At 52.0% G+C, this 133,972-nt stretch overlaps 1 protein-coding gene across 1 annotated transcript; it reads left to right on the forward strand.

The window, feature by feature from the left end:
* The first annotated feature begins 9,695 nt into the window (after positions 1–9,695).
* On the forward strand, positions 9,696–119,866 carry RPH3A (rabphilin 3A). Its single transcript, XM_058280996.2, has 21 exons — positions 9,696–9,918; positions 10,065–10,185; positions 48,420–48,508; positions 66,103–66,249; positions 81,644–81,773; positions 83,045–83,131; positions 84,601–84,784; positions 87,605–87,643; positions 87,742–87,894; positions 94,012–94,098; positions 95,436–95,510; positions 96,554–96,793; positions 98,927–99,006; positions 102,139–102,213; positions 103,513–103,622; positions 107,683–107,809; positions 110,359–110,415; positions 111,884–112,038; positions 114,181–114,262; positions 117,227–117,323; positions 117,953–119,866. Exons 3-21 carry the CDS (start codon positions 48,438–48,440, stop codon positions 118,081–118,083), a joined length of 2,127 nt encoding a protein of 708 aa, XP_058136979.1. The 5' UTR covers positions 9,696–9,918; positions 10,065–10,185; positions 48,420–48,437; the 3' UTR covers positions 118,084–119,866.
* Positions 119,867–133,972: the final 14,106 nt, after the last annotated feature.

Consider the following 133,972-nt stretch of genomic DNA (forward strand, 5'->3'; position numbering starts at 1 on the left):
TCTTCTGGGTTGATCTCGCCCAGCCCTCCTCCCCTCCCATCGCCAAACCTGTTCAAAGAGAGCAGCATCTGGAAGGCAGGATCCCATGAACACTGACGTATTCCAGGTATATGGCTAAACAGAGCGGGTACAGGTGGTCAGAGGCACCTGCCTCCCAGACATGGGGTTTGCCTCCAGAGTGAGCAGGAGTGTTTCATATGGGCCGAGGCAATGGAAGGCGAGGCTGTGTGCAGTGGGGACCGAAGAGGAGGGTCCCACTGGGCCAGGAGAAGCTGGGAGGGCTCTTGCGGGGGAGCTGAGAGGTGCTCTGCTCCTGGCACCAGCAGCAACTTCAGTGTTTGTTCAACACGTACACAAAAGCTCTTTAAAAAAATAAAAAGATTTCTTTCTTTCTTCCCCACTCCTGTTGTCTGTGCTCTGTGTCCACTTGCTGTGTGTTCTTCTGGGTCTGCTTGTCCTCTCTGTAGGCGGCACCAGGAACCAATCCTGGGGCCTTCTGGAGTGGGAGAGAGGCACTCAATCTCGTGCGCCACCTCGGCTCCCTGGTCTGCCACGTCTCTTACTGTCTCTCCTCTGTGCCTCTTTTTGTTGCGTCATCTTGCTGCGCCAGCTCTCCCCTCGGGCCAGCACTCCTGTGTGGGCCGGCACTGTGCTTGGGCCATCTCGCCAGGTGGGCCAGCTTGCCTTCACCGGCTGGCCCTGGGAGTTGAACCCTGGACCTCCCGTGTGGTAAATGGGAACCCAATCGCTTGAGCCACATTCGCTTCCCCACTCAGCTCTAAGAGCACAGACTCTAGCAGATGGATGTGGGCTGAGTCCCGCTCAGGCACTAACCTGTGTGTTTGAACAAATATCTTACCCTCTCTGAGCCTCAGTCTTGTCACCCTGAGAAATGGGGCTTTATCTTAGTATCCACCTTGCGGGGCTGTTGTATGTATTGAACACTACCCCACAGGTAAAGACTTTACCTGAGGTCTGGGGAAATGTAAGCATCATCCCTTCTTAAAGTCTAGGGGTACTACCAGACACCCGACAAGGGGGACTCCCATCTGCACTAGTGTGACCAGGAAGGTCTCTTTGGGAGAAGCGGCCTTGGAGCTTCTAAGCTTGGCAAGAGCAGGGATGTATCAGCTTTACTTCCCTCTGTGCTCTTAGCAGCTGGCACTTAAGTCGGCCCTCAGCACATGTTTGTTGAGTGACTAAATGAACGACTAGTTCAGAACCCAGAAGGATGGATAGAACGTGCACGTGGAAGGCCTTTCTGGAGTTTCTTTCCCGGGAGTGTATTTATTAATGGGGTCAAGGAACACATACGTTTTGTAGCCCGGTTGATGTAATATGGGGTTACATCAATACAGTACAATGCTGGGGCACTATCATAGCGTGGGGCCGCTTCTCCTCCCCTGGTGTGGGATACACAATTTATTTAAGTGACTTCCTCCTGTTGGACACGCGGGTTGTTTCCAATTTGTCTTTTTGATAAGCGGTGCTGCGATGATCATCAAATGACGTCCTTCGGTTGAATTCCTGGAGCTGGTGTCGTGGTCACAGTGCATGTACATATAAGGTTTAAGGGATTCGACGCAGCGCTGGCTCACCCTACAGAAAGGCTGGACTGATGTACATGGCCACGGGCCACGGGAGAGAAGGCCGGTCTCCCACGCGTGTGCTCAGTCATCTCAGTATGTGCTACATCAGGCAACGGGTAGATAACAAAAATAATAAAACTACGATAATGATAACAAAAAAATTATAAGACTATGATGATAATGACAGTCGCTAGTGTGTTGAGAACTTACCATGTTCCAAGCACTTGGCATATTTGATCTCATCAAAATATCCCAATAAACTAATGAAGAAACTAGTAGCATTATCCTCATTTACAGATGAGGGATGCTACGGCTCAGAGAAGTGAAGTGACTTGCCCAAGGTCACACAGCCATCACTGAAGAGGCGGGACTTGAAGGCAGGTCCCTCTGAATCATTCTGCTATGCGCTTGGTGAGCTCTAAGTCCCTACATGAGGAGCTGGCTTCCCCTCTGCCCCTCTCTCCCCCCTCTCTAATTCCGGGAGACTTTGACAGCTGTCCGCCGCCAGCGGAGGTGAGGAACTGGGTTCATCCGTGCCCCGGGTTCGAGAGGTTCTTGGAGCACTGCTTCGAAGGGGCTGGCCTGACCCCCCTCCCCACGCCCGACCTCCCGCCTCCTGTCCCAGCGCCCGCAGTTCCTCCCTGCGGATTCACTCCCTTCCCTCACAGTGTCAAGATCGCTTTGAAAATGTCGATGCCCCCGGCGAATGCCAGCCCCTCCGCCCCTCACGCCTCGGTGGGTGTGAGGACACCGGAGCTTTTTTTTTCCTCTCCAGCTGCTGGTCATCATTCCACTCTTTCCTTTCTGCTGGTCCCCACTCAGCCTAGCTCACCTCACCCTCCCAGGCAGGCGGTCTGGCCTCACGCCTGCTCCTGCAGCTCCCTCCCTCCAGCCGGGGGCTCTGGCATTACTCCTCTGGGTGATGATAGCTCTGACCCCACCCGCCACCTCCGCCTTGCTGAAAGAGACGAGCGTCCGGGAGGCACGGCGCTCATTGCAGGAACCCTGACGTATTCCGTGGGTGATAGCTAAATATGCAGTTTAAAGTGGTCCGATGTCCCCTTCATGAGATTCCAGGAAGACCAAAGGTATACGCACCTGAAGTTGGTTTTTAAAAAAATTTTTTAAAGATTTAAAAAATTTCTCCTCCTCCCCCCGTTTGTGCTCGCTGTCTGCTCCTTGTGTGCTCGTCGTCTTTTTCTGTTTTAGGAGGCACTGGGAACTGAACCCGGGACCTCCCATGTGGGAGGGAGGAGCCCAATTGCTTGAGCCACCTCTGCTGCCTACTTGTTGTGTGTCTCATTGTGTTTTCTCATTGCGCCTCTTCGTTGCATCATCTCGCATCATCTGGTTGTGTCAGCTTGCCGTCTTGCTCATCTTCTTTAGGAGGAACTGGGAAACAAACCTGGGACCTCCCGTGTGGTAGGCGGGGCCCCCACTGCTTCAGCCACATCTGCTTCCCAGCCCCTGAAGTTTTAAGAACAACTCACTGATTCAACATGGGCGATATTCATTTCCTAGAATGCTGTAGCAGATTACCATGAACTTGGATGGCTGAAAACAACACACTTTTATTGTCCCACAGTTCAGGAGGCCAGACGCCCCAAATCGGGACAGCAGTTTGGTTCCTTCTGGAGGCTGTGACGCAGAATCCGCTCCCTGCGCCCTCCTGGCTCCTGGCGGTCACTGGCCGCCCTTGGCGTTCCTGAGCTTGTCGACGTGTCTCCAGGCCCTGTCCCGCCCTCACAGGCGCCCGTCCTAGGTGTGTCTCTGCCTTTTCACTGGCTTACATGGACACCGTCTTTGGATTTTGGACCCATCCTGATCCAGTAAGACCTCATCTCGATCAGACTGAGTCCATCTGCTAAGACCTCGTTTCCAAACGAGGTCCGGGGTCACCCTCTGAGGGCCTGGGGGGACGTGAATCCTTGGGGAACGCTGCTCAGCCCAGTGCATTGACCAAATGCTGCGTTTTCCCTGGGCTCTGAGAACACAAAGATGCACACACTCAGCTGTCCTCTCGGGGTCCCCAATCCGATGGGGGGGCCAGTTATAATGCAGGATGGACGTGGGGATCTAGAGACGCGGGGGCAGCGGTGGCGCGGGTGCTCAGCTGAGGGACGTGCCTACGGTCCGCCTTCAGTAGGGCCAGAGCAGGTTCTGGAGGGGCCCAGGGAGAGGCGAGCGCGGCACCCGTCCCTTGTTCTCTTGGCGTAAGACCTTGCTTCTGGCGTTACGGCGCAACGCGGGGGTTCAGTGAAGGGCTGGTGAGTCCAGGAGACTGGAGGGCTGGCTTCAGGGGAGATAATGCTCTCGAGGTGCTGGAAAGAAAAGAAAAAATCCAATTTATTTCTGCCCTACATCCAATTCAATATATTTGCAAAGAAGAAAACATACTGTCACTGCTGAAAGTAGAAAAACGGTATTTTTCTAATACACCTTAAAATAAAAGTGCAACATTTAAGCATTTTAAAAGCATGTGTCCAGAGACCACCTAGCATCATTTTTTGTATCTCAGCACAACAGGTTTCACCCTTTGGGAAACACCTCTATTCAATAATAAAGAAAGATGACACAGAGATTTCCATATGCCAAGAGCTGTTCTAATTGCTTCTACATATCTAGCTAATGTGACTTAATGACAACCAAATGAGGAGCGGCGGTTATTATCCCCCATTTTGCACACAGAGAAACCGAGGCACAGAGGGGTTTAGTAACTTTGCCAAGGTCACACAGTTTGTATGTGACAGAGTTAGATTGGAACTGAGGTAGCCTTTTTCTAAAACTTGGCCTATAGTGCCTTTGGCATTGCTGCCCACCTCCAGCACCCATCTCCAGTCACGGTTTGGGGCTGGGTGCTTAACTAGACTCCTTGAAGATGAAAAGGAATCTAGTTAAGCACCCAGGACATAGGAGACTTTAATAAATGAGAGCTATGGTTAGTTATTTAAAGTATGCAACATTTCATGTCCATAGCTCAAAGAGATGTCTTGGTCCCATTGGTAGGTAGGCAGGGAAAGGATTGTCGCCCCATCTTACAGTCAAGGAAACTGAGGCTCAGCGTATGCAAGCGAAATGCCCGAGGTCACATGGTGGGTAAGTGGTGGAGGCAAGTCTGAGTTTCTTTCCCTTGCAACACCTTGCCTGATCATGCCAAATAAACCGATTAATAAATAATGCTTGCTCACTTGCCTTAAAAGCTTGTCTTGCCGTGGCCTGCTGCATCTTCTCTGTAATTCCCCTATTTTCTTCTAATGGGGCTAATGGGCTTCCCGAAGCCGTGCCTCTTTCTCCAGGGGGGAGGGTTCTGCCAGGGCACACGGGTCCATCTCGGTGCCCAGCAGTTCTCTCTCTCTCTCTCTCTCTCTCTCCTTGCTTGCTCTCCCTTCTGTCCCTGGGTTCCCTTTGCTTGTTTTGTCTTTGACTTATCCCCTGTTCCGAGCTGTGCTCTCGGAAAGCTGCCCTGTGACATTCCTTCCCTTCTGTGCTCCCTGGAGGTTGTCAAGGAGAAGCAGGAGGAGGGAGCGAGCCAAACAAACAGGGCCCTGGCAGCCCATCCTGGGAGAGCCCCGGGGTCGGGCCGAGGCCTTGGGCGTGAGCCCTCTCTCTTGCAGGGCCTCCCTCTGCATGCACGCGTGTGCAGGTGTACTCACCCGTGAGCACACACACACACACACACACGCACGCTCTGTTGTGAAGACTGGCCCTAATATGGTTGACGCAGTGGATTCTTGTCCAAGAGGGAGCTCAGTCGTGACCCCAAGATGGATTTGCTCTTGGTTTCTCGTTATGGGGTCTTCTGGCAGACTTGCCATATTGGTTTCCCAGTGCTGCTCTAACAAAGCACCACAAATGTGGTGGCTTAAACCGCACATTTATTGTCCTACAGTTCTGAGGTCAGAAGTCCTCAAAGCAAGGTGTCGGCAGGGCTGTCTTCCTTTGGGCGTCTCCAGGGAAGGATCTGCCCTTGCCTTTTCCAGCTCCTCGAGGCTCCCTGCATTCCATCGTCTGGGGCCCTTCCTCCATCGTCCAGTCTCTCTCATTCTCTGACCTCTGCTTCCATTGTCCCATCTCCTTCTCTGACGCTGACCCTCCCCATCTCAAGATCCCTTACTTAACCACGTCTGCAGCGTCCCGTTTGCCACGTATCGTAACATATTCACAGCTTCTGGGGATTTGGACGTGGGGCCATTATTCTGACGACCTCACCTGCCAAGTGAGAGAAGATTCTTTCTTTCTGTTCGGGCTATCTCAGTACCCGTCTGTGCAGAGACAATAGAGGACAATAGTCCCTGAGACAAATGGAATCACACCCTGTCCTACCCCCTTTCCAGGGCTGCTACCTTGGGCAAGTCACGTGACCTTCCCACATCTAATTTCCTCATCTTGGGTAAATAAAGTTACACAACCTCATGGAACTGTCCTAAGCCATGAATGAGTCTGGGGTGATAAATCATGGCTCCTGGGGAATAAGAAGCACCAAAAAGAAATGGGAGGGAAGCAATTGTGGCTCAAGCAATTGAGCTCCTGCCTACCACATGGAAGGTCCCGGGTTCGGTTCCTGGTGCTTCCTAAAAAAGAAGACAAGCACACAAAACAGACATAGCAAATGCAAGCAATGAGGAGGTGGGGAGAAGGAAATAAAATCTTTAAAAAAAAAAAAAGAAATGGGAGCAGCTACTATAATTGGGACTGCCATGTAGCACAATGGTTACAAGCTTGGAGGGTCTGGGTTCAAACCCCAGTCCCACCACTTATGGACTAACTGGCCTCAGGCTAGTTGCTTTAGGCACCTCAGCCTCTGTTTACTTATTTGTAAAAGGGAAATAAAATGTTCAGCATCCTAACATACAGGATGGTCCTGAGCATGAAACTATAATGTGGCACCCGTAAATCTTATCACCGTCATCGTCATCACAGCCTCTCCTCCCCGTGGCTCCCTCTGGCCTCCACGGAACGAGGGCAGGACTGGGCAGCTTGCTGAAGCCGGGCCCTGAGAAATCTCTTCGCACTGTTCCACCTTCTAACGAGGCCTCAGAGGGAATCAGAGCCCTCCCGGGCTCGGCACCGAGGAGTCTGGTTTCGAGGCGCCTCCCTGCTGCAGTGCCACGAGACTGTCAGAGCTTACGGCAGCTGGTTCCTTGAACAAAGTCCTTTCCGGGGGCTGTCAGGACGGAAGGAGCCATTTGGAGATGGAGGCCAGGGAGGTGGGAGGCTGAGGCACTGTCCCCAAGAAGGCAGGGCTAGTTCCTAGATGACCTGGTCGCTGGGGAGGTTGTAGGGCTCTGGTTTCAGCTGTATTATTATTTTTTTATTTTGCTGCAAAGCCATTTCTTCAATGGAGGCTTGGGAAGATGCCCAGTATGCAAAACAGCTAAAAACACAAATGCTCTGAAACCAGGGTGGGGGTCAATTCAGCCCTCACTTTCACTCCCCTAGGGGCCTCTGGGGGTCCTGGGTTTGAGAAAAAAATAGCAGAGTGATAAAAACATAGTCTCTGCAGTCAGACCCTGGGTTTGTGCCTTTGCCGCTCCCTGGCTGTGTGAGCTTGGGGACTTCATGTCACCTGTCCAAGCCTCAGTGTTCTCAACTGAAAATGAGGCAATAGCACTCACCTCATGTAGTTGTGAAGACTGGCAATAATAACTGTAAAGTGCCTGCTGTTTTACAGCCCAGTGCATGGTAGGGGTTAGGCATTTAGTTGGGGGTAGCTATTTTCATTTCCTAAGGGAGGGCTAAATTCTTAACAGCCCCCTCCAGAATGCATGCCTAATGGTTAGGGAAGCTGCAAGGAGCTGTGAAAATTTCTTGGGACTGGAAGCCATAAGAACTTGGGTTCTTATTCTGCCACCAGCATCCAATGTGACTTTAGCGCCTCTCTGGATTCTTGAATCATTCTTCAAATACATATTGAGGGAAGTGGATGTGGCTCAAGCAATTGTGCTCCTGCCTACCACATGGAAGGTCCTGACTTTTGTTCCCCATGCCTCCTGGAGAAGAGAAAGAGAGCAAGCTGGTGTGACAAGCAGGCACAGTGAGCTAATACAACAAGATGACACAAAAGAGAGACACAAAGAGGAAAGACAATGAGACACAACAAACCAAGGAGTGGAGGTGCCTCAAGCACTGAGTGCCTCTTTACCAAATGGGAGGTCCCAGGTTTGGTTCCCAGGGCCTCCTAAAGAGAAAACAAGCAGACACAGAGGACAGACAGAGAGTACAAACAATGGAGGGGGGAGTAAATAAACAAAAATAAATCTTAAAAAATCCCAAACATTTATTGAGGGCCTACTTTGTGCCTGGCACTGTCCTAGGCACTAGAACACAGACCCTGGCATCTGAAATGCCTATGTTCCAGGCTCAATTCTACCCTCTCCTAGCTCTTTGACTATGGGTAAGTTACTGACTCTGGCTCCCACTTTCTCCATCTGTAAATCAGTAGAACTGAACTTGTGTCATGGGACATTTCCAGAAAAGCAGCAATGAGTTCTTGCTGAAAAGAATTCCAAAATGCATCTGAACTTGACTCTGAGAGAGAGACATGCTGAAGCATGGACTTTGGAATCATTCTTACAGTCCTGGGTTTGAATTGTGTCTCTACTACTTGTCATCTCGACCAAGTTAGTAGGTACTCAACAAAGGATAGCTGTCTTCACCACCATCATCAGTCACCATCAACATCAACACCATCACCTTCAAGATCATCATCATCATCAAAAAAGTAAAAACCTAAATGGTCTCTAAGTTACTGACATTTTAGTCATAGCTTTCAAGGGAAAAAGTAAGTGCCGAATGTGGTAGCTCACTCTGGACCATCTGCGTGAAGACACTGAGGGTAAGAGTCTGCAATAGCTAGCGATCTTCTTACTTTCCAGAGAATTCTAAACAGATCTTTTCTGTTTAAGATTTCCTGTCCTTTCCTTAACACATGCCCTTTTCCAAAGTTAGCAGGAAGAGGGCTCTTGAGCTCTAGAACACTGGGAGCTGTAGGAGACAATTCCTCCTTGTATGGTTCACATTTTAAGGATTTTTATTTCCTGGTCCAAATAGTGATTTCATTTCAGAAGGCCAGTCTGGATTTTTCAGGGGTGTGTCTTTGGCCAAGTCTCAATTAACCTCCTAACGTTTCCCTGCTTCATCCCACTCAAACCACATGGCTGAAGGGTGAGGTTGGCACACGCTGTCCTGAGTCAGCTGTCAATTCCTTTATCCATCTGTCCAAGTATTTGAATCGTGGGACAGGTATGGATCATGGAATCTCAACTGCCGCAATTTGGGTATTATTCTCACTTTTTAAGCTCTTCCTTCCTTTAGGAAGATAAAGTAGTCTCAATCCTCATTTTACAGATGGGACTAGGAGACCCTGACTTTTCCAAGGTTGCCTGGGGGCTAGATCTAGCTCCCAGCAACCTGCCCAGTGCTCACTCGACTAGCCATTCTGCCCCATTACAAACTGCAGTTTCCTGAGCCCCAGCTCTCCTGCTCTGAATTCTAAGGCATCTGAGGCTCAGGTCAGAAATATGCAATAAAATGGGTGAGGACAAGTCAGTTGGGATGAACTCTGCATTGTGGGGGGAGAGGGGTGGCGCTTGGAGGCGCCCACACTGGAGTCAAACTCTAGGCAGAGGGAGCAGCGAATCCCTGCGGGCATGCGTGCGGGAGAAGGGGCTGCAGCCCTGGGGCATGCATGTGGGAGAGGGCTGTGCAAGTTACACCTCCTTTGCTCTGGGAGTGAACAGTGTTAGAACAAGTGTGTGTTGGGTAGGCTGTTCGTTGACTTCACCGTGTGATGTCGAGAAGTCCGGTCCCCCGCGTCTCTGGACTCCCCTTTCTCCGCTCTAACCATCCAATAACTTAACTTCCCTGCCTGAGGGCGCGCGTCACTCCCATCCCCTCCACCTCCGCATTTTAGCGCTGTCCGCGGTGCTGACCGCCCATCCCTGGGCAGCAGCTGGGATCTCTGGGGCGCCCAACCTCTCCGCTCTGCCTCCCACCTCGCCTTCTCCAGGCACCTCGCACATAAATCACGGGGTGGGGGAGGCAGGCTTCATTCCCCCCCTGCGCCGGGAAGCTGCTGCCCCCTCCACCCCCCTGGCTCACACGGGGCTTTGCAGCAGTGGTGGCAGCCGCTGCCGATTCGGGCGCTGGGGAAGCAATTGATTTGTCTACTGCCAGCAGCCCGGAGTTGCCTACGCGGACGACAGAGAGAGAAAGCAAGAGAGAGAGGCTCAGAGAGGGGAAACCTTCATCCATGTGGAGGGCAGCCTGCGGGAGCCACTGTCTTTGCCTTGTCCACTCGCTGGTCTAAGTTCCTCCTCTTCTGGCACTGGTAATTCTTTTTTGTCTTGGTCCTGCCTGATGTAGGGGTAGTTGGGGGGTGTGTGCATGTGTGAGGAGTGTGTGTGTGTGTGTGTGTGTGTGCCTTGATTTTATTTTGGGAAGAGTAGGAGAGTCAAATGAACAATTTTCTTTCAGGCACCTCCGCGGAGCTTTCAAACCAAGTCATCAGGACTTAGCATCTTCCCACCGGCAGGGAAGGGAGGAGTTGGCAAGAATTTGGCTCATCCATACACCCCTGCAATCCTCTGCTGTTGTGGTAAGTGATTTTCTTCTCGGCTGGACAAAGGGGCAAGGGGTATTGAAATCCCAGTAGTAATGAGGTGTGTGCACGAGCTGGTGGGGTAGAGCGTGGCCGGGAGGGGAGCGATATTGAAGAATGACCGCGTTTATTTGCCCACATTCTGCAAGGTTTTACCACCCAGGCAGCACCCCAAAACCAAATGAGATTTGGGCTCAGCACCCAAGGAGGGGATAAAATGGGCTCATGTTTTAGGCAATGTGATCGAAATTGTGGCTTCTGCCCAATCTGCCCTCTCCCCTGCAGCAGAAGCCGTTGAGAGTAGCCAGCAGTTCTCTGAGTGAATTAACCCTCTGTGGGGCTGGGTGAACTGGCATGGGTGAGCGGGTGAGCACCTTAGTCTTAAATGGAAGAGGGTTACCTGAGGCTGGATGGAAGGTTAGGATACCAGGCGAGGCTTGCGCAGGACAGGGTTCAGAATGTACCATCTTCCAGGAACAACTGAGTAATTTCATTGTGGTTTCTGCAAGCTTGGTTGTTCTAGTTTTCCTGAGATGGGGGGCCTGGGAGCCACGGAAGGGTCACATTTTGCTTGGAATGAGTGGTCAGGTAGGCCAGCGGGGAGGAGCCTGCTGAACAAACATTTTCTTTTCACAGGTGGTGTAACCTGTAAGTGTGTATGTGGAGGGGGGGGGCGAGGGGGTGCCCCGGCACCAGTTTGGGAGAGTCCATTCTTGAGCCCGTCTTGGGTAGGGAGGTGGGGAAGGGCTCCCGACTCCAGCTTCAGACCTGTTTCTGGGCAGACCCGACCCCTGTGCTGGTTTCTTTTTCTAACTGAGATCCTGCTGGAATAAGCCTGCACCAACCTGTAGTGAGTGGGAAGCGGAGGTTCCTCGTAACTGAGTCCAAAAGCTTACATTTAATTTAAAAATGTCTTTGCCACTAATCTGTGACCTATCAAAAAGGGATTTCTCTTTGCTTTCTGCTTTGATTACATCCACCCTTTGGGAAATGAATATTCTTATTTTTAGCGTCTTTGCTCTTACCTCAGGGGCCACTTCAGGCATCTGCACCCCAAGGATTTCCTTTTTAGGTTCTTATTCGTGAAGGTGGGAGGAATAAAACATCGGCCCCAGAGCCAGGCAAGTCTGAAATGCAAGCAGGGCCCCCTCAGTCATCTCCTAGCCCCAGAGCCGAGTGGGAATGCTGAAATCTTGGGCATGTGCCCGCCCAGCAGCACTGGGAGGCAGAGGGGGAGGGTTGCCCGGTGGTTAGTGCCAAGGATTTGGGCCTCAAAAGCCCTGACTTTTCTTCCTGGCTTTCCTTGCTGGGTGACCTTGAGGAGAATGCTGCCTTGGTTTCCTCCCTCGGAAGCCTTAAGGGTGAATGATGAAAGAAAGGAAACGTGGGTTCAAACGAGGAGCCACAGATCTGGCCAGGATCAATATTCAAAATATTGAAAACTAGCACTGACTGCTCAGACTGGACCGTGACTGGGGCCCTGGAGTGGGGGATCACGAGGGGGTGTCCCCTGCCATGCCATGTATTAACCCTTGATTTACTGGACTTTGGGGAGACTTGGGGGGATCTGGGGGAGGGATCCAGGGAGCCTGATATGTTACCCGTCTGGCCATGTGGTACATGCCAGCTGAGCACTCTGACATAGCAGGACCAGGTGATCCTGATGTGGGTGCTCCGCGAACATCTCCCAGCTGCCCCCCAGCCTCACTTCCCTGGACGTGGCCAAAACCCAAGAGGCTGCCCTCCCTCCTCTCCTGTCACATTTGAAGTGGTGCATTGTGGTGCACCAGGAGGAGGAAACAGAAGCCTCTGAAAGAACCTGGCACTTGGATCTAAAGACCTAGGATCTAGCCCCAGCTCTGCACCCCTGTCTAGGCCTCAGTTTCCCCGACTTTGCAACGAGGCAGTCTATCTAGATGACCCCCAGGCCCCTTCCAGCTCTGAGTTTCCGTGATTGTGTATGTGTACGTGACTGCATGTGTGCTTCTAAGAAGGCTTAGCACAGCGTTTGGGAATTTATCATGTGTGTGTCAGGGAGGCCCTGTTTGGGGTGAATTGAGCTGGGGGTCCCTTGTGAGAATTTTGCTTTATTTATGGCCTCAGATACATAGAGAGACAGATTTTGCAGCACTTGAAAGGCCCCACAGAGACTTTTCTCAGGGGTGTTGGCAAGGAAGCCTTTGAAAGCCTCCCGTCTGGAGAGACGCACACACACACATGCAACATCAGGGGGTTCAGGGGCCCTCAACAAAGCCCTTTGGAGCACCCCGGGTTCAGAACCTCTGATCTGGTCTAACCCCTTCAGGGGACCACACGGTAAGTCATGACACAGCAAGATATGGATCATCGGGACCCCCAGGCCCATGCTTGGACCACTACCCCAAGCTCAGGGAGAAGGCCAAGGTGTCATCCCCTCACGCCTGGCTCTGGCAGCACCCACCCCTCCCACCCAGCCGGGTGCACCCAGGATCCCTAGCCTCGCCTCTCAGGAACTGTGACGGGGAAGTGTAGCTGTGGAGACAAAGGGGCACGTTCTCCTGCTGGCTGGTGCATGGAGGCGGTGGCTGGAGAGTCTGGCATTCCAAGAGGGCGGCCAGGAGAGCCAGTCCCCCGGGCTGCTCTGCCGTTCCATGTTCCTTACTGCTCGGGACGCACGCTGGCCGCCTTTTCTGTGCTGGCGCGCCCGGGCAGGGTGGCTGCGCTGGGGCTCGTTTGTAGGCTGTGGTGTTACTCTTCATTTAACCCTCTCCCTCTCTGTGGGTGGGTGATAGAGAGGACTGTGACTTTCTAATAAAAACCACCGTGACATATGGGCCTGTTTTCTGCTCTTTGTCCCTGGTCATACATGCAGACAAGTCAGGAGTTGACATGAAGGCAAGGAGAAGCAAGCAGCATGGTTTATTTCTGTGAGGAGCTGTAACCTGGGATAAAAATAAATCTGGCACTCAGTGGTGGTGCTGGAGCCGATGAGTTTAAATTACTCAGCCGCCACCAGGGATGGAGAGCCTTGATGTACCAGGAGACTGAAGGAGGTACCATAGAAATAACCCCCTCTCCTTCCTCTTCCCTGCCCTGGCTACCTCCTTAACCAGTTGGGGCTACAGTGGAGAGCCAGGCCTGAGTTCAAATTCCGACTCCACTTGTTTCTTGCTGTGTGACTTCAGGCAAGACCCCTAACTTCTCTGAACCTGAATTAACTTGGTCAGATATATTAAGGTAATATGGTACGAGCACAGGCTCCAGAAATAGACCTGCTGGGTGTAGATCCCATCTCTAGCTCTTCCTGGTTGTGTGACTTCACCTCTCTTGGGCCCAATTTCCCTATCTGTAAAGTGGGAGAACAATGGAAATGCTACGTATTAATGTTTGCAAAGTGCTTAGCTGAGCCTGGCAAGGGTCCAATGACTGTGAGCAACGGAGATGACGTTGGTGACGGTGGCAGTGATAGTGCCCCTGACCAAAACAAGACTGGGCTGAGGGGCCAGAGGACAAGGCTTCGAGACAGGGGACTCCCAAGCCCACTTACTCCCTCCAGGGGTCCTTGTACAGTTACCGGAGGTCTCTGGACTTTGGCTTCCTCATCCATGAAATGGGTACAATGGCCTTCTTTCCCTGAGGATGGTGAGGCTCAGGGCAGGTGGCCGGGGGAGCTGCGAGCCTGATGGCCTAGCCCCGGGAAAGGCGTCTGGGAGAAGCTCTGCCGACTGCTGTTTGTTGTTCCTCCAAATCCCAGGCAGGCTTTTGCTGAATCATTCCAGCCCACGAGTTGGAGCCTGTGGGTTTTCTCTAGGAAACCCAAGCCTCCCCTCTCCCTGGGAAAGGATTCCGAGGGCTACCAGGCGAGACCCTTAAGGGCCGAGGCTGTGCCGCCTTCATCTTCGGAGCTGGGGCCAGCAAGCGGGAGGCGCTCGGCAAGGGCAAGCTGCGTGAGTAAACGAAGGGGCCCTCGATGAATTGATCAGTGGACGGGCTCGCATGGGGAGGTGCCTTTGGCCCGTGGTCCAGCCAGAGGCCTGCATGCAGTAGGTGCTTAGTCAGTGTTTGTTCATTATGATGAGTCACTCGCGAAGGGACAGGAAGGGCTTGGCTTCCTTCACGGATCTGCTACGGGCAAAGGGCAGGCCTCTCTCCTTCTGCCAGAGCATTCATTGCCATTTATTCATGCATCAAACATGTATTGAGCACCTACAGTATACTTGGCACCGAGGTGGGCTTCGGGAATAAAATGGTGATAAAGACATAATCTCTTTTGGGGCTTAGATAAAGTGGCCACCCAGAAGATGTGATTGTTTTAAGGGGGTGGTGGGACAAAGAATGCTCCCCGAGGCCCCTAAAACATTCTCCTTCCACAGAGAGTGGAAATGCCATTACGGAAGTTTTGTTCTTGGTCTAGAGGCTTTACTCTGGGTTGAAGGGCAGATGCTCTCGCTGGGGAGAAGGCAGCCAGCCTTCCTGGTCTCATTAAGGTGTGATAAGAATGTGTTTAAAACCCTTTCCTGAAAGTGAGGTGGACTTCCGGGGGAGGGGAGGAAAGTAGAATTTGCACCTGCTAGGTTCACAGGTGAAAGAGGGCGCAAAGGGTGGGGAAAGCTAAATGGTGCTGGAGCAGGAGGCGTGGGGGGTGGGAAAAAGGCAATTCGTGTCCAAAGGAATCTGATTTTCCAGAAACAGTGGTTCATCTGACTCAGTGCTTCGCAAAGTGTGCCTCCCTTTCCTCTCTCCCTCGCAGTCCTGGTGTCACCTGGGTCCCCCCCCCAACCCCCCCGTCTGCACCCGCTGCCCGTTGAGCTCTGCGCTCGGGCCTCGGGGCTCTGTGCTTTCTCAAGCCCTCCACTGCTGTAGAGAAAGGAAGATTTTTTTTTTTTTCCTTTTTGCAATGCAAAGCACCTTCACAAGTGTTAGTATCACAGCTCTGGGTGTGTGCTGAGCCGCAGACTTTTTGCCACATTTCCTCCTGAGGAAAGGAGCCGAGCAGGACGGGAATCAGACCCCGCTGGCTCCCAGGGACGCCCCTGTCACTTTCTGGGGCTGAGTCCCTGGTTTCCGTTTCCCACAGGAAGTCGAGCTGGACCTAGAAGGGTTGACCCCATTTCCTGCTATCCTCAGAGAATGCCAGGGGGGCGCTTCCTTCTCAGGCAGGACCCCCGGGCACCCGCCCGTGGGGGCTCGAGGGAGCAGGGTTGCCCCACGCTGCTCCTTATCTGGGCCTGGGAAAAGCGGGTGCGGCGGCGCCAAGGGACGGGGAGGCACCAGGCCACAGACATGTCACCCGGCTTCCTCCCAGGAATTGTCTCGCTGTCATTAGTTTTAATGATATAAGGCTGGCCTCACTCTCACTGTGCTGGAGCCGTGTCAGACTCTGGCTTTGCCATCCAGCTAGTGAGCCTCAGAAAGCGGGGTTGTTTGCTTGCCCACCTCCCCCCTGCAATTAATCAACAAGAGGAAAATCATCTGACAGCAACATAATGATGTTTGATTTGTGAAGGATTTATTTGGAGAGCAGGAAAAAAAAACCTCTGCGCATCTCTCAGTCTAATCTGAGTTCATTCAGCTGCCGTTTTCTTTTTCTTTTCTTTCCTTTTTAATTTTTTTTCCTCTTTAATGCACCTACACAATGACAAGCAGCGACTTGTGAATGGAAGCCGTTTTCGGTAGGAACTTATTATGTAAGCAGGCTTGGGTCCCAGCCATTGACGACAGAAAGCCATTATGGGGGTGCCGAGAAGAGACGACTTCTCGAAGTTTGTCGGAGGCTCTCCGTGCCAGCTGCTGCCAGCAGCCTCTGCGCGGCCCTTCTGTCCACCCACCTTCCTCTCTGCCCTGCCCCCTCTCCCCCTGCCTGTTTTTCCCTCTGTCTCTAAGCCTCTGAGCCTCCGTGTCTTTATCTCTGCCCCCTTTCCTCTCCCCATGTCCCCTTACCCATCTCGCCACCTTTTCTGCCCTTTGAAAGTCCCCTTCTTCTTGCCTTCCTCTTCCCTGCCTTTCTTTCCCTCTCTCCACCTCCCTTCTGTTTTCCTGCCCCTCCCTTTTCCTCTCCCCTCTCTGGCTTTCTACTTTCCTCTCCTCCTCACTTCCTCTCCCAGCTCCTCTGACCTTCTTCAGCCCATCTTTAGTCTCACTGGGGGCAGACATGCAGAAATGACCTGGAAGGGACTGCCTTTGGGAGTCCCCAGGACCCCAAGTCAGGCCCCCAAATCGGGTGACCAAGCATCCCGTTTGCCTGGGACTGGGGGGGGCGGTGCCCGGGCTGCAGAACTTTCAGTGCTAAGACCAGGAAAGGCAGGGCGAACGGACAAGGCGGTCTCTGCCCACCAAGCCAAAAGCTTGGAATTGTGTTCCAAAGGCTGGAACCCCGGCTTTCGGAACAAGCGGCCCTTCTTCCTGCCCAGCAGGGGGTGCAGAGGGGACACGGCGACACAGCAGTTCCAAAGCCCTCCCCAGCCCTGGTGTCCTCTGCACAGCTGACTGGTGTGAAGACCCCTGGGCACCTGGAGGCCTGCCCCTAGAGCCAGCGGTCAGGCAGGGGCAAGGGGCTGACCCCCTCCCTGGCCAGGCGAGAGAGGGGTCCACGCTACAAGGCCCCCAGTTACAGCCTGCCCCTGAATCCCCCAGGGGGCTTGCTAAAATACAGCTCCCCATTCAGCAGGACGCGGGCAGGGCCTGGGAAGGTGCATTTCCAGCAAGTTCCGGGCGTCCTAGTTCACCAGGGCTGCCGTGCCAGATCCCGCGCTCTGGCTGGCGGCAGCAGCCAGCGTCCTGGCTCTCACTCCAGGGGCGAGCGGGCCGACAGCGAGGCGCCGTGTCTGCTGGGAGGTCCGGAGCGTTCCGGGGGCACCGCCGCCTCTGCCTCCGTCGCATGGCCACCTGCTCCTTCCGCCGCCGCCTCGGGTTTCCCCTTCCATGTCCAATTTTCCTGTGCTCACGAGGACCCCACCGCATTGGCTTACGGCCCACCCTCGCTCCGTCTAACCTAACGGGTCGCATCATCAAAGATCCCATTAAAAGCCGCTTCAGAGACCTGCCACCCGGAGCCAGGGCGGACCTGCGTGTCCTCGTTCAGTCTCCAACAGCAGGTGATGGTGACGCTGCTGGCCCCGGGACCGCGCTTGGAGAACACCGCTCTCTGCAAACCCCTTCCCCCACTCATTCATTCATTCATTCATTCATTCATTCCCTCACTCCCAGATACTTATTGTAGCCTCTACCATGTGCCAGGCTCTCTCCTGGGTGCCGGGGACACAGCAGTGATTGGGGCCAGGTTTCCTGCCCTCCTAGAGTGTACATTTTAGCAGGAGACAAAGCCAGTAAACGAGCAGACACATAAGATAATTTCAGCCCGTGGTAAGTGCTAAGAAGGAGACAGACAGTACGAAATGGCAGAGAATGACAAGGGGTGGGTGGGGGAAGAGAGGGATATGTAGTTATGCAAAGGGTGGCTGGGCAAGGCTTTTGGAGATGGGAACATTTGACTTGAGAGCTGTTTCCAGAAGAAGCCAGCCATGCAAGGAGTGAGGGCAGCACGGTTCAGGCAGGGAAACACCGAGGACCAAGGCAGACACAGCGAGGGACAGAGGAAAGGGGGTGCGGGGAGGGCGGAGGGGCTGAGAGCCTGGGTGCGGTTTTATTAGAGGGGAGGCTTTGAGCAGGAGGGTGCCACGGCCTCATGGTCAGTTTTTGTAAGGATCATCTCAGTGTCTGTGGAGCGTGCACTGCAGGAGGTGGAAGTGGGAGCTGGAGACCAGGGATGGGGGCACGGGTGATCAGATTCGGGGTGCATTCTGGAGCAGTGCTGGGGGTCTCCCAGGAGATGTGGGGTACGCGAGGAAGGGCCGGGATCCTCTCTTGGGGTTGGGGTGTGTAGAGGGCTCTGTGAACGCCTGGCCCACGCCAGTGGAACTGCTCCGCCGCCCTCTCCCAAGAAGACAGGCAACAGCTCAGGGATTGGTTTTCTCCACGAGTAGTGGCGGGCTTCGTCTGTCAGGATTAGGCAGGATTTTGTAACCCGGCGAAGGTGGCGCAGCTTCTGCTGGCGGCGGCTGCCGAGTCAGGCTGGGGCTTCTGGCTAATCTTTCACCCAAACGTTAGGAGATCAGGGGCTTGCAGGAAAGTCTGTTGGACGTGGTGGAAGGTGCGAGCTTCAGGCACCTGCAGCTTCCCCTCGGACCGTTGGGACATACCTGTCGTGTCCCTGGAGTCAGCTAAACCTTCCTAGGTGGGGGTCACCGGCATCATATTATGACTAGCAGTGGAAGAAACTAGCACTGAGGTGGAGACGGGGGCCACGGGAGTTGCTGAGGGCAGGGAGGGGGAAGAAGAGGTGTGATGTGCGGGCATTTGGGGGACTTGGAGTTGTCTTAAATGACATTGCAGGGACAGATGCTGGACATTATATATCCTGCCATAACCCACTGAATGGACTGGGGGAGAGTGTAAACTGCAATGTAAACTATAATCCACATGGTGCAGCAGTGCTCCAAAATGGATTCACCAACTGCAGTGAATGTGCCACGATGATGAAAGAGGCTGTTGATGTGGAAGGAGTGGGGTGGGGGATGTGTGGAGTATATGGGAACCTCATATCTTGTAATGTAACATTTTTTGTGATCTATGTATCTTTAAAAAAAATACAGTTACATAAATGATGGGGGAAGCAGACATGGCTCAAGTGATAAACCATCTGCCTACCATATAGGAGGTCCAGGGTTCAATCCCCAGGGCCTCCTGACCCATGTGGTGGGCTGGCCCATGCAGAGTGCTGCTGCCACGTGCAAGGAGTCCCGTGCCACACAGGGGTGTCTCCCACGTGCAAGGAGTGTGCCCTGCAAGAAGAGCTGCCCCGCATGAAAAAAGTGCAGCCCGCCCAGGAGTGGCGCTGCACACATGGAGAGCTGACACAGAAAGATGACACAACAAAAAAGAGACTCAATTTCCCAGGGCCGCCGGATAATGCAAATAGACACAGAAGAACACACAGTGAATGGACACAGCAGACAACAGGGGGGGAAGAGGAGAGGAATGAATAAAATAAATCTTTGGAAAAAAAAAAGATGGGTGGGGGGGTGGGGAGTAGGGTATATGGGAACCTCTTATGTTTTTTCATGTAACGTTCTGTGTGATCTATTAACTTTAAAAAATGATAATTAAAAAATTAAATTAAAAAAAAAAAGACAGGAGGCCACGGCCCCGGGCAGGGCCAGAGCTTAGGCCTGGAGGGAAGCGGGGGCCTGCGCTGGGGCCAAGCACCTCTGGTGCCTTTCAGAATGGGATCTGCTGCTGGTCTTTAGATTTTTTCTCTCTTGTCTCTGGAAGGAGTTGTCTGGCCTGGGCAGGCCTGTGGAGTCAGCCTCTGGCGTATTGTCTGGAGGGGTGGGCCTGGGAGTGTGTCCCCTTCTGGACAATGGGGACGTGCTTAGGGGGGAAAAGAAATGATGCACACCTGGTGGTGGTCAGGAGAGGGTTTTGCTTCCAATTATCATATGAGGGGAGCAGCCTCATTTGTAGCCAAGCTGGGGTGATACTCGCCTCTCGGTTATCCACGGAGGACTCGTCTGCTTTGGCGAGTTTTAATCCTGGGTGCTGAGGGTTTTTTATTTCCTAATACACGACGGTCATTGGTCCTTGCGGGTCCTGATTTCACTTCTTCCTTATTTAGACTCTTTTAACCCCTTATCTGTTCCTTTCCCCTCATAGGCAGCTCTTTAATGAGCAACCTTTTGTTTGTATATGTACCTTCAACACCTGTACTTTTAATTGACGTAAATTTCGTTGGGCTACAGCTCTCACTGCCTCTCCCTTTTTTCCACCTGGCACTACGTTTTCTTGATCCATCCACGTTGCCGTGTGCATCTACCTTTATTCTAATTATTGCCATACTCCCAGGTCTTACGCCCCCATATTGCACCCATTTTCTTAAATAGTATGTTTCCCTCCAGCGACCCAGAATATTTCTGGGATTTTCCCTGCACTGGCCAACTGGGCTTCTTTCAGGACACAGAGACTCATTTTAAGAGCGATTTAGTAGTCACTTGGGAAGTGCAGGTAGATGATCCATCTGATCACTTTTGATTTTGATTATTTGCTCCAACTTTTGATCACTTTTGATTATTTGCTCCAACAAACATTGAGCACCTACTGGATGCTGGGCCCAGGCGGGTGGAGAGGGGAGCTGAGTAGTGCAGGGTCCAGTGGCCGGGCGTGAATCCTGACTTTTACACTCACAGGCTGTATGACTTTCAGCGAAGTGACTGGCCTCTCTGAGCCTCAGGTGCCTCTTGTAAAATGGGGATAACAATGGTATTCATTTTATAAATTTGCTTGGGCATGAAATGAGATGATACATGACACGATTTGTGTAAGAGAATATTTTTTTGAATGGCACCCTGGGGTTCGAATAAGCAGACGTTTCTGTCCCCTCCACGTCCTGTGGGATCTGCTGTGTGTGCGAGTGGTGTTGGGGAGTGGCTCCTGGCTGAGGCCGAGTCCCCACCCCCTTGCTGGGGGTCGTTTTCCGCTCTGGTCCTGCTCTGGAACCAGCCATGGGAGCTCCTCTGTCTCATGCTCACGGACTTGGGTTTCCCCCTCCAGCAGAATCCGCTGCCTGTGGGAATAGACTGGGGCAGCATGCGGGCTCATTCTGGCCCTGAAATGCTCAGAGGGGAAAACGCTGCAGAGGCTGGTGGGGGGAGTCCTCAAGGGGCCAGACAAACCCCCAGGGGCTCCCCAAGGACTCCAGATCTGGAAGAGGCTGCCTTTGGTTGTCAAGGCAACGGGTCTGGGATGGGAACCCTTTATCCTAATGGGGCACCCTGGGGCTGTCACTTCTGGTTAAAAGAGCCCATCCAGGGCCCCAGGGCCCCGGAGCAGGGCGGTCCCCTCCTGCTCCCAGCCTTCCGTGGGCCTCCGGAGGGCACCCTACATCAAAAGTCTATCCGGAAAACCACTAACCATGCGGAGGCAGCAGGGCTCCCAAATGGATTCACCAAATGCAATGAATGCGCCACGACGAGAAAGAGGGTGTTGCTGTGGGAGGAGTGGGGAGAGGGGGGTGGGGGGGAAATGGGGACCTCTTATATTTTTCAGTGTAACAGATTTTTAAAAATAGAGAGAAAAAAAAACGTCTATCTGATTGGCTTCAAGCTCCAGCTGGGCCCCCTGGGTGGTGGTCGCCCAGAGCTGTGGTTTTAGCACAGGCAGCGGGTGCGTCGGCAGCCAGGCTCGTCCCGAGTCACGGAGCACCCGCGGGGCGGCCAGGAGCCCCTGCAGCGCCGCCGCCGCCGGGAGGAAGCGTCCTCGTTCCCACCCTGACGCTGCAGGGGACAGCCAGCCCCGGGCTCCCGGCTTCACCGCCAGCGCCTGGCGGAGCCAAGGTCTCCAACCCAGACCTCCTCACGCCAGAGTCAGACACCAAGTTCTCACAGCCAGCACACGCCCTTCCCACCGCCTCGTTTTCCCTACTCTGTAAAATGAAACAGGCACAACTTCGCTCACTGTTTGGCGTTAGGAAGATCAAGTGACTTGGGAAATTTTTTTAAAAACTACACAGAGAGAGACAGCAGAAATCAAATTCTCTCCTTGCTCAGTGCCCCCTGGTTTGGACCCAGAGCACGAAGGTCATTTGGGGAAGGCCTGGGCTGCACTGACCTGCGGGCGGCAGCGCGGCTGGTGTCGGAAGCACGGCCGCTGCCTCTCCAGACTGCCGCAGCGGCTCTGCTTGCTAGCCTGTGACTGTGGGCAAGTTACTCGACCTCTCTGGCCTCAGTTTACCCACCCGCAAGATGGGAATTTTAATAATACCTTCCTCATAGAGTTGTTGTGAGGGTGACGTGTTAACATAGATGAAGCACTTGGAACAGTGCACAGCCCATGATGAACTTAGAAATGTGACCTCTTTATTTTTACATAAAGCTTACATTAAAAAAAGAATACCTCTAGATTCAATGTAGTTTCACAATAATCTTTGTTTTGTTTTGGCTTTTTTTGGGAGGAACCGGGGGTTGAACCCATGACCTCATACATGGGAAGCAGGCGCTCAATCACTGAGTTACAACCACTTCTCAATGAGCACTGGTTTTTTCACTTGTTTGTTTGTTTTGGGAGGTTCTGGGGCTTGAGCCCGGGACCTCATACATGGGAAGCAGGTGCTCAGCCACCTGAGCTACATCTACTGTCCAGAGATTTTGTTGTTGTGGTTGTTTGTCTTTTGGGGAGGTACTAGGATGGAACCCAGGACTTCATACGTGAGAAGCAGGTGCTCAACCACTGAGCTACATCCACTCCCCCACAATAATCTTTTGAAGAGGAGAATTGGAATCATTACTTCCATTTTATAGATGAAGGAACTAAGTCTCCTGTAGGTGAACCAACTTCCCAAGGCGACAAGGTGAGTCAAGGACAAGGGCCAGGATCGGTCTTTAGGGACAACAACATCCAAGATGCAAAGCTCCAGGCTCCACGGCCCCAGGCCAGCAACAGTCACAGACAGATCCAGGGTCCCCTCCCAGTGAGACAGGCTGGAGCAAGGTAGATGGTTAGTGTGGGGGCTCGGGATCCTGCATGATGGGCCCCAGCAGGTGTGGCAAGTGGAGGCTGCACCTGCTCTAAGCTATGGGCTACCTGACCACTGACCACGAGGCGGTGTTTTCTCCCCAGGGGGTGGTGTTTTAGTTTCTCGGCTGCTAACACAAATAGCACACAATGGATTGGTTTAACAACAGGGATGGATTGGCTCACAGTTTCAGAGGCTAGAAGGTTGCTTCCTCCTGGGTTGGGTATCTTTGGGTTGGCTGGCAATCTCTGAGGTTCCCTGGTTTTTCCGTCACCTGTCGATGCATGTGGCAACATCCTCTCCTTTCACTCCTGGCCTCCGTTGATGGCCAGCGTCTCCCCGTGGCTTCCTCTCTGTGTCCAATTTCCTTGGCTTCTAAGGACTTCAGCACCCTCATCCATTTGGGCACACCTGAACCACTCACATCTTCAAAGGTTGCCGTCGGGCTGGAGGGCTTAGCCTCGCTCAGGCCCAAGAGTCGGGGGGGGGCTCGCTCCTGCCGAACCGCCGGCGGGGGGTACTACCGAAGGGAGCACCGGTTCTCCAGGCGTGGGGGACGCGCGGTTGGGGAAAAAACCACGGAGACCGCTTGAGCGCAAGAACAGGTCTGCTTTATTATGGAAGTGCACTAGGTTATATAGGGTTGAGAGGGAGGAGTAAGATGGAGGGAGGGCTAGCTACGGGGCAGTAGTGGACAGGCTGAAGCTGATGGACAGCCCCTAGGTAAGCAGTTACCGGGGAAGAGGGCAGATTGTACGTTGGCAATATGGGCGGGACTGGCGGGAAAGATAGCGACGGCTGGAAAGGGGAGGAGGGGTGGTGAGAGGCAGCAACAATAGGTCCTCTTTACCAATGGCTTCACACCCATGGGGCAGGGGTTGGGACCTGAAAGTGTCTTTTGTGAGGGACAAGACTCAGTCCCCAACAGCAGGCACCCAGCAGGTAGCTGGTGCCCCTTCTGTGAGCTGCAGCTCCAGGGTAAACAGAAGGGGTTCTGAAGGCTGCTTCTCGGGCTGTTGGGAAAGGTGGGACCCCTCCCAGCTCCTGGCCTCTGACCCCCACCCCAATGGCACGTGCTACCAGCAAAACTTCGGGCTTTCTGTTCTTTACCCGTCAGTGGGTTGGTTCAAGGCTGGGATGTCTGTGTATCAGACTTTGGTCACCCTCGTGAAACCTGGCTCACAGGTGGTACAGCACAGCAGGTAGCAGCTCAGCGTGGGGAGCCAGACTCCCTGGCCCAAGTCTCCCACTCACCCCATCAAGCCGGGCAGAACTGGCCAGCTACTAAAGCTCCTTGTACCCCAGTTTTTTCAACTGTAACATGGGGATGCTGTTAATAATAGTACACATTTGTAGGGGTCTTGGGACAACCAAAATGGGTTCATATAGGCAGAGTTCCCAGGACAGTGTCGTCATCATCATCGTCGTCGTCGTCATCGTCGTCATCAATTCTGCTGTTATTTCTTATAGACTCTCAGATCTTTGGATCCTCCTAATTCAGGAAGGCTCTTGAAGGTCACGTACTTAGGCTAGTGGGGTTTCCAAACTCTGATCTGGTCCACGATGACGTTTCCTTTGGCCACAGTGAAAGGAGAAAAGCAGGTATTTATAGATAAACAAGTGTTGCCAACTAAATTTTTCTAGAAAGGATTTTCATCTAACCTGACATTGTGTCCTTTCTGCTTGATTAATGTTAATATGTATTTTTGAAAAATGCAACATTGGCAATAGTTGGTGGTAATTTAATTTTTATTTTAATTTTCAGCGCCCTTCCCTGCAAATATAAGCAACAACAGTAACAAAACTTGGGAGGGTGCCTTAAACTCGGACAGGAGCTCATTTGCCCAATCATTAACCTCAGGGGTTACCAGACATCCCCTGGGGGTATTTTTTTTTTGGAAAGGTTTTTAAGGTCCATCCCTATAAATTCCGCTTCAGGAGGTTGCAGTTTCCAGAGCTTCCTGAGTGATTCGGTTGTGGCTGGTCTGTGGGTCACTCTTGGAGAAAGCTGCTTTCTGGTGGGTAAATTCTCTTCAGGACTCCCTGGCAATGGACTTGAGAACTCCAGGGTATTGCCACGGCACGCTGCGAGGGTCGGGCAGCTCCAATGACATGGGTCGTGCTTTCTGATTTCAGTTCAGTCTGACCCGTTTCCCCTGCTCCTTTTGCCTTCTGGAGCCAAAGGGAGGAAATAAAATTCCTAAGACACAGCAGGATACCTGAGAACAAACTGCCCATTAGGAGGTGGAGGCAGGAGACTAAAAGTCTGTGGGTGTAGATAGGGGGATGATTCCGAAGGGAATGTTTCGTCTGCCCTGCATTGTGGCTTGGAACCTCCCTCTATCGGCATGTAATTATTCATTCATTTGATAAATAGCTATTGACAGTTTACTACCGGGTCAGTCAGATGACCCCAAATAAAAGGTAGCCCTTCAATTCCACATTTTCCTGATAAAAATGGCAAGTCCTCTCCCTATATCCCCACAAAACATATCTCTCAACTTAACCTTTTAGGGATGTAGGTGAAAGTGTCAAAAGTCCATTTATAATATTGGTTCATTAATTGTATTACACCTACATATTTAAATCATCATGTTATATGAAATAATCAGTTAATCTGTAAAATTGTTTTTCCTCCACTGATACATGACTTTAAAAAAAACCACCCAGCAAAACGGGAAAGGAAAATTTTATAACTTTAATAAACATCTACTGCTAATTCCCTTTGTTGGAGAATGGGAAAAGGAAGAGATACCATCTGGAGTTATATGATAGTTGAAAAGTTTAGGAAGAATTTACTTAAGCTATTTTTGTTATTCAAAATAAAGTAAATTGAGAAAGAAGAATGCTTGACAGTATGAAAAACATTTTAAAGACATGAAAAGAAAGTGAATTCTTGTTTTCTCAGGTATATTTGGGGGGTGTCCTCATTTACTATTTGGTCATTTATAATACTCACCAGTCACCATGCTCGGTGCTGGGACACAGCAGCCAACAATTTAGATTTGGCATCTTCCTTCCTGGAGCACAGAGTCTACTCGGAAAGTAGACATGAAGCAGTAATCAGGCAAATGGATGTATAGTTGCAAACCAAGGCAAGGGTCCTGAAGAGAGGAGCACAGGTCTATGAGAGCACCTCACAAAAAAATTGGACTAAATCTGGGAGGGCTTTCCTCAGGAGGTGACATTTGACCTGAGAGCCAAGAGATGAATAGGAGTTAACTGAGTAAAGAGAGAAGAAGGAAGCATTCCTAGGAGCGGTAGGACCAGTATGTGCAAAGGCGCTGAGGCAGTGTCCGAGGATCTGAAAGAAGGCCAGCATGGCTGGAGCATGGGGTTGGGGGGAACACAGTGTGACATTTGTCTATTCCGAGAGCTATGGGGGAGTTTGTGCGGCTTTAGCAAACAGAGGGTGCCCTGATCAGATCTGTGTTTCGAAAAGGCCAGCCTACTGCAGTGCACAGAGGAAGCTGGGGAGACTTGACGAATGCCTCGAGCTGGTCCAGAAAGGGCTGCAAGTATCGGTCAAGCCCTCCCTTCTCACCACCACCCCCATGCTCCACCACACACAGATTTCCTGAAGAGGAGGAGGTCCCTGGAACCTTCTCCAGGGAGAGGTTTTGTTCTGCAATGAACCAAAAGAGTGGAAACCTGGACTGCAAACGTGGGGCGTGAGACTAGAGGGAGGAGGTAGGGGTAGCTGCCGGTCATCTTGGGTTGAAATCCCAGCTCTAGTGCCGTGTGACCTGGAGCACGTTACTAAATCCCTCTGCACCCATTTCCCCACCTGGAAAATGGGGATAACAATAACACCCCATTGTCTAATGTAGGGAATTGCTTGGACCAGGGCTTGGCACATAGTAGGTGCTCAATAAAGACGAGTTATTCTTTCCATGGTGGGGATGCTGCTGCTGAAATCTCAGCCTCACCCTTCTAGATCCCACCATGCCACCCACTCCCTCACCTCCTTTAGGCTTTTGCTCACGTGCCACCTCAACAAGGCCTTTTCTGACCACCTTTTAAAAAACTGCAGCCACTTCCCCATGCCCAGAGCTCTCCTTGCCCCTGCCTGCTTCATTGTTCTCCATTGTACTTAGTGCCCTCTGACCCACCTGCTTTGTTCACTCTTTCCTTACGGGAATGCCCGCTCCACTAGAACCAGGTCATTCACTGCTTTACTCATAGCTGTATCCCTGGCACCCAGCCGCGCCCGGCACACAGTAGGCGCTTAATGAATACTTGCTGGCTCAATGAACACCGCCAGCGTCTAGCTCAGCTCACGCTCCTTGGTCTTGTTCGACACCTCGTCCGCTCTGCAGGCTGCCCGAGCTAACCTACAGTCCCCTAGACAGCAACAGCAGCGAAAGACAAAAAAATTCCCAAGCGCTAGAAGGGGTGGGGGTGTGGCCAGCGGAGGTGTCAATGCCACGGAGAGGTCGGGGCCCGAGAAGAAGCGGACGGTGTCTTCTAAAATCAGCTCAGCCGCCTGATCTTTGTAAGCGGCCTGATCGCACGAAGACTTTGTCAATACCCACACGCTGAGCCGTGGCAGTGGCAGGCGCGCTCAATATTTAAGGAGCTCTGCATTGCGGGCTGAGGGCTGGGGCCGTGTGCGGAAGAATGAGCAATGGGAGCTCAGGGACAGTCCCTGGAGCACTGGATTATTTTTAAAAGGAGAGGAGTAACAAAAGGAAAAGCCCAGAAGCCTTCCGCCCCCCCTGGCTTTCCCTGGCTCCTGAGAGGCATTGAGCAGCACAGCACACAGTTCTGTGCCCAGACTCGGGGAAAGAGAGCACAGAAGGGAAACTGGGGGCTGGGGGGTTTGGTCTCCTGGGCTCTGTTTTCTGGCACCGCATGATGCAGTGATTCTCAGAGCGTGGCCAGACCAGCCGCGTGGGTACCACCCGGGACCTAGTAGAAATGCAAATGCTCGGCCCACCCCAGAGCTCCTGAATCAGGAACACAGGGGCTGGAGAGCAGGCCTCGAGCTGTCCACGCGGGCGTGGGTGCGGAGGAGGAGCCGGCGTGGGTGGGGACTGGGGCCAGGTGGTTCTGAGCTAGTGGCCCTCGGTCGTGGCTGCACATTCTTACCCGTGGGTGGGACTTTTGAAAAGCGTTTCTGCTGGGACCCTCCCCTTTGAGTTTCCACCTTTGTTGGCTTGGGGTGGGGTGATTCTAGGGGGCAGCGTGGGCCGTGGCCCTTTGTTCTAAGGCCACCCGTCTGTGGCCACCAGCCTGACGTCGGTGAGTCGTCTTACCTTCCGGATCCTTGGTTTTGGCATCTGTAAAGGGGGCCCCAAACCTCCCTTCTCGGGTGACTTGTGAGGAAATGCTGAGGCATAAGAGAGATGCTGTTGTGAAATCTTTGTGGGACCTCAGAGCGCTGTCGACGGGGGGAGATGGCGAGGGGCCTCCCGGGGCACGTCGGTGTCTTCTGGACGGTCTTAACCACTTCCTCCTGGCCGCCCCATCTGCCCCGTCTCATCGTCTTGGGGAAGAAGGGCCACAGGAGCGCTCACCCTCCGAGAATGTCGAAAGAGCCCCCGAGGCCCCCCGTCTGGAGTTACCACCCCTGGCAGAGGAACTGTCGACAGGAAGGTGCCAGAGGCAGAAAATCAAGAGCAGCTTCCGGTTCTGGCCCCCCAGGTTGTGGGTCACAACGGGGGCTGCACTAGAAAGGTGGCTAAACTCAGAGCCCCCAGTTATTGAGCATTTTTATTTAATCTTCCCATCTGCTCTGGGAAGCCCCACTTTTCAGATAAGGAAACTGAGGCACAGAGGGGCTAAGTAACCTGCCCACGGTCCTAGGCTAGCAAGTGACAGAGCCGGGACTAGCCCCAGGGACCCCTTCATGTCCACCAGGTCCCCGAGCAGAGCGGGGGCTGCCTTCCCAGGAGGAGAGGTGCTGAAGATGCCTCCAGGTGCCACGGCCTTCTGTCCTCCTCCCTCCAAACTCAGACCCTCAACACGACGGCCTCCTTTTGCTGGCTTCAGCTGTGTCGCCGGAGCTTCGTTCTCTAGGCAAGACTCCCGCATCGCCAGCTCCTGTGATGAGCAGGCCCTAAGCGGGGAGGCAAGGAGGCTGGTCGGGCACCCTCCACTTCCTTAACTTTCACACGGCAGCTTCGCCGCTCAGCTTTGCAAAGCCTCAACTCCTCTTTTAGGAAGAAGTGGACTGTAAGCTTTCCTTTCTTTCCTCAAGAAAGAACTGGAAACGAGGGCTGAGGGAACCTGATTGTCCCTTGTGCTTGACTTCGCAAGGTGGGGGACTTTTCCTCAAATGGCGGCCCCCATCCGTGATCCGTTCTATTGCAGCCTGGCTCGGAACAAACCTCCTGCATCCACGATGGCCCATCCGTCGCTGGCTGCAAACCTTTTGCCTCTGAGCATGTGATGTGGGGCCTGGAGATTGAAAATAAGCTATAAACTGATTTGTTGCCCAGCCCTGGTTCATTATCTGATCAAACTCCAGAAAGGCCGTGGGCTAGATGATTCCCGTAAGAGTTCTGTGCCTGGTGAGAAGCCACTGTGTTCACTCCTGGCTGGTTTCCCTTCCGCTTCACCTTGTTTTGCCCCCAGAAAGGTGATGGTGGAGGAAGGGGGTCAAAGTGTACCTTTGGTTGCTTGAGGGAGAAGCTGATCAGGAAGCAAGCTATAATGACAGTCCTTTATCTGGACCCAGCATCTTTCTTCCAAAATTGCCTCGTTGCATCAATTATCTCATTATCTGCCTCTTGCATCTACCATGCCCTGCAAAAAGGAAAACAGAAAACAGACCAAACTGCTAAACGTTTGTCTGACTTAATATTCCTCATTGTAGGGAAGTGGATGTGGCTTAAGCAACTGGGCTCCCGTCTACCATGTACGAGGTCCAGGGTTCAATGCCCAGGGCCTCCTGGTAAAGGCAAGCTGGCCCACGCGGAGTGCTGGCCTGTGTGGAGCACTGGCCTGCATGGAGTGCCTGCCCGTGCAGGAGTGCTGCCCCACGTGCAGTGCTGGCCCAATGGAAAGCTGGTGCAGCCAGATGACACAACAAAAAGGACACAGAGGAGAGAGAATGAGAGATGCAGCAGACCAGGGAGCTGAGGTGGCACAAGAGAATGATCATCTCTCTCTCACTCCACAAGGTCCCAGGATTGGTTCCCAGAGCTGCCTAATGAGAATATAAGCAGACACAGAAGAATACACAGCAAATGGACACAGATGGAAGGAGTAGGGGAGAAATAAATAAATCTTTTTTTAAAAATTTCCTCATTGTAAGAGGGAAAGTAGAAAGGTAGGGGTACTTGCTGGTTATTGGAGAATTTCATACATACAATATATCATATTTATATATGTCTAGTCTATATTATCTCTTTTGTCTGTGCATGTATGTGTATGTATGTATCTATGTGTGTGTGTGTCTGTGTATACATATACACACCGGGACTGCATTGGTTGCAAAGGCAAGTCATATAAAGGGACATTTAGTGGTTTATGTAACTGAAGCATCCAGAACATGCGGCTCAGGTGTGGCTGGATTCGGGGCTCACCAGGAACCCGAGCGCTCATCCTTTCTGAGTTCTGCTTTCTTCTGGGTTGGCGTCACTCTCAGCCAAGCTTTCTCCACCTGGTAGAACCCCACCAAGTCCACGTTTGTCTCATCCCCACTTCAGCCCACGAGAAAAAGAGAGAGGGAGAGAGAAACTCCTTCCTAGGATCCCAACTAGAGACCCAGAACTGAGCCTAACTGGCCTGGGGGAGATCGGGCAGGATGGCTTCCCAAGGAAAATCAGGGGGTCAGTACCAGGAGGGGCAGGAGCTGATGTCTGTCTGCTCCCAGGGATTCCTGTGAATTACCAGGGGCTGAGCCCTGCCTGAGGTTCTGAATTCCAACGGCATTAAAAGTTCGGAGAAGTAAGAGCTCAGGGGGATGGAAAAGGCACTGGGGAACATCTAAGAGCTGGGCTTGGGGGATGGAGGAGAGAGCACTCCAGGGGACAAAAGGCTTCTCACGGCGTTCTATCGCAGTACCTAGCGGTTGGTGGATGCCAACTTCTAGAAAGTGTATCGGTTGCTGATTTCATCCCTACACACGCACCTTCAAAGGGTCCCTGAAACTGGGGGGAGGGAGGTAAAGTCTGGATGCCACGGTCCCCGGTCTCGAGCCACAGCCCTGGCCCTGCGCTGCTTCTGTCTAGCATTTCTGTGATGAGCACTTTGGGTTGATTGTGGCTGATGTTTTCACATCCTCCCAGTCGCCACTGCCCGGGTCAACCAGGGTCCAAGCGGGAAATGGATGGCAACTCCAACTGTGCAACTCGAGGAGAGTTCTACAACAGGAGAGGGATTGAGTGTGCGCGGGATTAAGGGGAACCAGCCATGGCGGTGAAGCAGGCTGGGGCGAGCAATAGAGGGGAGCTGTTACCACCCTGGGCAGCAGCACCAGAAGTGGGCGAGAGCTGGACACGTAGCTGGAGAACCCTCCTGACCAGAGCTGTGGCCTTAGCTGAGGGAGGCAGCCAGCCCCCGACAAGGCTGCAGGGAGGGAGCAGGGCAACAGCACCCTGACATGCTCCTCCTCCTCTCTGGTCTTCTCTAGTCCTCCCCACTGGGCTAAACCCAAATGAAAGGCAGAAGGCAGGGGAGCCAGCCTTCTGGGAAGAGAGTGGGGAGGAGAAGGGTCAGAAGTGGACCTGGAGGGGCAAGCAGAAGATATGGCATGCTGCCAGTAGCAGTTAGCTGTTGCTGCCTAACAAATCACCCCAAACTGTTTGCTTTGATTCTGCAATCTGGGCTGGAAACAGTTGGGGGCTTCTTCTGCCAGTCTTGCCTGGGGTCACTCATGGGGCTGCAGCCTTCTGGCAGCTTGTCTGGAGCTGGGTGCTGCAAAATGGTCCCACCCCCCTGGTTCCTTGGGACTCTCGGCCCTTCCCACAAGACAGACTGGGTGTCTAGCCGGATGGTGGAAGCATTCCAGAAGGAAGCCCCAGCGGGTAAGTACTGATGAAGCCCCTGCTTTTGTCATTGTTGCCCACTTCCCATTGGCCAAAGCGAGTCACATGCTGTGCTCGGTCAGCCTGGGCGGGGGGGGCGGGGGGGGGGTGCCCCTGTGGAAGGCGTGGAGCTAACGCTCTTGCTGCTGCCCCAGCACGAGCAGAACCACGGCCTGGGTTTCAAAGAATCTCAACAGCTCAGGCAAGAGTCTGACAATTACAAAAGGATTCCTGGAAAGTCGGATGCTGAGGGGGTGTCCCTGTCCTCCCCCCGTGCCTCCCTCGCCAAAGCAAGTAGCCTTGAGAAATAGAGACTAGACCAGCCCCAGAGGAGTTCCAATGTCGTGCTCCTCCAGGAGGCCGGGGGCGGGCAGGGCGGGGGCGCGGTGACTGCCCGGGTGTAGCGGGAAGGCGCCGTGTGTGTGCCTGTGTGTGCGATGACTATGTGGGGTGTGGGGTGTGGCAGTGTGTGGTGTGTGTGTGGCGTGTGTGTGGTCCACGCGTGCCTGGGCTTTGCACACTGGCTCTGCCCCTTGGTTAGCTGTGACCTCAAGCTAATGCCTCGCCTTTCCACGCCTCGGTTTCCTGGCGTGAAGTGGGGGCTCCTGATTGAGCTGAGAGTTACGTGAGATGGCACCATGACAAGGACGCCGTGGGCGAGGCACGGAGCTCTGCCCCTGGAGCGGGGCCCCGGGCCGTACCTGCAGGTGGTCAGGACCGAGTGGAGGAGAAGGCAGAGAGGCTGTGACCGACGCCCAGCCCTCCTCCTCACGGCTGCCCGTCAGCCCGGGGACAGCCAGTGGGCCTTTGCGAAGCTCAGTTTTCCTCTGTAAAATGGGCTCGGTGGCCTCTCTTTGCCAGGGTTACAGGAGCCACGGGACGTAAATCACTCATCGCATCACGTCCCTGGCACGCGGTGAGGGACCGGCCCTATGCAGCTGTTACTGTCTGCCTTTATATGCTCTCTATTTGGTGCTAGAGCCAGTCCCAGTACGTGCCAGGCACTGTGCAAGGGTTGACTTATTTGACCCTTCCCCATCCCTATGGGGTTGGCTCTAGATTGCTGTATTATCATCCCTATTCTCCAGATGAAGAAACCGAGGCACCCCAAGTGTGAACAGTCACCCTGGCATCACGCAGCCAGGAAGAAGGAGGGCTGGGATTTGAGGCCTCTCGACCCCTGCCCCCCTGCCCCCTGCCCCCGGCGGGGAGGGTCTCGGTGCCTGGCCGAGGCCCGTCAACTGCAGGGTGCCCGTCTCGGACACTCGAGGGCTCGGCGGTTGTTTCCACGAGCAGGGGACCCCTGTGGCCCATCCACGCTCTCCGGCCAGCGCCCACCCCTGTCTCGGCGAGCTGACCTGCCACTTTCCTGTTCCTCCCCGCAGCTGGCGACGGGAGGGCCTGTGGGAGGCGGCAGGTCTTGGGGATGTGTCGCTCACGGGCACCGCGAGCCGCTCTTGCTCTGATCTTAGCGCCACCCCGGGGCGCGGCGGGAGGTGTGCGGTGTGGCCCTGCAGAGCCGCGGGGCGACGGGAGGGGCCGTGTGTGACTGTGTTGGTGTGTGCGTCTGTGGTGTGGGGGAGGCATGTGGGCGCACAGCGGGCGCGCAGGGGCGCGGGCCTGTGTCCACGGGTGTGAGGGCGTGGGCGGGTGAGGACGTGGGCGCGGGTTGAGGGGTGGAGGGGGCGTCTCTCCAGGACAGCGTGTGTGGGGGGGTGACAGGGGTCTGGGGGTGGGGGTGGGGGCACATGACGGGGGCCGTGTGAGCTTGCCTGTGGTGGCAAGGCGAGAAGGTGGGCGAGCGCTCCCCAGCCTCTAATGGCCTCTTCTTTGCCAGGTGGACGAGACAATGGGCAATTTTCCAGGGCAGGGGCCCTCTTAGGTCGGAGCACTTGAACTTTCTGGCCGCCAGAGCCTGCCTCTGCCTACTTGACAAGAGGTTTGGACGGGGAGTTTTCCCACATTTGAAAGGGAAGAGCCTGCGCCTGGAGCCGTTTCTTTCCAAATGCAGACAGGGGCAGATTGAGAAAACCCCCTGGCTCCCTCTCCAACAGCCCAGACAAGGGGTTTTGCTGTCTGCACTTGATTTCCTCTAGTGACTGGGAACTCATTACCTCTCACAGCAGCATATCCCCGTTTGCGTAGCTCTGATGGCTAGAAAGCTGTTCCTTGCCTTGAGCCCGCCTCGCCCTTGCTGGGCCTTTCACCAGTTGGTGCTCGGTCTGGCCGAGGCAGCTGCATTATAAAAGCCTGCTCACCCAGAATGGTGCCAGCAGCCTCGGTACCAAAGGGCGACCCCCCCACGCCCGGTTTATACCCTGGCTGGCTCCACCCTGTTCTGGCTGCACGACCTTAATTCAAGCCCCAGAGACTCAGTTTCCTCCTCTATGAAATGGGGCTAACCCTCCCAGGGTTGTGGTGAGGATGAAGTGAGGTGGAACCTGGAATGCGCCCTGCCGAGGGCCGGTGCTGTCCATTTTGTGCTGGCCCCCTCCGCGCAGCTGCTAAGTACAGACCCTGAGGACAGGACAGGGAAGTAACAGGTCAGGAGCACGGGCTCTGGAGCCAGACTGCCTGCTGCGTGGCCTGGGGGAAGGTGCCTAACCTCTCTGTGCTCCAGGCGCCTTGCTGTGAACTGGGACTAATCATAGCAGTCACCCAGAAACTGGTAGCACCCCAAAGGAGTAAGTGGGGAGAGTTACGGAAGTGGCTGTTTACAGAAGTGTGGCCAGACCAACAAGGTCAAGGGGAACCGGCCAGGAATGCTGAAGCGCCCCTGGCCTAGCGAGAGTGGGGACCCATTTCCATCCCTAGGCCTGGAGGACGGGCGGGGGTGGGAACTGTGCCCGGGAGAAAAAGGGTTGTATGGAAAGGACCCTCTGACAGGAGCTGTAACCTAGGGGAGAAGGGCGGAGACAACCCGTGGTGACCCCAGCCCTCTCCTCCCTCCTGCCAATCATCTGCTGGCGCCTCCCACTGGAAAAGCCAACCAGATGGCAGAGGGCGAGGGCGCCTGATGGTGTCAACCACACAGATCAGCCTCCTAGGGCCCAGAGCAGGGGAAGGGCGAGTGGATCTGAAAGGGTGAATGAAAAATACCCAGCAAAGCTCCGCTATTACTATGTTGAAACATATGAACCAGCCACAAAACCACGTTTGTCCAGTAAAAACAGCAAATTACTCTTTTTAACCAAATACGATTATTTGCCCCCAGTAGACCCCAGACCTGGGTGGTCAGGAGGCTCACTTACACGAGACCCAGGTTTGAGTCCTTGGATGGTCCACCTGTAACTGGACAAGCCAGGGCCTCAGTTTCCTCATCTGAAAAACAGGAATGCTACATCTTCCAGCTGTAATTTGTGAAAATGTCCCCCAGGGCCTGATGCCATTTATAAGGGGGTAAATGTCCCTCTCTGCTCTGGGGAATTTCATCTCCCTCCATGGGACGGTGAGATCGCAGGCTGCAGGTAAGTCGGCTCTGGGCGGGTTTTGATCGGGGACGCGTTCCGTTGCAGCCCGGGCCCGCGCGAAGCCGGGGCCCGCTGAGCTGAATGGCCCGCTTCGCTACACAGACCTATCTAATCACGCGCTCCTGCGGGGCCCGGGTACCTGCGCATGCACGTGCGGACCCAAAACTCAGTCCTGAGCTTTTCCTCTTTCCCTTGTTGCCACAGCGTAGTGGGGCAGAGGTGAGGTCGGTTGATACAACCACAGCCAGCGTCTGCCTCGTCCAGGAGTCAGGCACCTGGCTGGGCCGTGCGGGGAGAAGAATGTTCTGTTAACAGCGTCTGCAGCTTTTGGGATTTAGACTCGGGGGAGCAGCGGGACCCCAGAACCCAGGGGAGCCCCAGGATGAAAAGCCTCTGGGGCCCTGTGGGGGGGGGAGCATTCTTCCCAGGAAAAGCAATGCTGAGGCCCCCCCCCCCTCCGCCATCAGCGAGGTCCAGGCACTCACCTCTGTGGACTCATTTCGGATGCACCCCTCTTAGGACCTCCTGGCTGTGTGGCCTCAGGCAAATGACTTCCCCTCTCTGGCTTCCGTTCCCCCAGCTATAAAATGGGCATGAAAGGAACCTGTTCTCTAGGATTGTTGTGAAGGTCAAATGAGAAGTTGCAGGTCAAACGCTTGGTGCCGCACTAGGCAGAGACAGGATGGGTTAGGTTGTGCTGTGATAACAAACACACCCCAGGGTCTTGGTGGCTGGCAGAGCTGGGTCTCACTCATGCCACCTGGGACCTCCGCTCCACATTGTCCTCTCATTGGCTAGAGCAGCTCTCACCTGGGCTAGAGCAGCTCTCACCTGGGCTGAGAGAAGCCCCAGCTTCCCGCATCCAGGATTGTCGAGACAGGAAAAGCTGAAATGTGGTAGGTGTGCCCCGGCTTTCGAGCTTCTCCTTGGAAACTTCCATTGCCAAAACAGGTCGTGGGACCACTCCCAGCTTCCTCAGGGGGAGGGGAAGGGCAAGCTTACCACGTGGTGAGAGCCAGAAAATTCAATAAGTGACCCTTGCCTGAGTATTATTATATTGCTATCATTGCATTGTCATTTATCATTCTTTTACTCTTATTGTTATTATCATTTCCATCTTCTTCTTCCTCTGTATACTTACTCTGGCTTCAAGAAGCCTGAGGTGTTTTGTTCTCATGGCAAAGTGGGTGCCCATCTCTTTGGAAAGACACAGCTGAGCTAGTGCTTATTAATAAAAAACAAATTAATGGTAGTGCCCATTTGGCAAGGAGGTATTCCAGACCTGGCCCTGGGCCAGGGACCTCACACCCGTTATCTCTTTCAGATCTCCCAACATTCTCTTCTGAGATGGATCCTGTTATCATCCCCACTCTACAGTGAATAAACTTACCCAAGTTTCCCTGGCTCGCAACAGGCAAAAATGGGCTTAGACCCCAAGCGCGAGCCCCTGGTCACCTTGCTGAACTGTCTGTAAGGACATGTGACCTCAGCCTCCGGGTCTTGAAATGGGAGCTGGGGCTCCTGCGGGTGGAGAAGGCGTGGCAGGCACAGCCGTTCACCACCGGCACCCACTCCGTCTTTCCAGCCTGGCTCCCTCCTCCCTCCTTCCCTCCAATCACCCCAGGCTGCACCCCCATGCCTTCCTCTATTGCCTAAACAATCCATGTTCATTGAAGCCTCTGAGCCTTTGCTCACTCAGCTCCCCTCCTTCCACTTCCTCTTCAAGGCCCAGCTCAAATTCCCCCTCCTCTGGGAAGACCGCCACGCCAGCCGCCATGCTCCCATGGCATTTTTGTACAGTACATTTCGTACAGTAACAAAACCTAACCCTTTTCCAGAAAAGCGCACACTCACACATAGACGCGCACGCAAAGCCTCTCTGGAGGAGGGAAGAAATTAGTCTTTGGATTTAATTAATGCCAGCTCTCTCGTCCCGACTTTTTATACCGCCACCTCATTTGTCTTATTAAGTACTTGGGTTTGCTTTTAATTAGTCTTGTTTATTGTCACTGAATTTTAATTGTCAGTGCAGGATCTCAGCGGGCTTGGCAAGGATGTTTAAGTGCTTCCTGTCCAGCAAGGCCTGAGCTTGGGTGGCAGCGCCCAGGACGTAGGGGAGGGAAACGTTCAAGGGGGCGCTAAAGGCTGGTGTATTTATCCACAGGCCTCCGTCAATTTTGGTTGCCTTTGGGATCCCTGTTTGTCCCCAGTTGCTGGTTCACCCCGAAGACATACTGGGAGAGTTTAGGCGGGTTGCAACAACAGAAATCCAATTTAAATTGCCTTGAGGTGGAAAAAGAGGAATATATTGGTGCGTGGTAGTCCAAAAGGCCACGATGGATTCAGGCATAGCTGGATCCAGCACTCCAGCAGTGTCACCAGGAATCCCTCTCTCTCCATCCTTTGGCAGGCTTTTCCCATATCGTGGCAAAAGTGACCCAACACGAGTTTTGGGCTTCTGTGCTACAGCTTAGCAACCCCAATGGAAAGAGTGTGCTTATTTTCTCATGGTTCCAGGAAGAGTCTTAGAGCACGCCTTCATTGGCCCAAATTAGGCCAAGGGTCTCTTGCTGAGCCAGTCACTGCAGCTCAGTGCACTGATTGGCCAGACATGGGTCACCGAGGGACCAGGTTTGGTGAGCTCCACCTGAGCAACCCAGATCAAAAGTGAGAGAGGAGTGGATTCCAAAAGGAAAACTGGGGTGCTATTATCCAAAGAGGGGAAAATGCTGAATAGGCAAAAACAAGAGCTGTCAACCCCAGATAACCCTTGCAGTGTCTCCCAGGCTTACACAAGCCCCCAGGCTTTTGACCTTTGTTTTCCTCCCCGGGTCCACCTTCAAATAATCTTAATAGTGACCTCCCTGCCTGGTATACAAAAATCATTTTAGATTACAAAGTCCCATCACATGTGTTCATACATCAACTTTTTTCCCCAACAGCCCTCTGAGGGAGTCATGGCAAGGATAGGACTTTTTATATCCTCATTGTGCAGGTGTAAAAATGAAGGCCCAAAAAATGAATAGGGGAGCTGGAATTGGATCCCAGGACTCTGTATCCTCGGCCGGCAGTTATCCCATCACAGTGAGTGCACTGTCAGCTATTGCTGCATAAAAAAACCACCTCACAATTTAGGGGCTTAAAAAAACCCTGCTGTTTCTTTATCTCATTCTTCTTCAGGTTGGAGATTGAGTGGGCTGATTCTTCTGGTCTGGGTCAGTCTCAGATGATCTTGGCTGGGCTGGCTTGTATGTCTGCAGGCAGCTTATAGGTTCTGAAGGGGCAGCTATGGTTGCTGGGACAACAGAAACCTCTTTCAACATGATTTCTCACCCTCTGGCAGGTTAGCCTGGGCTTCTCTTTGGTGATTTCAGGGTTCTGAGCAATAAAAGAAAGAAGAAATCTCTAAAGCACCGGTGCTTTTCAAGCCTCAGCTTTGTCACATGTGCTACCATCCCACTGGCCCCAGAAAACCTCCTGGCCAACTCAGATACCTCTTCGTTTCCTGAGTTGGTGAGAAAGAGTGAGACGGGAGGCACCTCAAGAGAGTGATGCTAATTAAGGGAATTTGACACACTGTGGCAAGCCCTTCGAGGGTATTTAGTGTCCTTCAAATCATGTCACGTAAGCAATGGTCCACTTTTGCTGCCAGAACGAAATAACAATGATGAGAATGATAATAATAGCCATGATAATAATTAACATTTACTGAACACATTTTATGTTCCAAGTACATATTGAATGTCTTCCCTGCATTGTTACATCTTATTCCTTACAACATTCCACAGACAGTATAGTAAAGTGATGAAGCATGCAGGGCCCGAAGTCAGATCTTGTGGGTAAAATCCCAGCTCTGCCAATCACCAGCTGAGTGGGAAATTCAGTGAACCCTTCTGAGCCTAAGTATTCCCCTCTATAAAATGGAGATAAGACTAGTACCTTCTTTAATGGATGGTTGGGGGAATTCTGTGAGGTCCCCCATGGAAAGCACTTAGCCCAGGACCAGGCACATCTTAAGTAGCCATTTTTGTGAGGTGGGTAGCACAGTGGTCACCATCCTCTTATTATCAATGAGAAAATAACCCACAGCATTAAGTGCCTTCCCCAAGAGCAGGCAGCTTATAAGTTGCAGATCGACAGGGGATGGAAGCTGCACCTGACCTAGAAAACCTGTGAAATGGGGACTGTCCTTGTTACTGAACAAGTGAGCTCACTGCACAATGTGCACAAGAACTAATTCTAAAACACCAGGGTTTCAAAGAAAGAAAGAGTTTTATTACATGGCCACCATGTAAGAAGACAGGAGCAGGCTCAAACAAGTTCAAATCTGTCTCTCTGAGCTGAAAGACTATGGGATTTTTAAAGCTAGTTTGGCCCAAGTGCAATGGCAAAGACCAATAAAGACAGATGGTCCATCAATGAGCCCTCGACACTGATGTCTATGATTATGAGCCTGTGTGCCTGAAATATGAACTAGGCCTAGAGCGCAGGGTGCCTAAGAGTTACCTCCTGAGAGTCTTCATGTTGCTCAAATGTGGCCACTCTCTAAGCCAAATCAGTATGTAAATGCATTACCTTCCCCCCAGTGTGGGACATGACTCTCAGGGATGAGCCTCCCTGGCACCAAGGGATTATTACCAAGCACCAGCTGATGATGTAACTAGAAAAACACCTTGAATAAAAGGGTCAACTCAGACCAGCAGAATGTCTCAGCCTACATGTAATATCAGGTGTTAAAAACTGCTTTTTGACTTTGGATAAAAGGAGGAAATGGAAAGGACAAATGAGTTTATATGGCTATGAGTCTCCAAAAAAGAGTTGGGAGGTCATCAGAGGGGTAATGCTTACGCACGCCTCAGCAGGGTACCAGAGACAGCCAAAGTAGCTGGAAACCCAGGTACCAGTTCTCCTGAGGACTACAGAGACCCACAGGTTCTACAGTCATGGCAGATGGCTCTAGAGTTCAGTGCCATGTCAGTTGGCCCTACTTTGGAGTTTCTGTTCCTGAATGTGATGGAGTTGGACTCAGATATGACCTTTCTACACATGCCTCTTCTGTTACTTTTACTGGACCTGTAATTGGCATTGGGGTTGGTGTATACTCAGGAGACCTGAATCTCTGGACTGTCTATGTGACAGCCAGGCCCTGAGCCTCAGCAGACTTGCAACTACTACCATCTGGTTTATTGGACTTACCCCAGCCAGCTAACAGGGAGGTGAAGAAGGTCACCCACCGTACCAGGGAGCCAAGAGTGCCTAGAACTGCAAACAGGAGAATTGTATCCATCATCCATGTAGAATCTAAGCCCCCTCTTGATGTAGAGGGGGACTGGACATAACCATCCCAGGGTCCACAGGAAGGAGGAATAGAGTATGGATTAGAGTGGACTTTCTGGTGTTCTGCTGTGGAACTATTGTGATTAGTAGTGGAAGAAATTGTAGCATTGATGTGGAGAAAGTGGCCAAAGTAGCTGCTGAGGGTAGGGAGAGGGAAGAAGAGGTATGGTGTGGGGGCATTTTCAGGATTTGGAGTTGTCCTGGGTGTTGCTGCAGGGACAGATGCTGGACATTGTGTGTCCTGCCATGGCCACTGGGTGGACTGAGGGAGAGTGTAGACTATAATATTGACCACTGTCCATGTGGTGCAGCAGTGCTCCAAAATGTATTCACCAGGTGCAGTGAATGTGCCACGATGATGAAAGAGGTTGTTGATGTGGGAGGAGTGGGGTGAGGGGAGTGGGGGAGTATATGGGGACCTCATAGTTTTTGAATGTAACATTTAAAAGAAAATAAAGAAGAAAAAAAAGATTAAAAAAATAAAGCTAGGTTGGGGTCGGATTTGATATAAGGTGGCACTTGGGAGGCACGTTGGCTGCTCATTGGCTCCCTTTTCTAAGGAGGGGGCTGTGACATTGCCAGAACTTCTGTTGGTCACATCTCTTGCTTCTTTTTAGGATCCGGTGTTTCTTCTTCCTCTGTCGCCGCTTACTTTGGTTCCACTTACAGGATGCTTTAGGATGCAGGGTGACTTCTGGTCGCCTTAATAGGGAGCACACAAGAGCAAGCTCGGGGGCCCTGAGAGGCTGGTTAGAACTGGCTGGAAACAGGGCTTAATGGAAGGGGCGAGAGATAATAATCCCTGAAGGTTATGGGGAGCTCCTGGTTACAGCGGTGCCATAAATTATTCTGTTAACATAAAAAAAGCAAAAGGAAGGATATCCGCTGGAGTCAGTGGTACTTCCTGTGGGAATATCTGAAGCGCACGGCCCAAACTGTCTCTTATTGCCATAAGGCAGCGGGAGAACCACGTGGACGTGGCAATGAGTTTGCTTTGTTTCAAGGCCAGGGGCACAAAGGCCTGGTTTCTGGGTTGTCTCAGGCCTGCCTCTGTCCTTATCTCTGGCATCAGCCCTGCATGGGAGGAGCTGAGCCTTCATCAGGTTCAGGAACAAGGAGAAACCAAGAGCAGCCTGTGCCCTCCGGAGGTGGCTGGACATGGGAGGCCGAGAGGAGGCCGACGGCACAGCAGGCAGCCAGGGGGATGGGCACTCAGCTCCGTGAAGTCAGGAGACCACCTTCTTTCTCTTTGGGGTCTCCAGTGTCCAAAATGTCCTGGCAAGGGTGTATGGCACCCAAAGAGCCTTGGGGTAGACAATGTTGGCTGTAAGTTTGAGACGGAATATAGTGTACTCAGCTCGTGATGCTTCCCAAAGCCTCTCCGTGGCTCCCCATGTGACAGCCTGGAAGCCTCCATGGTCTGCAGGATCTGACCCCCACTACTGCTCTGATCTCAGCTCCCCCTTTTCCCCCCTGCTCACTCCACTCCAGCTGCTCTGCCCTTCTTTTTGTTTCTCTAACTTATCAAGCCCTTGCCCACCCCTGGGCCTTTGCGCTTGTTTCCCCCTTTCCTGGAAAGGCTCTGCCCCAAGTATCCACACGGCTCGGTCCATCGCTCCCTTCAGCTCTTCGTGCAAATATGATCTCATTGAGTCCCTCTAATCATGCTTTACTAAGTCAAACTGCCTCTCCAATACTCAACGCCCCTTTCCTACTTAATTTTTTTTTGTAGACTGACATTTAATATTTGATTTGTTTATTGCCTGTCTTTTCCAGTAGAATGTAAATTCCATGAGGACAAGGATTTTTCATCCCTTTTTTTTAATAGACTGTTTTGAGAGCAGTTTTACATTTACAGAAAACATGCACAGGAAATATAGAGAGTTCACATATCCCCCATACACACTCACAGAGTCTCCCCATTATTAACAGCTAGCATTAGTGCAGCACATTTGTCATAACTGATGAATCAACATTGCCACATTATTATTAAATTAAATAACATCTCTCGTTTCCCTTAGGGTTCACTCTTTGCACTGTATACTTCTATAGGTCTTGACAAATGCATATCACATACCCACCATGTCTTTTGCCTTTTTTTTTTTCTTTTTAAATGCCCAGTGCCTAGAACAGTGTCTGGCACCTAGAAGTGTTCCATAAATATTTTTTTTGGTTCTTCCAATGTCTCGAGAGAAATTGGCAATCCATATTTTCAATAAATCCTGTGCTTTTAAAATACTGGCTTGAGTTTATTTTTTAAAATACTGCATGGGCCTAACTAAACAGATTTTCAGCCTGGCTCTTTTTACTGGATAGCCCAGTTGGACGCCCTTTGTGTAATTGCATTTCCCAGCCCATCAGAGAGTCTGAGTTTATCCAGATCCCTAATTGAGCAGTGATGGGGTGGGCTCAGGGGAAGAGGAGGATGAGAAGACAGATGGGGCTGACTGGGCATCATTCAAGTTAGTGGGTGCAAGTTCTGCCACCAAGCGTCTGACTTAATTCTGAGCCTGAAGTGGGGAGGCCGACTGGCATTGAGCTCCATGCAGACGGTGGCAGCCGGCGCCCTGCACAGCCCGCAAGTGTCAGGTAAGCCCTGCCCTGCCCAGCCCACCGAGTCACGTTCAGACACCTGTTGCAGCTCCAGAAATGAAATGGACATTACGAATTTTGTCTGACTGTTTTTTCCAGTTCAGCTACAACCAGCAGAAGCCCCCAGAAATTCTAGCAGAGGCAGCCACTCTTCCTTCGCTAACATGGCTAAGGGGAGCCAGGGGAAAGCAGCAGAGCCGGGGGCAAAGGGGCGACAGGGAGCTGTCTTGGTTTCCTGGGGCTGCCGTGGCGCAGGACGACAGCAGTTCGTTCTCTCCCGGTGCTGGTGGCTGGAAGTCCCAATCCTGGTGGTAGAGGTGCTCCCTCTGCACCTGGGGGGAGAGTCCTCCTTGGCCCCTTGCTTCTGGAGGGTGCTGGTCACCTCGCCTTGCTCCCCGGCTCGCAGCCGCGTCGCTCCAACCTCCCCTCCAGCTCCACCTTCTTTCTTGCCCATTGTCCCGTGGCGCTCTCCCCTCCGTGTGTCTGTCTGCGGCTCCTCTCCTCATCTTTCAAGGTCCACCCTAATCCACTTTGGCCTCATTTTAACTAATCACGTCTTCCAAGACCCTATTTCTAAATCAGGCTGCATTCACAGGCCTGGGATGTGGGCTTGAACGTGTCTTTTGGGGGTGGCCCAATTCCACTCCTGAGAGGAGGGTTCTAGAATCTGCCTCGCTGGGGTTAGGCCAGGGTCTTCTTGGCAGCCTAAGCCTCAGGATGGCAGACAGGTTAGCTCCAGGTTGCGGAGGCAGGAATACCTGGGCTAAGGTAGTACATGCAGAGTTACTGAGTGTCTACTGCATGCACTGAGCTCGATGACTTACATGAAGTTTTATTGAGCACCTACTGCATACTATATTCAGGACTGGCTACACAATGAAAATACAGGACCCCATATTTGAAAATTATTCAGAAGCTCAAGACAGTGAGAGTGGAGGATTAAGCCTGGCATGGGGACGTTTCGTGCACAGCATCCTGCGTGGCCACGTAGGCCACACATCCACGAAGCCGCCCCTGAACGCACCGAAGGCAGGGCTGCTGAACTAATACAGGCCCAGGCTCCATTCTCAGGGATCTTACAGAACCCACAGAGAGACAAACAGCAAAGAGATAAAAAGTACCAAGAATTACAAACTGTGATAAACATTAAAGGAAACTAACAAGGTGCAGTGAGGGTAAGTAATGGGGTGGGAGGAGGTGACTTAGGTGGTGTAATCAGAGAAGGCTTCTTGGAGGAGGGGGCATTTGAGCAGAGAGCAGCAGGGCATGAGAAGGAGTCAGCGGTGAGAGTGAGAGGAGGATGGTGTCAGGGCAGAGAGAAGAGCCGAGGCTGGAAGCCGGTGGGACGGCATTGGGGGTCGTGAGGAGGGCAGCAGGCAGAGGGCATGGCAGGCCAGAGATCTTGTCCTGGGGACAATGGGAAGCCACTGAAGGACTTCGTTTTCAAAAGGTGTATTTATTTTTGAAAAATAAATGTTTACTTTTGAGTATGCTAAAAATTCACATGGTTGCAAATACAAAGGGGTATTTTGTGACAAGTCACCTCCCCGTCTTGGTCCCCAGACACCCAGCTCCCCTCCCCAGGGGCAAACAATGCTGTTCGCTTCTCCTGAGCCTTAGCAGAGATACTTTATGCAGGTATGAGCACAAATCACAGAGGCTCCCGTTGGAGTCCATTTCTGTGAACTGCCCCTTGGATCTGAGATCTTGGCTGGACATCACAGAGTACCGCCGGCCAGCAGGTAGGAGCTCATCTTGGGCTTCCACTGTCAATGTTAGAACATGGTTAAGTGGCTTCCCTGGGGGAAATGAAGAGCGCTCAGATGTGAACCCAGCTGTTGGGGATCGACTCAAGTCCGCTGCCCCAAAAGGCATGTTCTGTTTACCCACTTGTAAATAGGGCCTTTGAAGATGTTACTGGTTAAGGTGTACTCAAGTGGATGAGCATGGACCATACCCGACAGAGCTGAAATCTTTGTAAGCCAAGGAAGGAGGAAGCCCCGGGGAGCGGCCAGAGGCTGGAGGTCAACAGTAGCCCGAAGATGCTGCCATGTGCATTTTTTCATGGGATGGAAAAGCCAAGGAACCCCAAGACTGCCAGCCATCCAGGAGATGACCAGGCGGGGGAAGCCTTCCAGCCTCTGCAACCGTGAGCCAACCATGGTATAGATTTCAGCAGGCAGGAAACTAAAACACCGGCTTTCTTACCAATTTCCATTTTGTGCCCCTGGGAGGTGAAGCTCTCCGGAAGTAGAACCTGCGAAGGGGACTCTTGTGTTAACGACTGATTCAGGGAACGCTCTAGGAGGAACCTGGCACTGGGGCGAGCAGGGCAGAGCAGGGGGCAAGCCTGGCAGGATGTGGGTTCAGCTAGCGCCCAGCCTCTGCTGGACCCCGTGTGGAGCTCTCGGGTGTGAATGGCACCCCAGGGTGGTCCCAACTTCTGACAATGGAGCTGTGCTTTTATACCCTCCCCATTTAGCCATGGGCTCTGGGCCGCCCCCCGGGGCTGGGTGAAACCTCCCAGGATCTCTGGGTAAGGCAGCTTCTGCTGGCTGAGGGCAAGTCTCTGGGAAATGGTTCAGCTCTGGGCCCTCAGTTGCTAACACGCCCAGAGGACAGGGGTGGGTGCACCGCCAGCCAAGGGGGTCTGGGTGGGGCATCACCAGTGTCCGCCACCCACACAGCTCCTACCTGCCTCCCATCACCCAATCCAGAGCTGCCTGGGGACACGTGGCTTCCTTTCTCTGGGCCTGTTTCTCCAGGTGTTCAAATATCCTTGATTGCTCATTTTCCTCTCCTGGTCTAGACTCGGTAGCGTGGGTTGAGCACTGGACAAGGAGTCCAATTCTGGGATGCTGCATGCTTTGAGAGTTCCGAGTGGTAAAGTGGAAACAACCAGTGCAAGGTCAGGGTCCTTCAGGCCTGGAGGAACAGAGCTGGGTGGTTCCCAGGGGGAGGTCAACCAAAGAGTGTGGACTTTGCAGGCTAAATTTTAGTGGGCAATGCACTTCTGAGGTACACGCCTGCGGGCAGGAGAGCATCGGCAGGTTGGATTCTGCCTTGAGAGCAAGAGAATTTGGAGATGCGCATTCCTGGGAGGGGGCGGTGTGTCCCCCTGCCCCGGGCCTCCCTGCCTCCCCAGGTCTGCTAAGAGCAGTGTCTCATCACTTCTGCCAAGTGGGAGCTGAGGCTTCCACTGCCGGTTTGGCTGCCAGCCAAGGGCAGTGGGGACTGAGTCTGACAGCAGCCAGCAGGGGCCAGGTGGCCCCCAGGGAGCCCCAGGGAAGCCTTGCTCAGCTCCTGGCACAGGTGATAAAGAGCCATTAAGGTTCCTTTCCACAGATTCCCATTCCCAACAGGACCGGCTCTCTTTTCTTTCTGTTTTGGAAATGGATACCATTAAGTGGTGCTGTCAGCCTGGGAGGAGGGCAGGTGAAAGCTGCTGGGAGCGCTCCCCTGCAAAGGGACTTCTCTCCACCCGTCCAGACAGCAGCCCCTCTCCCCCGCCCCTCCTGAAAGCCAAGTAACTCCCCCGGCTGCAGGATGGGAAAGGGGTGCGTTCCATTTTTCCCTCCCAGCAGCTCACCTGCTCAGCGTCACAGCGAACGACTTGCTGTCACAAGCTCTTCAGGGAAATCAGGACCTACAGGACGGGCCAGTCCACTTTCTGTTTACTTTTTAACTAATTAAATGTAATCTCTGGGTCTTTTCCCTTTGACTCTTTGGCCCTGTGTGTATTTGTGTGTGTGTGTGTTTAGGGGGGGTATTCAGAGAGGACATGGCCCTGGCTAATTTCAGTTGGATTTATTAAGTGTTTGGGGACTCACTCACCCCTTCAGCAAACACTTACTAAGTGCCTTCTAGGTGTTGGAGATGAAGCAGTGAAGAGAACAGGAAAAATTCTTCAAGGAGCATACATTTTAGCAGGTGGCTCCAAACGCCCAGCAAATAAACAAATGTAAGGTGTATTATAAATTTGGGTAGGGATAAGAGCTATGAAGGAAAATCAGAGTAAAGGACACCAAGGTGGGAGGAGACAGAGGACAAGCCGTTCTAGGCTGAGTGGTCAGAGAGACCCTCTGACGAGGGGACGCTTGAGAGTCGCTGGAACACGGGGAGCTCAGGCATGTCTCTGGGAAGACGCTGGCAGAGGCAAGAGCCCGTGGGAAAGTGCGTGGTGCCTTCAAGGAACAGCAAGAAGACCTGGGAAGACGAGAAGAGAGCGGCTGTGGGAAGCCAAGTCGCGCCGAGGAGTTCAGATATTACTCCGGGAGCAACGGGAAGCCATAGAAGACGTTGGCGCAAAAGAGTGACATGAGCTGATTCACTTTTCTGGGGAGCGGAGGGAACTGGTTTTTTAAAAACGAGGATTTTCACACATGGATAGGCCAGCTGGATCAAGATACAGAACATTTTCACCCCACAGAGCCCCCCCCCCCGTACCCCTTCCCAATCAATACCCACCCCAAAGGGTACTGATTCGCTCTGATTGCAGTCACCCTAAGATAACTTTGCCCATTCTCAAAGTCACGTGGATGCCTTTGAGGACTGCACCCTCTTCGAGCCTGGCTTTGTGTCACTAAACGTAATGTTTGTGAGGTCACGCATGTAGCCTATGTACCAGGAGTTTGTCTTTCATCGCTGGTTGATACTCAGCTTATGAACACACCACAGTTTACGGCAACTCTGTAACTGCGTTGGTGCCGCGGCTTACGTTTCTGAGGTTCCCCCGGCCACTGCGGGGAGGATAGACTGAAGTGGGGTCGGGGGGAGCAAGGAGGGAGACCATTGAGGGGGGTCCTACCACAAGCCTGGGGTTTGGCCAGTAGTGGAGGCTTAGGCAGAGAGAAGTGGGCAGATTCCAGGTCTGTTTTGATCATCAAACTCACAGGGATTTTCTGGCGATCTGGATGGTGAATTAAAAAAAAAAAAGAAGAGCTAGAGATGCCACCCGGGTTTGGGATGACCTCGACAGCTCTGAGGTGGTTTTTTGTCTGGACTTGGCCAAGCTGGCTGGGGAACGAGCCCGGGACGTGCTCCGGGAGGGAGAAAGCTGGGTTGCAGGGAAGCACTGCCCCCCCCCCAGCCTCTGTGTCCCTGGTCACCAGTGAGACGGGGTCGAGACGGGGTGACAGGCAGCTGGGACTTGCAGCAGGACATTCTGTGCCCCCATCCGGGAAATGGAGAAGCTGCCCGAGGCTCCCTTCTCTCCCCTGTGTCCGCCGGCGTTTGGTGCAGGGCAGGGTCCGAGAAGCCGGGAGGGGCCAGATGACCGTTCGGTGATGTCCTCTCTGCCTTGGTGTCTTTCAGGAGCACTGGACTGCCGCCATGACGGACACCGTGTTCAGGGGCGGCTCGAACCGCTGGGTGTGTCCCAGCGACCGGCGCCTTCAACCCACGTAAGTCACTGGGGCTGCCGGGGGGGCCCTGCTTTGGGTCCTGACGTCGGACCGTTCCACGCTCGAGAGAGGAAAGGAGCAGGATCTCCTTCCCAGGGAACCCCGTGGCAGTCTGGGCGTGGAAACCTCCCCACCGATTTTATTGTTTTGCAGGGGTTGGAGTGATAAACTAGAATTCTGAGCTCCAGGCTCCAAATTGCAGGAATCCTGGGGATCTGGAAAAAGACTGACCTGGCACTCAGGAGACCTGGGCTCCGGTCCTGGGCCTGAGCTCGTTCAGTGAATGGCCTCTGGCCAGCTCTTCCCCTCTGAGCTCTGTTTCCTCGTCAGTCAAATAGGGACGGGCATTAGATCACAGCTTGCAAACTGGCAGGCCACCGGCTATTTAGTTTTTCTAAAATCAGGAGATTTTGCATCAAAGCCCAAGTTTCTGGCTTTTCTTTGGGGAAAAAAAATGGCCTGTCAATACCAAGCCAGAATTCTATCATGCCAACAATTCAGCAGGAGCTGAGCAGCAGCAGGTATCTTTACCTGGACAAGAATAGTCCAATTTTCCACAGTCCCCACCCTTCACTATTGTATCTCCAACACCTAGTCTACTTTTTCTCATTTATGTTACCCATCCATCCCTGGCAGCTTTCCTGGATTAGATGACTTCCAAAGTCTTTTAATGTGACGCATGTGTGTGTACATATAGGGTGCAGTATTTTAGGGTCAGTTTCAGAGTTTAAATTCAGGGTAGAGCAACTGAGGCTGTGGTTGTTTTTGTGGAAGTACATGCCTTCCATGTACAGGAAGGGGTACTTGTTTGCCAAAGATTGTGACTTGCCCAAGGAATGTGGAAAAAGCTTTTTAACAAAGGTTCCCTCCTTGTTGGAGACTGGTGTTTCCCTAAGCTTGGTCATTTGATCGCTACCTTCACAATTTTCACTTTATTTCTGAACATCACTGTTACTGTTTTTTATTAAATTGACTCATTTGAAAAACATAAACACTTTTACTTAGCAAGGAACTGTTAGGTAACAATGCAAGTAGAAAATCAGATTACAGTCTCCATGAACAAACATAACTGTAAAAATAAATATAATTAAAAGGAAATAATGTTTTTAAATTTCAGCTATATATTGGGGCCTCCCAGGGCTCACAATATGCAGTGTTTTCATTATTTCTCAGTACTACGTATTTTTAAATTTCCCTTATGATTTAGTCTTTAATCCAAGAGTTATTTAGAGGTATGTTGTAAAATTTCCTAATGTTTGAGGCTTTTCAATTTATTATTATTTTGTTACCAATCACTATTTAATTGCATTGTGGTCAGAGAACATAATGTGTATGACACAGATTCTTTGAAAGACGTTAAGATTTGGTTTATGGCCTAGGATATCCTCATTTTTTTTAGAGGTTCCATGGGTACGTGAAAAAATGTGTATTCTCTAATTATTGTTTGCAGGGTCACTCACATTAAAGCAAGTTTATGAGTTCCACCCATGAAACTTTTTTTTTTCTGTTTGCAAGTACTGTGTTGTAATCTCCTTCAGTGATGGTAGATTGTCAATTTCTCCCAATGGTTTATGTGTTTTAGGTTTAGGTGTAGATTGAGAACTGGTAGCTAGTCCTGAAGAGTTGAACCTTTGTAGTGTTCCTCTTTATCTCAAATAATGATTTTATTTTTTACCTAATTCAATTTTGTCTGATGTTAAAAAGCAACATTACCTTTCTTTGGCTAGTATTTCTCCATCCTTTTATTTTCAACCTGTCAGACCTCTTATATTTTAGGTAAGAGACTATAAACAAAATGTAGCTAGATTTTATTTCATCTTGTTATTGTTTAATCCGATTTGACAATTCTTATCTTTTACCTGCTGTGTTTAATCCATTTACGTTTACTGTAGTTACCAGGAGTTGGCAAACATTTCCTGTAATGGACCAAACAGTAAATATTTCAGGCTTTGCAGCCTACTTGGTCTCTGTTATTCAACTTGTGCTATTCAGCTATTCAATTTGCACTATCGTAGCAGAAAAGTAACAATGGTAATATGTAAATTAATCGGCATGGCTACATTCCAATAAAACTTTATTTACAGAATTAGGTGGCAGGCTGCATTTCTGTGTGAGCTGGACTTTGCCAAACCCTTATGGAGTTGAACATTTCAACTGTCTTATTTGTGCTTTCCCTTGTTTCTCTTTTTTCCGTGCTGCTTTTTTTTTCTTTTTTTTGGTCTTCCTCCCTTTTATTTTTACCAATTTGGGTTTTTGAAGTTCTGTTTTTCCCTTTATGAGTTTGAAGGTCCTAGTCTATTCCTATCACTTTAATGGCTATCCATAAAATACGCCATCATTTAATCAACCCACCCTAAAGTTAACCCCAGCCTTGACCTCTCCCTGTGGAACAACACAAGCTGATCACACCTCTCCAGCAGCACTTGCACTCTGAACCCTCCCGGCCACATGCTCGTCTGCTCTAGTCCTTCAGTTTAATTTTCCTACGAAACCCCACACACTAGACATCACTATTTTATACAGGGAGTGATGTTTGTTTAGATTTATCTGCCTGTTTTCTCATTTCTTTGTTCAAGATTCAAATCTTCCTGCAGCTCAGAACTTCCCGCTGGATGACTTTCCTTCTTCTTGAACTTCACCTTTCCTTCGTCCCATTCCCTTGTTGGTAAACTCTCTCTGACTTTGTTTATCTGAAAACGTCTGCCTACTCCTTGTTCTTGAAGGTGACTCTCCTCTACGTAGACTTCAGTCGCATGTGCCTGTTAAGGCATCTTAAGTCAACAAATTGCTCTTCCCTTATAGGTGACTTGTATTTTCCCTCCATCCACCTGTAAAATTGCTTTGGCCTTCTGCAGTTTCACTACAATGCGTTCGAGTGTGGACTTAACTATTCTTTTTCATACTCAGTATTTGTGCTTCCTGAAAATGTGGATTCATGTTTTTCAACAGTTCTAGAAAATTCTCAGCATTATCTCTTCAAATATTCCCTCTTCCCCAATTCTCCCTATTTCCCCCATCTGGAATCTAATCAGATATATGTTAGATCTTTCAAGTCACTTATCCTCTCTTTAATATTTTCTACCTCTTTGTCTCTCTGCTGCGGTTTGGACAATTTCTTCACATCTTGTCATTCTGGTTATAATCTATCTTCGAACCTATTATTTTGCCATTAAAACACCCCAGTGCTTTTTTTTTATTTTAAGAGTTAGACTTTTCATTTCTAAGAATTCTTTTTCATTCTTTTTGATATCTTCTTGACCATTTCTTGAGATTCTTGCTTCTTGCTCAGTTTTTAATCCACGTTTTATTTCTTTAAGCATATCACATGCAGTAATTTCATATTCTTTATCCAATAATTATTATACCTGAATCAGTGGTGTGCTGGAGTTGGTCCATACTGACTCATGAGAGGTTAAACTTTCAGTAATTTTGTGAGCCAATTGTTAAACATAGCCTTTATTAAAAATTAAGTTATGTAGGCTTACAATTAAAGTACATTAAACACAAAGGTGCCAAATATATAAAATTCACCACTTCCTAATGATTTCACTATATTTTATTATTCTGTGTCCTTTAGGTGATTTACCTCTATTGTACCTAGGTGGTGGAACTATTATATACACATAGAGTACTATAAATAGCTACTGTACATTTCTTTCCAACTCTGCATTCAGTGACATCATGTTGATAGCTCGAAATCAGCCACGGTGGGGCTTTTTCCCTAGAGCTGGCTGTTCACATTTACCAGCACACCTTGGCCTAAAGTCCTTGACAATCTACGTTTGCTGTTTACTGTGCCTGCAGATTTTCAGTCCTAATAAATTGCTTCTCTGAAAGCTTAGTAATTTTTTATTGTGTGCTTAAGCTGTGAGAATCCTGCAGTCCTACACGGGGGGTATTTTTCTTGGGGGGAAATTTGCCTTTGCTCCCCCTGGGCGTCAGGTGTGCTCCAGGGAGGCTTGGTTTAGCTCTCGTGGAGGGCCCTGGCTCAGGGTGGCAGGCCTGGGTGCAGCGTCCGGGGTGAGCCCCGAAACCCTGCTGCTGCTGGCACTAGCGCACTGCTAGTACCTCCCTGCCGTGGATTCAGCTGGCTGGGCTTTCTTTTTCTTTTTTATAAAGTAGCTCGAAAAGGGTATAATTAATGCATATTCAACAGCATATATTTAAAGCAAACAGTGTGATAAATTGTAAACTATGTATATACCTTGAAACAGTCACAGACATCACGATAAGAAGCACCTCCCTCTGTCCCAAAAGTTTCCTTGTGCCTCTCTGCAACCCCTCCTTAATATTCCTCCCTCTCCTTCCCCCTAGGTTACCTCTGGTCTTCCTTCTGTAACTACGTTTAGTTCGCGTTTTCTAGGCTTTTATATAAGTGGAAGTGTACAGTATGTACTCTTGTTGGTTTTTTTTTGGGGGGGTGGTGTCTGGCTTCTTTCACTCAGCATGATTATTTGGAGATCCAGCCGTATTGTTTTGCATATCAATAGTTGTTCCTTTATATCGCTGATATTCCACGATGTGGATGTTACCATAATTTGTGTATCCATTCATTGATGGACATTTGGGTTGTTTCCAGTTTTTGGTTATTTCAAATAAAACATTGTGTGGATATAAGTTTTCATTTCTCTTGGGTAACTAACTAGGAGTGGAAAAGCTTAGTCATATGGTCAGTGTATGTTCAACTTTTTAAGAGATTCCAAATTGTTTTCCAAACTCATCATGCCATTTTAAATTTCCACCAGAAGTGAGTGAAGGGGGTGGGTGTAGCTCAGTGGTTGAGCACCTGCTTCCCATGTATGAGATCCCAGGTTCAATCCCTGGTACCTCCTAAGGAAAAAAAAAAAAAGAACTTGTAAGAGTGAAGCAAATTCTATGTCTGGTGGAAAGCGCACTGTTCTGGGGTCAGGAGACGTGAAATCCAGAAGTGTATTAGAGTTCCAGTTTCTCCACATCCCCAACACTCGGTATGATTGGGTCTTTTAATTTCAGCCATTCTAGGGTATGCGTAATGCTATTTCACTGTGGTTTTCATTTGCATTTCAGTAATGACTAATGGGCATAAGGACCTTATCATGTACTTTATGCCATTTGTATACGTTTTTTGGTGACGTACCTGTTCAAATAATTTGCCCATTTTAAAATCAGGTCTTCTATCTTCTTGTTATAAATTTCACAAGTTTTTGTTAATATGTTACAGATATAAGCCCTTTGTTGGATAGATATTTTTAAATACTTTCTCCCAGTTTATGGCTTGGCTTTTATTTTTCATAATAGTCTTTTGGAAAAAAAAAAGTATTTGTTTTTTCTTTTATTTTGATGATGACCATTGTATTGATTTTTGTTTGTTTGTTTTGAAAGGGTAAGCAGACTTTGGAGAGTTCCTTACTTTCTGCAACTCTAGAACTTCACCTAAAAATGTTTTCATTTCTCTAGGACCTTATTATATATTGATGAAGGGCCTTTCTGGATTATAGTCTACTCATATAGTCTCTGAAACAAGTCTCCTGTCTTATTTTTGCTATTAATATGCTTTTATTTAAAGGACTGGAATATGTCTTTTTATATATATATATATATATATATATATATATATCTTTAAAAAATTTTTAAAGATACTTAGATTATATAAATGTTACATAAAAAATATAGGGGATTACCATATGCCCCACTCCCTACCCCCCACATTTTCCCACATTAACAAAATCCTTCATTAGTGTGGTACATTTGTTACAACTGATGAACAAATTTTGGAGCATTGCCACTAAGCGTGGCTTATAGTTTACATTGTAGTTTACACTTTCTCTCTCACAAATTTGTAAGTTAGGACAAGATATATAATGACCTGTATCTGTCATTGCAGTGTCATTCAGGACAATTCCAAAATCCTGATAATGTCCCCAAATTACACCTATTTTTCCCTCTCCTCCCCTCAGAACCTCCAGTGGCCCCTGCCTCCACATCAATGATAAAAACGACCTAAAACATCCTCTAGTTGTAGGAGTTCTATGGTTTGGAAGACACTGTTGGTTTCTTTTTCAAAAGGAAACTCCTAGTTTCCAAAGCCCTTCCATGAGGTCTTTTTGGGGCCAGTGGTATTTTTGCAAAGAATATTTCATCAGCCAAAAAGAGTGTCACTCTAAGATAAACAGTTGCCTGAAGGGTGGATAGGGTAAAATATTTATTTTATTTAAGAAATGTCAGTTAATTAAAATCCCATCCATCAGAGTTTACTTTAGTCGAGATGAAGCCAAACTATTTGACTTATAATTACATTAAAAGTATTCAAACAGTCTGGACGTCATTTCATTAAAGTGCTCCCAGGCAACTGTGAAACATCTTGGCATTCTGAATGCATCAGGGCTGGCTTGATTGCTACTGCACTTTCTTCAGACATTAAAATTATTTTCCAGTAGATGCTAATGGGTGAATTATAGTCATCACACAAGCTATCTAAGTCTGCTGCAGTGGCAATATGCTCAAGTGACACATCTAATGTCTTTCTCCCATAAGTTAAGAAATCCAGTCTTAATTAACTGCTGGCTAGCCGGATACAGTGACTGCCTTTGTAATTTTCCAACGTCTTCCTTTCTCAGCCTCCTTGTATCTAGCAATCATGTTTGAAACCAGCAATGGAGGATGTGAAAGAAGTGAGTGCACCTGCTTCTTGCTTCGTTCGGGCAGTGGCTCACCTCTCTGTGTTGAGAACACATGGGGGTAAATGCTGGGCTCTTTCCAAAACTGGTATTTCTAGATAGCTTTCAAGTCCACAAGGCATGAAATGCCAGAGAAGGGAGGGACAAAAAGAGGGCATGACCTGCCTGTGGTCATACACCTGGCAAGTGGAGAGGCAGATCTCCTTTCTGGAATGGAAGAACTTAGCGCCCCAGTTTTAGGAAGCAAAAGTTCTACTTGTGGATGCTTCTGTCACTGCCCAGGCTTGTTGTTGACCCTCCGTGTGGTCCTACCCAAGGTTTCAAGCCATGGAAACCAAGGACGATGGCAGTCCTGCAATCCCTGAGTGTGACTTCTCTCTACTGCCAGAAAACCGCTATTCAAATATGTAAATGTTCAACTCGAGTAATCAGTATGTTGAACTGATGGGTCAATGTATCAAAGCCGTGAACTTGATAACCCTTCATTGAGACAGCCTTGTTTTAGATATGCTGAAGTGAGGTAGTAATGAATGAGGAAAAAACGGGAGTAGGTCATGGCATTTTGAACTGTGTGGTTGTTGCATCCAGACCGTATTGGGGTTGTTAGAAGTTTCTTTCCTAACTTTATTTTTCTCTTTCTCCCCTTTCTTTGCCTACCCTCAGTGATAAAGAACAGTGAGTATGATGTTACGACACTTTCATTTTTCTACAAATTGTATTTTATCTCTTTTTCTGATCAAGGTGGCTTGCCCCAAAAGAGAGTGGGTTAAAAAGTGAATGAGCAAATTTTACATATCAAAAACATTTTCAAGTTATTAAAAAGCACATTCATCTCAAGATAAGGAAATTCTTTAAAAAATTAACCCTTGGTAAAAGGATGAAAAGTGTTCCTTAGGGGAGCCCTCAGTTTAATTCTCATTGGTAATTTGTGGGATGCCAGTAAGTTTATTGACCACTCCATGCCCCAGTTTCTGCAGCCTTCTGCTTAGATAAAAAAAAAGTTGACTCATGTAACTGCTGCTCTTAATAAGAGATGATGTTGGACAGAACAGAACTTCTGGGTGTTCTGAGCTATGCAGACAGTGTCTGACCTCCCTGGAGGTCTCCCTGATGTCCCTGTGAGATGCCTTTGACTCAGAGGCCCCATCTTTGCTCACAAGTATTGTGCTTTTAATTGGATTCATTTCCTAAATAGGCATGACAGATTGGCTGCTGGGTCCACTAAATGAGCAGAAGCAGCAGGTCGGCAATTGTTTGGCATGGTCAGAACCTGTGGGAAGTCCTTTGCAGGCTCCCCCTGACGGGGAGGGTGTCACAGAGCTGCAGGCAGGGCACTGGGTCTGGCATCCAAAGACCCAGGTCTGAGCCCTGTTCTCGTGCCCACCAGCACGTGGCCTTGGGCACACCTGTCACCTCCTTGAGTGCTGGCTCTTTCCTTTGTAAAAGAGGTCTAATAACCTCTGTAGCAGTTTGATATAATTGATGAATTCGAAAAAGAAATATTGGATTATGCTTGTAATATGATCTGTACCCGGGCATGATTAAGTTATGATTAGGACTTTGATTGGGTGACATCATTAGGGCGTTGAGTCCCCACCCACCAAGGGGTGGGAACTCAGATAAAAGGCACGGCAAAGGGCAGAGTTGAGGGTTTCTGATGCTGGAGTTTTGATGTTGGAGTTTGGTGCTGAAGACTTAAGCTGGAACCCTGGGAAGTCAGCTCCCAGAGGAAAGAGAAGCCAGCCCCAGGAAGGAAGGAACCCTGAGCCCAGGAGAAGCAAGCCCCAGGAACGTAGGAACCCAGGAAGCCTGAACCCTCACAGACATCGGCAGCCATCTTGCTCCAAATAGACTTTGGTGAGGGAAGTAACTTAGACTTTATGGCCTGGTATCTATAAGCTCCTACCCCAGATAAACACCCTTTATAAAAACCAACCAATTTGTGGTATTTTGCATCAGCACCCCTTTGGCTGACTAATACAACCTCCTTCCTCACAGAGGGATTGTAGGATCAAATGCGATGCACCGGAAAGCTTTGTAAACTGTAAAGCACTGGGCAAAGTCAAGCGAGGTGTGAATCACAGCCTTGCTTTACCTTCGTGTTTATACATATATCACTTTCTTAATTGGTTCAGTTTTTCAGGCCCAAATGACTACGTCCTTGGCCTATTACCCGCTAAGGGTTTTCCTTAATGCTGAGAAACACTGTTTTAGTTTCCTAGGCTGCTCAAGTGAAACCATGCGATGGCAGCCTAAAAGATGGGAACTTACTACCTCACGGTTTTGAAGCTACAAGAGAGCACACGCCAAGGCGTCCTGAGGTGGTGCTTCCCCCCCAGGGGCTGCCGCTCTCCTCGGCTTGTCATGCGGCAAGGCCCACGGCGGCCTCTCCCGGCCTCTCCCTTCCCTTCCGGGTTCTGTTGACTTGAGCTTCCGGCTGCTCCCTCTGTGGGCTTCTCTCTCCGTCTGAACTTCATTCCACTTAGAAAGGCCCCGGGTGATGGGTGAAGACCCAGCCTGAAAGAACGGGGTCCCACCCTAACCGAAGGAGCCTCAGCAAAACGTCCTACCCTGGGTTCATACCCGCAGAGCGGATCAGGTGGGAGGACGTATTTTTCTGGGGTACATGCAGCTCCAAACCACTCTAAACCCTTAACCAGAAGCCCCGGGGCCATCCTTGTCATCCGTGCTCGGTGCCTCCGCTTCTCCATCTGTCGGCCAGGAGCTTCGAACAAGCTGACTGCTAAGGACCATGTGAATACGCGACAATCTCTGTTGTTGGTGGGTAAGACCCTGGCCTGGTAGGATCTGCTTTTCACGAATATCCTGAGTACATCATTCAAGCACACCGAGGGGAGACTTGGAGACGTTGTCAGATGAGAAATATGAGCATCACAGGAGAGCGGTTTGTGCCTCCAGGGATGTCGAGGCACCTAGAGGCAGCCTGAGAGCTGGAGGTTGACAGACAGCGTGCCAGTCAGTCCTCCTGCGCGCCTCCCCCTCTCCTCCTCTCTTTATTTCTCCCTTTAGTAGAAGATACTTACTAAGTGCCTACTGTGGACCAATCACTGTGCTAACCACCAGGGATCCTAGGAAAGACAAAGCATGGGGGGGTGGCAGGAGTGTGTGTTCAGGGGGGTCTACAAACAAACAAAGAGCGAGTTGCCAACAAATAAACTCTGGTGTGTTAGGAGACATAGAGTAGAACTGCAACAGGCACAAAGTGGAGCAACCAGATGTGGGGGCCAGGAGGGGAGGGCTTCCTGGAAGAAGTGATGTATAAGTTGAAGGGAGAGTGAAATGAGAAAGAGACACAGGAGCCCCAAGGAGGGGGAACAGCATGTGCACAGCCCAAATGTGAGAGAAGACATGGAATTTGAGAAGGACCGAAGGGACGTCTCTTTGGCTGAAAAGGTTAGCGGGAGCCTGAGGTCCCGTTGGCATCCTGGGGTGAGGACTGCAGCGTCCCTCGGCACCCCTTTAGTCTGGTCGGGATCAATGTCATCCCTGTGGGTTTTTCGTTTGCTTGTTTGTTTCCATACGGGTCACGACGGCAACCAGACCCGTGTGAAACATTTCGTGGTGAGGCCGCACCTCCTCCCCCATCTTTTCCTCCGGGATTCATAAAAACCCCACTCCCAGGGTGGTGAAAAGACTTCCTGCTGCCATCTGCCAAGGCTGGTGTCCTGGGGAGAGAGGGCGGCTGGGGAGGCAGGAGGGAAAGGAAACGGATTCATTTTCTGCACGCCACTGCTGTTTAATGCCTCAGAGCCTCTGTGCCCTGACAGCCCTTCCATCATCCCACTCCTTCTGGGGGTTATAATTTATTCATCGAGACACCTGGTGGGGTATTTATTATGTGACTATTGTGTTCACGAAATGAAGAATCAAGGTGGAGGCAGGCAGGGGGTGGAAGTCTGTGCTTGGCGGTTTTTAGGGAGAAACACCTGTGACGCGCTGCCACCTGGCACGGGACTGCTCGCCTTTGCTCGCGGGGAACGCCGGGAGGTACATTCAGATCGCAGCGAGCCCTGTCTGGAAGGCCCGTTTCTCGAGTCCCCGACCGCACCTTCCCCGGCCCATTTCTCAGCATATCCTCTCCGTCTTCTGAGTCCCAAGCAGCTGGAAGGCGAGTGCTTCAACTGCAGTAATCATTAGACTTTTTTTTGTTGTTGTTATTAGCAATGAAACTCTTTCTTTGAATAAAGTTTAATAAAGAAGTTATGGGGAAGCGGACGTGGCTCAATGGATGGAGCATCCGCCTACCATATAGGAGGTCCAGGGGTCAATCCCTAGGGCCTACTGACCCATGTGCAGCTGGCCCACACGTAGTGCTGTCGCACGCAAGGAATGCCGTGCCACGCAGGGGTGTCCCCCGCGTAGGGGAGCCCCATGCTCAAGGAGAGTGCCCCTCAAGGAGAGCTGCCCAGTGTGAAAAAAGCACAGCCTGCACAGGAATGGTACCACACACACAGAGAGCTGACACAACAAGAGGATGCAACAAAAAAAGAGATGCAGTTTCCTGGTGCTGCCTGATAATGCAAGCAGATGCAGACAAACACACAGTGAATGGACACAGAGCAGACAATGGGGGGGAAGAGGAGAGAAATAAATCTTAAAAAAATAAAGATATGTATCTGGCAGGTAAGAGTAGAGCTTATAAAATATTTTAGTACCTGTGAGCACTCAAAATACCATAGTGAACTTCATACAAATGTAATTTAAAATAATAACAAACTCTAAAATAAGTATAGGTAAGTCTAACAAGTTTCACATGTTTTGCCATGGTATATACTGTATTAGTTAGATTTTGCTGTGTAACAAACCATCTTAAAACTCAATGGCTTAGAACAACAATTATTTATCCTCAGGATTTGGGGCTTGGCTAATGGCTCTGCTGATCCGGCTGGGCTCCCACAGGCATCTATGGGTTGGCCTGATCTAGGATGGCCTTGGCTGGAATGATTCTGTTACATTCTACCTGTCTCTCATCCTCCAGCAAGCTATCTTGGGCATGTTCTCATGGTGGTGGCAGAGGTATAAGAGAGTAAGTGGGAACACATGAGGCCTTTGGAGGCCTAGCCTCAGACTTGGCCTGCGTTTTATTGGCCAAAGAAAGTCATAAGTTGAGGTTACTTTCAAGGGATAGGAAAATAGACTCTGACTCTTTGGCAAGAGGAATTTCAAAGTCACAGGGCAAAAGGCATGGATACAGAGAAGGGGCTATCATTGTAAAAAGTCATTATTTCATGCTTTTATTAAAATAGAAAATAATCAGTTCTTTCAAATATGTTTCTCTGTTTTCTGTGTTGATAGTCTTGCTTGGCTAGTGTTGGGCAATCTGGCATTGCCACTCTGCTGAAGTGAGGCTGGGGGCTGGTTGCCTGCCTACTCCGATCCCCCAAGTCTCACTCCCTTGCTACCCTCTGAGATTTCCGGGTATCTGTAGAGAACAGTTGGAAAACAAAGGCAGAGAAGATCTTGGGGGAGGAGACAGCAGGTGCCCTTCAGTGTTTCTCTCTCCAGGAAGCACTGCCCTCAGTGTGGGAATTAGAGTGAAGGCAGGCCAGCCCTACGTGCATTGACCGATGCAGCCGAAGGGACCCTTGGTGATCTGAGACTTTAGCTCTGGGAGTCAAGGTACCCTTAGAGTCCCAGCAAGAAGGAGACATCAACTCTAGGCCCTGTGACATTTTTATACTATTAATATTCCCGCTTAGATGAGGAAACGGATGTTGAGAGGCAGGGCCGCAGTGCACAAGCTAATAAATGACAGACTTGGGATGCCAATCAATCACTCAGCCAAGTCAAGGAGAGCGCGGGCGGGTGCACAGCAGGTCCTCTATTATTTTTCTGCATTGGATACAGTACCCCCAGGAGCACGTCCAAGGAAAGCAATACTTGGCTCTCCAGCTTTGGTCTTTAACGAGAGCCCGACACCAGATCCTGGTCTCCAGGGCTGGAATCCTGTGCCCGGACGCCCTGAACAGGGGAGCCTCTACCCTTTCAAGAGAAGCAATTCTTGGGTTCCCATCTCACATTGCTTCCAGCCCAGGGGAGGCCTACACAGGCCCATTCTCTCCCCTGAGAGCAAAGGCTTTTGTTGGAGAAGTGGGATCTTGTTTCCCTCTGTTTGCTTTTGGAATTAAAACGTGAAAATCCACAGGAGGCTTGAGAGTCCCCACTGCGACCCGTCGATGACATTTTCACACACTGGATGAGCTGCACATCAGCCACGTGTTGTGGAGCAGAGGCTGGGGAAGGGGCTGGAGATGCCGGCAGCCTCCGGCAGGCCTTCTGCTCATCTGCATTGGAGGCAGGTCTCCCGGGTGGTCCCTCTTGGGGATCCCCGGCCCCTCGCAAACATCCTACTCGGGTCACTGGAGCCGTGCACGTCCAGCAGCGGGGGCGTCCTGTGCTTGGGCGAGAGGCATGGGCCCAAGCCTGGCCCGTGGCTGGCCATGTCCACGACCAGCTTGTGAGCCAGGATCACGGCCACGGGGGAGTCCACGCTGGGGCTGGGTCCCGCCAGGTTCGGTTTTGGTTACTGAGCCGCTTTATTTTTATTTATTTTATAATTTTTAAAAAAAATTTATTTCTCTCCCCTCCCCCCCAGTTGTCTGCTCTCTGTGTCCATTCGCTGTGTGTTCTTCTGTGACTGCTTCTATCCTTATCAGCAGCACCGGGAACCTGTATTTCTTTTTGTTGCGTCATCTTGCTGTGCCAGTGAGCCGCTTTAGAAAGGCGGGAAGTAGAGTGAGGGGCATCAGAAGAGCAATCAAGGAAAAAACGTGGGGAAGAAAGGAGGGAGAAGGGCGGTTGAGACGGCGACTTCCAGGGAATACCACAGGAACCCGGGGAGGTGGCCGAATTCGGTCATAACTAAGGTCCCTTCCGGGAGCGTCTGCTCTTTGGGAAGGGTGGGTGGTCTTCACTGTGCCAAGCCTGTATGTCTTTTAAACACATCGGGAAAAATATCTGGCTGGGGTCTACTGACATGCCATAAGGAAGGCCTTTCTAACAGAACCATCTAGAACAGCACAGACTCCTTAGGAGAGAGTGAGCCCTCCATCACAGGGAGTATTCGAGCAGGGCTGGAAGGGCACCTTCTAGGGAAGCTGTGACACACAGATTTAAGGCACCACCCCCCAAGATTTCCACCTCCTGGTGTTCACTCCTGGGTGTGGGCAGGGCCTACAGAGTATGGCCAAGGTGATGGACGTCACTCCCACGAGGACGTTACGAAGCATAAGATGCCATCTTAGCAGCCTGGAGCTGGAGATGATCCCTGCCGGCTTGAAGACATGAGGACGGCGCAGGATGATGGTGAAGTCAGCCTAGTGAGGTGCTGTGGACCCTTCTAGGTGCAGAGTGGCCTTGGCCAGCAGCCAACACCAGGGCCCGCAGCCCTACAGCTGCAGGGGAAACGAAATCCGCCAACAACCTGAAATTGCTTGGAAAGGGATTCTTCCCCTGTCAAGCTTCCAGATGAGGATGCAGCTTGGCGGACACCTCGATTTCTGCCTCTTGAGACCCTTAGCAGAAGACCCATTCAGCCACGGCTGGACTTCATGAACGGGGTTGTTTTAGGAACTTGTCCTGCAACAATAGAAAATGCGTGCGGATGCTGGAGGTGGGGCTCCATGCCACGCTCTCCATCCTCCAGGATTTCTCCAGTTATCTGATGCTGCAGAACGAATCGCCCCAAACCCAGTGGCTTAAAACAACAGAAATCGTTTCTTACCTTTCACGGTTTCTGTTAGCAGGAGTGGCCTGGCTGGGTGGTTCTGGCGCAGGCAGGTGTGGTCATCCACCGGCTGGGGCTTGATGGCTGGATGGGCCACTCAGCTGGGTGGCAAGGGACCTCTGGCTGCTGGCTGGAGGCCCTCGTTGCTCTCCACGTGGGTCTCGCCGCAGGGCTGCTTGAGTGTCCTCGCAGCATGGCAGCTGGCTCCCCGACAGCGAGCTTTCCAGGGACCCAGGCTTGGAAGTCACACTGTCGCTGCCACTATATCTTGCTGGTTCCACAGGCCCAGCCTGGATTCGGCACGGGCGGGCGTGAAGGCCAGGGGGCGGGGGCCCTCGGGGACCCTCCTGGGGCTGGCTGGTGTTGTGTTGCCTCCTTGTGGATGCTGCCCACTCTCTCACCTGCTGCCTCTTCCATGACCTTCCCTTTCCCAGCTCCAGCTTACCTGTCGGGGACCAGCCCTGGCTCTGTGGCCCCTCAGGTGTATGTCATTTGGGCAGCCCTCTTCAGGGAAGAGAACACATAAAATATCTTGCTTTTATACATTTTTCAAATCAAGTGGCCATTCCTAGGCCCTTGAAGGGGCCTCAGCAAATGAGCTTCACTGGCATCCCAGCGACGCCTCTGCAGAGCCCTGGCCTAGATGTCCCTTCCTCAAGGAGCACTCCCTGGTCCCCCAGATAAAGAACATCCACCGCTGCAGTGTCCCCACAAGGCACAGTTGTAAGCAGATGTTTAACATCCCTTTTCACCACCAGGGACCATTTTATTTTTTAAAAAAACAAACTCTTTGGATATGCTTCTTCTTTGCCAGGCACGGTTCTAAAGGCTGTGGAGGCAGAACAAGCTGCAGACAAGGTCCCTGTCCTCCTGTAATAAATATTCTGGTAGAGGGAGAAAGGCAACAAACAAGTAAACAAAAAATAAAACACAATAATTTCAGATAGTGATGGGGGCAATGAAGAAAGTGAACCTGAGTCACGGAAAGATCAAGGAAAGCCTCTCTGAGGTGTTGGTATTTGAGCCCAGACGGGAAGGCTGAGAAGGAGCCAGTCATGGGAAGATCTTGGTGGGAGAGAGGTGTTTCTGCTGGCAAGGACAGCAGGTGCAAAGATCCTGGGGCAAAGAGCAAGAACAGGGACATGGATGTGGCTCAATGGATAGAGCATCCGTCTACCATATGGAGGGTCCAGGGTTCCAACCCCAGGGCCTCCTGACCTGGCCCACGCACAGTGCTGCAGTGCGAAGGAGTGTCATGCCACACAGGGGCACCCTCATGTAGGGGTGCCCCATGCACAAGGAGTGTGCCCCATAAGGAGAGCCACCCCATGTGAAAAAAAGCGCAGCCTGCCCAGGAGTGGCGCCGCACACGGAGAGCTGACACAGCAAGATGACACGACAAAAAAGAGATTCAGTTTCCCACTGCTGCTGGATAATGCAAGCAGACACAGAAGAACGTATAGTGAATGGACACAGAGAGCAGACAACAGGCGGAGGGAGAGAAATAAAATAAACCTTGAAAAAAAAAAGAGCAAGAGCAGGAGGCCAGTGCGGTGGGAGCGTGGTGACACAGGGGAGTCGGGACGATGCGGGCTGAGAGGCAGGCGAGGATACATTCCACGGGACTTGGTAGCACGGGCAAGGAGCCTGGGTTGAATTGCAAAGCCATGAGAAGTCATCGGAGGGCTTTGAGCAGGGTGCCTGGACCGTGCTTCGCGCCTTTCCACGCCCCGCGGCGCGTTCTCCCAGGACCCACCCTGGGAAGGCACAGGTGCGTTTCCACGGCCAGTCTCCCAGGCGGGGCCCTCCTTCCCTTTCTCCCAGCAAGGCTTGCCCCAAGACAGCCTCTGCCTTTCCCTCTAAACTCTTCCCTCTCCGCTTTTCAGAGCAGACCAGCTAAGGCAGGAGGATGGCAGATGGTGTGGGAGGCAGGAAGAAGACGGAGCTTTTAATTTCCAACTTTGAGTGTCAAGAGGCAATTTCATGCCTGCCGACGTGATGAGAGCTGGGCAAGTGACAGAGGCCGGCAGCTGATGGGGTGCTGGTGCCTGTTTTTTCTCCTAACGGGGTTAAGGGTCCCTCGTGGTGTCCAGCCCTGCTTTCCTCTCGTAGACGATGCACCTTGGCGGCCCGTGGCCCAGACCAGGTTTTGAGTGGAGGGGAAAAGGATTTGCTGTAGAGCCCAGACTGACACCCCATCGTGTACCTTCTGCTCCTCTGCCCCCTCGCTGGGGCCCCCCAGGCAGGCATGTGATTCTCCACCTGTCGTGAGGCCCAGCACGCGAAAGCGCCGGGTCTGAATCCCACCTCTGCCACTTCCCAGCCACGGGGTCTCGGGCAAGCGCTCTAATTTCTCCATGCCTCAGTCTCCTCACCAGTGAAACAGGGGTCGTAACAGTCCCTTCCTCGTAGGGGTGGTGTGAGGATTTAAGGGGGGTAATGTGGACACACAGTAGGTGCTATGTCAGTGTTTGCTTTAAAACAGAAATGGAGCGATGGGAAAGTTTTGGCGGTGGAAGGGGCCATGGCAGCACGACACTGTGAATATAACCAACAGTACTGAGTTAGAGATTTGAATGTGGTTAAAAGGGGAACTTTTAGGTTGTACTTGTTAAAGGCAAGAAGAGCAAAGGCTGGAATTGAAAATGCTATGGGAGCCTTAGAGGTTAGAGATTCTGGATCCTTACGTGAAGTTAAGAGATTTTTCTGAACCTGGTTGGTGTCTATTTAAAATTTTTAAGGAACATTATATGATCCCAACAAAATGTCTTTGTACCAGGCAGGAACAGGAGTCAACCTGGGATTTAGGATGTCAGGCCGCCCACGCAGAACAGTGTCCACTCCAGCTGTAGACTCCTACCATTCTGGAATCTTCTCCTGAGAGCACCATCACCCTCCTGGTTGCCATGAGCGTCCTACAAATGCCACTTAACAGAGTATCTTTCATGTGCTAAGCCCTTAATAAAAACAAGCTCACGGGGATCTTCTCGGGGAGGTTTGTGTGTCCCGTTGTACAGAGGAGCAAACTGAGTTTCTGAGAGCCTTGAGTCTTCTGCCCTGTCTCCCAGCCAGCGAGCCTCCCAGGAGGGATTTGAACTGAGATTTATCAGAACCCAGGGTTACTGACCGTTACTCCACACTGCCTACTGCGTTTTCCATCTGGCTTTACATCTTCCGAAATTACCTTTCAGGCTCCAGGGAGGCTGGTCCATCCACCCCAGTGGCCAACCCGACAGGCAGAGGAAGCAGGAAGAACTGACAGATGAGGAAAAGGAAATCATCAACCGGGTAATTGCCCGGGCTGAGAAAATGGAAGAGATGGAGCAGGAGCGGATCGGGTAAGGCCCGGCCCTTCCCATTCCCACAAGAACTGGGGAGGCGGGAGGGCAAGGTCTCGGGACCCCCTCCCAGGAGGCTGCCCTGCCGTGCATGGGGGTGGGGCAGGGCTGCCCTTGGGGTTTGTCAGTTGTGACTGGCCAGGCCGGGCCACTGCCCAGGCAGAACTAGAATCCTCATCAAGGAGGTGGGGGAGCCAGAAGAAGAAAGAAAAAGCAAAAGAGGAGAGAGTGGGCTCTCAGCGGGTGGGCGAGGGAGCTCTTGGCTGGGGGTGGGTTTGTGGAGGGGAGTGAGGGGTCGCCTGATAGGGAAGTGGCAGCCTGTCACCAGAGGCAGGTGTTGGAGAAGCGGATGCTCAGAGGCGGGCAGATGTGATGAGGCAGCTCAGGTCAGCCCAGGGTGTTCGGGACTCAGAGAGGCGTCGTGGAGCGCGGGCGTGTTGCTGCACCTTTGAGCCTCGGTTTCCTCAGTGGCCAAATGTGGATAAGAACGGGAATGATCCCTCAGTGGTTGTAAAGATTAAGTGAGATGATACGTGTACAGTTCCTGACCCAGGTCCTGGCAAAACTAAGTATCTAATAAGTGGTAGGAAGGAGGGGGAAAGTGGGGTTCATAAGGCAAAGGTAATGAAAGCAAATATGTGGGAGAAGCATGGTCTATAAGAAGGACGTGAGTGGGGGGTGTAAGAGAGGGACAAAATCTACAAGCAAGGACAGTGCTGGAGAGAAAGGGAGCCGTTTGGGGGCAGAAGGGGTGGGGAAAGTGTGGGTGGCCCTCAGTGGGGGAAAGAGAGGGGAGGAGAAGAAGAGAGTGTGGGGGGGGAGCTATTGGACTGGGCGGAAGTTGCTCATCACGTGGGGAGGCTGCTGGGAGGCAGGGAGGTGAACGAGGGATCCTCCAAGCCTGAGATCAGATATTGGAGGGGTGCTGTGACCCTCTCCATCCCCAGGACCCTCCTCAAGCTCTTCTCCCAGGGAAAACCTTTGCCACCTGCGTACAGCTGACTTAGGCACAGAGGTGCCCGCCCATCTCCCTGCCTGCACTCAGATGGATGGAAAATGATGTTATGCATGTGGAGGAAGTGGGTGTCCTTGATTTGAGCCTCTGCAGATCTTTTCGCTCAGGGTAGGCTAGGAAGAGCGAAGGTGCTATAGACAAATGACAAATGCATGCCACATGCCGTGCCGGCCTCCTGCTTGATCCTGCATCAGCTTTCTAGGGTGGTTGCCAGGGGGAGGTGTCTCGAGGGGCTTGTATATAGGATTGGGCTTTTATTATATCAGGAGTGGAGTTCTCCAGGCTGGAGGGCCGTGTGTGTGTGTTTGTGTGTGTGTTCACACAACAATGGACCTCCGTTGCTGGAGGATGGGGCATTTTAAGGGTTAAAGCTGGCTTTTGGAAGCCAGAACTCCCCTCACTTTTTTTATCCCCTGCGTAACACTTACCACCAGCTAACATATTTTGTATTTTACATATTTCTTTAATTCCTGTATGTCTCTCCCCACTAGACCATAGGATTCTTGGAGGCAGGTATTTTTGCCTGTTTGTTCACTACTGTAACCCCAGCATCTGGCAGTAAAATATTTGTTGAGTGAATAAGAGCAATGAGTGAACAATAATTACCCTCTCCCCATCCTGCTTCCGTTCTGCATCTCCTGTTGCCAAGGGGTTGGGGAGTTTAGAATCCTGTAGCCCAAAGTCCAAATTCCCAGGGAAGGCACTCCGATTGGCTGGCTTACGTCAGGTGCTGTGCCTTGTCCAATCAGCTGTGGCCAGGGGTGCCAGGCCATGCTGGGCAAACATGGCTGCAGGGCAGTTGCTAGGGACAAAGCTGAGGATGTCTCTGTGGACTGGGCTAGTCCATGTTAAGGGTCCTAGACCAGGGTAAATGGAGTCCCTGCCTTGTTCTCCATGTCTTGCCTTATCCTAGATTAGCCTAGTGTCATTGGCAAAATTGCATGGTGATTGAGAGCTGGGGCCCCAAATAGAGACCTGGGGTCAAATTCCAACTCTGTGGCTTACTACCTGCGTGACCTTAGGTAAGCCATTTTACCTCTCTGTGCCTCGGTTTCCCCTTCTGCAAAAGGGGGATAACATTAGCACATACTTCTCAGTGACTGTTTGGTTAGCCTTCTGAGGCTTGTCATGGTGCCTGGCAAATGCTCAATAAATGGCAGCAAGGATGAGTTTGCTGAGGAAGGTCAGTTTCTGACATGGGCCGAGACCTCTGTGTTAGAATTATGCCCCCCAGATTCCTGTTTGGCAAGTCCTGGAATTCCAGCAGCCCTTGATTTTTTTCCTGAAGGAGATTTGAGAGTCTTCCGAGGAAGCTCGGGGCAAACCAGGCTTCCCAGAGTGGGGAGGGTAGTCCCAGAGGATGCCGGCTGGGATGTTTCCCACACCTCCCAGCAACCAGCCCTCGCAGGTAGATTGCCAGAGGCGAGCCCAGTGCTATTTGTGTCTTACACGCTCGCACCTGCCCTGATTCCTGCTCTGCCCACGCTTCCCTGGGAGGGGATCGGCGTAGAGTCAGACGAAGGGAAAGTGAAACATCAAACCTGGAGGGAGGCCGAGGAAGGGGTGCCTTCTGGGGCTCCCACTTCGGGACCCAAGGCTGCCAGTGACTGAGCCTCGGGGGCCTCGGTTTCCCCATCCATCCATGAGGCAGGTCGGTGTGATTCTCAGGATCCTTCAGGCTCAGACGCTACAGTATTTAGGGGTGCCTGGTAGAGAACCCCAAACCGCCTTGACACCTGCGCCTCTCAGCAGAGACGAGAGGCTGTGTTAAAATCAGAGCTGGATCTTTGTCCCCTTCCAGGTCCAGAAACCCTCGCTGTGATACTGAGTTTCCTTTTCTAATATCTGAGCGCAAGCCCTCTTGGATAGGTGTGAAATCACTGTAATAAGCATGACAAATCATCATCATAATGGGACCATTGACTGCGCGCTAACTGCCTGCCAAGTGCCATGCTGGCAGACGTCACACGGAGTAGCTCATTATCTGCTCCTCTCAACCCTAGGAAAGAGGTGCTCTCATCACCCCCATTTTGCAGGGGAGGAAGCTGAGGCTCAGAGACGTGAGGTCACTCGCTCAAGTTCACGTAGAGCCAGGAGGCACATCCCTGCCTGGAACTGTGCTCTTACCCACCAGGCGTGTCTTTCCTGAAGGCCTGTCCCCAAGCCCCTTGGCTCTGCAGAACCTGGAGGTGGTAATGGCTTGGCTTTGGGAAGGCACGTTCTGCAGGCTGGAAGCTGGGATCTCTTCTGTGCTACCCCAGTGCTGCTTTCTGCACCTCCCAAGCTGCCAGAAGCGACCCTCCATTCTGCCACGGCTCCTCCAGTCTAAGGGGTCAAATGGCCTCCAGACCTCCCTGGGAGGCGTCCCCTCCCTGGGCAGCTTTGCTAGAGTTGCCCCCTCGGGGAACCCCGGGGAGCCGCAGGCCGTGCGGCAGGACAGAACCAGGGCCCTCCTGGGAACCCCTTTGCTTCTGCCCTCAGGGACGTCTAAACTTCCCCTTCCTACTCAGCCCTTCGCATCCTCAGACAGGAGGGCCTGTGGCAGCAGGGACCTCATCAAGTAGCCTCATTTCGCCCCCTCCATTCCTTATCCTGAGCACTAAGTGGCATCTCAGAGTCGATTCTGCTTGCCTTGACCACTGCAGGCTTTCTAGATTAGTTGCAACACTTTGCTTGCAAGAAAGGAAACCAATTCCAGCCAGGTCGTTGCTGTTATCTACTGCTGTGTGACAAACCACCCACAGCTCAGGGGCTTAAAACACCAACAGCGTGGTCTTTTTCATGACTCTTTGGGTTAAGAATTCATTCGGCTCCCTCCACCTGCTGTTGGCTGGGGCCACACACTCAGCTGCATCAGCCGGGGGCTGAGCTGGCAGGTCCAGGAAAGCATCCCTCGCTTGTCTGAGGCCCCGATGCTCTCCACGTGGCCTCCCTCTCCGTAAGTTCTTTCCTTATTCAGAAATTCGACCAAAGCTTCTTTACAGATTAGCTGGATCCCAAGAGAGCAAAGGTGGACAACGTCAGGCCTCTGAAAAGCTAGGTCTGGAAATGGTAGGGTATCAGTTCTACCATATTCTATTGGGGAGGGTAAATAGATTCCATCTCCTGGTGGGAAGAGGGACACACATGTGCCAGGAGGACAGGTGGTATGGCGGCCACTTTTGAAACTCTATTATGTTATGCCAAAAGGGGGATTTAATATAAGGATTCAGAGATGGCTCAAGGAATCCAAAAGCAGGAACACAGTCTAGCCTCACAAAAGTTCTCCTTCTATTCCCACACACCAGGGAATATATCCATGCTACACCTCCCCAGTTTTTACAGCTCCTTTTAGACCTAATTGCAAAATCCCAGGGAAGGGACTCCGATTGGTCCAGCTTGCCCTGGGTGCCCGCCCCTCATCCAATCAGCTGTGGCCAGAGGTGCCAGGCCATGTTATACAAACATGGCTGCCAAGTGCTTCTCCTGGGCATGACGGGGTCTTTGTGAAATGGATAGCTACCCACAGGGGCCGTCTTAGGGCTTTTATAATGTAGTCTGGAATTAAGCACGTGCCTGAGGAAGTTTGTATTTGCGTTGTTGTTGGTTTTTTCCATTAGTAGGTCCCCTGTGTCCACATTATATTGCCTTCTGGCCAGAGCCTTGGCATCGTGAGGTTCTCAAAGGCATTTGCTCACATATCCTGCCTGCAAAGGGACAGGCAGCTGGGTGGCTTCCATTCAAGGTCAGTTCCCATCAACAGATGGGCCCCAAAAAGTAATTAGGATTTGTCGTTAACCTTGGCGAGCAGACACTGTGATGGAAGAGGAAGTCAGAGAGACGTAGCAGACCTGTTGTTGACAGAATCTGTTGCATTCCCATCACCTCTCCATCTCAGCGCCACCACCCCCCAGCCTTTTGATATGGAATTTTTCCAAACTGTAGACAGAGGGAGAAGTGGATAATAATGCTCGAAACTTGCTATAGCTAATTAGGTAGTGTCCTTTGCTATGGGCGGACAAGCTGACAAGATGTCTGGTCTTTGATGCTCTCTTCTTTTTAAAAGAGGGCTTTTGGGGTTTTTTGGTTTTGTTTTTTTAAAGCCTGGGGTTCTAGGCACTCTGTTGATGGGGACTCAGATGTCTGGAAGCATCCTGATGATATAGGCACATTCATCCATGTGTGTTTGTGCATTTCTTTTAGAATAAATATTCACAGCTTTCATCAGATTTTGGGGAGACTCTGACTCGACCATCCAATGGTAAGAATACTAAATAGTATCTCGGTTTTCCCAGGGATTGGACCAATATTTTCTGATGTGCAGCCAGCCTCAGTACTTCATGAATATGTTTGTCCAAGATGAAAATGAAAGTTTTCATAATGGCTTAATGAGCCCAGTGCCTAGAATAAAAGAGGGATCCAAGAAATAGACGCTGAACTGATCAGCCATAGACCAAACTGACTAAGCCCCTTACTGAATCCCTTGAACCTCATGGTTCTCCCTGGCTTCATCTGTAAAATGGGGACATCTGTAAAATTAGTCTCCAAGTTCCTCGAGCCCCGGGTTTCTCCACTGCAGCTCTATGGGCATTTAAGGACAGAGAATTCTGTGTTGCGGGGGCTGGCCTATGCATTGTAGGACATTTAGCAGCATTTCTGGGCTCTGTTCACTAGAGGTCTATAGTAATTCCACCCCACCCCAGTTGTCACCACCAAAAATTCCTCCAGACATTGTCAAGTGTCCCTTGGAGGGCAAGATCACCCCCTATCGAGAACCATTGCTCTAGCCACTTTGTTGAGTAATTCACAAAGGGGAGATGATAGCATAATATGCTTTTATAAAGCATTATGGGTCAGCAATCTAATCAAAGCTGCAGGGAAAGCCCATCCTGTAATCCTATGGGATAGTCCTATTATTATTATTCCCATTTTACAGATGAGGGAACTGAGGGACAGAGAGGTTAAGCAACTTGCTCAGGGCCACACAGCAGATAAACAGTGGAACTGAGATCACCTTTATCTGCTCTTCGATACAGAGACAAAAATTTGTTGCCGAGCACTGCACAAGGGACTCGCTACATTTCATTTGATCCCCATAATGTCCTCACTAAGAGAGAAACTGTTCTCTCTGCTTTATAGCTGAGGGAACTAACGCTCAGAATGGTTAAGAGACTTGCCCGGGGCTCCCAGCCTTTATGTGGCCAAATGAGGCTTTGAATCAATTCTGTTTTCCACTTTCTCCCTTTGCCTTTTGGGGGTGCAGATGGGGAAAGCAAATGACAAATGATTTCAGGAATTTAGGGAAGGCAGTAGTGTACAGGATGTACCAAATGTTCGTCTGGCTAGTCCACCCATGGGATACCTCGTTCCTCTCCACTGCTGTGGCTTCAACACCGCAGTGTCTCAGCTGTTTCCTAAGATAGGAAAGGGCAGTGGTAGGTGTTGCAAGAGCCCCAGCTGGAGCGCTGGGATGAAATAAAGCCTCCGCTCCTCTGCAGCGGGGACGGCAGCTGGGCAGCTGGACCTGGCTTCCACTTGTCTCCACCCCTCGCAGGTTTCTGTGCCCTTGGGCACGGCACTTCGGGATGCTTCGCTTTCCCCATTTGTCAAGTGGGAGTAAAAAGTAGACAAGACCTCCCAGGTTGTTGACGGGCTAAAGGAAGCCGCGCGTGCACCTGGGTGGTAGGTGCTCACAGACAGGATCTGAGACCCCCGCTGCGTTTACGAGGACTCGCACCTTGACCGGCCTCGCCATTCCAGGCCACCGAGCCTGCTAGCTGTCCTCTCTCGCGCGGCTCCCCAGCGCTGAGTCGGGGTGATCCTCCCAAAGTCCTGAGGCTCAGGCAGAAACGCCTGTCACCAATCCATCCAGCCGGGTGATTAGGATCCATGGCTCCCCGGGGGGTGACAGCAATCAGCAGCGGGAGAGTGGGTGAGTCTGGAGGGCCCCCGGCCCCCGCCCCAGCCACCTGGCTTCCGGGTGGAGCCGCTGGGTCACGTCAGGACAGGCTTCTAGGGACCCGGCACAGAGGCCTCAGGCCCCGCCAGCGCGGCCGTTTCCCTTTCACAGCAGATGGCCCGATCTTGACTTTAGAAGGCGCCAAGTTTAATAAGCTCGACGGCGCTCCCCCCGCCCCCCTTTGTAGCAAAGAGCAGCACGATTCTGGAATTGGCAATATGTGCACATGGGGGGGAGAGAGACAGACAGACACGACCGCACGTACCCGCCCCTGCTTCGCTGTGTTGTCATGAATCCTGTGAAATCACAGCCAGCGGCTGCTTCTCAAGGCAGCCGCTCCTGCCCCATTCTGTTGTTTGGTGGAACCCCAGCATTTAGCCATTACCCCCCCGATTCCAGGATCGGCGCACACACCCGTCGCCCCTCGGCAGCCCGGGGGCCTTCCCTGGGCTCTGTGGCCGGCAGGTTGATCTACTTCCTGGAGCGCTTTGGCATCCACCCCCCTTAGCATCGGCATTCATCCGGATGCCGCCTGGGAAGCTCCAGAGCGGTTGCCCGAATGTTCCTGGCGCTGAGGGGGCCGAGCGTAAGGAAACACACGCCTGTGCGTCCTCACGGGGCTTAGCTCCTTCTCGGAAGGCAGCCAGTGGGGGCCGGGCTCTGCCCAGGGGCAGGGCGCGTGCAGCCGTGTGCTCTCGAGTGTGTGTGGACTCGGGCCTCTGCGCGCGTCCCGCTGGGCCTGTGCGTTCTCCTGCCTCCACGTGTCTCTCCAAGTGTGCATAGGAGGGGCACAGGAGGCCTGTCATGTCTGGACACTGCAGCCCCTCCCGACGTTTAGAAAGATGGATTCCTCAGGCAGGTTATAGCACCCTGGTTAGAGAAAAATGCGAGTACAGGAAGTTACAAAAGCCACTGATTCCAGGAGAAATAGATTAGCAAAAACCACTGCTGACTACTTACCATGTTGCAGGAATTTTACTTAACACTATCTTATTTTACCTTTGCAACAGTCCCAGGAGGGAAAGACTTTGTTTGCCCTAATTTCCAGATTGAAAAACTGAGGCTCAGAAAGGTTAAGGAACTTTCCTGGGGTCACAGAGCTAGGAAGTGGCAATACCCAGAAACAGACCCAGGCAACCTCGCTCAGAAACGACGTGCCGACTCCTGCATTCTAATTGCCTCCTACCTTTGAAGTCCAAATCTGTGCGTGCGCACACACCTGTGTGTGGGGGGACGGGCATGTGTGCAGGGAGTCCACCCTTCCCGGGAGCTGAGCCTGAGCATGTGGGGAAGGAGACGGGAATCTTGCAGAGCCAGAAGCTTGGCTGGTCTGACACCCGCAGCCTGCCAGGGAGGAAGCACCCAAACGTGCTCTGGAGAGGAGGGCTGGAAGCTGCTCCAGACCCAAGGCAGGTGGAAAGAGAGCCGGGGTGGCAGATGGGGCCAGAACGTGGTTGTGGGAGGCAGAATCCATCCTGATCCCCGGAACCTGTGAATATGTGGCCTTAAACATACCGAAGGGGCTTAGCAGTCCACGAAGTTAATGATCTTGAGATGGGAGAGTCTCCTGGGTTGTCTGGGTGGCCCAAGTTATCCCCAGCATTCTTCTAAAAGAGGGAGGCAGGGTAGAAGGGTCAGAGCGCTGGGGAGACTGGAAGATGCTCCACTGCTGCCTTTGAAGACGGAGAGAGGAGCAAGGAGCCAAGGAATGCGGGTGGCCTCTGGGAGCTGGAAAAGGCCAGAAAGTGCATTCTGCTCTTGACCTGGAGCTGCTGCAGCTTCTGAAACTCTCACCACTCTGAGCCTCCCAAGGGCTCCGTTCGCATGCCCATGTGTCGTCTCAAGATGGGAGACTTGTCTCCTCCCCCAAAGGCCCTTTAAGGCTGGGACTCTTTTTTTTTTTTCAAAGATTTATTTATTTATTTATTTCTCCCCCCCCCCCCCCCACCCCGGTTGTCTGTTCTCTGTGTCTATTTGCTGCATTGTCTTTGTCCGCTTCTGTTGTTGTCAGCGGCACTGGAATCTGTGTCTCTTTTTGTTGCGTCATCTTGCTGGGTCAGCTCTCCGTGTGGGCAGCGCCATTCCTGGGCAGGCTGCACTTTCTTGCGCGCTGGGCAGCTCTCCTTATGGGGCGCACTCCTTGCGCGTGGGGCTCCCCTACACGGGGGACACCCCTGCGTGGCAGGGCACTCCTTGCGCACATCAGCACTGCACATGGGCCAGCTCCACACGGGTCAAGGAGGCCCCGGGGTTTGAACCGCGGACCTCCCATGTGGTAGGCGGATGCCCTAACCACTGGGCCAAGTCTGCTGCCTAATGCTGGCACTCTTAAACTGAGGACCCCACACAGTGTGGCCCCATCCACCCCTCCGGCCTTGTCCCCCTCCATTCAGTCCACCAGCCACACTGACTCCTGAGCCCTTTGCACATTCTGTTCCCTCTCCTTGCAGTGCCCTTCCTCTCCCTCTTTATCAGGCTGACTTCTCTTTATTCTTCAGCTCTCATCTCAGCAGCCACTTCCTCTGAGAAGTCTTCCTCCCCAGTCCTGTGCCTCCATTATGAGTTCTCATATCCTCCAAGTATTTCTTAGGGGCGTAATTATGATCTAATATCTGGATCCCTCACTAGCTGCCAGCTCTTTTAGGAAGAGACCTCGTCTCCTTTGTTCGTCATTCAATCCTCAGGGTCTCCTCGGCACATAGTAGGTGCTCCGTAAATATTTATCCAATGAATGAGTAGACCACCCGCCTCCACTCGAACCGCAAGATCATCCAAAGCTGGGAATCCACTTCCCACTTCCCCAAGAGGTCCTTGGTGCCCAGAAGAGAAGAGACACCCCCTCTGGAGCTTCTGGGAGCTTCCTAGGAAATGGGAGGGGCCCACACTTCACCGAGTGCCCAGCAGCCCCCCTAAGCCCCACGCTGGTGATGGGTGTGCTCCCTGGACGCCAAGTGTGCGGCGCAGTCGTGAAGTTGATGGGTGCGTAAAAGACGAATCCAGAGAGTGAAGCCACTTCCTGCCCAGCTAATTGGGCCCTCACTGCGGGAAAGAGGGAGGGGACGTTAGACAGGCAAACAAAGCCAGGCCTGCCAGCTGGGCAGGGATGGATCTTCTCTGTCCTTCAGGGTCCCTTTGGGCCAAAGCAGAATGTGAGGATCCCTCCATGGTGTCCCCAGGAGGAGCCTTAGGTCATCTCACCCAACTCCTCCTCTAGAGGCTGGAAAGGGGGCCCGGAGAGCACTGGTTTTTCAGAGACCTGGTAAGAGGTTGGACTCAAACCCATATCTTATAATTCTTGGCCTAGAATGTTCTTGATCTTCAAAAATACACCTTCTTCTCTAATAGAAAGGTCGCACGTGTTAACTGTAGAAAGGTAAGAAAATGGGGAGGAGTCCGGATCCCTGGGCCTGGGCAGGGACATTAGAAGAATGCGACCAAAGCTGCCCATCCTGCCATCACGGGGTGAAGACCGCTGAGAACGTCCTGGGTGGGCCTCCTTCCTGGTTTTGTTGTCCAGTGCACCTCCTGAAGGAGAGCATGTCCCCAAACCAAGCTTCTGCTCTAACCTAATACAAAGAATTCTGCCTCCTGGGTTCTTTTTTTCCACTTAACATCAACAGGAGGGCGTTTCCCCCGTGACAAGAGAATGTCCATGAACCCAGTTTTCGGTGGCTGCATCCCTGTGTGTCCCACTCTTACCCTGATGACATTTTTACTCAGCGGCTTCTTTCCTCACTGCAGCATTCCTTAAACTGTGGACAGGATTCAGCCACGTCAGAATCTTGCAGGAAGCCACTTCATTTTTTTTGAAGATTTATTTATTTATTTCTCCCCCCTCCCTCCGTTGTCTGCTCTCTGTGTCCATTCGCTATGTTTCTTCTGTGTCTGCTTGTCTTCTCATTCGGCGGCTCTGGGGACTGATCCTGGGACCCTCTGGAGTGGGAAAGAGGCGATCATTCTCTTGTGCCACCTCAGCTCTCTGGCCTGCTGCGTCTCCCACTATCTCTTCTCTGTGTCTCCCCTTGTTGCATCATCTTGCTGTGTTAGCTCTCCACATCGGCTGGCACTCCTGCGCGGGGCAGCACCCCTGCACGGAGCGGCACTCCGTGTGGGTCAGCTTGCCAGGCGGTCCAGCTTGCCTTCACCAGGAGGCCCTGGGCATCGAACCCTGGACCTCCTATATGGTAGACGGGAGCCCAATTGCTTGAGCCACATCTGCTTCCCAGGAAGCCACTTTAAAATGTCGGCTCCCAGCCCCATCCCAACTCCTCAAAATTGTTTCCTGAATTTTGAACACCCTTCACAGGTGATTCAAATGCACCATAAAATTTGGGAACATTCCTCCATGCAGTGGCTCTCCACCCAATCCCTAGCTGAGAAGTTTTACAGTTGGGTCCCCAGGCGCTGTGTTTCTAACACTGGCTGGGTAACTGAGATGTTGAGTGCAGCCCCAGCAGTGCATACAGACTGGGGAAAACACATATTCTGGGGGGAAGAAGCTGAAACGTTTTATCACCAGATAAAGACCCATTTGTAGCTCATGATGTTCCATGACATAGTTTTGCATTAGCTTCCTGCAGAGTTTTATTTCCAAGCTTAAACTCTTTGGCCACTGGCTCCTTCTGTCTTGCGACCCCCAGAGTTGAGATTACAGAGAAGGGGTCCGACCGAGGGGGCTTCGGGGACTCCCCTGCTCATTTCCCATCTCTGAGTAGAGAAGGAAGATGTGTTCCTCTCCTCCCCGCATCCGTCTCTCTTTATTGATCTGGAATGAATTTGCAAGTAACAAGGGTCCCTGAGCTGAGGCATCTGAACAACGATCTTAAATCTGCCATATTTCCATGCCATTTGCTGCCACTAATGGAAGCTAATGAGACACTCCCAGGACAATGTTTGTTAATGAGGCTTTTCACGTGTAGGATTGCGGGATGGAAGGAGCAGGTATCCCGGGAAAGCTGCTGCCGCGGGGGCTGGCAGGTGGTGGATGCAGGAGCAGGAAAGCCTTCTAAGTTTTCTTACCGAACACAAAGCACAGCGCAGTTTACCCATAGGTCATCCACCCCATGCTCTCTTCCTGGCCTGAGTTGGCAAAGCTTGACTGGAGGTGGGAGGCCACGGGGGGCTTCGTGGAAAGCAAAGGTGATTTACTAAAGCAGAGAACCAGCTTATAGTCCTTGCTGGGTCCTCCCAGGCCAGCCTCTAACCCTCTCTGTGCTTCTGGACCCCAACAGTAGGGAATTGGACCATTTCTGGCTAAGACAGAGGCTGAAGGAGCAGTAGAGGAGAAGGGAGGGCACGAAATGCCACCACGCAATCACCAGCCCCTGCCTCCACTAGCTCACCTCATAGTCTCGTCATAGTTTATAATTCCAACACATCAAAAGGATCCTGAGCTTTCTCTGCTCCAGTCAAATTCAAACTTTTTAAAAAAATTGTGGCACCAACTGTCCAATGGAAATCTAATTCAGCAGCCCAAGCAAATGAAAGCAATAAATGCAGACACAGTCCAGATAAAATGGGGTGTGGCGGCCCCTCAGAATCACCCTTACCTGTCTCTATGGAACCCGAGGGGACCCTAGTTTGACAACCCCTGAGCTAGCCCAGTGCCTCCTGCCTCACAGAAGAAGAAATTGAAGTCCAGCGAGACAAAGGCCAGGGCTAAAATCCAGATTTTCTTACCATTTTGGGGGGTTCTTTAGGGGAACAAGATGGGGCAGCTACTGGGTGTCTTTTTTCAACCTGAGGGACGCGAGAGGCAGAGGGGACAGAATGAGCTGGGGTGACCGTGTGTCTGTACAACTTGCCAGTGCTCGAAGATCATCCCTCGTGTGGGCGGGGCAGGGAAATCGAGCTGCAGAGACCCCTGTGCTCGGGAAGCCCCCGTGGCTCTACTCGGCACGTAGCCGTGTGGGTGGCCGGATGGTGCAGCCGTTCAGAGTGGGACCCGGAGCTGGACTGCCGGCCACTAACTCCAGGCCTTAACGCTTGGTAACGGTGCGACTCAGGGAAATCACTAAGCTTTCTGTGCCTCGATTCCCACCTCCGGGAAATGGGGGCACAAGTAGCTCCTCGTTTCTCGTGCTGCTGGAAGGATTCATTCAGGAACTCCCCCCGCCTCTCCCTGTGCCAGCGGGCAGGTGTGGGCCGTGGGCTGGGCGCTCTCCCGGGTCCTGCCTTCTCCCATCGTCCTGTAGACGGAATTCCTGGGGAAGACGCGGCCGGGCAGGGGACGGGAGTAGGGGAAGAGGCCCGCCTCCCTCAGCGGAGGCTGTGGAGCCTGCAGGCGGCTTGCGGCTCTTCCTTTGGCAAAGCGGCTCCTCCTGAAGGGAGCAGGGAGGCAGCAGCTGCTATTTATAGCACCGCCAGCGGAGCCCCCGGCGGGGATGGCAGGAGCGAGGGGCGCCTGTGGGGGGCGCCGGCCTCCGGGGGCTGCAGTCAGGGCTGCCCGGGTCCCATCCCATTGCCTCTCACACCGGCGGCGTCCAAGCCGGGACCCAAACCCTGGAGGGCTGGGTCCTGTCCCGTCTGGAAGGGAGACAATAAAGCCTTGTTGGAGGGAAGGCAAGGAGATGATTTCCAGCAGGGAGAAAGTATCAAAGACCACATCCTCACCTGTGAGCTAAGCTGGATGTCCCCAGGCCCCGTGGTGCAGCCTGGCTCCTCAGGGCGCAGCGGGACAGGGCCAGCAGGTGGCTGCACCTGGGAGGTTTTAGAACCGCAGCAGCTCAGGGCCCCACCCCGAACTACTGTTTCAGAATCTGTACCTGAACACGCCTCCCGTGTGATCTGTGTGCACGCTAAGTTTGAGAAGCACTAGTGCGAAGGATTTGGGCCCTGCCGTTGGCTCGTGCCACGTCTTAGTGGTGTGACCTTGGGCAAGTCATTTAACCTCTCAGCACCTCACTTGCTCCAAAAGGCCATAACAGTAGCATCCCCCTCATGGGGGTGGGGGGGAACCTCATCCGATGCCAGGGGTAGAACAAGCGCAGCATCAGTGCCAGCCATCGCCGCGTGCCCCTTCGACACTCGACACAGCTTGCTTCTTGCTGGACATGAATACGGGAGGTGGGCTGCCCCAGCCATTCATGCAATGGTTCAGCCATCAGGCGTTGGATGCCCGCCGCGGACCGGGCACTGTTCTTGGTCTGGGGACACAGCGGGAACAGGACAGAGTCCCTGGTGTCGTGGAACGGAGTCCAGGGAAGAGCCGGAGGTGGTCTTGCCATCAGCTAATTCCTTCATGCAGAGAATCTCACCGTCGCTTCCAAACGTGGCAAGCGCTGCGGAGAAGGGCAGGGCCGCCACTGGCGTACGTGAAGCGGATGGTCGGCGAGGGCTTCTGGGTGGTAGTACTAGTCCAGCTGGGATCTGAAGGATAAGAATTTAACCAGAAAACCTGTAAAAGTGTGTGTGGGAGGGAGAACACAAACTGGGGGGGAGGGGGGCAAATCCCAGGTACGGGGCATAGAGGAGAGCTGGAGCTGGAAGAAGAGCAGCCCACTAGACGGGCGTGCGTCGGCACTGCCCGGCAGCCTTGCTAAGACGCGGAGTCCAGGGTTCCTATTCCACTTGGTCTGGGTGGGGCCTGAGAATTCGCATCTCCAGCGAGTTCCCAGGGGGTGCTGACCTGCTGGTGGGAGGACCACACTGCCCTGAAGTAAGACCAGCGGCGAGAAGAGGTGCAGGTCTCGGGCGGAGCCAGACACGGGAGCCCCGTGTACCAGAAACCAACCGAAAGTTTCAAGTGGAGCAGGGGGTGACGCCACCAGGCTTCAGGTCTAGCGATATCGCCGGGGCTGTGGTGGGAGAACAGACGTAGAAGGACATGAAGAAGAGCAGGGGGCTGTTCCTACAGTTGTCTGGGAGGGAAGTGAGAGTGCCTCGGTTGAGAGGAAGATGAAGAGAAACGGACGGATTCCAGAAAGTTTAGAGAGGGAGAGGCCACGTGGTTAGGTGACTTGGTCGGATCACCGAATGTCGGAAGAGCAGGGAGGCAAAGAGGACTCCCAAAGCCAGCTAGTGGATGGCAGCGCCTTCTCCTGAGGTCAAGGGCCAGGTTGGCTGGGGATGGGGTGGAGAGCAGCCGAGATGAAGAGTCAGCTGGAGACGCTGGTGACGATGACACGTAGACGGTCAGATAAGCGGATCTGGAGCTCAGAAGGCAGGTTCCTTGGAGATGCTGCGATTGGAGGGGACTAGATCAGGTTCTTCACGCAGAGTAAGACGCCAGCTGGCTTTGAGGGTGTGAGGGGAGGGGTCTGAGGTGCTCTGAAGCGGCATCAGGCTCGTACGTGCGTGTGCCTGTCTCTGGGGAAGGCTTCACAGCCGTCCTCAGATACGCTAGCGTCTAGGGCTCCAGGAAGCCCGCGCGCCTCGGGGCGGCCCTGGGAGCCGCTGCGGGTGGGCGCCCTGAGGCCCTTCTCGCCCTGTCTCTGCTGCAGGCGCCTGGTAGACCGCCTGGAGACCATGAGGAAGAGCGTGGCGGGGGACGGGGTGAACCGCTGCATCCTGTGCGGAGAGCAGCTGGGGCTGCTGGGCTCCGCCTGCGTGGTCTGCGAGGACTGCAAGAAGGTACCGTCGACCCCCGCTCCCTCCTCCTCCGGGCCGCACCTGCAGAGGGGTGGCGCCCTGGCGCAAGTCTTGGGGTGCCCTGGGACTTGGGGGTGGAGCTCGGATCCTGGGGACAGTGGGCTGAATGTAATTCCTTCTGGGATGCTCCCACGCTCAGCTGTCCTGCGAGGTGGCCCTGGGGCTGGCTCCGCCCCTGGATGTCACTACGCCCCGCCCTGTCACCTCTGAGCTGAGCTCCACCGGGGACGAGCTTGGGAGCCCAAGATTTGCCATGAGCTACGGCCAAGCCTGCAAGTGTCCTGGTTGTGGCTCAGTAAGCTGTTTGTCAGGCCAAAGAGCATGCCAGGCACTTGGATATGTGGAAGGTTTACCCAACGTTCTCTTGCTCTTGATTATGGGACAAGAGACTTAGAAAGTCAAGTCAGAATTATCGGGCTTCGAGAGCCTTTGTTCTGGAAGGGGTGCTCCCTCTTGTTCTGGAAGGGGCGTCTGCTTCTGCTCTCTTTACCTTCCCCCAATCTTTAAACTGTCTGCCCTGGGCGATTCCACGGCAGCGATCCAACTGTCCTTGGGGCCATCCGATTCCCAGGGAAGGAGTTCCGGGGAGCCACCCAGCTGGAGACATGCTTAATGTCACTTGGCATCTCTTTTTGGTGTCCCATTGAGCAGTAGAATTGAATACTGAGGAAAGACCACCCATTCGGAGATTGTGTCTCCGGAAGTCCACCAGATAGTGAGAATCTGTGGCCTGTTGAGTTTCCCTGTCTGTCTCGACTCCTAAGAAACTCCCTCACGCAGGCGTGGCATTTATCAGATAACTGCCTGCCTGGGGAGGACGAACTTCTAATCACAGTCTAGGTGGCCTCAGGTCCATTTTGGAAAGAAAGAAGGAATAAATTAAGAAACTACCAAAGAGCTGGCCTCTCTTCTTACAAACCCTTCTCATACCACTGCTATCCCCTGCATGGATATTCAAAACTGCACAGGAGATAGTCAACACTGTTGGAGAGCTGCTTCGCCCAATCTTGGGAATGACTCAGGTTCTTGTTATTGGAAATGAAGACTCAAATTGGAACTTGATTCCAACTGGCCCAGCTCATAGAAGGAATCTGAAAAAGGAGGAGTGTTCCAGCTCTTTCCGTTCACCCAGAGAGCAGGGGGCTCTGTTGCCACGCCTCCCGACCCCTTCCCCTGTCCCTGTCCACTCAGAGCCTGGCGTTCCGGAATGGGCTCTGCGTCGCTGATGGGCTCTGGCCTGTGTTTTGTCCTAGAACGTCTGCACCAAGTGTGGGGTGGAGACTTCCAACAACCGCCCACATTCCGTGTGGCTCTGCAAAATCTGCATCGAGCAGAGAGAGGTGAGTGGCCTGGGGCTCCACCTGGCTCCTGGAGCACCTTCCCTCCCCCGTGCCCCATTTCCCCCTGGAACCAAGGAAGTAGGGTGGCAGGGGGTGCTGGAGGACCTGGGAGGGGCTCGCGTCTCGAGCAGTGGGTTTGAAGGGAACCAGAGCAGCTGTGAACCCTGGTGAATGGCCCCGGAGAGTTGAAATGAATTTCTTCTCTTCTTCCCCTCCTGGGACCTTTTGCTTCCATCCCCCGCTCTTTGTTCCTTACGCTCAGGATTCGAGTCCTCCCTCCTCCCATTTCTCACCCCCTGGGCCTTGCCCTCCCACCATCTTCTCTTGCTCTTTCCCTGTATTCCACTTCTCGTCTCCAGTTTTATTTTTTTGGTCTCTCTCTCACTTGAGCTCTTTTCTCCCCATCGTCTTTACCTCCTTCTCCTCCCTCTTCCTCGTTCTCTCTTTGCCTCTCACCCTTTCCATTTCTTCCTCTGCTCTCTGTCCGTACTTTGTTTCCTTCTCCCATAGAATCCTTCTCTTCCCCAGCCCTGCAATGTGACATTTTATGCCCATTTTGTCCCACGTAAGCCTTTCTCCTTCTCTCCGCTTCCTCACCACTCACCTCTGCTGCAGAGAGTGTCCCAAAGACCAGGTCCCCCTCAGGTTTGCTCACGGGCCTGCAGAAAACAGGCCCGGGGCCCCAGCAGGGTGACCTGGGAGCTTCATTCAATGGGTGCTACCCACAAGGGCCTGGGCAGATCCAGGGAAAGCGGCAAGCGACGGTGAAGCAGGAGCAGGGGAGCTTGACCCCTCCTAGGACCACAGGGGTGCAACAGGGGGCAGGTCCCGGCCTGGAAGGTGGGTGGGTGTGCCCCGACAGGGGCCACTGGCAGGGAGGCCCGTGGGGTAGAGACCCCAACCCCACACTCCTCCCTTCCTCTCCTCTTCCACTGTGATCTCCTTGACCAACTCTGCCTGGAAGACGGAGGTCAAGAAAGCCTGGCGCCTGCAGCCTATGCCGCTCAGCCTTCCGGGGCACAGAGCAGGGCAGCGCAGGGTGGAGGCGCGAGCGGGAGGCGCTGTAGAGGTTTTCCGGCACGCCTCCCTGGGTGGAACCCGAGGCCCGGGCAGGGAAGGAGGCATGGCCTGGGGAGGCTGTGGGCAGTCACCCTCTGGAGGGCAGCACGTGAGAGAGACGGCAGGCGTGGCGTCCTGGCCTTGTCCGTCCACTCTCTGGCTGTGCAGCCTCAGGCCAGTCCATGACCTTTCTGACACCCAGCTTTTCCCACCGAGGAAGTGGGCGCCGTCAGACCCCCTCTCCTGAGCTCTCAGGGGTGTGGATCGAGTGTGCGTTAAGGCTTGTCCTGGAAAGCGAGCGTGAAGGCGCGTGTCGGCATGCTGAGGGCGAGGGCAGGGTCAAACGCTGGCCCCCGTGGGGGCAGGAGCGAGGGCCGGCGGCCGCATCTCCGTCCCCTCCCTCTCCCCAGGTGTGGAAGCGTTCCGGGGCCTGGTTCTTCAAGGGCTTGCCCACGCAGGTCCTTCCACAGCCCATGCCGATCAGGAAGACCAAGCCCCAGCACCCTGCCGGCGAGCCCGCCGCCCCCCAGCAGCCCGCCGCCCCCCAGCAGCCCGCCCCTGAGCCCAGGCCGCCCGCCCCGGCTCCAGCTCGAGGTAGGACAGACCCGCTCGGCCTCCCCGCATGAAGGCCACTGCTTGGCCACCCGGTCTCCCTGCAGAAGGCCCTGCCGTCCTGCTGTGTTTCTGCTCGGTTGGTGGACAGCCTGCTCTGGGCTTGGGGCTAGAACCCCCAAGGCCCGCTCCCAGCTCCCCATCAATCCTTAGCAGGAGGCTTTCACAGAGAACTCTCCCGGCTGCCTGGGGGAGGAGGTCGGGGTACAGCAGAAGTAGGAGTTCAAGGTAGGAGCCGAGAGGGACATCACCGCCCCAATGACAGTGGAGCCTGGATGGATGGGGCTGGCTGAGGGGCTCCTTCTGCCCCCTGATATTTCTTCTATCCACAAATCTGAAATTGGACCAATTAAAAGTGAAAGCTGAAGAGGAAGGAAATTAGTGAAACAAAATTACCACTAATATTGATATTGTTCAAGGATATTATTACTAAAAGGATAAAAAGGGAGTGGCAAAAGGTTTATTGACTAAAGCAACCACCGTTAAAAAGCAGCTACATTTGAATCGGATGATCAGATAAAGCCCTTTCAATAATTTCGATGGTCACTAAGCAATGGAATCTGGTCTGAATGACATCTCTGGATTGAGTGCCAGCAATGCTGCAGAAAGAAAGATTACAAGTGACAGTCTCAAAAACGGAAGTGCCACACTGTAGCTCCTGTAAGCTAACTTTGTGAGGTCCCCAGCACAGTGCCTGGCACCCAAAAGGCAATCAACAAATATTTTCTTCCCAGCAATGCATGAGAAATGTCTACTCCTTGCAGAGAACACCCAAACCGTCAGTACACCCGGAGCCCCTAAGGAGTGCCCCGGTGCCACCACCGAAACTCCTCCTTCCTGGTGAAGCGTTACTCCCCGTTGGCTGAACGGACTGTATAGCGTAACTGCCCAGAGCTTGGAGGGGCTGAGTTTGAGTTCCAGCTCTGCCACTTCCTAGCTGTGTGAGCCTGGGCAAGCGACCTAACCTCTCTGAGACTCTGCTTCCTCATTTATAAGATTAATAACTCATTGGGGTGTTTTGAGGATTAAATGGGATGCTACACATCATGTGCTTTGCAGAGGAGAGCGCTTAGTACATACGTCTCATATTATATAATGTTCATCACCTAAACACAGACACACATACGTGCAAACATAAGTGGGATGTATCAACTTATCAGTACAAACTCTGGACAAAGAAAACAGCTGTGAGAATGCAGTTGATACGATACCCATTCCCCTCTTTAGAAAGAAACAGCAGCAGCTGTATTGCATAGTGGCACCTAAGAAAAGTATTGGTAATAATATCCATTGCTGGTGAATGTGTGGGGACTGGGTACTCCACTTTCTCTTGATAGGACTGCAAGTCCCTTCAAAGCTTTTGGAAAGTAACGTGGCCAAATTCATTAAAATTTGTAGCACATGAACCATTTGACACAGCAATTTCTCTCTAAGAATATATCTGACAACAACGAAAGTACCACTGTAAAAATATATGTATAAATATATTTACTGCATCAATGTTTATAGTAGTAAAAGCCCTGGGAAAAAAGTAAATGTTCATTAATATGGAAATTGTTGACTTTATTATATATCCACCCTATGGTATATGAAGCACCTTTTAAAATGGAATGATGTAAATGTACCTTGTAGATTTAGGATTGTATCCACAATGGCCTCCTTCAATATTCTTTTAACAAACACTTACTGAGAACCTAATAAGTTCCAGGCTCTCTGCTGTGCCTTAGGGACACAGTGGCGAGCAGACAAACCCCCGCCCACGTGCCTCCTCGCGGAGGAAGCAAATGTTCAACCAACAGCAAATACACATTTAATATACTATCAAGCAGCAATAAGTTTTGGGAAACAAACTAAAGTGGGAAAAGGGGAGAGGTATCCCTCAGAGGCTCCATTTCAGGTAGAATGGCCAGAGAAGTCTTGTCTGAGGCATTTGGAGGGACGCCTGCCGTGTCTAAAGACAACAAAGTGTTAGAGAAGCCAGAAGCCTATTGGGAAATATTGTATATAAAGGGCCTGATGTAGAAGCAAGCTTGGTGAGTCCTGGAGAAAATCTAAGTGAACAAAACACATTCTAGAACAATAGGTAGCCAATGATCCCGTTTTGTTCAGCCTGTATATTCTCATATGTGTTGTTGTTTTTACTTTTTTTCTCTCTCTTTATTTTTTTTTTAAATGTTACATTCAAAAACTGTAAGAGGTCCCCATATACCTCCCACCCCCCTCACCCCACTCCTCTCACATCAACACCCTCTTTCATCATCCTGGCATTCACTGCATTTGGTGAACACATTTTGGAGCGCTGCTGCACCACATGGATAGTGGTTTACATTGTAGTTTACACTCTCCCCCAGGCCACCCAGTGGGCCAGGGCAGGACATACAGTGTCCAGGATCTGCCCCTGTAGTACCACCCAGGACAACTCCAAGTCCTGAAAATGCCCCCACATCATATCTCCTTTCCTCTCCCTACCCTCAGCAGCTACCGTGGCCACTTTCTCCACATCAATGCTACAATTTCCTCCATCACTAATCACAACAGTTCCATAGTAGAGTATAAGTAAGCCCACTCCAGTCCATACTCTACCCCTCCATCCTGTGGACCCTGGGATGGCGATGTCCACTCCACCTCTATATGGAGAGGAGGCGGAATTGTAAGCAGGAGCTACATCGGAGGTTGGGAGGGGAGACCGTTGTTGTTGTTTTAAGGTTCTCGGGAGGGGTGGATGGGATTCTGCGGGCTCCTTGAGTCATGGCTTGGCAGGTACTAGGAAGCCGGTTCTCCCCATCCTCTCTCTTTCCCCAGGCGACACTGAAGACAGGAGGGGCCCCGGCCAGAAGCCAGGTGGGTCCTGCTGACTCTGTCTTCTTCTTTGGGATGGAAGCCTCTCGCCCCATTCCTGCCGTGCTCTTTCTCTGTTCAACTCCTGTTTTCCCTTCCAGGCCCCGACCCGGCCTCTGCCCCTGTGCGAGGCAGCTACGGGCCTCCCACGCGCCGGGCCTCCGAGGCGCGCATGAGCTCGTCCGGCCGGGATTCGGAGGACTGGGATCACGGCCACGGTGGGGCTGGCGGCGACTCCAGCCGGAGCCCGGCAGGTGAGCGAGTGGGGCAAATCCAGGCAGGCTTCCTGGAGGAGGAGGATCCTCGAGAATGAGGAGGGCGGTGTTTTCATTCATTTACTCCTTCAATATATACACACCTCCTACTGTGTGCCCCGTTCTCTTGCAGCAGTGGGTCCTAGTCTAAGATAAAGGAGGAAGAGCATTCACAGGCAGTGCTGACTCCAGGCACCCTTCATTTTCACTATTTCCTTTTCTTACTCTAATACCATATACAAGAAAAAACATGAGCCGCTCTTGCCCTCCATTTCCAAAACAACCACCTGGGGAAATGCCCTTGGCTCTGAGCAAAGCAAGGAGGCTTCACTGTCCAGGCCGTCTAGGGTCTCTCCTCCCCTGGAAAGTGGCCTCCGCTGTCCTGGCAGTGGAGCCGTGACGTCAGGGTAACCCCCCCGGGGCTGCCGACAGAGGCCCACAACGCCCAGCCCCCCTCGGGGCAGGTTCCTGTGGCGGGAGCGTCTGCTGGTGGGAACCGCTGCGTCCTGAGCTTTGGAAGCGCTGCCTCCAGGATGGAGAGCTCTGTATTCATCACCCCTCGCGTGAGATCTTGGAGCAGGTTTCTTTCTTTCGTAGCCAGGGCACGAGTTTGGGTCAAAGTCACGCGGGCTGCATCTGTAGGTCCTGTTGCCCTCCGGCCTTCTCCTTCTGAGCTGTGGATGCGTGGCCGAGCTCCTCGTTGCCTCTTCCTCTTGGGGAGAGAGCCGGGACGCGTGCCCTGTGCTCAATCTGCTGCCCAGATCCCTAATACACCTACGTTCAGAGGGACAGAGACAGATACATTTCTCAGATCTGCCACATCCTAGATTATTTATTGAGTACTTACTGTATGCCAAACGTGGTCCCAAGCTCTTTGCATACCATCGTCTCATTTACTCCTTGCCCCAACCCTAATAGCCAGGTATGAGACTTTTATAGTCCCATTTTAGAGATGACGAAACTGAGGCTCAGAGAGGTAAAGACACTTGCCCTAGGACACACAGCTCACAAGTGGTCAAAATAGGCATTAAACCCATTTCTGTCCAACACCAAAGCCTGTGCTCTTAGCCTCTGTGTTGTTTTGCCTCCCATGGAAAGAGACAGTCACACAACATTCCTGAACCAGATGTGGATCACCTGTCCCCTGAGAGTCCATTCAAATGCTCCCCTCGCCATGAGGCTTCTAGCAGCTGCCTGTTCCACCTCGGGTGTGGCTACTTATGCCCTCCTCTGAGTTCCCAGAGTCCACACACAGCCCTGACGGAGCATTTATCACCGTCTAAGACACAGCACAGCCCAAGTCTCGCTCCCTGCTCTGAAGATCAGTGACTCGACTTCTCCCATTAAGCCACTGTGTCTCCAAATATTAATTGAGCATCTGCCATACATTTTGGCTCTTTCTACTCCCTTTCCAGCCTGCAGGAAGATTCTGGTTGACTGTAGGCTGTTTAGCATTGGCAGATTTGAATCAATAGTTTAAAATCAATAGTTTAAAAGAACAGCCCCCTTTACGGAGCACCTGCTCTGCTCCAGGCATGCGATGAAACCCTTGGCGCGCGTTTCCTCCTTTCGGGCCCTTTGGGGGTAGCTCTTATTCTGATCATCCTAAACATAGATGAGGCACCCAGAGGTTCAAAGAAACAACTTTCCCGAAGTCACAGAAGCGAGCCTGGCATCTCACCCCGGGCGCCTCTGCTGCAGCCGCTCCCGTAACGCCCACTTGGGGGCTGAGGGCAGCAACGTGGAGCAAATTCCCAGGGCAGCGCCCTTGTCCCGCGGCGTCACCCTGGAACGGGAGGGTCCGGCCCACGCGCAATGTGGAGACCCCTCCAGAGCCTCTCTGGGAGGGGCTTGCTCGCCTTCTGTGACGGGGAACTCACTGCCCCAGGAAGCAGCCTGTTCCGTCGTCGAGGGCCTCCAGCCGTCACCCGCACGTTGCTCATGCGCAGGTATACGCTAGACAGCCGCGAGCCGCCAAGCCTCGTAGCAAGTGCTGGGGCTAAAGCGCCCGACAGCCGCGGGGCCGCCCCCGGGGGCTCACAGTCCGGTGGGAGTAACAGTCAAGTAGCCCGGACGTTACGGGACAGCACGATGCCACCATCCGGAGATGATGGCGGTGATGACAGCAGCTCAAGTTCCGAGCGTTTACTGAGCACCAGGCCCCAGCCGCACTGTGTTCCAGGCACTGCCATTGTCAGTGAAACCCTCGAAAGAGCCCTGTAAGGAGTCTGGGAATCAGAAGAGCCTCCAACCCAGGCTCAGGAGTCCCAGAAAGGCTTCACGGAAGAGACACCTCTGAAGGAGAACTTAGAAAACAATAAGCCAGATGACAGTAAACTCAGGAGGTGGAGGACGAGGGTGCTCCAGGCAGAGGGACAAGCAGGTGCACCCAGAGAGAGAGCACAGCAAGGTCAGGGGACTGAAAAAGTGGTCAGCGTGCTCATAGCATTGAGCGCCAATGGGGCGCGGGCTGAGAGAGCCACCATCTCCCCCAGAGTTGTGCAGTGCGCAACCTGTGCAACTGTACCTCACGGCCCTGCCTGAAAGATAGGCAGGGGTCTGGGTCACACAGGACTTCCTGTACCAAGCAAAAGACCTTGAACTGGAGGAAAAAATTCACCTCGTATTGGAGCCAAAATGGCGTCCCTGGTATGCCCAGTCAGTGGTTCTGCCTCTGCCCCAGGCTAATTCCCCCAGAATTTTTTATTCCATCCCTGGTGCCATGGCTATCTTTGCTTGGAGATTAGAATTAAAATCATCAAGGCTCCTTCTCCTCTGGGAGGTTGTCCTGCTCCCTCCTCACCCAGTTGAATTGTCAGTAACTCACGGGGTTAATTTATCCAGCCAACATTTATCGGTTCCCTCCTGTCCTGATAACCAGACATTTATAAAGCGCTTACAACGTGCCAGACACCAACCTGAGCCCTTGAGCCTCTCAAAGAGCCTGCGAGACAAGCGCTAGTGTTATTTCCATTTTACAGACAAGGGGTGTCCACCCTCACCTCTTCTTTTCAGCACCGTACTAGAGGTGCTAGTCATTGGAATAAGAAAAACACAGATATAGGGCATAAAGATCGGAAGAGAAGAAGCAAAATGCGCAGGTTACCCGATAATTTAGGTAGAAAATCCTACCAGAGCTAATAAAGTTCAGTTAGTACGGGCACAGCCTACAAAGTTCAAATATAGGAAGTAATTGTAATTGTATTTACGAGAAGCAAACAAATGGAAAATGAAATGAAAATTTCAAGTCCGTTTCTACTTTACCAGTGAGGAAACGAAAACCCCAGGGAGAGAGTTCATTCGCCCAAGGGTCTAGAGGCCGTGGAAGCTGGGGAGAGAAACAGAAGCACGGCCTGTGTCTTCCAGGCCCTCAGAGCCTGCGCTGGAAGCAAAACCTGTGTCCCCAGGCAGCCGCCGCACCTGGCCGTGAGAGCGGCACGCTGAGAATGGTGTCAAGTGCTGTGGGGACTTCGAGAGCAAGGAAAGCAAACTCTGCTCGAGGAGGAAACATCAAAGAAGGCTTCCTGGGAGAGGTGGCATTTAAGTGAGCCTTGAGGAACTGACTGGCGTTCTATGGGCAGAGACAAAGCGGACGGCTCCTGGGAGGAGCGGCCTGAGCCGGCGGGGGAGCGCGGCGTGCGCGAGGCAGTCCGCGGAAGATGAAGGCGCAGCGGGAGACGATGCAGGGCCACGTACCTGGGGCGCTGCTCGAGCCGGCCGGTTCCTCAGCCCCGTTCAGACCCACTCAATCAGAATCGCTGGGGTTGAGACCCCGAGCTCTGTCGGTTAAACTCCTCGGTGACTGATGAATGCTGAAGTTTGAGAACCACTGCTCAGGAGCCTTGAGAGCCAGATAAATGAGTTTGGGCTTTATGCTGAGGGCACGAGGGAGCCACAGAAGGATTTTGAGCAGAGGAGGGGCCGCCGTCTTACGTTTTCTGCCATCTGCATCTAGCACAGGTGTGGTCACTTGATAGGCACTCAAATCCCACCCGGTGACACGGAGGTCAGCCAGAGGGATGTGTCTGTGCTCCGCCTCTCCCACCCCGCCCCCTGTGCCACCCCAGGAAGGGGTGCTTAGAGCCCGTCCCTGCCTGCTGCGGTCCAGGTGCCCTCAGGGTGCCCCCCCGTGTGACCGAAGGCTAAGTGCCCCCAGGGGGAGTTCCACGGGGGCGCGCTGTAGCCCTGGCCCCAACTCCTAACGCGGCATCGTCCACTGAGTAAGCCCCCACCTGCCAGCTGCTGTCCCCCGGGCTAGGCCTGCCCTTGGGGCCATGCAGTAAATCAACACTATTCTGGCTCTTCTTTATGCCACGGAGACGTGGTTTCTTCCCCAAGGCTGCTGTCGTGTTGTCACACCCGAGCAAAAAGCCACCTGCCCCTTGGAGCCGTCCCGTTTTCCCCGTGACAGGTTCCGCTCCTTCCGCCATCCCCTGGGGCGTTAGTGATGGACATACACGCCCTTTGCGCTCAATGTCAAGTGCACCAGACACCAGATAAGAGATGCCTGAGAGGAGCCAGGTCCCAGCACTGCCCCTTAGCGGCAGTGGGTTCCCGATTTACAAACCGAGACCCCGGGCCTGCACTGCCTGTGGGGGCATAACAGCCGTCCGTCTGTAGCTCCTGGAGGAGCTCTGAGGATCCAGGTGAGCTGATAGCTGGAAGGGCCCCACGGGGCTGGCAGGCGGCCGGGGCTCAGGGGCTGCGGGGGTTCGCCCGCTGCCCCCTGCTCACTGCTGAGGACGCGGGCTCTAGAGTCAGCAGGACCGGGCTGGGAGTCCGCGGTCGCTTCCTGCTCTGCTGCCGCGCCGTAGGCGGAGGCCCCGGTGCCCCCCACGGCCTGGAGCTGCCCGGGCTCGGCGAGGTGGCGCTCAGGCTGGTGCTTTGGAAGCTGAATGTTCATTATTGCTGTTTCTAAAGGCGTCGTTTCAGGGTGCCACCTTCCCACCCATGACCCCTTCTCCTGGAGGAAGTAGGACACCGACTGCCCATCTCAGGGGCTGGCACTTGGTGGAATCAATGAATGCTTGTTGAGTGAATGAGTGAGGGAGGGAATGAATGAATGAACAAGCATCCAGATGAACCAACAAACGGTGGCACTAATGCAGGACCCTGGGACAAGACCTGGTCGCTGGCAAGCCCCCAGGAGTGGCGACATGCCCTCCGTCACAAACATTCACGTGACTACCGGGCAAAAGGGCTGAGTTCAGGAAAGGTGGGCTCTGGGTGAGGTGAGGGGGTGGCGCTTTCTCCCCAGAACACCACACCTTCTGCGTTCCAGGGACCCTGCGCACAGTGTCCCATTCAGTCCCCCTAGCAGCTCTGCGGGAAGCAGTAGCACGTCACGCTCAGGCACAGACCTGGAGATCAAGAGTCTGAGTTCAAAACCTGGCTCTGGCACTAACCAGCCAAGAGACACTGGGTGGTTTCCCAAGTGGAAGATGAGGATAATACAGCACCTGCCTCACGGCGTCATGAGCGTAGAGATTACACAAGTTCTTATAAGTAAAGTCCTTGGTACGTGGTAAGTAGTGAATACGTGTTAACTCATTATTATTTTGAGGTTGGTGAGGTCCTTTATATACATGAGGGATCTGAAGTTCAGAGGAGGTAAGTGACCAGCCTAAGGTCACACAGCTTATAAAGGAAAAGGTCAGGATGCAGAGTCAAGTCCATGTGAAGACAGTGAGCAAATTCTTTCAATAATAATCATAATAAAATAATAGCAGCAGCTGACTTGTGTTGGGTGTTTGCCACATCCGGGGAAAGTTTGCAACACTTTGCATACATTGTATCATTGTATCCCATGAGCTGGGTGCTATCACCCCTGCTTAGCAGATAAGCAATGGGAGACCCAGGTCGGGTGGGTCACTTGCCCGAGGTCACACAGCCTGCATGTGGTGAGTCGGGCAGCAGCGCCCGGGCTCTCAGCTCCACACCACTGCTGCGAGGAGCCAGGGCGTGCGCGTGCTGGAAGGAGAGGGTTCCCCGGAGGGTGGGAAGAGGTGCCGGAGCTGAGCAGCCTCACGCCGGTGGCCGGTCGCGAGCCCCCTCCCGTTCTCTCCGTGCTGGTGTGTCCAGAACCCAACGAGCTGTTTCCTTGCCCTGCCCCTGCAGGTCTGAGAAGAGCCAACTCGGTCCAGGCCTGCAGACCTGCGCCCGCCTCCACGCAGAGCCCGGCGCCGGCGCAGCCCGGGCAGCCAGGTACCTGCCGCCCCCGCCCGGCCCGGCCGCGTGCCCCCCCAGCCCCCCAGCTCCCAGCCCTGCTCGCAGAGCCCCCAGGGCTGTGGAGGGCGCCGCCAACGCTAAGTCCTGAGCCTTCGTAAGGACCTGAAAACGAGCGGTCCGCTGGGCTTGGGAGCTGGTATGTGTGTGTGTGTGTGGGTGGGTGCATGTGTGTGTGGTGTGTGTATGTGTGCACGTGTGCGTGTGTGTGTGCATATGTGATCCTCCTCCAGGGAAGAAGTGGCAGTGCTTCACTGACACATGTTTCCCGCCTTCAGGCATTGACATTGCACTGCACACCACACACACATAGTGGGGAGCAGAGGTAGCTCAGCGGTTGAGCGCCTGCTTCCCATGTACGAGGTCCTGGGTTCAATCTCTGGTACCTCCTAAAAACAAAACAAAAGCACGTGCCACTTACCCTTTTCTTTACTTAAAATTTTTCTTCAAATTGGCTCCCTTTAAAAAATACGACCGAGAAGTTGCTATCACAAACTCGCTCTCCCCATCCCTCTCCCCCTCGCCCTCGCCCTCTCCCTCTCCCTCTCTTCTTCTCATTCTCTTTCTTGGAAATTTTAAGGCCATTACACTTTAATAAAAAGGCAGGTATTCCAGGTAAGGTTGTGAGAGTTTCAAGAAGAAACAGTGAGCAAAGAAATTGGTAAAATATAAACAAATCTGGAATGTGTGAGACAACAGTAAAAAATCCTGTTTTATATGGTTAAAATTTTATGTTAAAAAAACACACCCTATAACAGTGGCACAAATGAAAAACTAGCGTTTCTTGCCACACAGAGAAGATAACCACAAAATTAAATGTCAGGAAAATCAAACCAGGTAATGAAGTGCTGGGGGAAGCTTCCGGCCGAGGCGATTCTCTCTTGCCCCAGGGGGAGAGCCACCAGGTCAGTGAGTGCAGCCCGGGGGAGGCGTCCTCCGGGAGCCGGGTCAGAGGGCAGCCGTCCTCGCCTTAGCCGGAACCCTGCCGCTCCCTCGCCTCCCACGCTTCGGGAAACGTTTCCTGGACCAGCAGTGACCCCGCAGCAATGCGGGACCCGCTGGCCTCCCACAGGGATTCCCAAGCCAGTCATTCATCAGGCTCATAAAAACCAAGGAGACACGGAGAGCAGGTGGCACCGTCCCTGTTTGGCAGAGGAGGAAACTGAGGCTCAGGGAGGACCCACAGCCCGGCATCTTCTGCACAGCACCTGCGGCTCTGGGCCTGTGGAGTGAGGAAGGCAGACGCTCTGGGGAGGGTGAACACCCCACGCTCCGCCTGCTCTGCTCCACCCTCTTTCTCTCTCTTCCCTGCTCAGGGCCCCCAGGAGGCAGCAGGCCTGGCCCCGGCCCCGGCCCCGGCCCGGCAGGGCGCTTTCCAGATCAGAGACCAGGCAAGTGTCGGCCTCCTCCATGCCACCCGGCGGCTGTGCCCGCCCATCTCCCCACTTCCCCTGGGGGAGAGCGGGGGGCTGGCAGGCCTCGGTCCAGTCTGCACCCCGAGGCTGCCTGCTGAGCTCGGGGGCCCCCCTCGACTATCCACGCTCAGCTTGGCTAGAGGCTGCTGGGGCACAGCGGTTCCGGGCAGGAACAACGGGCTTCAAATCCCCACTCTTCAGTCCCTGGCTGTGTGGCCCCGGGCCAGGCACGTAATTCTCCTGAGCCTGTTTCCTCATCTAAAAAATGGGAATAATGTAGGACCTACCTCACAGAGTTGTTGGCAGGATTAAGCAACCTGATACATATAAAACCTTAGCACGTTGCCTGAGAATGTATTAAGCCGTGTTAGGGACAGTTATTATCAGTAGGCTATATATGCATCATCATCATCATGGCTATAACTTATTCAGTGCTTTCTAATGTGCCAGGTACTGTTGTAAACGCGGCACCTCTATTAGATAATTTTTAAAAATAATACCTATAACTATCTGAGCACCTGCAGGTGTTCCTTTTTCACAGGTGAAGGAACTGAGCCTCAGAGACATTAAGAAACTAGCCACAGGTCCCACAGCAGCAAGGGGTAGAGCCCAGATTCCAACCCAGGCTGTCTGGCTCCAGGGCCCACACCACCGATCAGCACCCCAGAGCGGGCTTTTTTGCCGACAGCTGAGTCAGCGTGCAGGACTTGTTACGAAATACAGACCCCAAGGCCCTGCTGCACGGCCTGCTGCGTCCAGGTGGGCCCAGGGACCTGCATCTTCACAGGCTCCCCAGGTGACTTAACAAAGGTGGCGTCCTGAGAATGGTGAACGACATGCGACTTGCAAGTAGCAATCGTCCCTTGCCAGGGCTGTGGGTGTTCCGGGTGCAGTGTTTGCACAGCACCTGGTAAACAGCAGGTACTCCTAACTCATGGCGACGCTAAGGCATCAGCTGCTGCTATTAGGAAACGGTGATTCAACTGCCTCTTTCCTGTCACCCCTCCATCCCCCTGCAGAGGTGGCCCCAAGTGACACTGGCTACACGGGGGCCACTGCGGCACCGCGGGAAGAGAAAGCTGGGGGAGCTGGAGGCTACTCGGCAGTTAAAGCCAGAGAGGACCGAGCTGGCCACCCCCCAAGCCCCTACTCCCAAGTCGCTGCCGCTGCACCCCAGCCTGCCGTAGCCCCTGCTCGCCAGCCACCCCCCCCAGAGGAGGAGGAGGAAGAAGCCAACAGCTATGACTCAGATGAAGCAAGTAAGTGGTGCTTAACTGAGCAGTGCCTGGGAAAAGTAGCTTCAGGATCTACCCCAGCAAAACCGGAACGGCTCCAAGCAAAGCCCTGTGCACGCCGGGTCCCTAACATGCCAAACCTAATGAATGTCTTACCCAAGTGGTTAAAAATACGTTCTGGTACTGAATTCACAAGATGATATCAGCTGTCTAAATAATAGGTGCTATATATTTTTTAATAGTTTTCAAAAGATTTCAATGTATGGCTTCTGCAAGTCATTTTTATTTTTATTTTTTTAAAGATTTATTTTTATTTATTTTATTCCCCTCCCCTCCCCCGGTTGTCTGTTTTCTGTGTCTTTTTGCTGCGTCTTGTTTCTTTGTCTGTTTCTTTGTCCGCTTCTGTTGTCGTCAGCGGCACGGGAAGTGTGGGCGGCACCATTCCTGGGCAGGCTGCTCCCTCCTTCGCACTGGGCGGCTCTCCTTATGGGTGCACTCCTTGCGCGTGGGGCTCCCCTACGCGGGGGACACCCCTGTGTAGCACGGCACTCCTTGCGCGCACCAGCACTGTGCATGGGCCAGCTCCACACGGGTCGAGGAGGCCCGGCCCGGGGCTTGTGATAGACGGACGCCCTAACCACTGGGCCAAAGTCCGTTTTCCATGCAAGTCATTTTTAAATGACTGGGTATTTCTCCTTGCATCCAGCCATTCGGTGATTCATTAAGCACCTACTCAGTGCCCTTCCCGCTCAGACCCAGCACCCTGTGATCCAGGGAAGCAGTTGCCATGTTCTCACTCACACACTCACACACACACACACACACACACACACACTCCAGTGACACTTCTCCTGGATGTGGCTGGGAGCAGCAAGGGCAGGCTGGGGTGGTCTTTATGAGCTGCAGGGAGGCGTGGATGGGCCGGCATCTAAAGCCAACGGCTTGCCGTGGGAGTCTGAGGGCAGGTGGTACACCCCAGAGCTCCCGGTGGAGTGGAAAGACTGGACCCTGCCAGAAGAAACGGCCCAAAGCCTCGGTCACTGGCATGGCCTTGGCAGGTCATACAGTCTCTCCTCATTGTGAAACAGAAAGCAGAATGCTTCCAGCTCCTGCGCACGGCTGAGGGGAGGGGAGGCTGCTTCCTCCTGGGAACGTCATTACTAGACAGTGATTTGACACAGACATCAGCACCTGCGGGCGCTGGTTTGGGGCCAGGCGCTGATGCTACGTGTGTTCCGTGCACCGGCTCATTTAACCTAACAACCCTGAAATGCAATTACAATACTTTTACTATTCCTCTTTTGCAACTAGGGAAGCCGAGGTTGCAAGAGGTTCAGGGACTTGTCCGAGCTCACGTGGCCAGCGAGTGGAGGGTCAGTCCCGTGGCTGTAGCCAATCAGGGTCCAGGCCTGGGTGAATTTTCTGGCTGTCCCCTGTGCGCTACAACGGGTCAGGTCTGCAGTCTCGGCATAAAGGAGCAGGGGGTACTCTCTGCTCCTCACTCACTCTTTCCTGTATTTGACAAATATTTTTTGAGCACCTGCTGGGGGTCTCAAAGCATTCTAGGTGCTAGGGGCACCGTGGCAAACAGGACGGACAAGACGGCTCATCTCACATTCTAGAGACAGTTAATGCACTAGAGACAGAGCGCCGCGAAGGAAACAAAATACGGTGAATGACCGTGAGGGCAGCTGCGACAGTGCTCAGGGAGGGCTTCTCTGAGAGGTGACCTTCCAGCTGAGCCACGGATAGTGAGAAGGTGCCAGCCATGGGAGGCTCTAGAGGGAAAGCATTCCAGGCAGAGGGAACAGCAAGTGCTAAGATTCATGTATTCTTTCAGAAAATAAACGAGTACTTGTTATATGCCCTGCACTGCTAAAAGAGGGGACACAGCAGGGCACAGGACAGTCGCAGCTCTTGCCCTCAAGGGGCTCTCCATCTAGCAGGACAAGAACTCATTAACTAGGCAGCTGCTCAAATGAGTGAACGCCGATGTACGGAGGACTCCAAAGAAGAGGGCATCTAGCGGATGGGACCGAGTCTTCCCCTCCTCTGCTGTCTCCATGCCTAGCCCAGACTGGGTGCATAGTAAGTACAGAGCAAATGCTTGTTGAACAACTGAACAAACGTTCTCTTGTTCTTGTCTCTGCCCCTTAGCCACCCTGGGGGCCCTGGAATTCAGCCTTCTCTACGACCAGGACAACAGCTCCCTGCAGTGCACCATCGTAAAGGCCAAGGTGGGTGCCCGGGACAAGCTGGGGACCCCTCCTGGGGATATAGGAGGGGACGGGCTATCAGGCCTGCTCCTGCCATTGCCAAGTCGGTCTGTGACAGTGACGAAAAGAGGGCGGGAGCTGACCACCACGAATTCCTTCTGGAGAGGACTTCCTCTCCCGCTGACCAGCAGCTGCTTCTCAGGAGCCGCGGCCGCAGGCTGGGAGGACGGGGGGCAGGGGGGCATTGCCCGGCTCCAGCCACCTCGTCTCCGGAGCGGACGGCAGAGGTGCTGCCCGGGAGGCAAGGCCCTGCTCTCCTTCCTCCGGCGAGGCTGGAGGGCTGGAGCGGGGGCCCCGCCGGGGGCCTGTCGTTGCAGCTCTGAGGACACATGTGGGTTTCCGTGGGGCAGTGTTGTCAGACGAGGAGGGCGGTGCATCCCCGGGCTCGGGGGTAGTGAGCCACGTCGATGCCAGATCCAGGAAAGCTGAGCGGCCGCCGGCGCAAATCCCAGGAAGGAATGGAGTGGGGCCCCCAACCCCAAGTCCGTCCACGCAGAGGGGCGAGCAAGGGGTAGGACCCGGGCCCCCGGGGCTGCGCTGCCCGCGCTGCCGCCCCTGGCGCTGTGCCTTGGGAGCGGTGACCGAGCCCTCCGTGCCCTGGCGTGCCCGCTGGTAAACCGGGCATAGGGTGGTGCCCAGCCCGCGGGGATGATGGTGTCAGATGGGGAGGAAGCGCCCACTCTGCCCCCATGGGCCGCTCCACGCAGGCCGCCTTGCCGTGAACACCAACGGCTCCCCCTTCCCTCCTAGAAGTGTCCCAGTCTGAATGACAAATGAGGTGGGCGGCGTTCAACACAGTCCCCAACGTAACACATCCCCCCAGTCCGATTCCTTCAGTTAGCATTCATTGAGCACCTGTTCTGTACCAGCCGGTGCGACAAGCACCGAGTCGCATTTGACCTCCCAACAGCCCAGTGGGGTGTTGCATCTTCACAGGAACCTCTGAGGCAGGGACTGTTATTAGCCCCACTGCACAGATGGGGAAACGGAGGCCTAGAAAGCGGAAGCCTGAGGCCACCTGGCTGGTAAGGGATGGAGCTGGATCTGAACGCAGCTCTTTCCCCCTCCAGCGTGGGGTCCCTAACACTCACTCGCACAGCCTCCCGCTCCAGTTCCGTGGGAAAGCCACGCCGTCACGCCCCCCGGGGACGGGGGTCCAGAGGACTCGGGCGTCCACGGCCGGCGCGGGTGGAGATGAGCGCAGCGGGCCGCGGGGGAGACGATAGGGAGTAGCGGAGCGCTGGGAAACTGGAGTGAGCGGCTCCGACTTAGCTCCCCCGGCTGCTGGGACAAATGCCACGCGCGGGTCGGCTTCCGGGAAAGCGCGGGCTCGTTCCCGAGGCTGGAAGGCGCGGCTCCGGGCGCGGGGGGGCGGCGTTCTGGAGGGCGGCGTCCTCGGCCTCCCCGGCTCTCCCGGCAACGTCCTCTCCTTCCTCTTCCGGTTTCCACTGACTTCCGGCTTCCGGTCCTTCCCACGGTTTTCTCCTTATGAGACCCCAGTTTTGGGGTTAAGACGCGTCCTGATTGGCTGGCCACGCCCCAGCGGAAAATGCCTATTTGCGCTGCGTTCCCGCCCACAGGAACGGATGAGGATCAGGAACACGTTTCTTTCTGGAACACGCGACTCAGTCCACGCTGAGGCCCCTCCCAGCGACATCCACATGCAAACCCAAGGAGCCTGTGTCCCCGGCTTGAAACTCACAACACTCTGAGCCCAAACGTTTGTACCGGAAATGTGTCCCGGGTGCCTCCTCTGTGCCAGGCACCAACCCTGGCAGGACGAGGGCGAGCCGCGTGGACCTGCCTCGAGGGCCTCCTGAGGGAAATCGGCAGGACGCACAGACGCCACAGCTGGCGCTGCCTGAGTGCCCTGCGCCCCTCCAGGCGTTTCTACGCGTCATTTGGTCTCATTTCCTCTTCACAACAAGCCTATGGGGAAGGCCTTCCCATCATTCCCACTTTGCAGATGAGGAAACTGAGTGTAGCACAGAGAGTTTAAGTGACCTGCCGAGGGTCACACAGCCAGGAAGTGGTGGAGCTGGGATTTGAGCTGGTGCCCTCTGGCTCCTGAGCCTGTGCTCTTACCCACTAGGCCACTGTGCCAGCTTTTCCCCTCGCATCCCATGCCGTGGTCCCCTCTGCCCTCCCTGCAGCAGTAAGCGTTCCTCCCACTCACGATGTGTCCAGCACAGAGCTCTGACTTCCCAGGTGAGGTCTCACTCATCCCCCAAGAACCCCATGAAGCAGGGACCGCTATCGGCCCCTTTGAACAAATGAAGAAACTGAGGCCCTGGAGCGGGTGTGGCTCAGTGGCTGAGCGCCTGCTTTGCATGTTCAAGGTCCCGGGTTCAATCCCCAGTACCTCCTAAAAAAACCAAACAATAAAAACGAAGAAACTGAGGCCCAGAGAGGTCATGGGGTGCAACAGGGCCTTAGTGCTGGGACTGGGTAAGCCCAAGGGACTGTGGGGCGAGCCGCCCGCCCACGCCTGACTGTGGGAAGAGATGGACAGGGCGTGTCAGCACCCGAGAATTTTGGAGGTCCTCCGATGAACAAGCCCCACTTAATTCTTAACCCTGGCGAAGCTCCTTGCCCTGCCCAGTGTCTCCTTCCGGCCTCTTTCCAGCCCCATGAGGCGGGCCAGGCCGAGATGGGCATCCCCGTCATGTGGATGGAGAAGCTGAGGTCTCGGAAGTGAGCGCCACTCAGACCTCCTTCCCCAGCTCCTCTTCTCCCCCGCCCTGACCGTGCTGAGAGCTCTCCCATCCCAGCAATGAAAATGAAACCTGGAGGGGGCATTTCTAGGTGCCGGGCACAGTGCTAAGCACTTTACAGGTGAGATTGTGCGTCCATCTGCCCACCTCTTGAAGCAGGTACTGAAATCAGAGCGGTTAGGAAACTTGCCCAAGGTCACACAGCCAGGAAGTGGCATGGCCAGGCTTTGAGCCCTGTCGGCCTGACGCCAGGGCTCTTTCCATGATGCTGCACTTGGAAGAAGAGGCACACAGGATGGACCAATGGGCTGTGCCCGTTGCGGATGGCAGCTGAGCAGCGCCCTCGAGACCCTCACCCCACCGCCCCCTTCTCTTGCAGGGCCTGAAGCCCATGGATTCCAACGGCTTGGCCGACCCCTACGTTAAGCTTCACCTCCTGCCGGGAGCCAGCAAGGTACCATATGGCCTGGGCCTCGGCCAGCTGGGCACTGGGCCCTGGTAGGGGCCCAAGGTTCTCAGCTCAGAGCCCGAAATAGTCCCGTGTCCCCCACATCCTCCCCCTGGGCGGCCAGGTCCCTGCGAGGGGAGAGGGTGGGCCCGGAGCCGCTCTTCCTCCAGGGGCCCCTTCCTCCCACCCAGAAACCTGGGATCCCGGCAGCTGCCCAGGGCCCGAGAGAAACAGAATCCGCCATCCTGCCCCTCTCCCGCTCAGGTGCCTTCCCGGGGCCCCCGTTGCCGCCCCTGACCCAGCTCCCTGCGCATTGCATGGCCCAGCCCAACACTCCTCACCTCTCAATAGAATGAACAACCTCTCCAGGTTTTACACCTGAACTCTCTAGACAGTGCCACCCCCTCCCGCCACCGCCTCCAGGGGGCGCTGCGCCCCTGCCCCTCCCGCCTCTCACTCTCCTTCCAGCCCACCTGCTAAGCGTTACTTAGCTTTGGAGAGGGAAAGTGGGGTTAAGTCTGTAGTTTGGACTGACCCACCCAGCGCCTTGGCTGGTGTGGAAGTGTGCCTTGGCTGTGGTTTTTCGCTTTGTTGTATTAATTCGGCACGAATGTCCTAAAGCTAGGGAGACAGCCAGCTCGTTACAGGGTCTTAGGAAAATGCCTGCCACAAGACTCTGCAAGTATCAGCTGCCTCATAAGACAGAAGAGGACACACATGCACACATACACCCACTGCCTTATTGGATCAAGGAAGGACAGTCCCTCACTCGGTTTTGGCAAAATTGTGATGTGTTTGGTCACCCCTTTTGAGACCCAGACATTTCTTGGGACACTCCAATTCCAAATGGTTTTGCCAAAGAATCTGATGGGAGTCGTTTACACGTGAGTGTGACTGGCATTTGCCACCAGGCCACCTCTTCTGCGTATAGTTGCATTCTAGCCTTTTCTCAGAATAAAATAAAAACCATGTCCTCTTTAAGGAATTTCAGTCCTGCAGGAACAATGTCCTTCACGGCCTAGGAGTGAGTGACTCTCATTTCTATGTCCCTGGCCTGTAAATGATATTTTTTTCTCAAAAGGAGCTGTCTCTGCTTTCTTAATAGAAAGTTCAAGGAGGGGACCTAGTGCGTGGAGGGGCGGGGACATGTAACTTGTCTCTACCCGCCGCCCTGGAGGATGCACCCCTCCCTGAGCCCCGGACACTCCCAGAGGGGACGCCCCCCAAATCAGCCCAAACGCTGGGGCTCCAGGGCCGGCTGCCCACCGAGGCAAACGTCTGTCTGTCCATCTCTCTGGGATGCAGTCCAACAAGCTTCGGACAAAAACCCTGCGCAACACCCGGAACCCGATCTGGAATGAGACCCTCGTCTATCACGGCATCACGGACGAGGACATGCAGCGGAAGACGCTCAGGTGCCTGCCGGGCGGGGGCAGGGGGCGGGGGGCAGAGGGCAGAGGGGAGGCGAGAGGGGCTGGGCGGGGGGGGGGGGGCGGCCCTTCAAAAAGATCTCTCCGTAGGTTCCTTTTCTTTTGTTTATTCTACGAAAACAATATAGGCGTCTGATAGAAACTTTTGAAAATACAGATAAACGAAACTGTTAACTGTTGACATCTTGGTGTTTGGGCAACTAGGTTTGTGTGTGTGCGCGCGCAACCGTATAACATTTTTTAAAATAATGAGTTGTATAAAAATATTTTTTAAAATGGGACCTCTATTGATAAGGTCCCTGCTCAGTTAACAATGGATTTATGTCATTTCATATTCTACAATGCTAAATTCAACTGCATTTTAAATATGTAAGTAATAAATGAATACATTCCTCTTATAAAGCATTATAGAGAAAGCTAAGCTCTTTGAAGTGTGGGTTTCCTTCATGTTTCTGTAGGTATACACATATCTATATGTGTATATCCAAACATAATATATACACTATTTAAATACATATGTAGTTAAAAAATAAAAAGGGTCAGGCTGCATGTGACTAGAATTGTTTTTCATACTGGTATATCTTGGAGTTATAGTCATGAGAAGACAGAGCTACTTAATTTCTAACTACGTTAGAGTATTCCACAGAAAGGATTTATCAGAGTTTGGCGGTGGGGGGGCTCTTTACAAATCACTTTAATCTAAATTTAATCTTTGATTAGACATATGTAGCACACCTTGCACCAATTTGATTTTTAATCAGGGACCCACACAAAGCGTTCTAGAATAGAACTATTATCTCCCACATCAACATTTATTACATTAATGACATTTCTAGCAAAAAAAGTAACAAGTTCAATAATTAAACTCACATTGACAGATTTTATTTTGATCCATTAGCCAAGTTGGAAAAAAAACCATATTGATCAAAGGGATTAAAAGTAAAAAGCATCTTTTCCTTGCTACATATAGTATTTTTAACACAGTGGCTCTATTACTCCAAACAGATGTCAGATGCAAAAATCTAACTGCAGGACCATACATGGATTTGTCTCTCACAATTTTTTAGTTCTTTATTCTGTTATTTTGCAATCTGATGCTGTAACTTTTGAGCAGGAAACTGAAAATAACATTTGTGAGAATTATACGCCACAGTAAATACCTGTGTACTTATACTGAAGTCTCAAGTTACTGGTAATATCGCAGATATTTTATAATGTTTTATTAAATATTATAAATATACAGAGAAGTATATAATTTAACCAACATCCTAGAATCCAATACTGAGTCTTTAAAAATCCTAATACCTTAATATTTTGCTATATTTGCTTTAGGTCTTTTTTTTTTACTCTTTTATTTATTTATTTTTAAAAGATACATAGGTCATGCCAGAAGGTCTTTTTTTATTAAGAAATAAAGCATGACTGATACAAATTGAAGCTCCCCTTCTGTACTCCATCTCCAGTGTATTTCCCTCCTTCCCTCCCCAGTGCTAAACACTATCCTGAATTCTACAGTCATCGTTGCCAAGCATGTCTTATGCTTCAGCTACGTAATTTTGTACCTATAAATAATACATGGTATTTGTCTGAATGTCTTTAGATTTCCTGTATGGAAGGACACTGAGGTTGCTTCCAGCCTTACTCTATTACAAGCAAGGCTGCAGTGAGCGTCCTCCACGCTTCTGTGGGTACACACGTGCATTTCCTTAGGACAGAGGGCAAGGAGGGACGTAGAGCCGGCTCATAGGGTGTGTGGCAAGCTCCTTTCCAGTTGGTTCTTCCAAGTATGCTCCCGCCAGCTACGATATCGTTCTAAGTTAACTTTTCATTTCAGTGTGGCATCTGTTGGGAAGTGTATAGATCAAAGAGCAGAACTTCCTCCCTGTGCCCCTTACAGCGGGTGCCTCCCCCGGGGGGTAATCACTAGCCTAACTTCCAAGAGCATAAGTTCTTTCCTCTGTTTTTGTTTTTGGTTGGTTTGTTTGCTGTGGTTCTTCATATAAACTGAATCGTACAGCGTGACTTCATTGACTCAGCGTCCTATCTGTGACAGTCACTCACATTGCTGCGTGTGGTTATAGAATGGACCGTTCTCTTTGCTGGATGGAATTCACCTGGTTTACTTATCCCTTCCACTACTGACAAGCATTCAGCTGGTTTCCAGTTTGGGGCTGTTCCCAATCACGCGGCGGGGACCATTCCAGGGGCTGTCTCTTGGTGCACAGGTGCCTGCGTCCCTGCTGCACGTGTACCTGAACTGGAACGGCTGGTCACAGGGCATGCTCAGGCCCAGCCTCGGCAGAAACGCCGCCGCCCCACAGCAGTGCAGGCCGGTCCCAGCGGCCCCACGGCCTCCCGGGCCTTTTCCTTTTGGCCACTCTAGTGGGTGTGTGCAGTGCTGGTCTTGGCTGGGCCTTTCCCAGATGACTGATTCCAACAGTGCTTTAAATGTATTCTGTTACGTTCTATGGGTATTTCAGTTCCCCCTTAGTGCCCCAAATTAAGTTTATCTCTGCTCTTTTGCAATTATAAACAACACCGCGAGAAACATCTTTGAGCTAAGTGTCTTTGTTTTGGTTTTGCACTTCTCTCGCTATGTCTTTGAGATAAACTCCTAGAAATGGAATTGCTGGGACAAAGCCGGTGGTGATTCTTCCATGGTTGGAGGTGTCAGCGGTGCTGAGTGGGGACGATGTCCTCTCCAGGCTCGTGGAGTGTGGGGTCTCAGGGAGGAGGGGTCCTGGCCCTCCGGGACCCCGGACGTAGTTCCACCAAGGCTGGTTGCCGAGGAGTGAGGTGGCGGTTGAGTCCCTGCCTGCCCCCCGGGGGCCCCCAGGCCTTGGGGAGAAAGTCCTCTCTTTCCTTAGGCTCCGCCAGGATGAACGAGGGCCACAGCCTCCTCTGGGACTTTCTCACGGCCTGTTTTTGGGGGCCTCTGTCTTCCTCGGGGCCCGGGGTGGATAACAGAAGATGGTTGAGGATTCAGGGAGATTTGGGTTCAACCCCTGGTGCTGCCTCTTATTTGGGTAAAATTGTTTATCCTCTCTGGGCCCCAGTCTCCTCTCCAAAGTGGGAAACTCAGATGTTTTTGGGGCAGAGGAAGTTACGTTTAAAAAAAGGTGAGCTAAATTCTTAGCCTAAATTTGCAAAAGAAGATGCCCAAATGGCCATACAGCCCGTGAAAAGGGAGCTTAACTGCATGAACCATGGGGAAAATGCTATTTAAAATCACCACGAGATGTAATTTTCCACCCCAGGAAGGCTCACATTAAAGAGTGGCAAAATCAAAGTTGGGAAGAATGAAGAGCATCTGGGACTTCCTAAACGGCTGCCAGTCATGTAATGGCTGTATTAGGAAAACTGTTTGGCAGCTACCACTGAAGCTAAACTTATATACGTACCCAGCAGTTCCACTCCTAGGAATATCCCCAATGTAAGTACACACAGGTGATACCAGAGGCACAAATGTGTCTTTCGCAGCAGCTTTGTTCATAACAGCTCAAAACAAGAAACGGCCCGAATGTGCTTCAGTCACCAAATGGATATGTTATAGTGTATTTCCACAATGGACTACTATACAGCAACAAAAAGGACAAATCACTGCAGACATGGATGAATCTCACAAATACAATGTTGAGCGAAGCCAAGCATAGAAGGGTCCATTTATATAGAATGGTTCCATTTAGATAAAGGTCAAAAACAAGGCAAATGCACCAGGACAGTGGTTATCTTTGAGGAGCTAGTGACCAGGAGGGATTGGGAAGGTCTTGTGGGGCCTGGAATGTTCTGTATCTTGATCGGGAGTGGGGGGGTGACCCGGTTGTATATGTATGTAAAAATGTATCAAACTAAAACTTAAGATTTGTGTGCTTTACTGCATTTAATTTCTGCAATAAAAAAAGAAATAACATGTACCTAGCCCAGTACTCAATAAATAGGCAAGTTTATCGTTCTCAGCCTTACCAGCATCAAGCACGGCTCTCCACACATAGTAGGAGCTCAGCACAGGTTCCCCTTCCTCTCACCCACCCCAATGTCGCCACAGGATCTCCGTCTGCGATGAGGACAAATTTGGCCATAACGAGTTCATCGGTGAGACCAGATTCTCGCTCAAGAAACTGAAGCCCAACCAGAGGAAGAATTTCAACATCTGCCTGGAGCGGGTGGTCCCAGTGAGTGGCTTTGCCCGAAGGAGTGGATGTGGGGAGGGGCGTTGGGGGTGCCGACAGCACAGGGGCTGCAGCAGCTGCGAGAGAGAGGAGGGTGAAGATCTCAGGTCCCCTGGTCCTGCCTTTTACCGACGCTGTGTTAACATCAGTTAACCTCACCACCGCCGGCCGGTGTCCTTGGTAAAACTGGGAAGGACAGCTTGGTGTGGCCGTGTGTCCTGCTGGGGCGCAAAGCCCAGCTCTGCCACTTCCTTGCTCCTTGGCCTTGGCCAAGCATCTGAACTACTCTGAGCCCCGGTTTTCTTATCTGTAAAACCAACATGATCACGACACCTGCCTCCTAGGACAATTATGTGATTTATTTCGCATCCTCAGCAGACCCTAAAGCATCACGACTGTTATAACTTGTTAAGTGTTATTATTATAGGAAATGACGCGGCCTTACCCAGCTGTCAGTGATGAGGTCACAGCACCATGCTGCTGAGAAGAAGGTACAGCCCGGTGGTTACGAGCACGGGCTCTGGAGCCAGACTACCTGGGTTCGAGTCCCAGCTCTGCCCTTGTTGTATAACCGGAGGCGAATTTCTTATCCTCCCTGGTTTCAGTTTTCTCATCTGCAAAATGGGGGTAATCTAGTCCCAACCTCAGAGGGCCTTAAAAAGATTAAACGTGATGCTATGCCTGAAGCAGTGGAACGGTTGTTGTCGTTGTTAGTGTGCAATGTGATATTCACCTTTAGGGAAAGTGCAAGGACCGGGTGGAGGGTCCCGGATCGGGCTGCAGCTCCGAAAGACCAGGGGGATTGAACACCAGAGCTTTCCAAAAAGATGTGTGGGGATGTCCCCTGGAGGTTCTGATTTAGTGAGGGTGGGACCCGGAAATCTGTAGAGATTATCCAGCCTGCCCTTGATTTACAAAGGGGGCAGCTTGGACCCAGGGGGAGGGAGTTGCCCAAGGTCATGACAAGGTAGTGGAGTTGCCCAAGGTCATGGTGAGATAGCGGAGTTGCCCAAGGTCACAGCAAGGTAGTGGATTTGCTCAAGGTCACCGGGAGATAGTGGCATTGCCCAAGGCCACAGAGAGGTAGGGCTCTGCCCTCTGGCCACCCCAAAGCCCAGCCCTCCGGCAAGCGCCAGCCTCTTCCTCCCCCGGGCACCGGCCAGCTCCCTCCTCCCCAGGGAAGCTGTGGGGGGCGAGAGGGGAAACCTTCCCACCAGATGGCCAACTCAAGGATGGAAGAGCTGCGCACCACGCCACATTTTTATAGCACAGGCAGAGGAACGAGACACAACAAGGAAAACCGCAAGGAAGCATGTGCACGAACGCCAGGCTCCGAACGAGTCACTCGAGAAAGCCCTGGGACGGAGGCCTTTCCCGTGGGCCTCTGCCGGCTAACAGCCCTTTCTCCAGGCTCCTTCCCTCATGCCTTCAGTGTGCGGGACACGGGCCAGGACCCTGCCGGGTCATCTGCTCCGAGGTTGACCTCTCGCTGCAGTGGGCACAGTTGGCCCCGCGGGCACAGAGGTGATGGCACAGGGAAAGGGCTGCCGCAGCCACGGGATTCTGCAGGCCATCTTCTGCTCTTTGCCGTGAACCTCCCACCACCAACTCCTCCATGCCGACCCCCTGAGGACTGGGGTTTGTAAAACCTGTTCCCCGCCTCTGCACTTCAGTTTTCCTCTTCTGCAGAGGGGGGCAGTTGGATTTGACCAGTGGTTTTTGGACGGTGTTCCCTAGAGGCCTGGGGTCCAGCAAAAGGGCCTGATGATTCGGGGGGGAGGCCCAGACCCCTGCAGACCCCCATGCCACTCCAACCAGAGCAGGGGAAATCTGGTCTTTTTTCATGTGTGGGGATGCTCTGCCACTTACGGGCTGTGTGGCTTTGGGCAAGTGGCTTAACCACTCTGAGCCTCAGTGTCCTCGTCTGTGAATCGGGGATCCTAATAGACCCTACAGGATAGTGCGTGTTACGCTGGCCCGCCACATGGTTGCTGTTTGTTAGAGAAATGGCGCTCGCTGGCATGCGGAGACTGATGATTGCAGGCAGGAAGCTTATTGGGAAGCTCTCCCAACAGAGCGGGTCTGAAGAACAGACCCTGGAGGGTGGTGGGTGTGACTTTATCCGGTATATCAATAGGCTGAAACGGAGTCCAGCTGGGGCCGAAGGGCCAGGGAAGTGGGCTGGGGGTCTTGGAATGCGGGAGGGGTTGGTGGTGCCCGGGCCAGGGGGTGAAGGCCCTGACCTGCTCCGCTTCGTTTATTCCTGGCAGGGGACGGGCTGCCTCGTGCCTGGAGGCTCCGGCTTAGCCGGTAGTGGCTGGAGGCTGCCTTCCCTGATGTATGTCACGGGGGACCTGAGCCGCAGTCTTGACCTGTCAGTCCTTGCAACCTTGTCAGGGGAACCACAGCGATCGCAGCTCGAAGGGGAAGCAGGAGGCCTGCAGTGGCTCGGAGAGCCCCTCCTGGGTCCAGGGCGAAGGGAGATGGGAGGGCCCTGGTCCTCCTTGCTCGGGGAGTGGCAGTGTTCTCTTTCCTTTCTGTTTCCTTCTCAGATGAAGCGCACCGGGACCACGGGGTCAGCCCGAGGCATGGCCCTTTACGAGGAGGAGGTGAGCGCCGAGCGGGACTGAGCCTCGGCAGGGTCGGCGCTTGGCTCGGCTGGTCTGGCATCTCCCTGTCCCCCCGCTGCCTGGCCCTTCCTCCATCTCCCTCCCGCCTGCCTGCTGGCTCATGGGAAGAGCTGCTCTTTGACTTAGGCTTTAGAACTCGGTGTCGATCCTTTTCATACGGGAGGGCTCTGCGGCAGGAGCGCCCCTTCCTCCCACCTGGGACACACCCTGGAGTTCCCTGGCCTTGTTGACAGACGCTCTGCTAACACTTCTCTGTAACTGGAGTGATGCTACCTACGTGGGGGTGTAGGCAGCTCTCCAAGCTGGGTCGGGTAGGACGTGGGATAGAACTAAACATCCAAGCCCACTCCCCAGGTCCCTCTTGTGACCCCAAGAACTGCACTTGTAAGAAGATGGTTGGGCCAGAGAAGTTTGAGATCAGAGACAGGGGTCAGTGTGGGACCAGACTCAGAGTCAAGATCATCCAAGGACTAGAATCAAGGTTCAGTCCTGGGTCAAAGTTGGGATCAGGCAATGACTAGGATCAAGTTTCAGTCATGGGTCAGAGTCAGGGTCAGTCAATGTCCAGAGTCAAGGTTCAGTCCTGGATCACAGCTGAGATCAATCAATGCCCATGATCAAGGCTCGATTGTTGGTAAGAGTCAGGATCAGTCAATGACCAGGATCAAGGTTCAGTCCTGGAACAGAGCTGAGACCAATCAGAGACCATGATCAAGGCTCAATTGTGCATAAGAGTTGGAATTAGTCAATGACAGATTAAGGTTCAGTCCTGTATCAGAGTTAGGATCAGTCAGTGACCAGGATCAAGGTTCAGTACTGGGTCAGAATTGGGATCAGTCAATGTCCAGAGTCAAGGTTCAGTCCTGGACCAGAGCTGAAACCAATCAGTGACCATGATCAAGGCTCAGTTGTGGGTAAGAGTTGGAATTAGTCAATGACAGATTAAGGTTCAGTCCTGAGTCAGAGTCAGGATCAGTCAATTACCAGGATCAAGATTTAGTCCTGGGTTAGATTCGGAATCAATGACCAGGATCAAGGTTTAGTCCTGGGTCAAATTCAGAATCAATGACCAGGAACAAGGTTCAATCCTGGGTCAGAATCAGAATCAGTCAATGACCAGGATCAAGGTTCAGTCCTGGGTGAGAGCTGAGACCAGTCAATGACCAGATCACACTCATCTATGTTCAGTCAGGGCTCAGTCCACGGCTAAGTCAGAGTAGAGCCAACTGGCCCCCATGTTCCTCAGACTGTCCCCCTGGCCTTCCAGCCCTCTGCCTCTCCCATTGATCTGTCCTTTGTTCTCCCTGGAGGTTGGGGGGCATCTTCTGTCCATGGTGCTGACCGCACTAGAGCTGGCCTAGCTCCTCCCACCCTCCCCAGGCTCTGCCCTGATGCTGGCCTGGCCCCCTCCCCTCCTAGGCCCACATGCCCTTTTTCCCCACTGCAGCAGGTGGAGCGTATTGGCGACATAGAGGAACGTGGCAAGATCCTGGTGTCCCTCATGTACAGCACACAGCAGGGAGGCCTCATCGTGGGCATCGTCCGCTGTGTGCACCTGGCCGCCATGGACGCCAATGGCTATTCAGACCCCTTCGTCAAGCTGTGAGTCAATGCCGTGGGGCCCGGAATGGCCCCCAGGGGTCCTAGATCATTGGAAAGGGAGAGTCAGAGAGCTTGTCCATGACCACTGTGCACCGAGGCCCAGAGAGGGGAAGGAACCTGCCAAGGACACACAGTGAGTCAGCTGGATGGTGGGGCTGGAGTCTCAGCCAGGCAGGCAACAAGGTTTGTGGGGTCAGCATGGCTGTGGGAACCCCGTTTGCAGCCCCTGGGCTCCAGCTACCCACCCCTCCACAGCTCAGAGCCCCCCCACCAAAGACGCAATCTGGCGTTTACCACTTTCCGTCTGGAAATGCTCCAAGAAAAGATCTTGGACGTTGAAGTTACCCCAGTAATTTCATCCGTGGGGAGTAGAAGAAGCGCCACTACCTACGTGAGTGCAGCTCCTCCGAGAACAGGGACCAGATGGGTATGAAGTACACGAGGACTGTAGGAGGCCAAACGCCTGTGTGAGGGAGTCGGGAGACTGGGAGAGCTGCCAGGCCACAGGGCGAGACTGTGCAGGGCAGAGGCGGGGAAGCTGGGGGGAAGAGGCTCGGGCCAAAATGGGCCAAAATGGGCCTCCAGACGAGCCCTGTGTCTCCCAGGGCCGGGCCTGTCCTAGCAGCGCTGCCTTGCTCTGTCGCTGGCTGGGAGCAGGACCTTGGCCCAAACGGCACAGACATTTGAGTGCAGCATCTGGGGCCCTTGGTGCACTCCTAGAGCTGGAGGTCTGCCAGGTGCAGTCTTGTGGCCACCACCATGCGGGACACAGGGTTCAAATCCCGTCTCTGCCAGTTGCTAGCTGTGTGACAACAGCACATTATTCAGCCTCTCTGAACTTCAGTTTCTTCATCGGTAAAACGGAGGCAATGGTTCCCCTCATCCCCAAGAGCAGGGGTGAAAGTGGAGAGAGGAGACCATGGAGCAGTTTATGATCAAATAAAGATATTCTAAAAAATCATAATTACCCTTTCTCTTTTGCTCAGAGCTTGGTACCTATTTGTGTCTCTTCTGAAAATTATGCTCAAAAACCGCTCTGTGAGTGAGAAAGAAAGGTTTGCCTGCTTTACAGGGAGGGAAACTGAGGCGCTGTGAGGTTACTCTCATGTTCAAGGTTGCCCGGTTAGTGACACCCAGCCTCAGAATCCATACGCCCCAAGCTCTAGGAACGGTTAGCCCGTTTCGTTCATTCACCTGGAAAGTCTATGTGCCAGGCACTGTGGCTACCGGACATGGACCCTGCTCTTAGAGGGCCTCTGTGGAGAGAAGAGGTAATAGTCAAATCCTCATACAAGCTCTCTGATGAAATCATGGAGGAAAACAAGTCCTAAGGACAGGGAGGGGCTGTTCCTGCCCTCGAGCTCAGAGAATGCCTGCCCAGGAGGTGACGTTTAGATTGAGTAAAAAAACATAACTTAGGTGAGATGGAAGATGTGGGGAAGAGCCTTCCAGGGAGAGGCACCCGGATATGCAAAGGTCCTGAGGCGGAAAGGAGAGTGTGGAGGAGCGGAGAGCACTGTGTGAGATGAAGCTGAGCTGGGCGGAGACCCAGCCACCCAGACCCGCCTGTGACCTAAGGGCCGGAGGCCACACAGACCACGGATTTTGAACGTTGTGCTGAGTCTGAATAGTCTGAGCAAGGCGGCAGCAGTAATCAGATTTGCATCTTCTTTCTGTCCACACCTCCAGCATATGCTCAGGACTTGGGGGCAGACTAAGGGGGAGGCGAGGCACCGCCAGCCAAGGTTCTCAATCTGATCCCTCAGGAGAAAGTGGTGCCAAAGAGCACAGGCTCTGGAGGTAGCAGAGCGGGGATCAGATTCTAGCCTCATCCCCGTTCAGCTGTGTGACCCAGGGCAGCTTTCTCAACCTCTCTGAACCCTCAATTTCCTTGTATGTAAAATGGGGTGATTGTAGTTCTACCCTGTCCAGTCTGTGTGGGGATAAAGACTCCTGAGGTGCTTGGGCACCCAGCGGATGCTCTAGTTGGTTATTATTTCACTGGTCATTTTCAAAGATGATTCACTTTCGGATTTGTCCATCGATTATTTTCCTGGCACTGGAAGGAGCCCTTGGGGTCTTCCGGGGACTGTTCTTCTTCATTAAACTTAACCCATAATCGTCTCATGTGTCTCCTCCCAGCTGGCTGAAGCCGGACATGGGAAAGAAAGCCAAACACAAGACTCAAATTAAGAAGAAAACCCTGAACCCTGAGTTTAATGAGGTAAGGCTGCCCCATCCTTTGCAAGGCCTGGGATTTGCTCATGTGGAAAAGAACACCCCCCGGCCAGGATGTTGTAAATAACATCTTTTTTTTTTTTTTTAATGGAAAAAAGAATTTTCTCATAGCTCAGCTTGATTTAGCTAAAGGAGAGGTAATGAGTCCCTTGTCACTGGAGGGAATCAAGCCTAGGCCAAATACCCACAGATTAGTGATGCCATAAAGAGGAAACTGTGTTTAGAGAGAGAATGAATTAAATCCAACGCTTTTACCGACCTTAATAGGCTGTAACAGTGAATTTGATAAATAAATCAGGGCGGCAGTATCCTTTACCCTTCCCCAGTCAGCTCTGCCCTCTCCCTGTCGCTCTCCCCACATCCATTCAGTGCATTAAGTCCTGCTGGAAGCCACTATCTAGAGACCTTCCTCTTTGCCCTCGCCGTCACTGCCTTGGTTCAGTGGCATTTTGTGCCTAGACCATTGCAGTAGACACCTGACTCCTCCTGTGTTTGGTGTATCCTCCATATATGTATATATATAATTATATACATATATGTATTTATGAGTGATCTAAAACACAAATCCGACTTGGTCACCCCCACCCCATCCTCAGGTCACCTCAAACTCCACACGGGTCCCCGGTACACTCAGCCTTGGCACCCGCTGCTCCCGCTTCCTAGCCTGTCCTCCCCCGCCTTGCCAAGCTCCTGGCCTGGAATCCCAGCAGGCTGACCTCCTCCAGAGGCTCCTCCTCTGCTTCTAGACCGTGCATCCCCCGTCTCGGGCCTCCGGACTTCAACAATCAGGTGGTGAGCCTGTCCCACCGCAGGGCTCCCTAAATAGCTGTGGAACGAGCACAGGACTGCGTGGAAGAACAGGAGTGCAAACCTAAGCCACACTGCGTGGGCGCATCTCAAACCTCAGAGAGGGGGTAGAAGTCACAACTGAGAAGCCGTTTCTGTTTTCCTATCTTGCTACAAATTTATTTAGAAAGGAACTATCACTACCTTAAATGCACACCCAGAAGCTCTTACTGTAAAAAGAAAGAAACCATAAATATAAAGAAAAGAGTAAGCGGGGGAGGGGCAAGCCTTGAGATTCCATTTCTCGGCCCGGCCCCTCCCCCGCCCTTAGCCTCCCTCCGCAGGAGCAGATCCTGCCCGTTCCCTGTCTCCAGCCAGCCGCGCCCTGTTCCAAGACTTTGCTCTTCTCCACCCCAGCCCCGAGATCTGATGTTTGGTCAGAGCCGGTTAACGTTGATAAGTTGCAAAATGGGAGAAGGAGGCTGCTGCATGGGAGAAGGAGGCTGCTGCGTGGCGTGCTGGGTGTTATTCCACGTTTCCAAAGTGTCCTTCCATTGGCACGCACGGGCGCGTGCCACGTGACAGCGGAGCCCGGAGCAGTCAGTGACCAGCGAGCCCAGCCCTCCCCGCCCAGGCCCAGCCCCTCCTCGGCCGTCCAGCACCTCTGAACTCCAACTCGAGGGTTCTGCACTAGGAGTAAGGAGTCCATTACAGCCTCCCCGCCCTGCACTCTCCTGGAGTCTGAGCAAGCCACACAATGAGAAATCCCATGGCCAGTAGATACAAAAACTGTAATCCATTAGCAATAAGAACAAGATCAAGGCCAGGCACTGTCTCACATGACAAACTGGAACAAAAGCATTCTTCGATGTGGGTGCCCATTGTTGGTGAGCCTGCTGGGGAGAGGCACGTAGGACTGCTCAGAAATCAAACTGCTTTAGTTCCTTAAGGGAAGTTGGTCAGGACACGTCAAAAGCCATAAGGATTTTAAATATACATTTCATTTATTTTTAGCATAGGTAACATAGTCTCATATTTTGAAATTCAAAAAGTACAAAAGGGCATCCCAAACAAATCAAAAACAAATGAAAAAAAGGATGTCCAGTCAAAATCTCCCATATTGTTACTTTATTTCTCAAACAACAATATTATCTGTCTCTAGAATTTATGCATATATAAAGCCAGTATACACATGATCAGTTTTCTTTCTGTTCACAATTGGTATCACAGTATATATCCGTTGTTCTGCATTGTAAACGTTTACAAACTCAGAAATTCACTTTTCAGAATTGATTCTAATACATGGTCATGGGTGTGTACAGAGATGCAGCTAGAAGAATGCCTTTTACATGTCATTTAAGATAGTGGGAAAAAACTAGAAACTACCTAAATACCCAGCTGTTGGGGATTAGGTTATGGTACAGCCATGCAGCCAAAGGTGATGCAGAACAATACTTAAAAATATTCTTATCAATATTTTAAATTTGGCTTTTATCATATGTTATGAAGTGGAAAAAGGAAGCAACAACATATTATGTTCACTATTATTTCATTTTTTAAAAATATGCATCCATATGCGCAAACATGGGGAACGCCGACTGGTTATTCTTGGATTGTTAAAATTCAGGTTTTTAGTTTTTGCCTCCTTGCTTGTTTTAACAATAAACATAAATGAATTTTGTAATTAGGGAGAAAAACTAATTTTCAACAGACAGATCATACAGGGACATAAGCCCTAATCCCCCGCGGCAGTATCAGTACCCCAAAGACTTCCCCACTTAGCAATTTCCATCGCCTCGACGACCTTTAGCCCTAAACAGTGGAGAGAGGGAGAAACGCCCTGGGAAGCTGCAGGAGGGGAGGACTGAGCCCCGGGCGTGGGTCATCTGCCCTCAAGACACCTTCAGCTGGACCAAGGCTATTGGGGGAACCCCCGACCGTCCCCCACTCCAGAGGCCACTGCGGAGAGGATGACGGTGACGCTTTGCTACACCGAGGGCTTACGGAAGGGGAGCTGCTGGGCCCGGGGTGGGGGCTCGAGCCGGAGGCCCCGTGGGCCCAGGGCCCCCCCTTGGTGCACGGCCCCCCGGGACTCAGCCCCTGAGCTCCTGAGGCTGAAGCCGGGGGGCCCCTCTCACTCAGGTGTCTTCCTCTCTGCATCCAGGAGTTTTTCTACGACATCAAACACAGCGACCTGGCGAAGAAGTCCCTGGACATCTCCGTCTGGGACTATGACATCGGCAAGTCCAACGACTACATCGGTGAGCGCCCCCGCCTCCCTGAGAAAGCCGGCTCCCCCCTCCCTGGGCCAGGCCCCAGGCTGCAGACGGCTGTGTCCCCAACACCACGGCGGGCCCCGAAGGGGATTACAGAGCTGGAAGGGCTGAGGCCTGTGAATTAATGACCACAGCGGAATAATTAAATCGCAGGAAGGTGGGGCGTGGTCTCTGCAGAAAGGAGGGTGCAAAGAGGGTCCCTTAATCTGGTTGCAAGCCCGGGATGGAGGTTTTAACTTTCCCAGGCCTGCTCCCAAGGACCCGGCATGAGCAAAGCATCGAGGCAGTGGGGGGGGGGGGGCGGAGAAACTGCCTCTTGGGAAATAGAAGGCGAGTCCCCAGAAGCAGTGGGAGGCGGTAGTGAAGCACACAACTGACGCTGTGAGTTGGTGCTGCACTGGGGAGCCACTGCAGGTTCTTGAGGAGCTGGTCTCCAGGCAGGGAAGTCAACCGTAACCACAATTATTACGCCAACACCCTAACAACAACCCTCCCGAGTGTAGGCCCAGGTCGCCGAGGGCGCTTTCCCCGCCTGAGTGCTTCAGCCCAGGACGAGACCCCCGCCCCGGCCCCGATTCTGACCGCGGCCTCTGTCTTCCCACCCTGTCCCCCAGGAGGGTGCCAGCTGGGGATCTCGGCCAAGGGAGAGCGGTTAAAGCACTGGTATGAGTGTCTGAAAAACAAGGACAAGAAAATCGAGCGCTGGCACCAGCTGCAGAACGAGAACCACGTGGCGAGCGACTAGGGCGGGGCCCCGGCCTGGCCCCCCCCCCCAGCCTGCCCCCGCTGCCCCCCACGCTGGTCTCCCACCACGCCCACGCCTCCTGCCCCCGCCCCGAGCCTGCGTGGAGGTCTCCCCTCACCTTGGGCACAGCACGGCCACCAAAGACCACCTCCGCTCCCCCGGCTGCTGGGACGCGGGCTCCTGGGTCCCTGTGGGAGAGCAGCGGGGACGGGGAGGTGTTAGCTGAATGACCTTGGATGAGCCACAGAGGTCACCCCGGGGGACTGTGTTTAGCCCCTCCTGGCCTCGAAGAGACACACATGTACGCCTCGGCTTTGCCGTGTCCGTGTCCCCGTGGCCAGCACCCACGGACAAGCAGAAATAGACCCTCCGGACACGCCCCAACCGCCTGGGTGTTCGAGCCACCCAGGGCCGAGGAGCCCACCCTCCTTGCTCCAGATGCGTCAAGTGGCGGACACCGAACACGCAAGGGACTCGGTAGCCCCCGTTTCCAGGACACCTATTTGCTGCCCTGCAAAAACCAGCACCCATTCTCCAGCGCCTCCCTGCCTCTCTTGCCACATTAGGTGTTCCCTTTCTCGCCCTCTCCCCTCCCCTCTCTACTTCTCCTAGCACCTCCCTCTCTTCCTCCTCTCTCCCTCTCTCAGGAGGGATAATAGCAAAAAATCCCCCAAAGGAAAAGAAGCCCAGAGTACCTTCACGCAGCCTCACTCCCACGCCAGCACCCTCGGGGAACCGGCCCCCGAAACCTGCAGGTCTTCAAAGCCCGCGCTCCTGCGGGCCTGGAGCCTGGCACCCACGAGGGGTGCAGGCTCCCCCAAGAGGGGGCTCCTCCGCCCTGGGCTTCCCTGAGGGCGCAGGCGGCACTTAGAGGACGCCGAGCTGGGGGTGGGAGGGGTGCCTCCTCCTGAGCCCCGCCTCTCGCCTGCCTCCAGGCCCCCCTGCTCTTCTTCCAAGGAGCCCAACTTTCCCCCTCGCGCCTCTTCGGCTCCCCGTTTCTGGGACTCTCTCGCATCCTGTCGCTTGCACAGAACCGCCCCGATTCTCTGTGTCTCTGCCTCTTGCACTCTACCCCAAGTTTGCGGGAGGAGTCACCCAGCGTTGTGGACACACTTCAGAGAGCGGAAGATCCTGACTTTGGCTCCGTCACCACTATTGTGTCTTTCTTCCTCCGTAAGAGGAGGAAAGAGGAATGGAGACAAGCGTTATCATCAGTTTGAGGTCGGGGCCAGGGAATCCGCAGTGGCCAGTGAAGAAGACTTGGTCGCCCCAATTTCCATCCAGTCTCCCACCCTGAAAACCGCCCCCTCATCCACGCCATTCTCTGCGGAAGTCGTCAGACAGATGCCGCAGCTCTCGCTTTCCCGGGCTCACACCTCTTAGCCTTCTTTTCAATGCCTCCACCGCCAGCTCCTGCACAAGCCGGTGGAGGACTCTCCTTTCCTGTCTCGAATAACCGTTTTCAAAACCCCCAGCTCTCGCCCTTTCCCTAGGAGGCCGACAGCTCTCCTGCCACCGTGGCTCCCCCGGGCCCCTCCTCGCCCCCTGAGCCCCCTCTGGCACCCGCTCCCCCCTCCCGTGGTTTCCCTGCGAGAAAGCATGCTGGCTGTGTTGCCGCTGGAATCAGCATGCAGCAAGCAAGCTCACGGCGCCTGTCTGGGCACCCCCCCCCCGTGCCCCCACCTCCCTGCCCAGAAGCCCCACACCCTCTCCCGTGCATGCAGAACCGGCCTCCGCCCTCCTCTGTGATGACGTAGCTGCAATAAAATAGGAACGTGCAGGAGCACGGGTGGTCCGCCTCTTTCCTCCTGACTTCTGGACCGGCTCGCTCGCCACCGGGACACGGGCCTCCTCGGAGAGCCTGCATCTGATTAAGCCAATTAATTAAACTCCAAGGGCCTCTCCCGTGTTCCAGGCGAGTGTGACGTGACAGGCATGGCCTTCCCCCAGCTTCCTGCTGGTCTTCGTTTGGGGCAGGTGGGCTCGGGGCACTTGGCTGACCCCTCCCCCTCCCAGAGGAAGGCTTGGTGCTGTCACCTCCCCCTACCCCAGTGCCAGCAGCCTCAGCCTCTCCCCCTACCCCAACCGGGGGCTCGGGGAGGGGGTGAGGCATCAGATCACGTCGAGGCTGGAAGAGACCACAGAGCCGGGCAGGGCGTCGAGGCTGGAAAGATGAGGGAGCTGGGCAGGGCCTCCGCAGTCGCCCACTTCTCTGGACAGACAAAGACACGGAAGCCCAGGAAGCGGTGACACGCCCAGGGCGTCCCGGCGGCAGTGCCCAGAATGGGGCTGCGTCTTTGGGCTCCAGCCAGTGTCCCAAGCATGTGGTTGATGAAGCATGGGCCACCAGGGGCCCACCTCCCATTTTAGCACCTTCCCACCCACAGGGCGCCTTCCCAGCTAGTCCCTCACTTCCGATTCTGAAATGACTCGCAGGATGGATGTGCACGTGCCTATTTTACAGATAAGGAGATTAAGTCCCAAAGAGGCCACAGTACTCGCTCAAGCTCACACAGCCAGTGGGCGGCAGAGCCTGGCTTCAAATCCGTGCCCGTGAACCACTCTGCCTGCCGCCCCTAGACGCATTAGTGCTGGCCTTGGCCTTGGCCTCTGGCTTCGGGGCCCTTCCTTGCCCCCCTGCATAGCCCACGCTGGGGAGGAAGGGCCACCCACACCCGCGGCCTGAGCCTGGAGACCAGACAACACCAAGGGCACCTCTTCGGCAGTCTTCTCCCATGGGCCCCAAACCCAGGCCCCACTCCCAGCCAGGGAGCGGCATCCTCCAGCCACCCCAAAGCACCGTCTTGTCACCTGCTTGATCTGCTTTCATTTCCCAGCCTGGGCCTCGGAGGTGACAAGCCACTTTCACGGTGCCTCATCCCACCCTTTGGCCCTTCCAAGAGGGTGGTGTTCCAGTCAGCTATTGCTCAGTAACAAGCAATCCCCAAACTCAGCAGCTTCCAACCACCACAGTCTGTATCTCATGACTTCGTAGGTCAGGATGCTGGCAGAGCTCAGCGAGGCCATTTTCCTCTTCCACGTGGCTGATGGAGGCTGCCCAGTGGTGTTCATCTGGCAGGCAGGCTGGTCTGGGGGCTCTGGTGCCTTGGCGGGGGTGGCTGGAAGGCTGCACCTGATGGGACTGTCAACCAGGTGGTCTCTCCAGGACAGCCTCAGGCAGTCGCACTTGGCATCTCAGCCACTACCTTAGAAGGCATTTCAGGGCTCCGAGCAAACGTTCCTGCAGATGAGGTGAAAGACACATGGCCCTTTGTGCCTTAGCCTTGGAAGTCACATAGCATCTCTTGTGCAACCCTCTGTTGCTCAAAGCCGCCACAGCTTGCCCAGATTCAAGGGGAAGCGCAAAGCCTGGATGGGAGGAGTGTCAAAGAACATGCACCCTAGGTGGGTTTAGGTCCTCCTAGGAACTCAGGCAGTGACAGGTGTTTGCTATCACAGAAACAGAGGCAAATTTGCAAGGTGCACACCCTGATCAAAGCAGCTTCTCGTAACAGTGAATTACAAGCACATGTTGAGATTTCTCTCCAGCTTGCCACAAGGAAAGTTCTCCTGAGAAAGCCAATCTCTTGGTAGAGATGTTTCTGCAAGGACAGAAGGTGGCTGTGTAACATTAATTGAGTAAGCAATGAAGAAAAGTCTGGTTAAAGATTACTAGGAGGGTTATGAGCCTGACGGTCAGCTGTGTAGGTATCTAACTTTCCAGAAGGGTTTTTAATCTCACCATAATCTATTTGCAAAGTGCTTAAGCCATTGATCAGAAAGGTGGTTACTTCCCAAAAGGGGTCATAGGTTACAACTCACAGAAGCTTCTCTTCCAGGCCTGGTTTGAGACAGTTTCCTTTCTCGTGCCCCAAAAGGTGGTTCTAGATATTGGTGGCAGCAGCTGGCATATTAGAATCACCTGGGGAGATTTTGCCACCCATACTCCCCTGAGGTTCGGCTACACTTTCAGGAAGAGGTGTGTATTTGAAGATACCTGAAATTACTTTCAGATTAACGCCTGGTGCTTTCCATCCGCATGGTGATTTAGAAAACCACAGCCCTAAAAGCTCATCAGGGAAGTGCTTGTGACTCAAGCCATTGCGTTCCCGTCTACCATATGGGAGGTCCAGTGTTCGAGTCCCAGCACCACCTGGTGAAGGCAAGCTGGCCTGTTCAGTGAGCTGCATAGGAGTGCTGGCCCGCACGGCAAGCTCGCCTGGGCAGAGAGCTGGCGCAGCAAGATGACGCAACAAAAAGAGACACAGAGGAGAGACAATAAGAGACAGAGCAGACCAGGGAGCTGAGGTGGTGCAAGAGATTGAGCGCTTCTCTCCCACTCCAGAAGTTCCCAGGATTGGTTTCCAATGCCACCTAAAGAGAGGACAAGCAGACACAGAAGAATACACAGGGAATGGACACAGAGCAGACAACGGGGGTTGGGGGTGGACAAATAAAAAAAGAAGAGGTCACCACTGTTGCCTGCAGTTCAGCCAGCTGCCACCAGGTGGACCCAGAGACCACTGGGGCCTCTGGGGAAGGCACCAGGCACTTGTCCCCACCCTCTTTCCTTGGGCTCAGGACGTCTTTCCCACAGAGCCAGCGAATGGCCTCCGCATCCTCCAGACGTCCACAGCCAGTCAGTCAGGGGTAGCAGCTGAAAAAAACACCTGATTTCCATCCCCCAACACAGCCAACCTCCTTCCCCGGGCCTGGGGGCAAGGCCTACCAGGCTGAGCTGAAGAAACCTGAGCAAAGTAGAGGAAAGAGTTAGCTTTTTATCCCCCATTGACACAAAGCGCTTTGCAAGAGGCCTACGTGGTGGGGCAGCAAGCGCCTGCCCAGAAAGAGCTTCTCAGTCAGAGCAGTCCAGCTTTCAAATCCTGTCACACCGTAGCTGTGGAACCTGGCCAAGGCCTTCGGTCTGTCTGAGCGTCAGCTTCCACATCTAGGAAATGGGGGCAGAGAGTGTTGTAGACGTTGAGAGGTTCAATTACTAGCGTATAGTAAGGCCAGGACTCAGGAATAATTACTGGGAAGGAAAAATGATTTATTTACAACCGGCTGACTCAGAGCTTCTCATTCTAAAATCCAAGCCCTGAACAAGATTTTTGAGTTCCTCTTATACAGACAGGAAGGGCCAAATGGTTCTTTTGTTCCAGGGCTCAGTAGGCGTGAATTAGCATGTATCTTCCACATCCTGGGTAAGCTTTAGCATGGACTTCATACATTCTAGATCAGCTTTTAGCACATTTGGTTCGCATTTGCCCTGAATATTTAAATTTTGTAGGGTTTGCATTGATCAACTGTTTCCCAGGACTGGAGTCGTTGCCATGGTCCCAAGGGCAGGACTGCAGCCTCTCACTGTCCCGCACCCACAGGTCAGGACAGACAGCTTAGGTTGTCTGCGAAGAGACCGACAGCCTCCCACCCAGAGCCCACATCGAGAGAACTTCGAGCCACGCAGTGGGGGCTCGATGATTCCCACCTCAGCAGCCCCGGAGCTTGGGCTCCCCCCCGCTTAGCTCGCATCACGGGAAGACGCCTTCCGCCGGCGCCGAGGCCACACGCGGGCCAGCGAGGCCGAAAGCGGGGCTCCGAGGCCTCGGGCCAGGTGGGGGCAGGGACCCCAACAACTCGGGGCGGGGAGTCGGAGAGGCTTGGTCTCCCCTTGGGGCTGACAGAGGTGAGGCCTGGGGAAAGGGAGGCGCGGGGGACAGTGGCTCAGGGGGAGCGGAGCAGGCCCAGCTGCGGCTGGTCCCAGCCCAGGAGGTCAGCCCCTGCTCGGGAGCCCGCCCCGCGGCCCCTCCAAAGCCCATTCGGCATTGCCGGGACGTTGGCCTGCCGCGCTCCAAACACCGTGACCCCGATGTGGAGACAGGGGCCGCGGGGTTGCCAAGGGCAGGGAGAGGGAGGAAGGGGTGTGATGGGGCGGGGGGGGGGGGGGCGTTTTCAGGACCTGGAGTTGTCCTGAATGATATTGCAGGGACAGATGTTGGACATTATATATCCTGCCATAGCCCACTGAATGGACTGGGGGAGAGTGTAAACTGCAATGTAAACTATAATCCACGCGGTGCAGCAGCGCTCCAAAATGGATTCACCAAAGGCAATGAATGTGCCACGATGATGAAAGACATTGTTGATGTGGAAGAGTGGGGTGAGGGGGGTGGGGGGTCTAGGGGAACCACTTATATATATATTTTTAATTAAAATTATTTATTTTTACGAATTACATTCAAAAAACACGAGGTCCCAATCAACCCCACCGCCCCCACCCCCCACTCCCCCCACAGCAACACTCTCTCCCATCGTGAGACATCCATTGCACCCAGTAAGTACATCTCTGAACATCACTGCACCCCGTAGTCAATGGTCCACATCATATCCCACACTCTCCCCCGTTCCATCCAGTGGGCCCTGGGGGGGTCTACAATGTCCTGTAATTGTCCGTGAAGCACCACCCAGGACAACTCCACGTCCCGAAAATGCCTCCACATCTCATCTCTTCCTCCCATTCCCCAAACCCAGCAGCCACCATGGCTACCCTTCCCACACCCATTCCACATTTTCTCTGTGGACATTGGATTGGTTGTGTCCATTGCACACCTATGTCAAGTGGGGGCTTAGATTCCACATGGGTACTGGATGCACTCCTCCTGCTTTCAGTTGTAGACACTCTAGGCTCCTTGGTGTGGTGGTTGACCTTCTTCAACTCCATGTTAGCTGAGTGGAGTAAGTCCAATAAATCAAAGTGTAGGAGCTGAAGTCTATTGAGGCTCAGGGCCTGGGTGTCATATTATCAGTCCAGAGATTCAAATCCCCTAAATATATCTACACCAACTACAATTCCAATAAAGTAGCATGCAAGTCTTGTGGGAAGAGATCCCCTCCGAGTTCAATTCCATCATGTAGAAACACCAGCTCCAAAGAAGGGCCATCTGTCATGGCAGTGAACCCCTTCTGCCATGACCATAGAACCCGTGGGTCTCTTTATCCCTCAGAAGAACCAATACCTGGGGTTGTATCTACTTATATTTTTAATGTGACATTTGGTGTACTCTATGTATCTTTTTTTAAAAAAGACAATTAAAAAATTGCTAGATGTTACCATAAAAATAAATAAATAAATCCGTGAAAATCACCAGGAGCCATTTACGCAGCCTAGGAGCTATGATCTGCCTGCATCTGGCCCAAAATTGCCCCGTCCCCTTGAGCAAGTCACCTGTCCCTCTGGGGTCTACGATTTCCCTGCCACTAGCTGGGGAGCACGCCAGAGTCTGGTGACTCTTCGCCTGGACCCTGGAGCCCGCTGCAGGGCTGAATAAATGTACCTGCATTTCCCCATCACTCCGGGAGGATGGAGCCCTTCTCTCTGAATGCAGCCCTGCACTGCATGGCGTTTAAAACGCCGCCTGCTCTACTGCGCTGACTGTTTCCTTAAAGGGAGTCAGACCTCAAGGCCACCTGCAAAGGCACAACGACGTAATCCTGGATTTTCACAGTTATTTCCTCCATCTCTTACAATGCCTCACTCTCATCTAATTCTACTTCATTTTTTAAAGCAATTTGCTCTTATTGCTTCTTCCCAAAAAATTCAATGTCAGGTTTTTAAGGACCACCCACATTTGCACTCATGTTAGATCTATCTATGTCTAAAGTATACATTTCAATGACAAGTGCAATTGCCGTAAAACAAATATTTGGGAAGAAACTGAACTGACTTCAACAATCACATAACGCAACTGACAAGAAAAGAATCAGGGCCACCTGTTGCCTTGGGCATAAGTCAACCCTGTTATGCTGAGAGTGGGGAGTGCCAACTAATTAATGAGTTGATTATAAGGAAGTTGGTTGAGAAAGATGGTTAATGTTTATTTATGCTCATCCATCCCCTCTTTGAGAAGAATGGCTCATGAATTATATTCATGAAAATACATCTAGATACAAAAAGTATAGTCTGATGCCATTTTTTTTATTTTTATTTTTTTAAATATTTATTTATTATTATTATTATTTTTTAATTACATTAAAAAAATATATATGAGGTCCCATTCAACCCCACCGCCCCCGCCCCCCACTCCCCCCACAGCAACACTCTCTCCCATCATCGTGATACATCCATTGCACCTGGTAAGTTCATCTCTGAGCATCACTGCACCCCATAGTCAATGGTCCACATCATAGCCCAGACTCTCTCACGTTCCATCCAGTGGGCCCTGGGGGGATCTACAGTGTCCCGTAATTGTCCGTGAAGCACTATCCAGGACAACTCCACGTCCCGAAAACGCCTCCACATCTCATCTCTTCCTCCCGTTCCCCACACCCAGCAGCCCCCATGGCTACCGTTCCCACACCCATTCCACATTTTCTCTGTGGACATTGGATTGGTTGTGTCCATTGCACACCTATGTCAAGTGAGGGCTTAGATTCCACATGGGTACTGGATGCACTCTTCCCGCTTCTAGTTGTAGACACTCTAGGCTCCATGGTGTGGTGGTTGACCTTCTTCAACTCCATGTTAGCTGAGTGGAGTAAGTCCAATAAGTCAAAGTGTAGGAGCTGAAGTCTGTTGAGGCTCTGGGCCTGGGTGTCATATTATCAGTCCAGAGATTCAAATCCCCTACATATATCTTAAACCCAGCACCAACTACAATTCCAATAAAGTAGCATGCAAGTCTTGTGAAAAGAGATCCCCTCTGAGTCCATTTCCATCACGCAGAAACACCAGCTCCAAAGAAGGGCCATCTGTCATGGCAGTGAACCCCTTCTGCCATGACCATAGAACCCGTGGGTCTCTTTATCCCTCAGAAGAACCAATACCTGGGGTTGTATCTACCTTATCTGTCTCTTAGACTCTGTTCAGTTGTACATAGGGGTATTCCTTCTGACAACCTCCAGACTCTTTTTTAGAGACTCACAGCCTTATAATCTCATTTCTCCTTTCCATTTCCCCCTTACATTAGGTCAAACCGCTTCCCGAAGTCATGTTATTATATGTAGACAGGTATATTCTGCTGTTCCGCATTGAATCTTTAATTCAAGGTCATTTTCTAGTTGCTTCTTCAGCTGGTATGTGGTAGTGATCCCTCGGTGCCAGGGAGGCTCATCCCCGGGTGTCGTGTCCCACGCTGGGGGGAATGCATCACATCTACACGCTGAGTCTGGCTGTGAGAGTGGCCACATTTGAGTAACATGAAGGCTGTCAGGAGGAAACCCCCAGGCACAATGCTACTCTAGGCCTTGTTCTTATTGCAGGTGCATAGGCTCAAAAGTGTAGCCATTAGTATCAAGAGCCCATTGTTGGGCCCTCCTTCCTTCCTGGTTCTTGCCGTTGCACCTGGAGGATTGCCGCTGCTCTCCCAGGGCCCACAACAGTGACCCCTCGGCCAGGAGCCCAGTACCCCCCCAGCTGTTGTTTTTAATTGTTTCCACTATGAGTATATATAGACATTACCATATACCCTGGGCATATGCCCTGTATAACTCCCTGTCAACTATATATATCCTGTCAATAACATCCCATATCAGTATTCCTCCGCTGCCATTGTTGAACCACTCTGTGATCCAAAACTTCCCGTAAAGTGAATCCCAACATAATGCCAGCTTCAGAAGAGTCTTAGATCACCAAAATTCATATATACAATATACAGTATTTCCCCAGATCCACCATAAAACCTTTTCCCTTCCACAGCAATAATCTTTTAACTTATTCATATCATATTTCCTGAAACTGATGTACAGATTCCGAAACTATAGTTTTCAAACAAGGTAACATTTGTGCTTACTATGTGGTCCATACTTTAGGTTGTACAGTTTTCTAAATTTTTTAGTTATCCTATGATTTGTCTTATGGTTTTCATTATTAGTCTGTCATCCCCTATATGTTTTTGGTGTAATATTAGCTGTTTTATATTCATCCTCGTGTACTCTCACATAACTCCTCTTTTGCCCCCTTATTTACCTTTGTTCCATCCATTGCACGTCCATTTTCCCCTCCCCTTAGGGCCCACAACGCCTGCCAATCTAATGCCCTGGGAGCCGTCCTTTCTCACGAGAGATACAGTTCTCTCTATTCGACGGCATTAGTCTTCCCCAGGATATGGGTCCACCCCACCCAATGGTAGAACCCACCTTGGCAAAATGAGCCTTCAGCTATTCCCTCCGGAGTCCGTCCCGCATCAGACCATACCCCCTGAGCGTCCTAACCAGGTAACCCTCCTACTTATACTTTGATACGTTTTACTCAACATTTAGTTCTCAATGAACTTCTGGCAGTCTCCCATGTTTGTATGTTGCCCCTCCCTCCCACCTATTTCTTGGACCATATTACCCCTCTTCCCATCCCCAGCCCCCCTCAAACCCAGAAAACCCCACCCGAAGGTAACCCCTTGCCCCCATTTTGTCCCTTCTTTGTGCTCATACTTAACCCCAGCTCATCACAGATTCCACCCCTACAGACATTAACTCACAGCCTTCCTCCACCCCCCGATTTCCAGTAAGCCACTTTTCCAGACTCTAGCTCTCTGAGGCAGTTAACTTATTTCATATCATTGAGGTCATATAGTATTTGTCCTTCAATGCCTGGGTTGCTTCACTCAACATAAGATTCTCAAGGTTCATCCATGTTATCACGTGCGATTGTAGTGTATTGGTTCTTACAGCTGAGTAGTATTCCATTGTGTGTATATACCACATTTTATTGATCCACTCATCTGTTGATGGACTTTTGGATTGATTCCAACTTTTGGCGATGGTGAACAATGCTGCTATGAACATTGGTGTACATATATCGGTTTGTGTCCTTGTTTTCAGATCTGATGGGTATATACCCAGCAGTGGTATTGCTGGGTCATATGGCAAATCTATGGATAATTTTTTGAGAAACTGCCAAACTGTCCTCCAGAATGGTTGGATCCTTCTGCATTCCCACCAGCAATGGATGAGTGTTCCCCTTTCTTCACATCCTCTCCAGCATTTGTATTCTACTGTTTTTTTCATGGCTGCCAATCTTATGGGAGTAAGATGGTATCTCATTGTAGTTTTGATTTGCATTTCCCTGATAGCTAGGGATTTGGAGCATTTTTTCATGTGCTTTTTAGCCATTTGTATTTCTTCTTTGGAGAAGTGTCTGTTTAAATCTTTTTCCCATTTTTTAAATGGGTTGTTTATCTTTTTGTTTTCGAGATCTATGAGTTCTTTATATATGCAAGTTATAAGTCTCTTATCAGATATATGGTTGCCAAATATTTTCTCCCATTGTGTGGGTTCCCTTTTTACTTTCTTGACAAACTCCTTTGAGGTGCAGAAGGCTTTAATTTTGAGGTAGTCCCATTTATCTATTTGTTCTTTTGCTGCTCGTGCTTTTGGTGTGATATTCATGAAGCCATTTCCTATTACAAGGTCCTGTAGATGTTTCCCTACACTGCTTTCTAAGGTCTTTATGGTCTTGGCTCTTATATTTAGGTCTTTGATCCATCTTGAGTTGATCTTTGTATAAGGTGTGAGATGGTAATCCTCTTTCATTCTTCTACATATAGCTATCCAGTTCTCCAGGCACCATTTGTTGAATAGGCCATTCTCTCCCAGTTGAGAGGGTTTGGTGGCTTTATCGAATATTATATGGCTATATACATGAGGTTCTATATCTGAACTTTCAATTCGATTCCATTGGTCTGTGTGTCTCTCCTTATGCCAGTACCATGCTGTTTTCACTACTGTAGCTTTGTAGTATGTTTTGAAGTCAGGAAGTGTGATTCCTCCTATTTCGTTTTTCTTTTTCAATATGTCTTTGGCTATTCGGGGCCTCTTTTTATTCCAAATAAACTTCATAGTTAGTTTTTCTAGTTCCTTAAAGAAGGCTGTGTTGATTTTTATTGGGATTGCATTGAATGTGCAGATCAGTTTTGGTAGGATAGACATCTTAATAATATTCAGTCTTCCTATCCATGAACAGGGAATATTCTTCCATTTATTTAGGTCTTCTTTGATTTCCTTGAACAATCTTGTATAGTTCTCGATGTATAAGTTTTTTACCTCTTTAGTTAAATTTATTCCTAAGTATTTGATTTTTTTATTTACTATTGTGAATGGTATTTGTTTCTTGATTTCCTCCTGATCTTGCTCATTATTGGTGTATAGAAATGCTACTGAGTTTTGCGCATTGATCTTATAACCTGCGACTTTGCTAAACTCATTTATGAGTTCTAGGAGCTTTGTTGTAGACCTCTCAGGGTTTTCTATATATAGGATCATGTCATCTGCAAATAATGAAATTTTGACTTCTTCCCTTCCAATTTGAATGCCTTTTATATCTGGTTCTTGTCTCAGTGCTCGAGCCAGTACTTCCAAGACAATGTTAAATAGGAGCGGAGACAATGGGCATCCTTGTCTTGTTCCTGATTTTAGAGGGAAGGATTTCAGGATTTCGCCATTGTAAACAATGTTGGCTTTAGGTTTTTCATATATACTCTTTATCATGTTCAAAAAGTTTCCTTGTATTCCGATCTTTTGGAGTGTTTTTATCAGGAAGGGGTGCTGTATTTTGTCAAATGCCTTTTCTGCATCTATAGATATAATCATGTGGTTTTTTTCTCTCAATCTGTTTATATGGTGTATTACATTGATTGATTTTCTTATGTTGAACCATCCTTGCATACCTGGAATAAATCCCACTTGGTCATGGTGTATAATTCGTTTAATGTGTTGTTGAATACGATTAGCAAGTATTTTGTTAAGTATTTTTGTGTCTAGGTTCATTAGAGAAATTGGTCTGTAATTTTCCTTTCTTGTGGTGTCTTTGTTTGGCTTTGGTACTAGGGTAATGTTGGCATCATAGAAGGAATTAGGCAGTGTTCCTTCTGTTTCGATTTTTTGGAATAGTTTCAACAGGATTGGTGTTAGTTCTTTCCGGAATGTTTTGTAGAATTCACCTGTGAAGCCGTCTGGCCCTGGGCTCTTCTTAGTTGGGAGATTTTTAATGACTGATTCTATCTCTTTGCTTGTGATTGGTTTGTTAAGATCATCAATTTCTTCTTTCGTCAGTATGGGCTGCTTATGTATTTCTAGGAATTTGTCCATTTCCTCTAAATTGTCATTTTTGTTGGAATATAGTTTTTCAAAGTATCCTCTTATGATAGTCTTTATTTCTGTGGGGTCAGTGGTGATTTCACCTTTCTCATTTCTTATTTTGTGTATTTGCATCTTTTCTCTTTTTTTCTTTGTTAGTCTCGCTAAAGGTTTGTCAATTTTGTTGATCTTCTCAAAAAACCAGCTCTTGGTCTTGTTTATTTTTTCAAGTGCTTTCTTATTTTCTATTTCATTTAGTTCTGCTCTTATCTTTGTTATTTCCCTCCTTCTTCTTCCTGTTGGGTTACTTTGTTGTTGTTTTTCTAATTCCTTCAAATGTGCAGTTAATTCTTCAATTTCTGCTCTTTCTTCTTTTTTGATATATGAATTTATGGCTATAAATTTCCCTCTCAGTACCGCTTTTGCTGCATCCCATAAATTTTGGTATGTTGTGTTATCATTATCATTTGTTTCAAGGTAGTCATTGATTTCTTTTGAGATTTCCTCTTTGACCCACTGTTTTTCTAAGAGTGTGCTGTTTAATTTCCAAATTGTCGTGTGAAGTCTGGGTCTCTGTCCCTTGCAAATTTCCAGCTTGACTCCACTGTGGTCAGAGATATTGTTTTGTATGATTTCGATCTTTCTGAATTCATTAAGCCTTTCTTTGTGGCCTAGCATATGGTCAATCTTGGAGAATGTTCCATGTGCGCTTGAGAAAAATGTATATCCTGCTGTGTTTGGGTGTAATGATCTATATATGTCTATTAGATCCAGCTCTTCTAATATACTGTTCAAATGTTTTGTTTCTTTAGTGATTCTCTTTTGAGATGTTCTGTCCAGAGTTGATAGTGGTGTATTAAAATCCCCCACTATAATTGTAGATGCATCTATTCTTTCACTTAGTTTTTCCAGCGTTTGCCTCACATATTTAGAGGCGCCCTTGTTAGGAGCATAAATATTTATGATTGTTCGATCTTCTTGACAAATTGTCCCTTTCACTAAAATATAGTATCCTTCTTTGTCTCTCACAATTGTTTTGCATTTAAAGTCTATTTTGTCTGATATTAATATAGCTACTCCTGCCTTTTTTTGGTTGTTGTTTACTTGTATGATTGTTTTCCAGCCATTCACTTTCAACCTCCATGAGTCTCTGGGTCTAAGATGTGTCTCTTGTAGGCAGCATATAGATGGGTCGTATTTCCTTATCCAGTGTCCCAGTCTGAATCTTTTGATAGGTGAGTTTAATCCATTGACATTCAGTGTTATTACGTTTAGAGAGTTATTTATGGTAGCCATATTTTGGTTGGATTTGTGTTTGTTATATTTTGTTTGTATTATTTTATTTTCCCCTTCTATTTTTGTCTTTCTTGTTGCTTTTACACTCTCCTCCATCTCTGACTGTCCTGTTTTTTCCTTTCTTCCTGCAGAATTCCCTTAAGAATTTCTTGAAGGGGAGGTTTCTTGTTGATATACTCTTTCAGTTTCTGTTTATCTGTGAATATTTTGAACTCTCCATCATTTTTGAATGCTAGTTTAGCTGGATAGAGTATTCTTGGTTGGAAATTTTTTTCCTTTAGTACCTTGACTATATCATACCACTGCCTTCTTGCCTCCATTGTTTCAGATGAGAAATCAGCACTTAATCTTATGGAGTTTCCCTTGTATGTGATGGTTTTCTTTTCTCTTGCTGCTTTTAGAATTTTTTTCTTTGTCTTGAGCATTGGATAATTTGACAAGTATATGTCTTGGGGTGGGCCTGTTGGGGTTTATGACCAGTGGAGTGCGCTGTGCTTCTTGGATATGTACATCTGTCTCTTTCAGTAGATTTGGGAAGTTTTCATTCATTATTTCCTGCAACATTCCTTCTGACTCCTTTCCCTTCTCTTCTCCTTCTGGAATGCCTATAATACGTATGTTTGAGTGTTTTGCGTTATCATTCAGGTCCCTAAGTCCTATCTGGATTTTTTCTACCTTTTTATTGACCACTTTTACTATCTGTTTGATTTCCAATGCACTGTCTTCCACATCACTAATTCTCTGCTCTGCCTCTTCTAGTCTGCTGATATTTGCTGCAAGTGTATTTTTGATTTCTTGAATTGTGGTGTTCATTTCCATCATATCTGTTATTTTTTTGCGCATGTCTGCAATTTCCCCTCCAAGTGTTGTCTTCACGCTGTTAACCTCTTTCATTACTTCATCAAATTTGTCGGTGATAAATGTTCTGAGATCTTTCATTGCTTGTGCGAAGTCCTGCCCCCCTTCCTGATTTTCAGTTTGTTGATTGGATTCAGCCATGTTTTCCTGATTACTGGTTTGGTTTGTAGATTTTTGTTGCTGTCTTGTCAACATTTTTTCTTGATGGGTTTAATCAGTTCCTTAGCTTCTTTGTCTAGTCTTGGAGATTAATTAGCTGTTGTTTTTGCGTAAGTGTTATATCTTCTCTTTGTCACTTTGTTCTTCTTATTCCAATTTCTTATTGCTAGTTAAGCTCACTTTAAAGGAAAGTATTAGTGCTGGGGAAAGTCAATTGTGTAAGGAAGGAAAAAGTGTGAAGTAGTATTGGTGATATATGTTTACAAATCAACAATATGAGTTCTGGGAGGATGGAGGTTAGATCATGTAAATTGTGTAGAGTTATAGTAGTAGGAAAGTACCTATAATGAGGTAGACGACTGAATATGGGAGGAATGTGGTACCTACTAAGAGGCTATTGTTTTCGTGAGAGAGGGAAAGAGAAAAGAAAGGTAATAGTTTCAGGGACGAATACCAGATGGAAAACTAAACAAAGGTATTAGAAATTAAGAGTTAGACACTTTGTGGA

Source organism: Dasypus novemcinctus, chromosome 19 (genome assembly GCF_030445035.2).
Source record: "Dasypus novemcinctus isolate mDasNov1 chromosome 19, mDasNov1.1.hap2, whole genome shotgun sequence".
Lineage (NCBI taxonomy): Eukaryota > Metazoa > Chordata > Mammalia > Cingulata > Dasypodidae > Dasypus > Dasypus novemcinctus.

Excerpts from the sequence above, each read along its gene's own strand:
- RPH3A (XM_058280996.2), top strand. The coding sequence starts at position 48,438 with ATGACGGACACCGTGTTCAGGGGCGGCTCGAACCGCTGGGTGTGTCCC. Across the intron at positions 112,039-114,180 it reads TCAGACCCCTTCGTCAAGCT|CTGGCTGAAGCCGGACATGG; the intron begins GTGAGTCAATGC and ends GTCTCCTCCCAG. Across the intron at positions 114,263-117,226 it reads TGAACCCTGAGTTTAATGAG|GAGTTTTTCTACGACATCAA; the intron begins GTAAGGCTGCCC and ends CTCTGCATCCAG.